The sequence below is a fragment of the Mustelus asterias genome, chromosome 19 (assembly GCF_964213995.1).
Source record: "Mustelus asterias chromosome 19, sMusAst1.hap1.1, whole genome shotgun sequence".
NCBI lineage: Eukaryota > Metazoa > Chordata > Chondrichthyes > Carcharhiniformes > Triakidae > Mustelus > Mustelus asterias.
This window is the reverse complement of record NC_135819.1, coordinates 68,378,976-68,523,154: the sequence shown is the minus strand read 5'-3', so window position 1 is coordinate 68,523,154 and position 144,179 is coordinate 68,378,976. Positions and strand designations below refer to the sequence as shown.

Here is a 144,179-nt window from a genome sequence, read left to right as displayed (position 1 = left end):
ATAGCTCCCCCTTACATTAGATCTACCGAAATGCATCATTTCGCATTTATCTGGATTAAATTCCATTTGCCATTTTTCCGCCCAATGTTCCAGCCTATCTATATCCTGCTGTATTCTCTGACAATCTTCATCACTATCCGCAACTCCAGCAATCTTTGTGTGGTCCGCAAACTTACTGATCACACCAGCTACATCTTCCTCCAAATCATTTAAATATATCACAAACAGCAGAGGTCCCAGTACAGAGCCCTGCAGAACACCACTAGTCACAGACCTCCAACCAGAAAAAGACCCCTCCACTGTTACCCTCTGTCTTCTATGGCTAAGCCAGTTCTCCACCCATCTAGCTAGCTCACCTTTTATCCCGTCAGATTTAACCTTTTGCACCAGCCTGCCATGAGGGACCTTGTCAAACGCTTTACTAAAATCCATATAGACGACATCCATGGCCCTTCCCTCATCAATCGTTTTTGTCACCTCCTCAAAAAACTCAACCAAATTTGTGAGGCATGACCTCCCTCGTACAAAACCATGCTGTCTATCGCTAATGAGATTATTCAGTTCTAAATGCACATATATCCTATCTCTAAGAATCTTCTCCAACAATTTCCCTACCACGGATGTCAAGCTCACCGGCCTATAATTACCCGGGTTATCCTTGCTACCCTTCTTAAATAACGGGACCACATTTGCTATCCTCCAATCCTCTGGGACCTCACCTGTGTCCAGTGAAGAGACAAAGATTTCTGTTAGAGGCCCAGCAATTTCATCTCTTGCCTCCCTGAGGAGTCTCGGATAGATGCCATCCGGCCCTGGGGATTTGTCTGTCTTAATGTTTCCTAAAAAACCTAACACTTCCTCCCTTGTAATTGAGATTTTTTCCAACGGGTCAACACATCTCTCTGAGACACTACCAGTCAACATGTCCCTCTCCTTTGTGAATACTGATGCAAAGTATTCGTTTAGGATCTCACCTACTTCCTTTGGTTCTAAGCATAATTCCGCTCCTTTGTCCTTGAGAGGTCCGATTCTTTCCCTAACAACCCTCTTGTTCCTAAAATGTATAAAATGCCTTAGGATTCTCCTTAATCCTGTCTGCCAAGGACATTTTGTGACCCCTTTTTGCCCTTCTAGCTCCCTGTTTGAGTTCTTTTCTACTTTCTCTGTATTCATCCAGTGCTCCATCTGTTTTTAGCTGCCTGGACCTCATGTATGCCTCTTTTTTCTTTTTGATTAGACCCACAATTTCACTGGTTATCCACGGCTCTCGAATCATATCTTTCCTATCCTTCCTCTTTACAGGCACATGCCTGTCCTGCAGTCCTATCAACTGCTCCTTAAAAGACTCCCACATGCCAGATGTGGATTTACCCTCGAACAGCCTCTCCCAATCATTCCCCTGTACAAATGGGCTGATTCCCAGTTAAAGCAATTAAGGTTGAGGCAATCAATTCTGTAAAGACATAGCTGTTTGTTATGGGGTTTATGGCTTTTGATAAGCCTGGAGAAATGCTCAGCCTGTGTCTTATACCCTGTGTGTGGGACCCACTCCAGCCACCAGATCTCCACAAAGGCAAAAGGAGCACACAAAATCAGAGCCTCAGATATGCTAATTATGTAATACAGCATTCCTGCAGCCGCTGCAAGCCAGAACTTGGAGGCAAAGTGAGCAACACTGACTGAAAACAAATAGCACGAGGCACTTGTCGGGACTTGTGTTGTTCCTGTGCCGAAAGAGCCACTGACTTTCCTTTCACTGTTGCTTTATTTTGTCGCTTTCTTGTCCGTCCAGGAACAGCATCAGACAGGCTCCTGTGAAGGGACAGGGGATCATAATTCCACTCCCGGGCCTTTTTAAGGTGTGGCTGTTCCTGCAGATAAGTTCCCAGTGCAGCTTGTCCAGCTGTGATGGGGTATGATCAACAGTAGTGCTAACCAGTCATCTCTTGTTGCGGGAGAAGGTATTAGTTTAAAATTATGTCCAGGTATTTCCTTTCATCTGCTCCCTATTTTCTCCAGGAATCTGGAGTTCATAAAACATCATCCTCTCAGGTGTTTCTGCTTCCCTCCCACATTTGGTTCCACTTTACTTATCCAAAGTGCAGACATACTTAATCAAAATCAGCTTTGGAGTCAAGCTTTCTCTGAAAGCTGCTTGGCCCATTTCCATCCCTGTCTGTTCCCTGACTTAAATGTTAATCCTTCTAGATATGGCTGCTATCTTTTAACTTATTCCCTTTATTTTTAAGATTCTTCCCACATGACGGCAGGTAATTTTTCGGGGTGAGAGGAGCAGTCCGTAGAATTTTGTTGGAGTTTCACTGCGATTCAATTGAAAACACCCTCCTCTCCCCTCCCGGACCTCCCCATCCCCCCAGATCCCACCAGTGGTAATGGCTGGAAAATCCTGCCCAAGATGTTAAACCGAGGTCCCTTCTGCCCTCATGGGTGGAGTTAAAAGATACCATGACACTAATTTTGCAGATGTGCAGGGACATTATCCCTGGTGTGCTGGTTAATACCTTATCCCTCAGTGACTACACGTCGAAAGTACTTAAAGTTTTTACTTATTAGTGTCACAACTAGGCTTACATTAACACTGCAATGAAGTTGCTGTGAAAATCCCCTAATCGCTACACTCCGGTGCCTGTTCGGGAACACTGAGGGATAATTTAGCAAGGCCAATGCATCTAATCAGCATGTCTTTTGGACTGTGGGAGGAAGCGGGAAAAGGGCATGAAAAGTGCTCTGTAAATGCGAGTCTTTGTGAAATGTTTATTGAGAGCATATAAACAGAATAGAACAGGGAAGAGTGTCAAAGTGTCCAAGACAGCTACTTGAAAACCAGAGTTTTCAAGACTCCTTGAATCTGCTATAGGATGCTAACAACTGTTTTAGAATCCTGCTCCCAAATTTCACAAGGTCAAGCTTGCACTGAAGATGTGCTGCTCTGCTTTTCCAAGTCTGCACCTTAAAGAGATTGCTGGAAATCATTAACACATATTTGGCTTTATATAATTTACTATCATATATACAGGGTGGAACTATGTGCCTGTGTTAGCCATCAGCATAAATGACAATGCGGGCTCTAAATCCTGCGAGAGCCATGAAACGAGATCTTCTAGTGATGTTTGTTGAGGGACAAATATGTACAATTTCAAAGTTTTCTAATCCTGCCTATGGTGTGTAGGATGTCTCACTTTGCCACTCAATTGATTCGACCCTTGCGTCGTGTTCAACCAGCAGCCACGTTCTATCTGCGGTCCCCAGAGATGGATGCACTCACATGGCCCACTCCTGCAGGATCTAGAATCCAGAACCTAGCTAGATTCATCAGTCTTGATGGCACAAGATCCCCAGCGACTCCTTTATCCCAACATTTTAATCCATCCCTTTGAAAGGTTTAGTTGGCTCTGGCAAAACTGAAGCAGCAGCAATAAAATTCTCCCATTCAGAATCTCTGCTTGAACACTGCCCTCAGCTTTCTATCCAGTTTAAATGTATTATTCATAGCATCTTGCAAATGTACCTTCCTCAATCTTCCCTCTGCTGCAGTCTGCCTTTTTCTGCAGCCTTCCTTTGTGTTTGCCAGCCACACGGCTTCGATATGTTAACTTTCTTCCTGTTGCTTCCAGATCAAAGATCATCAGATCACATGGATCAATATCTCATATTATTTAATAAAATTACAATTGGTCCCTTTAAAATTGATACAAACTCTTCAAAGTCCTTTTTCAAACATTCTTAAATTCCAGATTGCAAATTTCAAAACTAAGATTGATAGATGCTTGTTATGTCTGACCCAGGGCAGTACGGTGGCACAGTGGTTAGCACTGCTGCCTCACAGCTCCAGGGACCTGGGTTTGATTCCCAGCTTGCGTCACTGTTTGTGTGGAGTTTGCATGTTCTCCCTGTGTCTGTGTGGGTTTCCTCCGGGTGCTCTGGTTTCCAGCCACAGCCCAAAGATGGGCAGATTAGGTGCATCGGCCATGCTAAATTGCCCCTTAATATCCTGGGATGAGTAGGTTAGAGGGATTATGTGGGTAAATGTGTGAGGTTACGGGGATAGGGCCTGGGTGGGATTGTTGTCGGTGCAGACTCGATGGGCCAAATGGCCTCCTTCTGCACTGTAGGGTTTCTATGAAGTTATATGTTTTCCTCACAGTACTGCTTCTGGGTCAAAGGCTGTCACATATCTATATTTTAGGCCCTGGGATCTGTACTAAGTCAGTCAAGATGTCTCCCCCATGACTCCCATTCCTGCTTTAATCACACTATGGTCTCTATGTTCATTATTGTACCTAAAGTAAGGGAATATAGGAAGAGATCAATAGCATGTTACAAGATAACATGATTACCCTAGGAAGCGTTACCCTGTATCCCCAGAAACTACCATCCTGTAGCTTAGTTCTGTAGATATCAATACCATATGGCTTTCAATTGCTGTTCTCTATTAATGGTGTAAAATGAGCCAGCATTACTTTGATGTGCTTGAATCACACATCACAAAACTCCAGGCAGCCAGATGGGGAAATCCCGAATGATCCCTGCTTCATGTATTGTGTGGAGTTTTGGGTCGGACATAACAAGCATCTATCAACCTTAGTTTTGAAATTTGCAACTTACCCCAATATCAACCTCTTTGGAGAACTCCAGATTTCCACTATATTTGGGCTGGCTTTAATGCTCCCCTGCCAATGCTATTGACAACTCCCCACTCACTTGAAGAAGGAGCGACACTCTGAAAGCTTGTGGTACCAAATAAACCTGTTGGACTTTAACCTGGTGTTGTGAGACTTCTTCCTGTGCTTACCCAGGTCCAACACCGGCATCTCCACATCAATGCTATTGAAGGCAGAGGGAGGGTCTCATTAGGGGAGGTGGCCAGCCCCTGCCCTCACCACAAGTATACCAGTGACTGGGATGGCAGCCTTTAAGTGGACAATTAATTCCCAGCTTTGGGTCTCATTCCCAGCTGCTGGGATTTAACAGATGATGGGAGATGCTGAGCGCCCAACCTAGCAGGTGATGGGCAGGAGGTTCTTCTTTAATTGATCCCCAGGCCCATCAGAGGGCCCCTCCCAAGGTTTTACCCCTCCAGGTTGTCGTCTCTCCTTTGCCTCTCAAGCTCCATCCTCCCACCCCCTCTTGCCCCCTCACCATAGCCTAAGGACAGCGTTAGAGCAGAGATTGTGAATTGGACAATTTTACTGCTACTGCTTCAGTTTTGCCAGAGCCAACTAGACCTTTCAACGGGATTTATTAAAACATGGGGATAAAGGAGTCTCTGGGGATAATGTGCCACCAAGACTGTTATGAATCTGTTATGACAACTAGCGAGACTCCCAAACACCCACCCAAATCAATCTAGTGCCACACTTCTGACCCAAAGCACTGGTGAGTGGGATCAGCCCTTATTCTGAAACTGTGTCCCCTAGTTGTAGATTCCCCTATGAGGGGAAACATTCTCTGAGTACCGACCCTGTCAAGCCCCCTCAGCATCTTATATGTTTCAATAAGATCATCTCAGTTTTGAAGAAAACTCCTCATTAGACAACCCCTTTAACCCAAGAATCAACCTAATGAACCTTCTCTGAACTGCTTCCAATGCAAGTGTATCCTTCCTTAGGTGAGGAGATCAAAAATGTACACAGTACACTGGGTGTGGTCTCACCAATGCTCTGGACAGCTGTAGCAGGTCTCCCCTGTTTTTAAACTCTATCTCCTTTGCAATTGCCTCGGGGGAGGGATGTTCCCCTCAGTGGGCTCTCCCTGACCTTGTATCCGGGAAGAAGGGTATCCAGCACCCTGTGTAAATCACTCCTTTGTGTGAAGGATCACCCCTGAACAGCCAAGCTCTAATTTTAAGATTAATACCCATTTGTTGTGACCTCTCAAGGTCAAGATCCCAAGACCTGGGATCTTGATCAATTGGGCCAATGGGCTGACGAATGTCAGATGGAGTTTAATTTAGACAAATGCGAGGTGATGCATTTTGGTAGATTGAACCAGGGCAGGACTTACTCAGTTAATGGTAGGGCGTTGGGGAGAGTTACAGAACAAAGAGATCTAGGGGTACATGTTCATAGCTCCTTGAAAGTGGAGTCACAGATGGACAGAGTGGTGAAGAAGGCATTCGGCATGCTTGGTTTCATTGGTCAGAACATTGAATACAGGAGTTGGGACGTCCTGTTGAAGTTGTACAAGACATTGGTAAGGCCACACTTGGAATACTGTGTGCAGTTCTGGTCACCCTATTATAGAAAGGATATTATTAAACTAGAAAGTGTCAGAAAATGCTACTGGGACTTGATGGTTTGAGTTATAAGGAGAGGCTGGATAGCCTGGGACTTTTTTCTCTGGAGCATAGGAGGCGGAAGGGTGACCTTATAGAGGTCTATAAAATAATAAGGGGCATAGATAAGGTGGATAGTCAATATCTTTTCCCAAAGGTAGGGGAGTCTAAAACTAGAGGGCATTGGTTTAAGGTGAGGGGGGAGAGATACAAAAGTGTCCAGAGGGACAATTTTTTCACACACAGGGTGGTGAGTGTCTAGAACAAGCTGCCAGAGGTAGTAGTAGAGGCGGGTACAATTTTGTCTTTTAAAAAGCATTTAGATTGTTACATGGATAAGATGGGTATAGAGGAATATGGGCCAAATGCGGGCAATTGGGATTAGCTTAGGAGTTTAAAAAAAAGGGCGGCATGGACAAGTTGGGCCGAATGGCCTGTTTCCGTGCTGTAAACCTCTATGACTCTATGACTGTCCCACCAGAGGAAAGCACCTCTTTCCCCATGTGTCAATTGGTAGGACTTTTGCCTCTGAGTCACAAGGTTCCAGGTTCAAGTCCCACTCCAGAACTCAAGCACAAAGTCAGGTTGTCATTCCTGTCAGTGCTACATTGATAAAGGTGCGGCTTTTTTGGATGAGATGTAAACTAAGGCCCATTAGCCTGCTTGGGTGATATATTAATGATCTCACAGCACTTTTTCGTAGGAGAGTTATGCCCAGAACCCTGGTCAATAATTCTCCCTGGTTCAACACGGGCGGCACGGTAGCACAGTGGTTAGCACTGCTGCTTCACAGCTCCAGGGACCTGGTTCGATTCCCGGCTTGGGTCACTGTGTGGAGTTTGCACGTTCTCCTCGTGTCTGCGTGGGTTTCCTCCGGGTGCTCCGGTTTCCTCCCACAGTCCAAAGATGTGTGGGTTGGATTGATTGGCCATGCTAAAATTGCCCCTTAATGTCCCGAGATGCGTAGGTTAGAGGGATTAGTGGGTAAATATGTAGGGGTAGGGCCTGGGTGGGATTGTGATCGGTGCAGGCTCGATGGGCCCAATGGCCTCGTTCTGCACTGTAGGGTTTCTATGATTTCTATGAACATGACAAAAACAGATGACCTGGTTGTTACTACATTGCTGTTTGTGGGAGATTGCTGTACACAGACTGTTTGTTGCATTTCTCATGTGGTTAGGGGAGATGAGTTGGATTTGAATTGCTTTGATTTTGATTTGATTTATTATTGTCACATGTAATGGAATTCAGTAAAAAGTATTGTTTCTTGCGCACTACACAGACAAAGCATATCTATCATATATCTATTTTTTAGGCCACCGGGGTCTGTACTAAGTCAATCAAGATGTCTCCTCCATGTCTTCCCTTCCTGCTTCATAGAGTACACCGAGGAGAAGGAAACGAGAGAGTGCAGAATGTAGTGTTACAGATAAGCTATATGCAGATAAAGGTCAACTTAATGTGAGGAAGGTCCATTCAAAAATCTGATGGCAGCAGGGAAGAAGCTGTTCTTGAGTTGGTTGGTATGTGTCCTCAGGCATTTGTAACTTTTTCCCAACGGAAGAAGGTGGAAGAGAGTATGTCCGGGGTGCACGGGGTCCTTAATTATGCTGGCAGCTTTTCCGAGGCAGCAGGAAGTGTAGACAGAGTCAATAGGTGGGAAACTGTTTTAAGTAATGGACTGGGCTTCTTTCACGATCCTTTGTAGTTTCCTGCGGTCTTGGACAGAGCAGGAGCCATACCAAGCTGTGGTGACCTGACATCTGACATTGTAGTGGGGTCAGAAGCCAGGCCCAGCCCACTGTAGGGCATCTCTTGTGGATCACTTTATCACTGCCAGCAGATGTCATCAACTTGGGTGGACGCCAGGCAGCAAACTGGGTCAGCTCTCTGGGCTGCCCCTCAGGACAAGAAGGGTTGCCCTTGGCAGACAGGGGATAGAGCCTGAGCCAGAGTGCAGGTTGAAGAAGAAGGGGTGGGCAGAAGCTTGGCCCTGAACAGGTTGAAAGGGGGGAAGCTGAAGGCAATGAATGAGGTTCAGTCTCTGTCCCGGGAGGAACTGTTAACAAAGAGGAAAGCTGCAGAGGTGGCGGAGTCTAAGCTCAACTTCCTCTCGAAGGCCAAGTGGTCGGAAGAGGTCCTCCAGCAACACCAGCAGGAGGTCAACAAGTGCCGGCAGGTGCAGGAGGACAACTTTTCCAAGAGGTGCGGAGGAAAATACTGGAGAAGCCTGAGAGAGAGAGTGAGAGAGTTGGGCAGCAAGAAGGAGCAGAAGCAGAAATCATTCTGGTAAATCAGTGCTGCATCAAAACCATTGCATCCTTTCTGAGGTATGGTGCACAGAACTCAATGCAGTTCTCTTAAAAAGGCTATAGGAATGGTACTGTTGGCCTACAGTGGTTCCTGGGCTAGAGAGGCTAAAAATAAATCATCTGGATTTCCCACTACTGCCAGCTGTGCGATGACTCCCCTGCACTTATTCAAAATTGCACCACGGGATCTTTTGCACTAACCCAAGTCAGCAGGTAGGGCCTTGGTTTAGCATTTCATCCAAAAGACAGCACCTCTGACTATACAGCATTGCCTCAGTACTGCAATGGGAGTGTTAGTCTGGGAGTGGGATGTGTGCAAATGTTATTTTGGATAAGCACGGGGAGATTGGGGATTGGTTTGCTGGAATAACTTTCTGACACTCAAGGCCAGATTTTCCTTTCCCCAGATGAAACTTTTATCTGCCTCATCAACCTTACTGTCACTCTAACCCATTTCCCTGGGTCTGTTAATATGAGGGACAGATTCCTGGCTGGATAGCTACCACCGTGTGTAAGGTAGCTGCCCCTAACAAGAAGACATTCCTGGTATTGCCCCATCAAGACCAGAATAAGTGGAGAGGGCACTTCAGGGGGCAGGAGAATCCGATACAGGAGTTGGGTTGAGAGCAAAAGATCATAGAGCGGCAGGAGAAACTTCCTGACACAAGAATTCTAAGGTTATGAAATTAGCTTCTCAGGTAAGTGGCTGAAGCAGGAACAACATCAACATTCAGTATTAGATTGGATTGGCTGATGAAGGAAAAGAGATTGAAGGAATGTGAGAAGAAGGTGGATAAATGTTGTTAAAATTATTTGCTCGCATGAAGGGTAAATGGACTAATTGGGCCGAATGTCCTGTTCCTGTATTGTAACTTCTATGTATTTCTATGGATTTGGGTGAAATTCTTGTAGGCCAAAATCATAGTTACATGTGCAGATAGTGGGCAATTTCTATTAGACAACACTGCTGTAAAGATAAGAGACTGGTTCATGGTAACTCTACTTTCCAGATCTATTTCCGATTTTGATGCATTTCCTGTTCCTGATCTTGTGCTTTTTCCTAATGACATTTAGATAAGGATTCCCAACAAGGAGCCGACACTCCAAGACTGAATTGGAGCTTCAACATGAAGCAGGATGTGAGAGGAGGACTGAGTGTGGCGATCGTTACTCTATTGGTCACACTTGTACACTGCCGAGTCCAAATTCAGCCGGAAGGTAAACGTTTACTTGATGAAACTACAAGGAGACACTGTGGTGCCCTAGAGCCATCAAACAGAGAAAGAATACAAGTCCTTTTTATCGGGGTGCAACAAATAAAGAGCTAATCCATAGGACAAATAATAGTTCTAAAATTAAATAAGATATTAGGCTCCCAAAATCTGGTTGGTTTTATTCCATGGCCTGGATTTTAACCACTAATGTGTTCCTGGTGGGAAATCCAGCTGGTGAATTAAAAGTTTATTTAGCAGTGTCACAAATAGGCTTGCATTAACACTGCAATGAAGTTACTGTGAAAATCCTCTGGTCGCCACACTCTGGCACCTGTTCGGGTACACTGAGGGAGAATTTAACATGGCCAATGCACCTAATCAGCACATCTTTCGGACTGTGGGAGGAAACCGGAGCATCCGGAGGAAACCCACGCAGACACGAGGAGGACGTGCAATCTCCATACAATCACCCCAGGCCGGGATCAAACCCAGCTCCCCAATGCTGTGAGGCAGCAGTGCTGACCGCTGTGCCACCATGCCACCCATCTTTTCCTTTTAGATGGCAGACAAAGTGATGAGAGTTGAGTAATTCCACTCGAGAGAGAGCTCCTGGAAAAGAATGATCTCGATGGTAGGGAGCAGAATGAGTCCTCAATTATAGTCTATGATAGCATTTGGGAAGGAGCCATTAGGCCCATCAAGACAATGGCAATATTGTTGTCCGAGTAAGCCGCCCAGTCTAATTCCAATCTCCTGCTTGCTCCTTATTCCCATTGGGTCAATGCCCATGAGAGTGGAGAATAGGCATGAGGACTGAAAGGTATCCTAGGCATGGTATCCTACTCCATCCTGACTGATTGCATCATACCAGTAGTTGTTGAGTTGGTCAGTTCCTTTGAACAGATTAAATTAACAGCAGCAAACCCAGAGCATCTGGAAGATGATAGAGAGGCTAATGGACACATGGTAGTGATTACAAGGCAATAAGAGAATGAAAGCTGAACAGTTTATAATTGCCACTGTAAATAATTCCCAGAGCATCCATATTTTTATGGAAAGGTCATGAGGATGATTTTATTCCTTTTTCAGACAAGGTTGTCAATCCAGACATCGAATGATGGACTGATTTGTAATGAGATAGATATTGATTAAGTAGCAATTTTTCTGGCATTGCAACAACTTTACCACCAATTAACATGATAAATTCTTCTGTGCCACATGTGTTTGCTTGACTTGGTTCAGTCGGATTTTGGGGCTGCCATGGAATTTATCTACTTTCTCTACTTTGATGAATCTTTAACACCAAACAATTCCAGGATGTTCTGAGTTTGATGCAGTTACTTTGAACAGTTCACATGAATTTCCCAACTCAGAAACTATTGTTAAAGTGCAACCAGTCAGCACTGAATAGTTCAGGTTGATTAATTGATGCCCATTCCAAAGACTCTTACAGAGTAGCTGAACTATTAGTGCCGGCTTTGATCCTTAGACCGTTAGATGTGGCTTACTGACCCTCATCCATCTCTACCTGAGCTACACACCAGCTATTGGTGTGGAGAGTGCTTCCCAGTATTGTTGAATTCTTCTAATACATCTCCAAGATTGACTATTAGGAAATGGACAAAAAATGGCCCAGGAATTCCTGCCAATTCTTCCCTAGTTTCTGGTGGGGAGTGGGGAAGGAAATGCCTGCTTTCAGCCCAGCATTCTACTCAGTGACTTGTATTCACAAGTCAATATTGTATGTTTGGTTGTTGGGTGTAGGGGTGGTGGCAGTATGGTATGTGGCACTGAATGAGGCTGTGTTTGCATTCTGTGCCATTGCACAGCCTTACTGCCTTGGATAGAATAATGATCAGAGAATTGGTCCCTGCAAATGAACGTTTGTCGCATCTAGCAAGTTTAAGCAAGCCACATTATGAGCTTGCCTGATTATCTTAAATTGGTTGTTCGTGTGGCTATTATTGCACTCAGGATTGTTCAGCAAGTGCTGCCCAATTATGGAATCACATGCAATATTAATCATTTTGTTTTGGTTTTGCATGTATGGGCTGGTTGAGTACAGTCTGTACTCTGCCTATTAAAAGCAATTGGAGGACCATGTTGTTTGACTCAATCAGCTAATTGTTGGGCTGTGCAGCCTATTGCACTGATGCTGGAATTCATATACAACATTGCAACATTGTATATGTGTGGTAGGCCTTATGTCTTTTTACTGTGTGGTAGGCCTCATGTCTTTTTGGACTGACAGAGGCATTCTATTCATGGAGTATTTTCCATTGTAGCAGCATGAAATGGCTTAACCTGTCGTTCAAATTTTTGAGATATTTTGCTTTTCTGGGAAAATTTGAGATTGACCAGACACTTTTCAGGTCTGAAAGTGATGGCCTTTGGCTTGTTTGCATCTTTGCGCAGTACAGGGTGAACAATGATCTGATCAGGATACCCACGTTGAGTGTAAGACAAAAGGATTCAGCGACATGATACTCTTTTCAGCAATATTTTAACACAAATTCTTCTCTTTTCCTTTACCGCTTTCCACTGTGCTGTACCTGGGCCTTCAACTGGAGATTTGCAAATTTAAAGTACTGTAAAAATGAACTTGACAAACTTTCTGTCTGCCGCACAAGCCCAGTGATCAGTAGAGGAACATATTATGGAGGTATTAGTGTGTGTTACAGGTTATCAACTGTTTAACCACAGGAACTTTGCTAATATATGAATTTAGTGAGCTACTTTTGATTTGATTTTGATTTGATTTGATTCATTATTGTCACATGTATCTTTTTCCCAGGGTAAAAGAGTCAATTACTAGGGGGCATAGGTTTAAGGTGCGAGGGGCAAGGTTTAAAGGAGATGTACAGGGCAAGTTTTTTACACAGAGGGTGGTGGGTGCCTGGAACTCGCTGCCGTGGGAGGTAGTGGAAGCAGATACGATAGTGAGTTGTAAGGGGCGTCTTGACAAATACATGAATAGGATGGGAATAGAGGGATATGGTCCCCGGAAGGGTAGGGGGTTTTAGTTCACTCGGGCAGCATGGTCGGTGCAGGCTTGGAGGACCGAAGGGCCTGTTCCTGTGCTGTAATTTTCTTTGTTCTTTGTATTGGGATACAGTGGAAAGTATTGTTTCTTGTGCACTATACAGACAAAGCATACAGTTCATAGAGTACATAGGGGAGAAGGAAAGGAAAGGGTGCACAATATAATGTTACAGTCATTGCTAGGGTGCAGAGAAAGATCAACTTAATATATAATAGACTTTCTCAGTCTACTCATAAACCAGGTGCATCGTTGTCTAGCGACATTCAGTAAAGACCTGCTTTATTTTCACTTCATCTATCATTGATTGATTTGTTTATTCAGCTGGAGTTTTTTTTCAAATACTCAGAGTCCCGTTAAGTTCTTGGAATCAAACATCACTTTCACATCTGGCTGCATTTGTTGAGATTTACTGGTTTTATTATTTTTTTTCCTGCTTCCAAGATTTCGTGCTGTTGTCACTTTGATAGATTGCAGGGGTTTAACAACATGCCTGTAGGGAGTGGGTGATCCAGTGGGCCAGCACACTCTCCTTTCAAATCTGGGACCCAGGATGAGAAGAGGAATGCTCCTCTCTTGCTAGGTCCGAAGGGCCCGGGGTGAAATAACCTTAATCCTGACTCCAATTGCAGCTTTCATGAAGGTCCCACTCCTGACACCTGAACATGAAACTCAGGCCAATGCTCGAGTGCAGTACTGAGGGAGAGCTGCGCTATCAGAGGTGCCATCTTTCTGATAGTAATAACTCCACGGAGGCGAAAGTCCTGTCACCAAGTTACTTTATTTACACCATACATCTGTACACAGCCAGTTACTCCCTGCTGAAAGCAGGCTGGGAGTCTGACACACCTGCTTTAAATAGGGAACATGAGGTTCCCTGATTTAACCATCCATTAGGACTCATCAGGTATCTTTTTCAGGTACCAACATAATAAACAGACTCAAATTAACTGAAGGACAAATTAAAAGGGGCAGCTCCCCAAAAGGAGGGGGATCAGTCCAAACCAAAAATCAATCACAAAGGAAACTTAAAACAAACTCATCAGGTATCTCTTTCGGGTAGGACTCATCAGGTAGTTTATACTCTAGCAAGCCAACCTCATTAGCCTGGCTGAAGTCATCACTTAATGAGACATTAAAGCTCTCAGATGGATGTAAGAGATTCCATACAACTATTTTTAAGAAGTGATGGGATGTTCCTGGCCAGTATTTATCCTTCTATCAATACCACTAAAACACATCACCTTGTCATTATCTCATGGGTGTTTCTGAAATCTTTCTGTACACTTCGAAAGACTTCAACGCACTTTGCAAATGTCCTGATATTATGAAAACCACTATAGGAACTCAAGGTTTTCCTTTTTTCCCTACATTCTCAGCAGGAAACACAATTTGGTGCTGAATTCATTTGCCACACACATTGAATTTTGTTGCTATATGCATCTGATGCACGACAAGAACAAACATACTTCAGCAACTTTTCCCAATCTCGCTCTCAATTTACAATTGTCTTGATCAGTTGTAATGACTGTTGCTCTCACTGCAAAGAACTTCCCTGCTCTTCTTTAAATATCGTATGGAATCTTTAACATCTAGCTGAATGGAAAGGCAGGACCTCGTTCAATGTCTCATCCGAAAGATGACAGGCCCGATTCTCCCAAAAAAATTCTAAGCGCTGAATTTGCAGGAAAACTTGTGTAAATCACGATTGTTTTTTCAGTGGTCGTTCAGACTCGAATCTCCCACAGCCTGTGCAATGCAGAGGTCACAATCAGGAAATCATTAAAAGCTTGGGGGGCGGGTTCTATTCACGCCGGAGTCTGACAGTTCTGGGCCTCTGCCAATCTGTCAGCCTCCCGTTTGCTGGCCAGCTCAATTGCTGGCCAGCCCGGGACCCATTCAGTTCTGCCCCTCCAACCCCACCCACGGCCCAATCGCGGCCCCCATGACCATTGCCAGGCCAGCCCCGACACCCCACCGTCCCGGAGTGCCCCGATCTCCAGCAGCCACCCTCCCCGCCAAGCAGTGACAAGCTCCCCCACCCCAGCAGACCCCCCCCCCCACCTGGCAGAATCCCCCCAACGGGAGGCAGGCACCCCCAGCAGACCACCACTCCCCAGCCCACCCCGATCGCTGGCCTTCCTCCAGCCACGAACGATCCCACCCCCACCGTTTGCCCCTTAAGCCCCACCCACAATAGGCCCTGCCCCCTTGGCCCTGCCCCGTGCACGGTGGCATGGGCACTTGTCACTTGGGCAGTGCCGGGGGCACAGGCTGGAACTGCCAGGGTGCCTATGCCCACCCTCCCTGCCACCCGACCCCCGGGGGGGCCCTGAGTGCCCCCCCTTCACTCCAGCGGGGTTTCCCACTGGTTCCCCGAATGTGGGGAGCTACTCTAAACCCCGCCAGAGTGAAATATTCCTGGCGGGGTGGGAGATGCTATTGGGCCTGGAGAATTCAGTCCTGGGCCCAATAATGACATTTAAATTACATTAAAAACAGATTAAAATCACATACCTGGTCTTCCCGCCGGTTTCCAGCATGGTCTGAACCGCGCGTCGGGAACACATGCACGAATCCTGCAAAATGGCCGACAAGCGCATCTCCCAACACGACACGCCAAACAATTAGCGCGTTGCGATGGGAGAATAGGCTCCGACATCTCTGACTATACAGTACTCCCTCAAAATTGGATTACTGATTCCTCTCTATTTTCGTCCTGTTAATTCAATGTGCTAAAATAGAACATATTGTACTATCTTGATTTGATTTGGTCTGCCACCCAATTGAATTTTTTGTTGAGATCCCTCGGACCCGCCTTCTACAACTTATAGACTTAAAACGCAAATTCAGAATTACCCTACTGCATCTCTTTTAAACCCCGGTGTAGTCTTGCGTTAAATGTCCCGATCTTTGCATGGGTTACTCAGTTTTGCTTAAGAAAAGTTGAACACTCTGAGGTTGATTTGGGTAGTTTACTGTTTAATAGCTCATATTTGTTGATGTGGTTAGGATGCAGGGACACAAAAAAGTATGAGCAATGAGTATAACAGTATTGATGGAAGAAGTCATCAACAACGTTATCAAGCAGCACTTGCTCAACAATAACCTGCTCATGGACTCTCAGTTTGGGTTCCGCTAGGGTCACTCAACTCCTAATCTCATTACAGCCGTGACTGAAACAAGGACAATAGAGCTGAATGCCAGAGGTGAGGTGAAAGTGACAGTCCTTGACATCAAGGCAGCATTCGACCGAGTGTGGCATCAGGAGCTGTAGCAACAGAGGAGTCAATGAAAATCAGGGCGAATAAGGAGGTTGGAATCATATCTAACACAAAGCAAGATGGTTGTGGTGATTGGAGATCAATCATTCCAACTCCAGGACACCTCTGCAGGAGTTCATCAGGGTGGTGTCCTAGACCCAACCATCTTCAGCTGCTTCATCAACACCCTTTCTTCCATCAAAAGATCACAAATGGGAATGTTCACAGATGACTGTACACAACTCAGTATCATTCGCAACTCCTCAGATACTGAATCAGCTCCACGTCCAAATGCAGCAAGACTTGGACAATATCAATGGCTTGGGCTGACAAGTGGCAAGTAACATTCATGCCACACAAGTGCCAGGCAATAACCATCTCCAACAAGAGAGGATCTAAGCATCACCCCATGACATTCAATGGCATTGCCATTACTGAATATCCCACTGTCAACATGCTGGGGATTACTGCTGTCTCAAACTCTCAAGATGTTCAACCCACAATACAAGATGACTAGAATCAACATATACACCATTACGTTTTGGAAGAAGGACTTTGAACTTGGAAACGGTCACACGAGAAGACAGCCATGCATGCAATCTACTTTTAAATCAGCAAGAAGCTGATTGCTGAGAGAGTTCCACCAAAAGCCTTGGACTCACTGTAAATCATCTAAACAGCTAAGGCAATAAACAACAATACCTTGAATGTGGGATTGACACCCCAACCTGTTCCAGTTAGAGTTCACCTGAGTACAAACTGGCTAGAAATTCCTCTATAAGGAACCTCACAGTTTGACGGAATCCTTTGCTTTCCAAAACCCTTTCTTTAACTTCAAAGCATTGAAGCCATCTAAGAAACCAGGCCTGCTTCTGGGAGACGGAGACAAAAACCAGAGATTAGATTAACCATAACTTTTAACAGTATATTACCTTCATCTAAATCTAATCTTTATGTGTGTATGTGTGAGAGATGAGTAAATGAGACATTGCATTAAATTTGGGGTAAGTGTGTGAAAATAAATAACCATCTTTATTAATTTAAACTCACAAAAGCTTGCTACTGGAATTTTTAAATTGGGATATACACTTCGAGGGTAAGGAAATACATACAAAATATCTGCTCATAGGCAACTAGCACATAAATTATGTCCATGATACAATGCGAGCCATATCTTAACTTGCTCCAAATCTCATTCACCCACCTGCACCATGCTTGTTGACCTGTCTCGGGGGCAGGGAATTCATATGGTGTTCGTGGAAGTGGAAATGACTAGGGTTGGGAAGCATTTTCCGATCGGGGCCATTGTGATCTCCTGGACTCGTTTCGATCGCCTCAGGGGGTCGGAGAGGAATTTCCCAGATTTTTCTTTCCCCATATTGGCCCTGGGGTTTTTCACTCTGGGTTTTCGCCTCTCCCTGGAGATCACATGGTCTGGAATGGGGGGGTCGGGGTAAGTTAATAGGTTGTAATGAACAAAGCATCGTAGCTGTGAGGGACAGCTCGGTGGATAGGATATTGGTATGTAGATAGGCTGGAAAATTGGGCGGGGATCCTGGATTCAGGATTCAATCCTGGACCGGGGAGCGGCGCGGGCTTGGAGGGCCGAAGGGCCTGTTCCTGTGCTGTATTGTTCTTTGTTCTTGTTCTTTGGCTTCCTGACTGACAACACCTCAATTTTAAAATTTTATCATCCTGGTTTTCAACACCATCCATGGCCTCATCCCTTACCATCTCTGTAAACTACAACAGCCATACAAACCTTCGCGGCCTCACTGCTCTTCTAATTCTGGCCTCTTTAACCATCCCTGATTTTAATCCTTCCACCATTGGAAGTCCTGTCATGGTTCAACGCTCTGGAATTCACTCTCGAAACCTTTCTGTTTCTCTACCTCTCTCTCAATTTTAGGGATGCTTCTTAAAGCTTACCTCTTCAGTCATTGCTTTGGGTCATTTGTCCTGATTTCTCCTTCTGTGTGTTATAGTTAAAATATTTTTATTAATATGCCTCACAGCGCCATGGACCCGGGTTCGATTCCTGGCTTGGGACATTGTCTGTGCAGAGTCTGCACCTTCTCCCCATGTCTTCGTGGGTTTCCTCTGGGTGCTCCGGTTTCCTCCACACAGTCCAAAAAGACGTGCTGGTTAGGTGGATTGGCCATGCTAAATTATCCCTCAGTGTACCCGAACAGGTGTTGGAGTGTCGTGACCAAGGGATTTTCACAGTAACTTCATTGCAGTGTTAATTTAAGCCGACTTGTGACACTAATAAATTAACACCTTGGGATGTTAATCATGTCAAATGTTCTTCGTAAATGTAAGTTGCTGTTATTGATTATGTTGGTTCAGGAATAAACATTGACCAGGACTTTGGGGTAACACCCAAAGTTTTCTTTACATAGTGCCATAGGAACTCTTATTTCTTTCTGATAAGGTTAATGGAACTTTGCTTTAACTGCCCCTCCAAAAGACAGCGACTGGAATTTTACCGGCACGCCCACCCCGCATTCTCCGTTGGCCTCGGGCGGGATCGTACGAAACTGGGATGTGCCGGTAAAATTCCACCCAGCATCTCTGTCAGTATAGCCCTCCCTGTGTACTCAAGTGCCAACCTAGATACTTCACTCCATGTCTGTGGCATGAACTTGAATCCACTACCCACAGAATCAGAGCAGTTGCATGAGGCAGACCGAGAGAGAAGAGATAAGCGAGGAAGATTGAATGCGAACAAGATGAGAGAGAAAGATCCACAGGAAGATTTACAATATGGGAAAGGACGAAATGACACTTGGAGATGGAGGGAGACATTTACAACATTTTTTGAACATGCTCGTGACTTTTATGCAGCCTGGTCCTGTCGTGTTGAGTCAGCGTTAATAAAGGCAGGTGTGGAACATATGACTTGGTGGGGCCCCTGGGCATCTGGTATGGGTTTGAAATAAGTATCCAACCAGCCACCTGGAAATTATTCACAAGAAAGAAAATTTAATAAAGCAAGAAAGAGGTTAATGAAATATGTTTGGAGGATCTGCTGAAAAATGTAGGGATGGTCAGAGTTTAAAGTTGGAGCAGCTGTGGCATAGTAGTGTTATCACTGGACTAATAATCCAAAGACTAAGGGTAATACTCTGGGGACCTGGGTTTGAATCCCACCATGACGATGGTGAAATTTGAATTCAAGAAAAAACTGGAATTAAAAGTCTAATGAATGGTTTGCTAGGCCACTTCAAAGGACGTTTTAAAAGTCAACCACATTTCTGTGGATCTGGAGTCACATGTAGGCCAGATCAGGTGAGGACAGTAGATTTCCTTCCCTAAAGGACATTAGTGAACTAGATGGGTTTTTACGACAATTGTTTCGTGGGAATCATTGGGCTTTTAATTCCAGATTTTCTTTGAATTCGAATTTCACCATCAGCTGTGATGGGATTCAAACTCTGGGGTGGAGGTTTGGCTGGAGGTTTAAGAAGCTGCTAACGGGAGAAATAGGAAAGGAGTTATTCCTAACATTTCAGAATGTTGCTAAACAAGTGGCTGCTGTTGAGTTGAGGAGAACAAGGCAAGGGAGAGATTTTGCAGTACCTGCTTGTTTTACACCCAGTCCAGTTGTACATCCTGCCCAATTTTACACCTGTTACGATAGTCATGAAGGCCATGGGGGATCATCAGTAGGTCTCCCTGTGGGCTTTGTGGAGTATGAGCTGCCTTATTGGGCAAGCAGATTGTTGTAGTACGTCTGGTTTAACAATATCACTTAGGTTGCGAATGAAATATTTTTCTCCACATTCAGATGACTTGGTGGGTGGTGTGTAGAGAGAGAGAGACCAAAGAGAAGGAAAAACTAATGAACAAAAATACATGGGGAATAGCATTAACTTCACTTTTTGGATGGAAAACCCATGGAATCAGCTGGAAATCTGGTTTCACACCCCGTGTAATACTGTTCTCCCTTGACTTTAGTTTCCCAAGGGGTAGATTAGGTTAAAATTGCCACCATCATAAAGGTTTACAGCACAGAAGGAGGCCATTCAGCCCGGAGTGTCTGTCCTGGTTATTTGAAAGAACTATCCAATTATTGCCATACCCCTACTCTTTCCCTATTAACCTGCAGATGTTTCCTTTGCAGATATATATCCAATTCCCTTTTTGAAAGTTACAACTGAATCAGCTGCCACCACCCTTTCAGACAGTATGTTCCATTTCATAACCTAGGAATGTAGAAACAGGAGGAGGCCATTCAACCCATTGAGTCTGTTCAACGTTCAATCAGATCAAGCCTGATCTGTTTCTTAATTTTGTTTTCCCTGCCTTTGTAGCATATGCAGAAAAGCCCTTGCTTTGAACTTGAGAAACAGCTCACTGATGGACCAGAAGACATGGAGGCTTTGCAGAGGGCAGAGAAAAGGTTTACCAGGATGTTGTCTGGTTTGGAGCGTATTTGCCATAAGGAGAGATTGAACAAACTTGGTTTGTTTTCACTTGAACGCGGAGGCTGAGGGGTGACCTGGTAGAAATTCACAAAATTATGAGTGGCATGGATAGTGGGAGACTTTTTCCCAGAGTAGAAATGTCAACTATTCGGGAACATAGGCTTAAGGTTAAAGAAGGAAAGCTTAAAGGAAATGCGAGGGGAAAGTCTTTTACATAGAGAGTGTTAAGTGCCTGGAACACGCTGCCAGAGGAGGTGATAGAAGCAGATACAATAGCAACGTTTAAGAGGCATCTCAACAGACACATGCATTGGCAGGGTATAGAGGGATATGGACCTCTTAAAGGCAAAAGATCGTTAGTTTAGAAAGGCGTCATGTGTTGGCACAGGCTTGGTGGCCGAAGATCCTCTACTGTACTGTTCTGTGTTCTTTGTAATGATGTGAGTGCATCTGTCAGAACTGGAACTGATTCATACTGTAAGTTCAAACATTTAATCCTCACTGGGACACTAGTAAGGTGGTATTTTTTGTTGAAGCACATGGTATTTTCCTTCAGATTTTGTTCCAGGAACAATTTTGACTTTTTACTTCAGTAGGGGCTAAAAGATGTTTTTTTGCCTTCAACATCCATATATAGTTGAATGGCACAGAGTCTTTGGGTTGTGTTACTGAGATACCTCATTGCTAACTACCTGACAGATGTTGCTGAGATGAGTTTGTTGCTCCTGTCACGTAACAAACTGAGAAAGACCGGAAATGTACTGACTGAGCTTTAGAAAAGTTAGTGAGTGTGCTGTGTCAGAAGAGTTGTCAGTCTTTTGTAAGGATGAGCCAAGGGAAGTGACTTGTCAAACTGGCCTTCTTTAGCAAAGGATAGAGATGCCTCAGAGGGGACTTTATTAAGGTCTCTCTCCCTATTTAAGCCTACCTCTTTGACAAAGCTTCAGATGGCGCTGTTAAGACCTCTAAATGCACAAGACCATGCAGCAAAATAGACCAACTTTCAAAATTTCCGACCGACACAAAGTTATTTTATGTAACATTAGGTAGTGAATGAGAAAAAAATGAAAGGTTAATGCCTGAGGATTCAGCAAGAAGTGTTTTCTGTGTCACTGTTACATGTTTCTCCACTTGTAATTAAGGAGTCCCAGTCTACTGGAAGCAGATTGGTCTCAGTCCGTCAACAGCTGAAAGTTTATTTGAAAGAGTTAGCCCTCAGCACTCATAAAACTGACCAATCTCGATGGGCCGAGTGGCCTAATTCTGCTCCTATGTCTTATGGTTTTAATCTGAAAAACTGGACAATTGCCAGCAACTTGCATTTGTATGCTGCCTGTAATAATCTTGCCAAGGCCAGTCTTCCGTCATCAACACCCTTTGTTTACAGTGTGCATAAATCACTGTTTCTGCAGCTGCAGAGTACAGATCAAGCCCCTGGGTCCTTCAACTGTTGGCCTGAGTGCAGTCAGCTGGTTTTAACAACCCTGTTGCTCCTTTCCTATTGGGCAAGCCAATAGGGGAGCTTGTACTCTAAGAGGCCTCCAGAGGGACATCTGTTGACGATCCCCCATGAACATCATAAAATCCCTCCTCCCTCGAGTCCGTTTCTTCCCCAGCACCCCTGCCATGGGGGCCTTTTCCACTGCTTGGCCATTGGACTGGGGTCGATTGGAAGCCGGAGCGGGGCAGGGGGTGTGAAGCAGATTGGAGACTATTGCTTCTAAAGGGAGTGCTGTAAAGCTGCTGATGCCAGTTCTTTCTGTGGTCTTAGAACATAGAATAGTACAGCACAGGAACAGGCCCTTCAGCCCACCAAGACTGTACTGACAAAGATGTCTCTTGAATCCATTATTTTCTTGCCTCTACATGGTCCATATCCCTCTATTTCCTGCCTATTCATGTATTTATCCAGATGCCTCTTGAACGTTGTTATAGAATCTGCTTCCACCACCTCCTCCAGCAGCACATTCCAGACATTCACCGCCCTCTATGTGAAAAACTTGTCCCTTACATCTCTTTTAAAATTTCCCCCCTCACTCTCAACATATGCCCCCGAGTAATTGACCCTTTGACCCTGTGAAAAAGACTCTGATCACTCTATCCAAGCCTGTCATAATCTTGTAAACCTCTATCAGGTCTCCTCTCATCCTCCGACGCTCTAATGAAAAAAATCTAAGTTTGTTCAACCTTCCTTCATAGTCCATATCCTCCAAACCAGGCAACATCCTGGTAAATCTCTTCTGCACCCTTTCCAATGCCTCAACATCTTTCCAATAGTGTGGCAACCAGAATTGTACACAAGACTCCAAATGCGGCCTAATCAGTCTTATACAGCTGCAATTTTCCAATTCCTATACTCAACGCCCCGATCGATGAAGGCCAGCATGCCATATGCCTTCTTGACCACCTTGCCCACCTGAGTTGCCACCTACAGAGAACTGTGGATCTGCACACATAGATCCTTCTGTATGCTAATATTTTTAAGGGCTCTACCATTTACTGTATACTTTCCTTCTGCAGTTTACCTTCCATATTGCATCACCTCACATTTGTCCGAGTTAAATTCCATCTGCCATCTTTTGGCCCAGGTCTCAAGCCGATTTATATCCTGCTGTATCCTCTGACAATCCTCCTCACTATCCGTTACTCCCCCAATTTTTGTATCATCTGCAAATTTATTAATCAGACCACCTACATTTTCCTCCATATCATTTATATATATTACAAACAATAGAGGCCTCGGCATTGATCCTTGTGGAACACTTCTTGTCACTGACCTCCAGTTAGAAAATTACCCTTCCACTGCCACTGTCTGCTTTCTATGTCCAAGCCAGTTTTGTATCCATCTTACCAGCTCACCTCGGATCCCATATGACTTCACCTTTTGTATCAGCCAGCCATGAGGGACCTTATCGAAGGCTTCACTAAAGTCCATGTATACAACATCCATTGCCCTGCCCGGGTCAATTTTTCTTGTCACTTCCTCAAAGAACTCAATCAAGTTTGTGAGACATGACCTTTCCTTCAAAAAACCATGCTGCCTATCGCTAATAAGTCCATTCTCTTCCAGTCTTGCTTCAGCTGGGTCGCCGGTGTCTCCAGCTTCCATTTTGCAATCCGTGTCCTCATCACCCAGAAGGACAGATGTAGGGTTGACTTCGAGCTGTGGCTTGACACTGGTAGTAGTTGTCCCCATGGCTCAATGTGAGGTCTTCACTGGCATGGGATCCTTACTCCTGAGATGTTCCAGGTGCTTCCTCAGAACTTTGCCCTGCAATTGGACCTTTTAAAACATGGCCTTGCTTTTTCTGTTATGATCCAGTTGCAACTGTCCTTGAAGTTCCTCATGTGGACCGGATCACCAGTTTTGAATGTTCTTTCTGTCCTTGCAGAATCGTAGTTCTTCTGGTTCTCTTGTTGGGACTCCACCCTCCCCGTCAGGTTTGGGAATAGAAAGCTTAACCTTGATCAAAGCCTCCGTCCTATTAACAATTCCGCTGGGACAATTCCTGTTGTTGCGTGGGGGGGCAGTCCTGTAGTCCAATAAAAATCGCACCAGTTTGGTCTCAATGGATGCTGCGGGTTTCTTCTTCATGCTGAACCTAAAAGTCTGCACCACCTGTTCAGCCAGCCCATTTGATGATGGGTGATAGGTTGCTGTGTTTGGTTCCATTGGAACATATGAAAGTCTGAAACTCGGTGCTTGTAAAGGCAGTGCCATTGTAAGAAGCTAGGACTTCAGGTATCCCGTGTATGCAGAAACTTTGTCGTAGTTTCTCTATGGTAGCATGGGAAGTGGTGGAGCCCATGCGATGTATCTCCAACATTGGTGATGTTCTCAAGTTGAGCTCTCTTCATAGCAATCTCAATTTGAAAAAGGGCATTTTTCCTAAGTTGCTTTTGCACTCCCTCCCTGAAAATATATAATTTTTGTTTTTATTTTGCCTGTGTATATCTTCCTCAAATTGAGGGATGTTATTTCTGGGCAATGGAAGGTAAATATCTGCTTTTGTCACTCTATGTCACATTCCCAGTCATAATGTGGGCAAATACAAAACAAAAGTCAATTACTCGGGAGCATAGGTGTCAGGTGCGAGAGGCAAGGTTTAAAGGAGATGTACGAGGCAAGTTTTTTACACAGAGGGTGGTGGGTGCCTGGAACACGCTGCTGGGGTAGGTAATGGAAGCAGATATAACAGTGACTTTTAAGGGGCGTCTTGACAAATACATGAATAGGATGGGAATAGAGGGATATGGTCCCTGGAAGAGTAGAGGAGTTAGTTCAGTCAGGCAGCATAGCTGGTGCAGGCTTGGAGGGCCTGTTCCTGTGCTGTAATTTTCTTTTCCTTTTGTTCTTTGTTCTAAAACCTCCTTGTGCACAGATCCTGTCTTTGTGTGATAGAGTAAAACAGGTGATAGAAAGTCAACTGCCTGTTCAATATCTCTTCCAATGCAAGTCTCACATTTTCTTAAATATTTGACTATATTTTCAGTGTTAAACTAAATTCAATGTCATCATTTACATAAATAGAAATAGAAGTGAATGATTCATTTTCTCCTGGTGAATCTTATCATAACCAATCAAAATGACCACTCTCTTATGCTTTCTTGATTGACAAATGTCCACAGAATGACGAGTCTCACAACTCAGCATCAGTTAGTGCAAAATTGGTCATTACACTTTTTAAAAATAACTCTTTTGTGGGATGTGGGCATCACTGGCAAATCCTTAATTACCCTTGAACTAGGTGCCCTGCTCAGCTATCTTAAAGGGCATTTAAGAGTCAACCACATTGCTGATCTGAAGTCATATGTCCTTCCCTAAAGGAAATAGTGAACCAATCATTTCATTGTTAGATACTTAATTACAGATTTTTAGTGAATTCAAATTTATTTATCTGCCATGGTGGGATTTGAACCCAGGTCCCCAGAGCATTACTCTAGGTCTCTGGATTAGTCCAGTAACAAGATCATAACGCCTTCACCTGACTTCACCTTCTGTATCAGCCAGCCATGAGGGACCTTATCGAAGGCTTCACTAAAGTCCATGTATACAACATCCATTGCCCCCCCCGGTCAATCTTTCTTGTCACTTCCTCAAAGAACTCAATCAAGTTTGTGAGACACGACCTTCCCTTCAAAAAACCATGCTGTCTATCGTTATTAAGCCCATTCTCTTCCAGTCTCACTGCAGTTGGGTCTCTCCAGCTTCCATTTTGCAATCCATGTCCTCATCACCTGGAAGGACAGATTTAGGATTGACTTCGAGCTGTGGCTTGACACTGGCAGTGGTTGTCCCCATGGCTCATAGTGAGGTCTTCACTGGCATGGGATCTTTACTCCTGAGCTGTTCCAGGTGCTTCCTCAGAACTTTGCCCTGCAATTGGACCTTTTAGGACATGACCTTGCTTTTTCTGTTATGATCCAGTTGCAACTGTCCTTGAAGTTCCTCATGTGGACCGGATCACCAGTTTTGAATGTTCTTTCTGTCCTTGCAGAATCATAGTTCTTCTTCTGGTTCTCTTGTTGGGACTCCACCCTCCCCGTCAGGTTTGGGAAGATCAAAGCCTCCGTCCCAGTCACTGCCTTCCCAATCGGATGGTGCATCTGGGAGGTGAACTGCCTCACTGATGCAACACTGTGTGCATTGGCAATGAGGGTGCCAGTTGTGGCTCAGTGGGTAGCACTCATACCTGTCAGTTGGAAGGTTATGGGTTCAAGCACCAGTCCAAATAACTGTGTGCAAAACCTAGGCTGATATTCCCTGTGCAGTGCAGACAGAGTGCTGCACAGTCAGAGGTGCTGTCTGTCAATTGAGCTATCAGGTTGATCCTTTCTTCTTAAGTGCAGCTCTGGTTATACTGTTACTAACTTGGGAGTACATTATCCTAACATTGGGTGGCCAAAGAGGAAACATGTTCTGTTCCTGGAGCCAGCATCAAATATCCCAACAGGTACATCTGGATCCAACAATGAAACCTAGCCAAATCTAACATTCACCGAAACAAAGGACACGTGAAAAGAAAAATCACGTAAAACACGTTAACAAGTATGAAAGACATTTGTTGAGTGAAATTTATGGTGGTTGCATTTCATAGCTCAGTGTTGGTCACAGTCCAATTTCTCACTGAGCATCTCATGTTCATCATGTTGGAAATAAGAACCAGCATCTGCTTTAAGCGACTACAACTCACACATTCGATATATTCAGTCGCCAGGACTCTGCTGGGTATTTTGCAGCAAACACCAGAAATAAAAATCACAAGAAAGAACATATAATTATTGTAAAAATGCTCATTCACCAGATAAGGAAAACACAACTCGTTTATTTACAGGTTAAAATGACACACAGGCTTGCAACCTCGTGGCTGCAATCAGCTCCCAAGGTGGTTCTGGCACAGAAGCCTGCAATTACCAGGGTGACCCCTCACCCTAATTCTCACCCTAGTTCTCCAGTCATATGACCTTACTCTGCAGATTGATCCGAGAGGGGACAATCACCGCATCCTCTAAGTCCTTTTATACAAATGTCGATGCTCAATTTACACAGTCCAAGATAATTAAACATTTAGGACATGAATTTAGTCAACAATAAATTAAGGGGCGTTCTTACCAAAGAAATTCTAAGTGCCGAATGAGCGTAAAAATGGGAGAACTTCAGACCCGATTTTTCGGTGATTTGATTTGATTTATTATTGTTGCATGTATTAGTATGCAGTGAAATGTATTGTTTCTTGCACGCTATGCAGACAAAGCATACCGTTCATAGAGAAGGGAAGGAGAGAGTGCAGAATGTAGTGTTACAGTCATAGCTAGGGTGTAGAGAAAGACCAAATTAATGCAAGGTAGGTCCATTCAAAAATCTGATGACAGCAGGGAAGAAGCTGTGCTCGAGTTGGTTGGTACGTGACCTCAGACTTTTGCATCTTTTTCCTGATGGAACAAGGTGGAATAAAGTATGTCCGGGATGCGTAGGATCCTTGAGTATGCTGGCTGCTTTTCTGAGGCAGTGGGAAGTGTAGACAGAATCAATGAGAGAAAAATCTCATCTCATCAAAAATCTTCCCATACTTCGAGAAAGAAATGGGGCAAAGTGTGATTCTCACCAGCAAGGGAGGGTGGACGGAATCTATTCGTGCCAGGAAGCCAGCTGATGACTGCTCGGGGGCTCTATTGCAATAGTACATGGTGCACTAGGACATTGTCACTCCCCACTCCTCCAGATATCGCACCCCCACCCCCCCTGATTGCCCCTGATCACAGCACCCCACAGATTGTAGCCACCCCTCTCCGATTCCATCCACCCTGGCCAATTGCTGCCCCCAATCATTCCCCCCAGTTGATCATGTCCCGGTTCACCCCCCCAGTCAATCACTGCCTCGTTCACCATACCCTGGTTGATTGCCACCCCGGCGATCTCAAATTGCAGAGTGCGCAACTCCCCATGCACTGACTCCCATTCAGGACCTTCCCTTCCCCTTAGGCCCCACCTTATCCCTTTGCACTGCCCGGTGCCCAGTGAGCAGTGTCTTTGTGCCCAGTGGACACTGTCAGGGGGCCTGGTGGGCAGTGCCAGGATCACTGGCTGGTAGTGATAGGGTGGCACTGCCCAAGTGGCACAACAGCCCCCACCTCAGATCACCCAGGGGGGTCTCAATGGCCTCCAGTCCCACCGGCGAGGCCACTACACCTAGTCCCTGTTGCCGGGGGGATGATACATGATCCTTGCTGATGAAGACCTACACGGTCGAGGTTGTTAAGGCAAGTGAGCCGTGATGATTACATCCCGGGGCTCACTAATAATATTTAAATTAAGATTACATCGGCAATTCAGTGCTGGTATCGTCGCGAGAGGTGAGAAACCAGGCACAAACACATTTTCGCCTCTTTTGCAATCTTAACGGCTCGCCGCACCCCCTGGGTCTTTCAGGGGGCCTCTGAAACCTTGTGGAGTAGTGTAATGCCTCTGTCTGGGGTGCCTCCACAAGATTGTTGTCAGCTGAAAACACAATGACAGATTCCCCTTCAGGCACAACAGTCAAGTTCTATCTGTTTCCATGGAGATGGTTGGTTGTGCCTGTCGCAGGATGACTGGGTACTTCAGTGCCAAAACAGTTGGCAACATTTCCTGATGGCAACGCTGGCTGCTGGGACTTCTCTGTTTTTCTCAAATGGTCTGTGTGCTTTTGGACGACTCTTCCTTCTGTGTTAACTTGATAAGGCAAGGGCCCAGTTTTAGAGACATCGGGCCCTATTTTACCATTTTAGTTCTTAAGTGCTGGGGTGGACTTGAAACTGGGAGTGTTTCAGATCTGTTCTAATGTCCTTATACAATTGAGTGGGTGAAGTTTTGAAACTCAGCACTTCATGTTCCATTGTCAGACACTATGACTTGTATTCCATGGATCTAAAAACATTGGTATAATCTTTCAATGATAGCGTGTGAGGTGGGAGTCTCCACCTCAAAAGCGTCTATCCACTCTTTGTGCATCAACAATGAGCAGAAACATTGTGCCCGTGAATTGACCAACATAATCAATATGGACTCACATCCATGACCTGCCAAGCCATTCCCATGGTGCAATGGGGCTGCAGCAGGTAGCCTTTGTTGCCCATAGAGGGCGATCTTACTGGCTGTTCACCCCACACTCCCGCTGCAATGAGTTCAGAGAATTTGGCACCCATCCAAACCTCCATTCAGTGCAGCGGGATGGGAAAATCCCACCAGTGTGAACAGCCATAGCATTCCAGCAATAGACTATTGGCCTTTCAGATCAGCCATCCATCTGATGGGAGAGCCCTCCACAAACACCATATGGAGAGGCATCGCAGTTCAACACCAGCTCCTTAGGTGAGTCAAAATGTATTAATAGATTTGACTAATGTAGTAATTGTTTTACTCTGTTGAAAGCTTGTATCTGGGGAGTCCTCCAAGACCAATGCTGGTGTTTCTTTAGCAGGATATGCAAGGGGGGAAATAATGTTTGCTACAATATACCCATAGTAATTTACCATTCCCAAAAATGATTTGAGTTCAGATGTGTTTTTGTGGGCCTGTTGTCTCCTTTGTGGTCTTGTGCTTTTTTCTATGGGGTATAATCCTTGTGCATCTACACGGTACCGCAGGTAGGTTACCTCAGTGGCTTGAAACATACATTTCTCCTTCTTCAGGCGAACTCCAGCCTCTGGAAACCTCTTCAGCACCTCCTCTAAGTTTGTGAGATGCTCAGCTTCTGTCGATTCAGTTATGAGAACATCATCAGGTTATACTACACCTCATGGCAGCTCCTGCAACAGACTCTCCACTATCTTCTGGAAAGTTGTATATTCTGAAGGCATGCCAAAAGGCAGGCATCTGTATTGGAACAAGCTTTTGTGTGTGTTTATCATGACATAACCTCAGGAAGAGTCATCTAACTCAAGTTGTTGATGTGTGTAACACATATCCAGCTTTGTATAAAATTGACCTTCAGCCAGCTTTGTACACAGGTCTTCAATAATCAGGATTGGATTTATTCAACTTGGCAGCCCGATTAACTGTTAACTTGTAATCACCACAAGTGCAGATGGTCTTGTCTGGTTTCAATACGGGAACTATAGGTGGTGCCCATTCTGAATCCTGAACGGGCTGGATAATGCCCAGTTCTTCCAATTTAATTCAGCATCTACTTTCTCTCATAAAGCATATGGTACTGGTCTCACCCCAAAGAATCGAGGGGTCACCTTTGGGTCCACATGGATCTTCACTTGCAGGCTTTTTATTTTGCCTAATTTATCCCTGAAGACACATTCGCATTTCTTCATCAGATCGAGCAGTCCACCTTCCTGCACTTGGAAAATCTCAGTCCAATTTAACTTGATTTCCTTAAGCCAACTGTTGCCAAGAAAGCTTGGTCCTTACCTGTTACTAGGATCACTGAGAGCCGGGCAGACTGTTGCCCAGAGTTTACAGGTACCATTGCAGTGCCCACTATTTTTATCGCTTCTCCAGCATAAGTTGTTAACTTGACCGCCATACTCTTCAAATTCAATGGTTGAACTTTTACTCTCAAGTACCAATATGTATGCCCACCTGTCACAGTAGCTGAAGCTCCTGTATCAGCTTCCATCTTAAGAGGCTTCCCATTTACCCAGAGCATTACAGTAATAGGCGCTATTTTGCCCACTTTTATATTAAATAGTAAGTGAACATTTAAATAGTTGGTGTTAGACTTCTCCACATTGTATACTGGTGACTCATTATTTATTCGGCTACTTGGTAGACTTGACTTGGTTCTGTACCTGTGCCTTAAGTGGCCTCTCCTATGATAAAAAAACCCAGCCTCCTTATCCCTGCAGGATTCAGAGATGTGGTTACCTCCACATCGTTAACATTCTACTTCAAACCTTGCTGATTGATTGCCTCTTCTAAGTCTTCAGGCCTTATTTGTGGCTGAGCTTGTTTCCTGCCTCACAGCTACTTATTCTGTTTTGGCGCCATTACTGAATGACGCCATTTTGTACTTTCTGTTATTCTTGTGCACCTTTTTCAGCACTTTCCAGTGTCTGTTCCATCTCCATTGCTCGTTTAAAATTTATACTGATCTCTATAAGTAACCTCCATTGAATCGCCTTGTTATTCGTCCGGCAGACTAATCTGTCCTGTAACATATCATTCAAGGTGGCTCCAAAATTATAATACTCCAATATCTGTTTCAATTTATTAATATAAGTTGTGCTCTTCCCCTTTGAATTAAACTTGATCTCTGGAGTATGACTGATGGTTTAGGCTGAAAATGTGATGTCAACAATTCCACAAGCTCACTGAATGATTTGGAGTCAGTTGAGCTTGGGACTGTGAGATTGCAAATAGATTATAAATTTGGATTCCACACGCACTCAGGAAAATTGTTTTGCACTTCACCTCCTCCCCAATTTCATTCATTTGGAAGTAATAGCTAAGGCGCTCTACCCTATTGCGTCCAGTCTTCCACAGAGGTTTCAAATGAATCTATCCATCAAAGAGGGGAATATTATAAGTACTCTATTCTTTTCTCAACTTCACCCAACTTTATTGTAAACTGGATACTTACAGTCTGATCATTTCTTTTCATTTTTGTTGCCAAATGTAAAGATGCTCATTCACCACGTTAAGGAAAACACAACTCGTTTATTCACAGGTTAAAACTGTACAGAGACTTGCAGCCCCGTGGCTGCATTCAGCTCCCGAGATGACTCTGAGTATAGAAGCCCACACTTCCCCAGGGTGACACCCCCCCACCCCGCCACCCACATTCTACTGTCACTATAATGGTTCTGGACAGTGCAACGTTGGTCAATGGATATAGAAGTGCCATTGGGGGGTGCGGGTGCATGAAGACAATACAAGCTGGGTGGAAAGTCAGGACTTGGCATAGGGTGCATGAGGGGTTATAGTGGGTGGGTGGATCGGGGCAGGAGATAGCATAGATGGGGCAGGGTTAGTGTTTGAAGGGTGGGGGGAGGGAGGTGAAGGCTAGAGGACCCCTATGTTTTTATTTTATCTCTAACCAAGTGCCACGGCATCTTTTAAAGGAGCTGGCCTTTTAAACAGTCTGCCTCCTCATCAGGCACCTCCTGTGGCTGCCTCCAAACTTTTTCCTGGGATGGCTGGCCCAGTTCCAGCCTGCACCCACCCTCCCAGAAACCTTTGACGGCACCTTCTCCCGGTGCAGGCATGTCCAGTCGGGAAATTTCCCAACGCCTGCTACCTGCCTCAAGGGTGAAAATCCAAATCTTTAACTCAAGGAATTATCAGTCGTTATGCCTTGAAGAGAAACAGACTACAGTGAAAAAAGTGAAACATTGAGGCCACCACAGCCTTTGGAAGATGATAAATCTGGACAGTTAATAGACATACCTGTCGCTTGGGAGTAATTGCAATATCTGGCTCGGTATTTCTTAGACATCTGGTCAAGAGGGAGAAGAGAACTCATACTTACTTCCATTTCATCTTGGGTCCCAAGTCTATGGCAGCACTAAATAATGAAAGCAATGAGAAACTGGATCTGATAGCGGTTATTTGGGTTGGCTGTGCACTGTCACTCAACATTTTGTGAAGCTCAGGTTGATCTAGTGCTGTGCTGTCAAGCAACATTCAACCACCAGGAGTGGGGGAATGTAGTTTTGCTCCATTCCAAGTATCGCCTGTGCAGAATGTATTATTTCATCATCCCAATCTGCGCGTCAGGTACTGGGATCAGCAGAGGATCGTTGAGACATTTAAGCAAAGGGAGACTGGGAAAGAGCGGCACAATTAAAATATGATTTATTTTGCCCTGTGTGTGTTATTTTTTAGATCCTGGTGCGTTCCGAGATCAGTCAGCCCACAGGTAGACACAGGATTAACATGGCAACTGCTCTTTATTGCAGTCCAGCTAATGAGAAAACATGGATCCTGAGATCCCACAATGCACTGGCTTGCAAAGTACGGCAAGCCAGAGAAAACATACAATGCATAACATTGTGCATCTTAACCATGGAAGAGATAGTAATTGCATTTAAAATGGAGGCTGCTTCTTCCCTAAATTTAAAATGGAGGATGGAAAAAGGTCAGGCTTGAAGATTCTGTTAAAAATATAGACATCTTGAGTGTTTGGACACAGGTGGATTTTTCTCTTTCTTTTCTGGAGCGTATTGAATCATCTGAACACAGTGCAAAGGACATTGGGTGGGGAAGGTGTAATGGCCTCAGTCAATTGACCATCCAATTGGGATATCAGCAGGTTCATTTACACCCCAATTCTCCTCACTGTAGCACACCTGGCTGGCCGAATACATTCAAACCGGAAACAGGAGAATGTTCCCCACTGATTGTACTGCACTGACCGGTATCAAAAGCCTGAACAGGCTGGGACTGCTTCTCCAGAAAAGAGAATGTTGCTGGTGAGTTTAGAGGTCTTGAAAATTATAAAGGGGTTTGATAGGTTAGGTACAGAGAAGATGTTCCACCTCCAGGGCAGTCCAGAACTAACAGGTTATAAATGTAACATAGTGACTAATAAATCTCTGACAGATTTCAGGCGAAACTTCTTTAGTCAGTAAGTGGTGAGAATGGGAACTCACTACCACACAAAGCAGCTGAGACCTCCAAGATGGATACAAGGGGAAGCTAGATAAATAACCAATAATCTCTAAAGAAGATTAGCTAACTATTATTACCTTACAGTATCTTTATGAGGCCTTGCACTATTGGGCTACTTGTAGCAACTGAGTGAGCATGTCTGCCCAGGAAAGGTACGTGTCAAATCTCTCAAGTCCTTTGTAACTGACCTGTGGAGAAGCACTCGATTTACTCGGCTGTCCAGTGCCATCTAGCAACAGAGAACCAATACCGCGAGAATGCTTTAAAAATGTGTCTGTCTGATTGAAAGAGAAAACATAGAACATAGAACATTACAGCGCAGTACAGGCCCTTCGGCCCTCGATGTTGCGCCGACCAGTGGTACCAATCTAAAGCCCCTCTAATCTACACTATTCCAATATCATCCATATGTTTATCCAATAACCACTTGAACGCTCTCAACGTTGACGAGTCCACCACTGCTGCAGGCAGGGCATTCCACGCCCTTACTACTCTCTGAGTAAAGAACCTACCTCTAACATCTGTCCTTTATCTCTCACCCCTCAATTTAAAGCTATGTCCCCTTGTGCTAGCCAACACCATCCGAGGAAAAAGGCTCTCACTATCCACCCTATCTAATCCTCTGATCATCTTGTATGCCTCTATTAAGTCACCTCTTAACCTTCTTCTCTCTAACGAAAACAACCTCAAGCCCCTCAGCCTTTCCTCATACGATTTTCCCACCATACCAGGCAACATCCTGGTAAATCTCCTCTGCACCCTTTCCAACACTTCCACATCTTTCCTATAATACGGCGACCAGAACTGTACGCAATACTCCAAATGCGGCCGCACCAGAGTTTTGTACAGTTGCAGCATGACCTCCTGGCTCTGAAACTCAATCCCTCTACCAATAAAAGCTAACACACCGTACGCCTTCTTAACAACCTTATCAACCTGGGTGCCAACTTTCAGGGATCTATGCACATGGACACCCAGATCCCTCTGTTCATCCACACTACCAAGTATCTTACCATTAGCCCAGTACTCTGTATTCCTGTTACTCCTTCCAAAGTGAATCACCTCACACTTTTCCGCATTAAACTTCATTTGCCACCTCTCAGCCCAGCTCTGCAGCTTATCTATGTCCCTCTGTAACCTGCCACTTCCCTCCGCACTGTCTACAACTCCACCGACTTTGGTGTCATCCGCAAATTTACTAATCCATCCTTCCACGCCCTCATCCAAGTCATTAATAAAAATGGCAAACAGCAGTGGCCCCAAAACAGATCCTTGCGGTACACCACTAGTAACTGAACTCCAGGATGAATATTTCCCATCAACCACCACCCTTTGTTTTCTTACAGCTAGCCAATTCCTGATCCAAACCACTAAATCACCCTCAATCCCATGTGTCCGTATTTTCTGCAAAAGCTTACCATGGGGAACCTTATCAAATGCTTTGCTGAAATCCATATACACCACATCAACCGCTTTACCCTCATCCACCTCTTTGGTCACCTTCTCAAAGACTCAATAAGGTTTGTGAGGCACGACCTACCCTTCACAAAACCGTGCTGACTATCCCTAATCAAATTATTCCTTTCTAGGTGATTATAAATCCTATCTCTTATAATCCTTTCCAATACTTTGCCCACAACAGAAAATGCTGGAAAATCTCAGCAGGTCTGGCAGCATCCATAAAGAGAGAAAAGAGCTGACGTTTCGAGTCCCGATGACTCTTTGTACAAGCTAAAAGGCATAGTGTCTGTATGACCACCCCCACTCAAGTGAAGCATCGCACACATGATTATACTGAACTGCATTTCACATTTGTCTACTTTCTCGGCAGGCTTGTTCGTATCTACCTGTGATCTGGTGCAATGCTTCACATTATTAGCTTTTACACTGCCATGCCAACACCACCACCCCACCATTCCACTAAAGTTCAGAATTTTAATAATTAATGTACCTGGGGAACAGCACAGACAAATTCCTGTGGGACACCACTTGTCGGTCTTCACTCGTACCCAAAGATGTGCCGGTTAGATAGATTGGCCGTGCTAAAATTGTCCCTTAGTGTCTAGTGATGTGCAGGTTAAAGTTTAAAGTTTATTTATTTATTAGTGTCACAAGTCGGCTTACATTAACACTGTAATGAAACTACTGTGAAAATCTCCTAGTCGCCACACTCCAGCACCTGTTCGGGTACACTGAGGGAGAATCTAGCATGGCCAATGCACTTAACCAGCACGTCTTTCGGACTGTGGGAGGAAACTGGAGCACCCAGAGGAAACCCACGCAGACATGGGGAGAATGTCCAAACTCCACACAGACAGTGACCCAAGCCGGGAATCGAACCAGGGTCTCTGGTGCAGTGAGGCAGCAGTGCTAACCACTGTGTCACTGTGCTGCCCCAAAGGTGGATTAGCCATGGTAAATGTGTGGGGTTCTGGGGATAGGGAAGGGGGTGGGCATGGCTAAAGTGCTCTTTCAGAGAGTTGGTGCTGACCCGATGGGCTGAATGACCTTTTTCTGCATTGTAGGGATTCTGTGGTTCTCTGTTTTCTGTTTTGTCGTCATCTTTCCAGCCATTCTGCTTCCTGGACCCTGACTCCACGTGCCTTGATGTGAATCATACAATCAAGTCATCTAGAAGGGAGTCTGAGGGCAGGGTTTTCCAGCTGATCTCATCTCAAGACTGGAAATTCCTGTCTGAAGTCAATGGACCTTTGCATGGTCCTGTCCCACCTGCTACAATTCCTGTGGTGGGCAGGATGGGAAAATTCCACCCTAAGTCACCTCTTTGAAAGATCTTTCCAATTATTGCTATTGAATTTGCTTCTACCATCGTTCAGGCAATACATTCAGATCACAATAACTTTTTTGCACAACATACATGTAACATTTAAAAAACATATGTATCATTTTAGACATATAGCATTTCCAACTTCTTGCTTAAAAAATTGTTCTTTTTATTCTGTTTCAAAGTCCTTTGGTTGCCGCTTGATATACAGTAGAATACCCATAAAGAATTTGATTTAACATCACACTGATATTATCCATTATTTTACAGAGATGCTGGAAACATCTAGTGGCTTTTAGAGAAGGGTATTATCATATTGGAATGAAAAGAGTAGGGTTGTCATTTTGAGTTTATGAATGAACAGCATGATGAGATAAATGGTATTGAATGATAACTGCATTCCTGACGCAGGGCTGTTGTTTCTCCAAATGTTTGCCAAATGTCATCACACCAATAGTTTAATGGGGCATTAAAGTCAAGACTGTCTTATAATTTGATTCTGCATTGCAAACATGATTCAGAGAGTTTCAATTCCAATCCTCTCAGACCAGATCTGAAATTATATTGAATTCAGCTGAAATTTGATCTTCGGGAGAAGGAAAGGCTTGTATTTATTGTGTGACTCCGACAACCACAAGACTTCCAAAAGTATTTTATAGCTAATGAAGAACTTTTGAAAGTGTAATTTGTGTTTTAATGCAGAAAATATGCAATCCATTACTATGCAGCAGGGTTCCACAAAAAACAAGGTCATAATAACCAGAGACTATGGCCGGAATTTTACTGGCACGCCTGCCCCGATTCCGGGGCCGGGTGAGGCTCGGAGAACGGCATTCTCCGGTGACCTCGGGCCAGATCACACGAACCTCAGGCAGACATGCTGGTAAAATTCCGGTACATATTTTTTGTGATGTTGGTTGAAGGGTAAATATTGGGAGAACTCATCCTTGAAGCATTGCTGTGGAATATTTCATGCCAGGCTGAGAGAGAAGGCAGGACCTTGATCTAATGCCTCACTGAAATACCATACCTCTGATAATGCAGCATGCCCTCACTCAGTAGGGCACAGGAATTTTGTGCTCAAGTCTCTGGAGTGAACTCACAACCTTCTCATTCAAAGGCGGGAGTGCTGTCAACAGAACCTTAGAACATTGGTGAGGGGGTAGGTGAAGGTGGTGCAAAGTGGGGAGGTGAGAAGTAGGGTAGGGGCTGGATGATAGGGAAGGTGACGGCCATCGAAGCAAGAGGATGGTTTTACATTCAAGCCAGATGCTTTAAACTGAAACCAAATCAACCACAGTCAGAAGCAATCTTTTCCAAGATGCAGGATGCCTCGCGTACATCATGCACCATGTTCATTACAACGGCTTCTCCTAATCCAGGACCATTCTTACTCCAGGGATCAAATATGTACCCAACTCCACAATTCAATATGATGTATGGGAGGTAATCTGCAAGTATGACCCCAACCTTTACTTCACTGGCCATTTCAGCTCAGCATCTTGTTCTCATGTCCACATGTCCACCCTCAGCCTGCTGCAATGCTCCAGTGAAGCCCAACACAAACTGGACGATACTTCATTTTCTGATTAGGACGTTACAGCTTTCTGGACTCAACGTTGAGTTTGACAACTTCAGACTGTGAATTTTCCCCTGCAACTTGACGCCCCCTTTTGTCCCCTGGCTTGTCCCAACACAACCCCACCCCCCCCTCCCACTGTCCTTGTTGTTCAATTTTGCTCCCACCAACATTGTTTCCTACTAATAATTTGTTTTATCCTTCTATTGCCACTATTAACACTTCAGTCCCGAATGGCATCATTAACAGCCCCTTTGTCTCATGTTCATGATGTTTTTGTCAACCTCTCCTTAGCTCCAACCTATCACTGACTTTCCATTCTGCACCCCCCCCCCTCCCCCCAAGTATATAATTCATCAGGGCAGCACGGTGACAGAGTGGTTAGCACTGCTGCCTCACAGCGCCGGGGACCTGGGTTCAATTCCGGCCTCGGGTGACTGTCTGTGTGGAGTTTGCATGTTCTCCTTGTGTCTGCGTGGGTTTCCTCCGGGTGCTCCAGTTTTCTCCCACACTCCAAAGATGCTAAATTGCCCCTTAGTGTCAGAGGGATTAGCAGGGTATATATGTGGGGTAATAGGGTGGGATTGTTGTCAGTATAGGCTTGATGGCCTGAATGGCCTCCTTCTGCATTGTAGGGATTCTATGATCACATTTCTATCCCTTTTTCAGTTCTGTACAAGGGTCATATGGACTCAAAGTTAACCGTGTTTCTCTCTGCACAGATGCTGCCAGACCTGCTGAGCTTAATTCACATTTTCTGTTTTTATTTTAGATTTCCAGCATCCGCTTTTGCTTTTTTTAATACTAATCTGGAAGCAGTCAAAGGAACTTGCCATCAATAATTTATGGCTCTTGCTCTCCGCACTGCAAACAATTTGCCTTTACTCGATCCATCTGTGCCACTGTAAATCCAGCCACAGGCAGCAGGTGGTTGGTCGCTTGACAAATACAAACCTTTGGCAGAACAGGGAGCATGGCACAGGAAATGTGGGGGGGGGGGGGGGGGGGCAGTGGAGGGAGAGAATGGGGAGGAGAGAAAGGCAGAAAGAGATATAGACATACATACAGACAGACAAACTGAAGTGAAGGATGAGAGAGAGAGGAGGTTGAAGCAAAAGAAGAGAAGGAGAAGATGGACAGACTGAAATTAAGGAGGAGTTGGACACTTAAATATTCTCCAAACATTGTTTGGAACAACCTGCATTGAATATCCAATGGGTGGCTAACGTTACAGACTAAAAGCATCAAACAATCTGCTAACATAATAAGCAGATAATAAAATGTGATATGGAACTGCTGTTTTGCCACACAATATGACTGACATATTAAATAAATGTTACATTTTATCATAGTTATACAAATCAAAGAGAGATCATCGGGACAAGATCCTGAGGAAATTGATCTTGGAAGATGTATGGGCTAGACACATTGTGTGGAACTTGCCTGGACTTGCAAAGTCTCACTAGCTGTCCTGTCTGGAGACAATACACATCTCTTTAACCTGTGCTAATGCTCTCTCCACTCACATTGTCTGTACCTTTAAGACTTGGTTAGCTGTAAAGACTCGCATTCCAATCATTATTCATTATTCTGTCAATTGAGTTTGTGTCTTTATGTGCCCTGTTTGTGAACAGAACTCCCACTCACCTGATGAAGGGGCAGCGCTCCGAAAGCTAGTGGCGTTTGCTACCAAATAAACCTGTTGGACTTTAACCTGGTGTTGTTAGACTCCTTACTGTCTAGACACATTGGCCATGCTAAATTGCCCCTTTGTGTCCTGGGATGCACAGGTTAGAAGGATTAGTGGGGTAAATATTTGGGGTTACGGGGATAGGATCTAAGTGGGATTGTTGTCGGTGCAGACTTATGGGCTGAATGGCTTACTTCTGCACTGTAGGGATTCTATGATGCTATGAGTGAAAGGAATCACAATTTCTGAATCTGAGCTTTAACAATAAGGAGGTTTTATAGCTTCCTTGCTCTGGTCAGGTGTACAAATACCTGAAAAAAGTCTGTGACAATTCTTCATGATCCCTTACTACCAATAATGGCAAGCTTTGTGACAATAACATCGCTTACTACATTCAATATTGCAAAGGTATGTACACTCGGCTAATGCAAAGTTTGACAGCCCCGACTCTCAGTTTACAAATAATTGGGTGTACTTTGGAATGAATGTATAACTTTATCAAGGTATTAAGTGCCGGTTTGACTCAGGGTACTACTCCTGCCTCTGAGTCAGTAAGTTATGGGTTCAAGCACACTCCAGAGGTTTGAGCATGATATCTAGGGTGAGGTTTCAGTGCAGTGCTGAGGGAGTGCTGCACTGCCAAAGATGTCATCCTTTAACTAACACCATTCTCTGATGTGGATATAAAGATCTTATGATACTATTGTGAAGAAGAGCAGAAGACCTCTCCAAGCCCTGACCAATATTTATCATCAACCAATATCCCCAAAACAGATTATCTGGTCATAATCACATTGCTGCCAGTTCTTGCTGTGTGTAAAATTGACTGCCATGTTACCTACATGGGATTGTGAGTCTGTGGAATTCCGTGCCCAGTGAAGCAGTTGAGGCCTCATTGAATGTTTTTAAGGCAAGGATAGATAAATTTTTGAACAGTAAAGGAATTAAGGGCTATGGTGAGTGGGTGGGTAAGTGGAGCTGGGTCCACGTAAAGATCAGCCATGATCTTATTGAATGGTGGAGCAGGCTCGAAGACTATGTGGCCTACTCCTACTCCTAGTTCTTATGTTCTTATGTACATAACAGCAGTGACTGTACATCAAATATACTTCATTGGTTGTAAATCGGTTTGGGATATCCTGAGATTGTGATTGGTGTTATATAAATGCAAGTCTTACTTGTTCATCCTTAACGCTGCCTTGAGTCCTTCACAAAAGGCAGAGCGAGAAGACTTTCAGCTTGTTGGTCTGAACTGGATTTCGATTCCTGATTGAGGAGCAATTTGATCACCCAATGTATCATACAGCTTCCTTTGTGGATCATTGCCTTCTAACCTGGGCTTTGTACTTTGTTTCAGTGTGTCTCACAGCATTAGCAGCTGATATCATATTCACAGTGGATGAATCGTGGAGTGTGGGAGAGGCCAACTTCCAAAGTGTAAAGGAATTCCTCAGTGGCATCATAACATCATTTAAGAAGGCTCCAATAGGGAAGGATGGCATCAGGTTTGGAGTCATCCTTTATAGTGACCATCCCAGGTAAATCATAGCATTTCAATTTTCTCATGCGATTGGGTTAATTTTACCCATTATCTCAGTGCTGATAAATCTACAATGACTCCCAGTCCGGAAATGTCCCGAATTTCAAAATTCTCATCCTTAAATTCAAATCCCTCCATGGCCTTGTTGTCCCCTATTGCTTTCATGCTCTCCAGCCCTACATCCCTCCAAGATCTCCGCGATCCTCCAGTTCTGACGTCTTAGCATCCTCAATCTCCAATGCCCACATTATTGACCTCTGTGCCTTCAGTCAGAAATAGAAAGGGGAATTGGACTAATTATATAGGCCCATTAAGGAGCTGGCACAAGCAGAATGGGCTGAATGGCCTCTTTCTACATTGTAGGATTCTATAAACCTAAGCATAGTGCATATCTAGTACTATGTTTGCGAGTTAAAAATCTATAGTTTTTGAAGGGAGGAAAGACTTGATGAAGTTGATCATTATTGCCACCTAATACTTTCATTTCCCATTGCTCATAATCTCCAAGTTGTCTTTCCGCCTCCCTTCATCCTCACTGTACTGACTTTGACTTTCCTTCGCTTGTTGGTTTTGGCAAGGTCCTGCTCGGTGAACCTTACCCCTTAACCTTAAGATTTATCAATAGAAAAAAATGTTAAGCTGTATAAGGTAATGGTTTGCCTTTGACATATCAATTTCATTTGCTGAACTCTTGCTTCTAGAACAGCAATTGCACTTACTGACTATGGGACAATTGAAGAAGTGTTGGTGGCCATCAGAGACCTTCCATTTCAAGGGGGAAACACAAAAACAGGAGCTGTCCTTTCCTTTCTCGCGCAGTCTGTATTCAGCTCTGCACTGACAAGGGAGAATGCACCAAAGGTTAGTAATACTAGTAAGAGCTATCTTCTGACTTAGTAACTTGCTTATTAGTTTTTGTTCCCAATGAGATTATGAATGTTAGTGTTCAGGAATGGATTGCTTTCAATTTCTGGCACCTGGATTCAGCACCAAGTAGTTTAAAATCAGTTAGCATAATATTTCCTCTCCTCTGACCCAACTGTGCTTTGATCCATCCTCACTTGGACAGCCCCTACATTTGTGTGGCACCTGGAACACACCTCTGGAGGCAGATTCAGCAAAACATTTAGAAGGGAATTGAATAAATCTAAAAGGAAATAATTCACAGGGTTAATGGAATGAGCAGGAGGGGTGGGACTAAATGGATTACTTTTTCAAAGAGCCGGCACAGGCAGGACAGACCGAATGGCCTCCTTCTATACTGTACGCTGTTATGATTTTACATTTCCGGATATCGATCATACTTGTGGCCTCGCTAAGTGAGATGGCCAAGAATAGATTATCTGATTGGGTTCTTCCGAGTAAAGTGCTGTAAACTGAACAAGGGCGATCGGAACGTTGAGTGGAGATTTGTCATGCCAGAGCTCCAGAACCATTCAGTGCATTATGAGCATTTTGAGGGAGAGGGGAAAAGAGGGACTGGCCAGGATCCTTCATTAGAATGCTAAAATGAAGGTAGGAATATACATCCTCAGAAGGCAGCCTCGACATTTGTGGAACACTTGGAATACACCTCTTGGGAGAGGGAGGTGGAAGCAAATATTGGCTACAAATATTGTGTATGCAGGGTTGCTATGGAAACAGTGGCATGGCCGTGGGAGGGATATTCATTCAATAAACTTTTCTGTGCCATTTTAATTTGTTTTGTTTCTCTCCTGTCAGATGGATTTCAGGGAATAATTCTTCCAGTGCCTCTTTATGAACCCTCTTTGCAGCCCCAGTGCTGTGGCCAATCCCCATTGGGATTCCCACTGTCTTAAACATTTTTCAGGGAGAAGGGACAGACCATTGGAGAGGTGCCAAGGTCATCAGGCAATGCCTTGGTTTAGCAGATGGTTAGTGCCTGGGGGAGGCTATGACACCAGACTTGAGAGCACAGAAACAATATGTGAATGCCTGGTTAACCGTGATACAAGACAAAGATTGATCGATTTTTCTTGTGTAAGGAATATGGAGCAAAATTGATTAAATGGGGTTGAGGTGCAGCCCAACAATGATCTAATTAAATGGCAGAGCAGGCTTGAGTGGTTGAGTGATCAGCTCCTCCTGTTCCGATGTGCCTATCAGAGTGGACCGTTCTTTGGACCCACTCATACCATATGATGCCTTAAGTGATGAAATTGCATGAAACAAGGCGTGCCAGAATATTTAGCAACCCTTATAGCCGCATTGACCACTGATGTCAACATGTCCCAAACAATACTTGCATGGCCCAGCTCACCTACTTGGTGAAGGACTTTGGGTAACAGAATTCAGGGATGTGGTACGTGACTGGAGAAGTGAGATTGATCTTTGAGGTGAAGCATCGGACTGGATCTGACCAAGAGTCTTCATCTTGTTCCAAAAAATTGATCTTCAAAAAGTTCCAATAATTGTGTTCATGCATCTTGGTTCTTTCAGCCACTTCATATTGTTCCCTGTGCTAATCTTTTGTAGGTAATGATTTTGATCACAGATGGAAGGTCTGCAGACTCAATTGAGGAGCCAGCCACAAGATTGCAAGACAAAGGGGTGACTGTGTACACAGTGGGTAAGTATTCAGTGGCCATGTCTGCAATGTTCATTGACCCTGGTTATGGTGGGTTAGTGTTCAGGGTTCCTGGTTATAGTGGGTTCATATTCAGGACCCCTGTTATAGTGGGTTAGTGTTCAGTGCCCCCACCCATGCCATGGGTAGTTGAGTGCCAGTTCCTGTTTATCTGGGGTGCTTGTTGTTCTATTCCTCTATTGAAATACATGGGACCAATCCTCCTGTCCATAAATTCCTTTGCATGCCCAGGGAGCATCATTAAGAAGCTAATAACATGGAGGCAATGTCATGGTATGTTCCAGCCTCCCATCCATTGATTCTGTCTACACTTCCGTTGCCTCGGCAAAGCAGCCAGCATAATTAAGAATCCCATGCACCCCAGACATTCTCTCTTCCACCTTCTTCCTTCGGGAAAAAGATACAAAAGCTTGAGGTCACGTACCAACTGACTCAAGAACGGCTTCTTCCCTGCTGCCGTCAGACTTTTGAATGAACCTACCTTGCATTAAGTTGATCTTTCTTTACACCCTAGCTACGACTGTAACACTACATTCTGCACTCTCTCCTTTCCTTCTCTATGATCGGTATGTTTTGTCTGTATAGCACGCAAGAAACAATACTTTTCGCAGTATGTTAATACATGTGACAATAATAAATCAAATTAAAAAAAAATGTCTCTCTCCTGCTAATCACTGGGACTACCACATAACTGGGTATCCGTGGTGTCTGGACACTGAATCATACATGGAATGTATACAATGTCAGAGACCTACACTCCACCCATAATCTTGCACCTTCCTTGGCTTCAAATATATCTCCCCCTTGAAAGAGGCAGTATCATAGAACTCATAGAATTCCGACAGAGCCGAAAGAGGCCATTTGGCCCATTGAGTCTGCACCAACGACAATCCCACCCATGCCTAATCCCCTTAATCCCACGTATTTACCCTGCTAATTCCCCTGAAACTAAGGGTCAATTTATCTTGGCCAATCAACCTAACCCACACATCTTTGGAATGTGGGAGGAAACAGGAGCATCCGGAGGACACCCATGCAGATACGGGGAGAATGTGCAAACTCCACACAGTCACCCAAGGCCAGAATTGCACCAGGATCCCTGATGCTGTGAGACAGCAGTGCTAACCACTGTGCCACCATGCTGTCATCTACCTCAACCACTCCCTGTGGATGATGATATGCTCCAACAACTCCATGCAAATAAATTTCACTGAGCCATGTTCTCCCCACTCTCTAAGTGACAAATGTAAATTGTTGAATCCTTGTTACTGACTTCCCAACCCCAGGGAAAGCCATTCTCTATTACCCCATTGAAACATTTTGTAATTTCAAATATCCTCAATGAGACCTTCTCTTAACCTTTGATTCTCCAGTGGAATGCAGTCTATTCTTTATTAACTCAAAGACATTTCACTGAAGAGAAAATGAAATTAAGCAGTAATGTGAATCACGCAATTCAAATAAAACAGCCATTGCTTGAGAAAAAAAACCACATGAATTATAATTTGGAAAAGATTAGAGCTAGACCAGGGAGGGATGCCAGGAAACATCTCTTTGCACAAAGGGTAGTAGGAATTTGGATTCTCTCCCCAGCCAATTAACTGAATTTGAAATATTTGTGTTGGTTACAAAATCAAGGCAGGTTGATGGAAGTGAAGATACACATGATCTAACAGGCTAAAGGGGCTGGATGGCCTATTCTCACTCCTCTGAATTAAAATAAAATGAAGAATAGTCCCAGTACCTCTGCTCATAATTACAGTCCTTCATTCCGAGTGTCATTCTGGGGAATCCACGCTGTATATTCCTGCAAGTTTTATCGTGCTTTCTGTAGTCAAGTGCACTAACTGCATCCAAAACTGCAAGTGTGGGTTAAACATTGCCTCATGGAGCAAATTTATCTCGTCACTCATTATCTCCTTACTCTTGTATTCTGTATCACCATTTGTGAAACTTAAAATACGATTAGCCTGTTTTTTTTTGTAAAACATAGCTTTAACAAGCTGGTGTTCATGCTTCCAAGGAGTATTTCATGTGTTAGGACGCATTTTGCGATGATATTTTTACAGCACAGCCATATATTGTGACGTTAGTTGGTTCATTCTGATACAGATTACTGCACCAGGTCACGTGCTCTCAACCTGTGACAGAGAGAATTTGCCTACTTTTCTCAGGGGTGACACTGTGCGGAATGGATGCGGTTGTTCTGAACATATTTGTTGCTGAAAGCCAAATGCTGTGTTATTAATGGTTTGTGTTAATATCTTCATTGCAGTTTAATTGCACTCATTTTCCTGAAGCCTCCCGTGTGTTGTTTGCTGCATTTGCTTAAAAGCCTTGTCATTGCCAGCGATTTGAGTGTTGCTAGGGCTCTTGCCGCCATCTGGTGGTGACTCTAAACATGTTGTTAAACTGGTTAGGAACTTGACTTGCAAAATTAGGAGGGAAAAGAGAAAGAATCTTAGAATCTTACAAACCCTACAGCACAGAAAGAGGCCATTCGGCCCATCGAGTCTGCACCGACCACAATCCCACCCAGGCCCTACCCCAATATCCCTACATATTTTACCCACTAATCCCTCTAACCTACGCATCCCAGGACACTAAGGGGCAATTTTTAGCATGGCCAATCAACCTAACCCGCACATCTTTGGACTGAAAGAAGTTCTTTCATTTCTATTATCTTTCACAACCTCAGCACTCACCAAAGCATTTTACAGCTAATGAAGTACTATTAGTAGTGTGGTCACTGCTGTAATGCAAGGAATTTGGCAGTTAAACATGGGCACAGAAAGATCTCACAATCTGAAATGATTCGATTTTTGATTTGATTTGATTTATTATTGTCGCATGTATTAGTATGCAGTGAAAAGTATTGTTTCTTGCACGCTATACAGACAAAGCATACCTTTCATAGAGAAGGAAAGGAGAGAGTGCAGAATGTTTTGTTACAGTCATAGCTAGGGTGTAGAGAAAGACCAAATTAATGCAAGGTAGGTCCATTCAAAAGTCTGATGGCAGTAGGGAAGAAGCTGTTCTTGAGTTGGTTGGTACGTGACCTCAGACTTTTTCCTGTTGGAAGAAAGTGGGCAACCAGTTTTGGTGATGTTGGTTGAGGAATATCTATTTATCTGGGACAGTAGGGAGAACACTGGCAGCACCAAGTTGTCAGTGGAAATTGCGCGCTCAACTCTCTGGAGTGGTGTTTGAGTTTGAAAATGGGACTGATTCTGTGACCCAAAAGTGGGGGGGACTGGTGGAGGCAAAATAAAAAGGCCCGCAGCTTCTGAGAAGAGTTGTGAGTTCTCTGAGAATATTTTCCCAGTGTCTAATTTTATTGAGACAGTTGTGTTGTCTACCCCCACCTCCAATCTCACCCTATCCTGCTCCCCCCCTCCCTCCCCCCCTGCACAAGAGATTTTCTGTTCTGGCCTCTTGGCTGTAAACAGACTAAGATGAGACAATCAGATAGATTATTGTTTCAGAAACAGGTGGTGTTGCGATGTCATCATCACAAAGGGCTTTTAATCTATGATTGCTGTTAATTATCTTCTTTTCTTTATCTCCTCTTCTCGAGGAGTTTGCTTCAACTGATGTTTGATGTTTGCCACTACCTCAGCGGACCAAGAATTCAGCATCGCACGGAGGGATAGGGAGTTAACATTTCACATCGTCGACCTATTGTCAGAATTGGAAAGCTTGGAGATGAACAGCTCAGAGCCAGAGAAAAGGGGAGGGGGGAATAGGCAATGAACCAAAGGAAACTTTTGTTCAAACTTCATTATTGGGGATTATCAAGCTACTTGATTGTGGATACATCACTAATAAGCTTACAAAGTGTTACAAAACTCACAATGTCCTTACAGAAACAAGCTTTACAATTTATGGGGTGGCACGGTGGCACAGTGGTTAGCACTGCTGTCTCACAGCACCAGGGACCCGAGTTCGATTCCCGGCTTGGGTTATTGTCTGTGTGGAGTCTGCACGTTCTCCCAATGTCTGCATGGGTTTTCTCAGTTCAAAAGACGTGTTGGTTAGAAGCATTGGTACGTTGTTACATTCTCCTTCAGTATACCTGAACAGGCTCTGGAGTATGGTGACTCAGGGATTTTCACAGTAACTTCATTGCGGTGTCAATATAAGTCTACTTGTGACACTAATAAATAAACTTTAAACCCTCCTTTTTTACTTAGAGAGTAGTGGGTGCCTGGAACTCGTGGCCGGGGGAGGTAGTGGAAGCGGATACGGTAGTGACTTTTAAGGGGCGTCTTGACAAATACATGAATAGGATGGGAATAGAGGGATATGGTCCCCTAGTTCAGTCAGGCAGCATGGTCGGTGGAGGCTTGGAGGCCGAAGGGCCTGTTCCTGTGCTGTAATTTTCTTTGTTGTTTGTTCTTCGTTCCTCCAAGCTTATTTCCTTACATCCCATCAGCTTCTCCATGTTATTTTCTCCCTCGTGTGCTTATCTAGCTTTTCTTTATCTATGCTGTTTGCCTCAACTATTCTCTGTGATCGCTAGTTCCATATTTTACCTGCTCTCTGGATAAAGAATCCCAATTTAATTTCACATATTCATGTTCCCAGTTCTGGTTTTAACTGCAAGTGGCTTGATCTTACCCCGTTTCAATACTCATACACTTCCCAGCAGAATTAACTAGATGGAATGTGAGAGTCCTGGTCTTCATGGCTTAGTTAAGTCCTACATCACATCCCTTGATTATTCACTGAATTAGTTGCCTTGGCTTGGCTTGAACCGGGATGTTACAATGAAAAGGAATTGTGCAGCATTTTATTCCATCATCCAACAACACTTTGCATTCATAACCCTACCTACAAAAAGTAGTTAAGATCAAAACATTGTGTGTTTTCAAGAAGAAATTAGATTTAGCTCTTGGGATTAAAGGGATCAAGGGATATGGGGAAGGCGGGATCAGGATTTTGAATTTGATGAACAGCCAAGATCATAATGAATGGCGGAGTGGGCTCGAAGGGTCGAACGGCCTACTCCTGCTTCTATTTTCTATGTATGTTTCTACAGTAAGAATACATTATTACCCCAGTCCAACGCCGGCATCTCCACATCATGTATGTTTCTAACCATGCCTCTGCCTTCGTATAAAATAAAAATTCAGCCACTGCACTAAATCAGGGAGCTGAACTGCTCTGGAATCTTGGTTCAAGTCAAGCGCAAACAGATGGGTTGAAAGTGACTCTTGTTGGCTGTAAGGATTTGGAAAATGTGAGTCCAGGGAAATCTCTCAATCTATTTTTCAGTGGGCATGGACAGCACATAATAGCTCCTAATGTGGCACTAATTGACAATCTCACTCAGACAGGCCCAGGATGGCTGTTGTGTTTTGGAAGGGCATGTTCTTCGAAGGTTAGAGACAAGGCAGCTTCCTGGGCCAGCGTTTAGGATGCTTTGCTCTGCTCTTACCACAGTATGCCTGACCTGGAATGCTGGCACTGGGGGCTTCAAATGCAAACTGTTCCATTCCCTGGATTTAAAGCATTTTAGCTAGGCGATGCCGATAACCACAAAATAATATACAACAGGCATTAAGGCTCATGGATTCAGACTTAAATGAATGTATCTTCATAACGTATTTCTTGTCCTTACTCTTCTTTAAGGAATTAAAAGTGCAGATAAAAATGAACTGAAGAGAATTGCCTCTGATCCATTCGAAGAGTATTATTTATTCGTGGAGGAGTTTCATCTGCTCAACACCATTTTGGCCAAAATTTCAAGAAGACTTTGTTTCACAGCTTCAGAACCTCCTCGGCCAATGAGGCCTGCACCATGTAAGTAACTGTGAACGATGGGAACACTTGTCAAAGCAGAGCAGTACGGCACAGCGTATTTTCACCTCCAGGAAATGCCTGGCCCTAGACTGCAGAATTAAATCCTGGATCCCAGAGGGGAGAAGACCTGCTGGTTCCAGATGAAATGGATTCGGACAGTTTCAATCCAGTTCCAAGTGAGCGTGGATTTACGCTGCCAGATTACTCCTTTAAGGGCCAGTGTTTGCTCTCTCAGTGACTGGAGGGAGAGGAATTGGCATTTCCTGAATCGCTGGAAATTGTATTTGGCATCCTACTCAGATGTAGGACTCCAATTTGCATAATTAAACTGCTTATGGGCAGGCCTTCATTGAACTGCCTGAATGATGATTCAACATCAACTCGCAGTTATAAAGCGTCGATAAACGCAGTAAAGCTTTTTCAGAGGTGCTTCTCAGGAGTGCAACCGAACAAAATTTGACACCAAGCTATGTAAAGAGGTAACAGGACGGGCAGGTAGCTGAAAGGAACAGATTATCATAGAATCCCTGCAATACGGGAAGAGGCTATTCAGCCCATTGAGCCTGCACCGACAACAATCCCACACAGGCCCTATCCCCGTAACCCCACATACTTACCCTACTAATCCCCCTGACACTAAGGGGCAATTTAGCATGGCTAACCTGCATATCTTTGAACTGTAGGAGAAAACCCAGAGGAAATGGGGAGACATGGGGAGAACATGCAAACTCCATACAGACAGTATTTTAAAATATTTTTTGAATATTTTTTTATTCATTCATGGGACATGGGCGTCGCTGGCTGGCCAGCATTTATTGTCCATCCCTAGTTGCCTTTGGAGGGCAGTAGAGAGTCAACCACATTGCTGTGGCTCTGGAGTCACGTGTAGGCCAGACTAGGTAAGGATGGCAGATTTCCTTCCCTAAAGGACATTAGTGAACCAGATGGGTTTTTCCAGCAATTGACAATGGTTTCATGGTCATTAGTAGATTCTTAATTCCAGATATTTTTTATTGAATTCAAATTCCACCATCTGCTGTGGCGGGTCCCCGGAACATAAATTGAGTTTCTGGATTAATAGTCGAGCGATAACAGCACTATGCCATTGCCTCCTCTTGGCCGGAATCGAACCTGGGTCCCTGGTGCTGTGAGGCAGCAGTGCTAACCACTGTGCCACCGTGCCGCCCAAAGAGAGAGAGGTAAGGGAGGTGAGGGAGACTGAGGGTCTGTGCAGCTCAAGGCACACATGCCAATGAGAGAGCAGTGCAGATGTGGGATGTGCAAGAGGTTAGGATTGGAGGAATAGAGGGACCTTGGAGGATTGCAAGGCTGGAGATTTGATTTGATCTGATTTATTATCGTCTCATATATTGGGATACAGTGAATACGGGGATAAGGAGGTGCAACAGAATGGAAAGATTTGGAGACAAGGATGAGAATTTTAAAATTGAAGTGGCCCTGGATTGGGAACACACATTTATGCTCCAGAAAGCCCCTTGGTGAAGGATGTTACTGGAACCAAACATTACTTGGTTTTGCATTTATTTACAGAGTGAAAAATTACAAGCATGTACTGAATTTAACCAGCCCACAGTTTCAAAACATGTCTCTTTAAAAGTGTTTGTGTAAAACTGCATTTAATGCCAATCACCTGAATACAGTTGAGCACAATTGATACACAATTAGCAACCAGTGTCGCTGAGTGAGAACAAGGGATGGCGCGGCCTCGATGCGAGTTTGGGGGCAGGTAGTTGAGCTTTGGATGAGTTCAGGTTTATGGAGAGCCAGAAGAGAACTGGAATATTCAAGCTTGGAGCTAACACTGGAACAGCTGAGCTGAGGCAGGATGGAGCCAGGCAACGTTACGGAGGTGGAGAGATAGTCATGATGATGAAGACAAAAGGTGCACAAGGTCCCCACCGGACTTTCCATTATCGGACACCCAGGGAAGCAGGTTCGGCCGGGAATTAAAAGTCTTTCCTGAAAACTCTAGCTCACCAGCCTGTACTCTACATTCTGTAATGGGCTGCCTTCCTTGGCACAGAATCTCCCAGTTGTCAGCAGCTGAAGAACAATTATGTTTTGCAAAGTGTTGGATTGTCTCGCTAATTATCCTTATAAACTGCAATTCCCCTGCTAATCAGACATTCATCCAGACCTTCTTAAAGGTGTTACTCAGAATGCTGGGAAATGAAAGGAAATTTGAAATAAATATCACCTCTCAAGGGAACTCGTAAGTAAATAGGACAGAGGCAGAGCAGCATTATGGTAATGAATGCTCTCACTGCCTTGCGATAGATAAATCTAATCCTTTCTGTCCCTTCTTCTCACCAGTGGCAGAGAAAATCATTGGCCCCCGGGACTTGGTGATAAGTGAATTGAGTTACAGCTCAATGAGACTGTCCTGGACTCCAGCTACAGGAGACGTGATGAGCTACAGAGTTGTCATCAGCCCATATTCATTTGCCGGACGGCTGGTACCAGGGGCAGAGAGACAGGTGGGTGATATTGGTTGCACCCAGCCTCTTCATTTAACAGTAACTGACTCAGGGAGGCAGGGGCATCCGAGGGGAGCTGAAAGCAGCTGAATTATCGGAAGGAATGAAGGCAGCAAATAGCACTCAGTCAGGTGTTTTGTTTCATAACTCTAACCCATACTGTGAATGGTAATGTTATAAGTAATGATGCCCCATTTGTTTAACTTAACATCGCTGTGAAGCAGCTGGGACATTTTTCTGCATTAATAGCCTTCAATAAATGAATGTTGCTTTTGTGGGAATGCTATCACGAAGAACACATTTTAAAAACACTCTGAAACTCTCCCTGAAGCATGGCAGCATTGACATTAATGACTGGGATGAGCTTGCTACCAATCCATCAAATTGATGACAAGTTGGTGCTTGGACCCCGCTATTCACAACGTATATTAATGACTTAGATGAGGGAACTAAGTCTCCAAATTTGCAGATGACACAAAGTTGGATGGGAGGGTGAGCTGTGGAGGGGATGCAGAGATGCTTCAGTGTGATTCGGACAAGATAAGTGAGTGGGCAAATGCATGGCAGATGCAGTATAATGTGGATAAATGTGAGGTTGTCTACTTTTGTAGCAAAAACAGGAAGGCAGATTATTATCTGAATGGCTATAAATTGAGAGAGGGGAATGTGCAATGAGACCTTATACACCAGCCGCTGAAGGTAAGCATGCAGATGCAGCAGGCGGTAAAGAAGGCAAACGGCATGTTGGCTTTCATAGTAGGAGGATTTGAATGTATGAGCAGCGATGTCTTGCTGCAATTATGCAGGGCCTTGGTGAGGCCACAGCTGGAATATTGTGTACAATTTTAGTCTCCTTATCTGAGGAAAGATGTTCTTGCGATAGAGGGAGTGCAGAGAAGGTTTACCACACTGATTCCTGGATGACGGTACTGATGTATGAAGAAGATTGAGTCAGTTAGGATTATATTCACTGGAGTTGAGAAGAATGAGGGGGGGATCTCATATAAACTTATAAAATTCTAACAGGACAAGGTGCAGGAAGGATGTTCCCAATGGTGGGGGTGTCCAGAACCAGGGGTCATAGTCTAAGGATAAGGGGTGAACCTTTTAGGACTGAGATGGACATAATTTCTTCTCCCAGAAAGTGGTAAGCCTATGAATTCATTTATACAGAAAGCAGTTGAGGCCAAAACATTGTACGTTTTCAAGAAGGAGTTAAATATAGCACTTGGGGCTAAGAGGATCAAAGGATATAGGGGGGAAGGTGGGATCAGGCTTTTGAGTTTGATGATCAGCCACGATCATAATGAATGGTGGAGCAGGCTCATAGGGCCAAATGACCTGCCCCTGCACCTATTTACTATGTTCCTATGTTTACATCCTCATTGGAATCTCACGCTGTTGAAACTAAATGTCACTTCTTCATCTGCTCGTCCTTTCCTGAGATCGCTGGAGGAAGAATCTTCCTCAAGTCAGCTGAGTTTATAAATCCAAGTTCGGTGTCATCCACCCATTTCTTCCTGATGCTGTTCCCAGCTTCTGTTATGTTCCTTTTGGCGTGAGTCTTGATCCCATCATCTGAAATAGTAAACACCAAAGATTTGTGGATAACAATGTGCTGTATATGAAGTGGTGATGGAGTTTTCTCCTCTGTTTTTGATGGCAGATTGTTATAGATGGTGATGAGCATGCGATATTTGTGACAAACCTGAAACCCAGCACCGAGTATTCCTTCACTGTGGTCGCTGTGTATGCAGATGAGATTGGGGACCTCACCACTGCCAGCGGGAAAACAAGTAAGAACAGATGTCTAAAAATGATGAAAGATAGGAGGAGATAAAAGTAAACTTTTCCCTCTAGTGGGAGAATCCAGCACAACAGCATATCATCTTTTCAACCTGGGCTCAGTTGGTGGTAGTCTCACCTCTGGGTCACAAAAGAATTTTTAAAGTTTATTTATTAGAGTCACAAATAGGCTTACATTAACACTGCAATGAAGTTACTGTGAAAATCCCCTAGTCGCCCTTGGCACTGTGAGGCAGCGGTGCTAACCAAGTGCTAAATCCCCTAGTTGCCACGCTCCGGGCGCCTGTTCGGGTACACTGAGGGAGAATTTAGCATGACCAATGCACCTAACCAGCACGCCTTTCAGACTGTGGGAGGAAACCAAAGCACCCAGAGGAAACCCACGCAGACACGGGGAGAACATGCAGATTCCGCACAGACAGTGACGCAAGCCGGGAATCGAACTCTGGGAGGCAGCAGTGCTAATCACTTTACGACCGTGCTGCCCCATGGGTTCAGGTCCCACACTAGGGCTTGAGCAGTGCCATACTGCTGTCTTCCTGATGAAAAGCTAAATCAGGCTCCCGGCTGCCGGCAAGAGAGTTGTCCCTCCTTTGGCCTCAACGTCCAATTATCTGTTCATTGTAACCTCGCTGTTTGTGGGAGCTTGCTGTGTAAAAAAAAAACACTGCTGTGTTTCCTTCATTAAAACCGTGATTATACTTCAAAAAGTACATCATTGACTGTGAAGTGCTTTGAGGCATCTGGTGCTTATGAAAGGTGCTATATAAATGCAAGTCTCTTTTGTTTTCTTTTTAAAGTTAGAAGCAGGCCTTTCAGGAGTGAAATCAGGAAGCGCAATAGAGTAACAATGGACAGCAATATCAGATCATAGAATCGTAGAATCCATAAGGTGCAGAAGGAGGCCATTCGGCCCATCAAGCCTGTGTCAGAGATCCTTGGGTACCAGCAACCTTTATCACACTTAGTTGACTCTTAATACAAACAGCACTGGACACCACGCATCCAATGCAAGGTCTTTAATTACTTGCGCACAAGGAGAACTCCCCCCCCTCCATTGAAATGGCTGGAGTGGTTCTGATGTCACAGAGAAAGAACTTATCAGTTAAAGTAAATTACAGCAAATCAGGAACAAGCGTTTTGTTCACATCCTTCATTAACACACATATTCGCCAATTAAATCCAGCCTTTTCACCCTTTCTCATTCGATGAAAAATTGACTTCTGCTAATCCTTCATTTGCATAACATATTCCCATATCATAGAATCATAAAATTCCTACATTGCAAAGTAGGCCATTCGGCCCATCAAGTCTGTACTGACCACAATCCCACCCAGGCCCTATTCTTGTAATCCCTCATACACTGACACCAGGGTTAATTTAGCGAGGCCATTCAACCTAACTCGCACATCTTTGGAGTGTGGGAGGAAACTCATGCAGACATCGGGGGGAATGTGCAAACTCCACACAGACAGTAACCCGAGGCCAGAATCGAACCTGGGCCCTTGGCACTGTGAGGCAGCGGTGCTAACCAATGTTTCACCGTGCCGCCCCAAAAATACCATGAGCCTGATGTGATATCTCGCCTTTGGTATTTGTTATGGAAAAAATCTGATCTTGTTCACCCTCCGGTGAAGGTTAAAAAGCAGAATTTTATGAGGCCTATGCAAAGTAAAGTTAGTCTGAAAGCTCCCTTGAAGATCTACGACTGATAACATTCCCACAAGCTGTTACAGGGAAGGCATGATTTTTTTTAAATATGAGTATTTTAACTCCACACCTGCACCAGCAACAATCCCACCCAGGCCTTATCTCCGTGACCCCATATACTCTGCTAGTCCCCCTGAAGGGGCAATTTAGCATGGCCAATCTACCTAACCTGCACATCTTTGGAGTGTGGAAGGAAACCCGGAGCACCTGGAGAAAACCCATGCAGACATGGGGAGAATATGCAAACTTCACACGGACAGTCACCCAAGGCCGGAACTGAACCCAGGACTCTGGTGCTGTGAGGCAACAGTGCTAACCACTGTGCTACCATGCCATCCTGTCTATTGTTACTCTATATGTGTTGAGCAACTGTGGTTAATGAAGTAACATCATTGTACAGTAACCGTTGACATTGGAGCCACAGGATAGTTACACACTGATACTTTGATCTTTTCTTTCTGATATATTGCAGGTGCCCTGCCTCGTGTGACTAACTACCGCGTGATAGAACGAGGGTTGTTTAGTCTGAAGGTGGCCTGGACTCTTCCTCTGGAGCCCTTAGTGGGTTACAAGATCTACATACCGAGAAGTAAGATTTAGGAAAGATCTGTAGCTTAACCCTCAGGTTCTGTAATCGAAGAACAAGAAACGGATGATGATGGTTGGTCTTTTAGCTGCAACTTAGAAAAGAAGCACAGATGTTGACTTTCTGTTTAATAATGGAGGCACCATTAGAATTCTTTATTAAAACTCAAACTGTGGCAACAAATACTATTACCTTCCTTTCTGCCAATCTAATTTACTGATGTGCGAGGAGTAATACCAACCAATGTCATCACTGTCCATTGTTTAAATAAGAATTTCGAAGGAAGGAGAATTAAAAGAAAGGTTACCGCAGCCGACTGATTATTTGTCACTGTTTTATTAAAAATGGTCTGGCTGACAACTCTATGGTCTTTCAGTGGCATTGTGGCTGGAGGGAGGTTTTGGACTGGATCAGTCCAGCAATTTGCCAGAATAGACAGCTTTGCAAATGTCACTGCGGTGCTGCTCCATTGGTTGCCCAGCAAAGCTCTGCTTCAGCTGGTGTGTTAACGGTGCCCCGTCCAATTGGGAAATCATGATGTGTCAGCTTAAATAATGAGTATCAGGGGCAATTCGATGGTGCACACCATCATAGCTGAATGCCATCCCTGTGCTGGGATCTATAAACATACACACAAATACATGCATGCATGCACAAACACACACATATGCACACATACACACCATGTGCACACACTCATATACACAAACAAACATGCACTTGCACACATGCATACACACAAACACACAAACACACAAACACATACACGCACATGTGCACGCACATGCACACACACATGCATGCGCACACACACTCAGATACAAACACACACACTGAAACATGCACATGCACACTCACACGCACACGGAAACACACACTCATGCACACACAAACACGCACATAATTGAAGGCAGCACAGATAGAGATGAAGCTCAGGGTCTGCCTTATATGGATGTGTGAGGACGATGTTAACATTTACCATCTATGTGTTTAGAGACCCGGGTGATCTACATTTTCACAATATTTTCAATAAAGTGTCAAACTTTTCAGTGGAAAAGTAATGAGGTCACAGTGTCAATGAGTATCTGTTAACAACACGGAGTTTAGTCCCTTCACCAGAATGATAGCGATCCTTGAAGATGTGAAGTATAAATGAGGCTCTCAGCAGCTTTCCCGCACTAAAACCACTTTGCCCTTCAGTCAACAGACCTGGACTGGCCTATGAGCAGAATATCAAAGGAGATGTCTCGTCTCACCTGATAGACAATCTGCAGGAGGACAAGGATTACACCATCAGCATCTACGCTGTGTATCCCGAGGGCCCCAGTGACCCCGTGTCGACCACCGGCAGAACATGTAAAGCGAATCGTTAATATTTACTGTGTAGAGGAGCACTGAAATGTAAATGACTTGCCTCCTGTGTTGAGTGCAGCACCATCGTAATTAAACTTAAGCAGTCCAAAATTAGTCAGATTAGACGCACAGTTTGGTAAATAATATAAACTTAGCTCTGAAATGCCACAGCTGAATGTCATGACTTGCATAACATTTGGTATTTCCTTTAGGGAGATATAAATGGTAATTATTTAATCAAATTAAATGGAATTGGTTTCCCACCGATTAATACACCACCAGCCTAAAGTTTGAAGAACTTCCAATCAGATAGGATAAAGGATCAGAGGTGATATTGAATCCTTCTACCATTTTTAGGATATTTGCACTTGGATTATCTTCCCTTCATATCACACTTCAAATTTCGTTCTTCAAGCATTCTAGCAAAAGCATGTTATTCAACATCTTGTAGCGCCACAGATTCCTGAAAAATTGTCCTTCAGTTTCTCCGCTGTATCTATTGACACCACCACATCCATTAACCCGAGCTGGCAAGCTCCAGCATCACAATATCTGCTGCGTTCCATTCAATGATGGATCATTTCTGTCCCCATAAAATCCAATCTACTCCCCAGTCCAATATTTATCCAGATATCTTTCCTGAAGGGATTACTCAGCACAGGGTAAATTCTGGGGCCGGCACTCATTTTGCAGAGCTTTGTGTAAGAAAATAAATCATTTTCAGAGATAAATACAGATGAGGGGCTAATAGTTGTAAAGTAAAGTTTATTTATTAGTCACAAGTAGGCTTACATTAACACTGTAATGGAGTTACTGTGAAAATCCTCTAGTCTCCACACTCCGGTGCCTGTTCGGGTACACTGAGGGAGAATTTAGCACGGCCAAGCACCTAACCAGCACGTCTTTCGGACTGTGGGAGGAAACTGGAGCACCTGGAGGAAACCCACGCAGACACAGGGAGAACGTGCAAACTCCACACCGACAGTGACCCAAGCCTGGAATCGAACCCGGGTCCCCTATCACTGTGAGGCAGCAGTGCTAACCACTGTGCCACCGTGCCACCCCTAGTTTGTCCAACAAGCCCAGCCTCTTGCAGAATGGTGTTCGTCGCAGCATCTAACTGCTTTTAGATTGGATCCAGAGTCTGGCCTTTCACCCCACTCGACCTGGAATACTCAAGATTATAACATGGAATGTAAGTTGATACAAACACTTTGGTTCATCCGTTACTCGTGTCACAAGGCACAGTGTCAATCCCAATTCTCTACGTCTAGTGCTGCTGCTTTTAATCAGCTCAAGGTTCCAGCGTTTACAAAACCAGTTATTTAAACCTGGACATAAAGAAAGAAGCTTGCATTGATATATCACCTTTCACGTTGTCCCAAAGCCCTTCATCACCAATTAAGCACTATTAAAATTGCAGTTGTCATGTAGGAAAAATGGCAACCAATTTACACATTGCAAACTCCCATGCACAGCAATGTGTTAATGACCAGATAGTGATGTTGCCTGAGGGATGTGTGACTGTGACATAAAGGAAAACTACAAAGAACAAAGAACAAAGAACAGTACAGCACAGGAAACAGGCCCTTCGGCCCTCCAAGCCTGTGCCGCTCCTTGGTCCAACTAGACCAATCGTTTGTATCCCTCCATTCCCAGGCTGCTCATGTGACTATCCAGGTAAGTCTTAAACGATGTCAGCGTGCCTGCCTCCACCACCCTACTTGGCAGCGCATTCCAGGCCCCCACCACCCTCTGTGTAAAAAACGTCCCTCTGATGTCTGAGTTATACTTCGCCCCTCTCAGCTTGAGCCCGTGACCCCTCGTGATCGTCACCTCCAACCTGGGAAAAAGCTTCCCACTCTTCACCCTATCTATACCCTTCATAATCTTGTATACCTCTATTAGATCTCCCCTCATTCTCCGTCTTTCCAAGGAGAACAACCCCAGTCTACCCAATCTCTCCTCATAGCTAAGACCCTCCATACCAGGCAACATCCTGGTAAACCTTCTCTGCACTCTCTCCAATGCCTCCACGTCCTTCTGGTAGTGCGGCGACCAGAACTGGACGCAGTACTCCAAATGTGGCCTAACCAGCGTTCTATACAGCTGCATCATCAGACTCCAGCTTTTATACTCTATACCCCGTCCTATGAAGGCAAGCATACCATATGCCTTCTTCACCACCTTCTCCACCTGTGTTGCCATCTTCAAGGATTTGTGGACTTGCACACCTAGGTCCCTCTGTGTTTCTATACTCCTGATGACTCTGCCATTTATTGTATAACTCCTCCCTACATTATTTCTTCCAAAATGCATCACTTCGCATTTATCCGGATTAAACTCCATCTGCCACCTCTCCGCCCAATTTTCCAGCCTATCTATATCCTGCTGTATTGCCCGACAATGCTCTTCGCTATCCGCAATTCCAGCCATCTTCATGTCATCCGCAAACTTGCTGATTACACCAGTTACACCTTCTTCCAAATCATTTATATATATCACAAATAGCAGAGGCCCCAGTACAGAGCCCTGCGGAACACCACTGGCCACAGACCTCCAGCCGGAAAAAGACCCTTCGACCACTACCCTCTGTCTCCTATGGCCAAGCCAGTTCTCCACCCATCTAGCCACTTCTCCTTGTATCCCATGAGCCTTAACCTTCTTAACCAACCTGCCATGTGGGACTTTGTCAAATGCCTTACTGAAATCCATATAGACGACATCCATGGCCCTTCCTTCATCAACCGTTTTTGTCACTTCCTCAAAAAACTCCACCAAATTTGTAAGGCACGACCTCCCTCTTACAAAACCATGCTGTCTGTCACTAATGAGATTGTTCCGCTCTAAATGCACATACATCCTGTCTCTAAGAATCCTCTCCAACAACTTCCCTACCACGGACGTCAAGCTCACCGGCCTATAATTTCCTGGGTTATCCCTGCTACCCTTCTTAAACAACGGGACCACATTCGCTATCCTCCAATCCTCAGGGACCTCACCCGTGTCCAAAGAAGCGACAAAGATTTCCGTCAGAGGCCCAGCAATTTCATCTCTCGTCTCCCTGAGCAGTCGAGGATAGATGCCATCAGGCCCTGGGGCTTTGTCAGTTTTAATGTTCCCTAAAAAACCTAACACTTCCTCTCTTGTAATGGAGATTTTCTCTAACGGGTCAACACCTCCCTCCGAGACACTCCCGGTTAACACGCCCCTCTCCTTCGATGCAAAGTATTCATTTAGGATCTCCCCTATTCCCTTGGGTTCTAAGCATAATTCCCCTCCTTTGTCCCTGAGAGGTCCGATTTTCTCCCTGACAACTCTTTTGTTCCTAATGTATGAATAGAATGCCTTAGGATTCTCCTTAATCCTGCCTGCCAAGAACATCTCGTGACCTCTTTTTGCCCTTCTAACTCCCCGTTTGAGTTCTTTCCTACTCTCTCTGTATTCCTCCAGAGCTCCATCTGTTTTCAGTTGCCTGGACTTAACGTACGCCTCCCTTTTCATTTTAATCAGATCCTCAATTTCCCTGGTTATCCACGGCTCTCGAATCCTACCTTTCCTATCTTTCCTTTTTACAGGCACATGCCTATCCTGCAGCCTTATCAATAGTTCCTTAAAAGACTCCCACATGCCAGACGCGGACTTACCCTCGAACATCCTCTCCCAATCAACATCCACCAATCCTGCCTAATCCGGCTATAGTCAGCCTTCCCCCAATTTAGCACCCTGCCCGTAGGACAGCACTCATCCTTGTCCATCCTTGTCCATTACTATCCTTGCTTTTTGAATGATACTATGGGATCTTTTATGCCCACTTGAAAGGGTAATGTTTCATCTGAAAAGCAGCACCTCTGACAGTCCCGTACTCCCTCAGTACTGGACTGAGGTGTTAACATAGATTACGTGCTCAAGTATCTGGGGTGGGACTTGAACCCACAGCCTTTTGACTCAGAAGTAAGAGTAATTGCTGACATTATCTAAATGCTAAAGTGCACAATAATCACTCTTTAATAATGGATAAGTTCTCTATAATTCAGTGTCTGCAATGGGTGTAAATGGAACACAGCCACCATGCTGCCACATGCTTGCGTGTTTATATTAGGGTAGGAGTTTGGGTTTAAGAAAATCTTTTTCTTTTATGCAGTGAAACTCATGGCAGTAGAGGAACTAATCTTGGAGAATGCCATGACAGATACCGTGCAGGCAAAGTGGCTTCCAGTGAAAGGCGCAACTGGCTACAGACTTACCTGGGGATCTTCAGGTACTATTCCTTTAAATGTGTATGCTCGGTCATAATAATTATTGTATTATATCAGTGGTTGGTGAGTGTAAATCCAGTGTGGGCATCCCAATAGTCCCAAGTTTAGTCATTGGTGAACAGCTATCAGTTAACTGATGTAAGCTGGGATAACAATTTTTGTGTTAAAGTGCCTCACAGTACTATTACAGCTTTTAAAGTTTTTTTATTAGTGTCACAAGTAGACTTACATTAACATTGCAATGAAGTTACTGTGAAAATCCTCTAGTTGCCACACTGCGGTGCCTGTTCGGGTACACTGAGGGAGAATTTAGCATGGCCAATTCACCTAACCAGCACGTCTTTCGGACTGTGGGAGGAAACCAGAGCACCCGGAGGAAACCCACACAGACACGGGGAGAACGTGCAGACTCCGCACAGACAATGACCCAAGGCTGGAATTGAACCCGGGTCCCTCGTGCTGTGAGGCAGCAGCGCTAACCACTGTGTCACCGTGCCACCCCAGGGCAACCCTCCTGTTCTGAAAAGATATTCTTTGTATAAATATTGTTTGACATTTCATTTACAAGTTTCATCCTTGCCGTGTGGGATCTCCTTTTCTCCATCCAATTCAGGATGAAAATCATAAAATCTCAGCAGGTCTGGCAGCATCTGTGGAGAGAGAAACAGAGTTAGTGTTTCAAGTCCAATATGACTCTTTGTCAGTACCTGGGAGGAACTCTGTGTTTCCCAGGATGATTTGATTTGTTGCAATTAAGGCAGCAACTTGAGAGAGGCCAGGGAGCTGTAATCACTCCGTCAATGGACAGAACACTTGCCTTCTGTTCAATGAGCATTCTTGAGCATTTCTTAGAACCGTGGCCACTGATCTATCCGGGGCATTTCATTCAATGTTTTCTTGGCTGGAACGGGTTGTCCATTTAAGACTGAAGGTGAAGAGGAATTTCTTCTCTGAGGGTAGTGAATCTGTGGAATGTTTTAACCACAGAGAGCTATGGAGGCGGGATCGTTAAGTATGTTCAAGGCTGAGATGGACAAATTTTTAATCAGTAAGGAGATCAAGAATTATGGGTATAAGTCAGGAAAGTGGAGTTGTGGATCATCATATCAGATCAGCCATGTTCTCATTGAATGGCAGAGCAGACTCGATAGGCCGAATGGCCTACTTCTGCTACTATGTCTTATTATGGTCTTAAATAGCACCTCATACATAACAAATCTTGGGGGAAATTTTGATTTTTTTTGTGCAGTAGTGTAAAACATGCAATAGCGAATTGCTAGTCCATTTTTATTTCCATTGAAGCCACCCCATTCCTAAATTATCATAGAATAGAATCACAGAATCCCTACAGTGAAGAAGGAGGCCATTTGGCCATTGAACTTGCACTGACAACAGTTCCACCCAGGCCCTATCCCTGTAACCCCATGTATTTACCTTGCTAGTCTCCCTGACACTAAGGGTCAATTTAACATGGCCAATCAACCTAACCCACATATCCTTGGACTATGGGAGGAAACTGGAGCACCTGGAGGAAACCCACGCAGACACAGGGAGAATGTGCTAAGTCCACCCAGACAGTGACCCAAGGCTGGAATAGAATCCGGGTCCCTGGCACTGTGAGGCATTATTTTTGGGTTACGTGCCATTACCAAAGTTAACTCCGTAACCCTGGGGACCCAGGTTTGAATCCTGCCACAGCAGATGGGGGAATTTGAATTCAGTACAAATATTGAGAATCTATTGCTGACCATGAAACCATTGTCGATTGTCGGAAAAGCCCATCTGGTTCACTAATGTCCTTTCGGGAAGGAAATCTGCCTAGTCTGACTAATCTGCCTAGTCTGACCTACATGTGACTCCAGAGACACAGCAATGTGGTTGACTCTGAATTTCCCTCTGAAGTGACTTAGCAAGCCATACAATTTCAAGGGCAACTTGGGAGAGGCAATAAATGCTGGCCAGCCAGCGATGCCCATGTCCCACAAATGAATTTTAAAAATTGCTTACAATTTTTTATGTAATTCTGTCGAACATGAAAACAAATACTCGTCAATATAAAACCAATAGGGCCCAAAACATGGAAATTATTTTTGAAAGACTAACAATCCTGTATTGCAACAGCAATTGCAGTAAGAAATCTACTGTCGTTGTACTTCTAATTAATTTGGTCCTTAGACAAGTTCTACAATGACTTTAGACAGTGCGGTCACTCAAACGTTTCTCCTTGGCTGTGAAAAATTCAAAGTTTAGGGGTAAAGGAAAGGACAAAATAATAAAGTTGCTTTTGTTAACAATGTCGATAGATTGTTCCGTAGACACGTTTTGTGCAGACAATAATGTTTACTGACACGGTGAAAGGAAACAAATTCTGTACAAAGTCTTTAAAGCTATAGAACGTTGAGCTTTAGTCTGATCATCACTGCTGCTGTATTTTCTTATCGACAGAGGGAGACTTGCAGAATGTCAATCTGGGTGATTCTTACCAGTTCTATATGATCCAGGGTCTACAGGCTGGGTCTGAATACACTGTAACTGTCAACCCAATCTTTGGTGATATCGAAGGCCCAGTAGTCTCTGGGAAGACGAAGACTTGTAAGTATTTTTTGTACTATGTCTTCTGTCAGCACACAATGAAATCGTAGTTTTGTGCGTTATGCTTACCCCTGTGCTTGTTGGCCGACAGTTGGCTCCCTATTCAAATGGTTATTGGATAAACATATGGATGATATTGGAATAGTGTAGATTAGAGGGGCTTTAGATTGGTTCCACTGGTCGGCGCAACATCGAGGGCCGAAGGGCTTGTACTGCGCTGTAATGTTCTATGTTCTATGTTCTATTCCAGCAATGCCACAGTTTAAAGATTTGCATCTTTGCTTTCAAATCCCTTCATGGCTTCACCTCGGCCTTCTTTGCCTCTGTCATCTCCCTCTGAGGTCCCTGCGCACGTCCAGTTCAAGCCTCGTACACAGTCCCAGTTTTAATTGACTCCGCCATTCAGCTGCCTCGGCCCTAATCTCTGGAATTCTCTCCCGAAAATTCTCTATCTCTCTCCTTTCAGACTCTCCTTAAAATCAGTCTTTCACCGAATAGCCCTGTGACCAGTTGTCAGGGTTGGTTGATATTCACTCTTGTGGAGTATGTTGGTACATTTTGCTATGTTAAAGCTGCTATATCAGTGCTATATAACAGCAAAGAATCCACAGCAGAATGTGTCCAAAGTGCATGTGGCAGTCTTGTGTGGGCATGTTTGCAAGCTTTCATTGGAAACTGTTCTTAGATTGAGGACCAGGTTTTTCAGTGGTCAAATGTGGTCTAGTTGACAAGTGATGCACTGAACTGGCCTTTTGAACTGGTCATTAGGAACAGCAACAGCTTTCTCACAGTTTTTCCAAGATCAGGAACTCTGTAATATGAAGAATCCCAGCCACAATGCCAGTATCCATATCTCTTGGGCGATGGAGATATATTTTCTAGGAAGAATTCAGAACAGATCCTGTTCTTGGAGTCTGTGTAAATGAAAATTAAAAGATACACAGACCAGAAAAATCACCTCCCCGCCCCCCCACCTGCCATGGACCAAGCCCACCACCAGGTAAAGGTGGAGAAAAGTGTTGGAATTTTGTTGTGTGCCAGGCTGTAGAATTAAACAAGGAAAACGCACTGATCTTACATACAACTGTACAATGTTGACAGCTACACGCCACTTCTAAATGATCATCATAGAAAAGAAGAAATCATAGAAACCCTACAGTGCAGAAAGAGGCCATTTGGCCCATCGAGTCTGCGCCGACCACAATCCCACCCAAGCCCTACCCCCATTTCCCTACATATTTTACCCACTAATCCCTTTAACCTACGCATCTCAGGACACTAAGGGAAATTTTAGCATGGCCAATCAACCTAACCCGCACATCTTTGAACTGTGGGAGGAAACCGGAGCACCTGGAGGAAACCCACGCAGACACGAGGAGAATGTGCAAACTCCACACAGACAGTGACCCAAGCCAGGAATCAAACCCAGGTCCCTGGAGCTGTGAAGCAGCAGTGCTAACCACTGTGCTACCGTGCTGCCCGGATCATGAACCAGATGTTAGGAGATTCTCGTGTGACTTTTTTATCTTGGAGGCTGGATTTTATTGAAAAATGTTTCATATTCTGGAGCATTCAGGGCATGCAAATGTATTGAAGTATGATCCCGCCACATGGTGGTGTAATTTTTTACATGTCGCTGACTTTATCACAGCATCTCAACCCGCTGCCATTGGGAAATAGAAATTTTGCATCCTGCCTAATTAAAGTCATCCCATACATGACATTTCCTGCACTTGTGGAATCCATAAAATCCCTCCTGCCTCCCCCACAAGGTATTAACTGATGAATAAGTAAGGACTACGTCTTTTACTTTTTTGTCTTATTGGCTTCTGTATTTTTTCAGTGGCAACAAGTTCTGTCCACACTCTGCGAGCATCATCCATTACTACAAACAGTGCTGTCATCACCTGGAATGCTGTCCCCGGTGCTACTGGATATAGATTGGCATGGGGCCCTACACCAGGTACTGGATACATTGCTGTGAATTGAGCCATGGAAAGCATTGATATTAATAGTGTTATTGGCTTGATTTGAGAACAGCAAGTTTGTTCGCTTTGTTTTAATTGTAGAAATGCACCACTCTTTCCTCACTTGTGTCCTCTCAGTAGTTCCCCATGTCATCCATAGGATTGGACAGATGCCTATTCCTAGGTACTGGACTCAGCCAGGTGAGCTCTTGACTTGGTTGAGGCTCTTAAAATTATGAATGGATTGGACAATTGGGTAAATGTTGAGGGAATGTTTTCACTTGTTGGAGAATCCTAAACTAAGGATTGTAAATGCAAGATAGTGTCTAATAAATCATACGGGGAAATACAGAGAAATTCCTTTCCTCAGAAAGTGTTTAGAAAATGGGAAATTTCTACCATAAGAAGAGGTTTAGGCAAATAGCGTAGATACCGTCGAAAAGAAACAAGATGAGCATTGGTGAGAAAGGGAATAGAAATGTGCGCTGAATGGTTGAGATGAGATAAGTGAAGAGGAGACATGCAGAGAATTAACACCAGCACAGACTAGTTGGGTCGAATGGCCTGTCTCCATGCTCTGTATTCCATGCAATTCTATATGCCAGTGTTTCCCAGACTGGGTTCTGCAGGATTCCTCCAGGGATTCTGTAGTAGGCCCGGCCATTTCAATATTTTTGAAAAGCTGCCCTTCCAGCTTGACCAATTGAAGACGGTTGTTTCAGTTGGTTTATTGATAGGCTGACTAGTGGGCCTATCAGTAGCCAATAAAGTGAAACAATTGCCTTCACGGCATGAGTCAACCTGTCAACAACCAATGAACTGAGAAGCTAGCCTTAGATTGGACAAGCTGGCAATACTTATTTAAACTCTCAGGCAAGTGAGCCGGGGTTGCGGGGCTTGAGTGAGGGAGTGGGGGCTGAGTAAAAGAAAGGGGCTGAGTAAAGGAGCGGGGACCTGAAGGGAGTGGGGGCCTGAGAGAAGCCAGAGCCACGGAGCCCAGGAGAGTCTAAGTGGGGCTGGTGCATGTGATAACCCCCATGAGGAATCACTGATTGACTTCCTTGTAGGACTCGTTGAATACGAGCAGCCTGATGATTAGCAATTAACTAACCCGGTGGAGCTCGTACACTGAGCCCTGTATAAAGCAGGCCCCTGAGTGGGTCCATTATTGTATTGTCCCAGTTAGGACCTGTTGTGTTCACCACAGGCTTGTGGTTTTTGCTTTACTTTATTTTGTGCAATAAAGCACTGTTCAGCTACAGCTGACTCCTGGAGTTATTATAGCACAAGAACTACAGACGTTCAAGGAGAAGGTCAGCACCTTGAGAGTGACATGATGGCACAGTGGTTAGCACTCACAGCGCCAGGGACCTGGGTTCGATTCCCAGCTTGGGTCACTGTCTGTGTGGAGTTTGCACGTTCTCCCTGTACCTGTGTGGGTTTCCTCCAGGTGCTCTGGTTTCCCCCCCACAGTCTGAAAGATGTGCTGGTTAGGTGCATTGGCTGTGCTAAATTCTCCCTCAGTGTACCCAAACAAGCGCCGGAGAGTGGCGACTAGGGGATTTTCACAGTAACTTCATTGCAGTGTTAATGTAAGCTTATTTGTGACACTAATAAATAAACTTCTCAGGGCAATTAGGGATGGGCAATAAATGAAACTTTTCCAAGATGTTCTGAGAACAGGTGAAATTAAAATTCAATTGAGCCCCAAGGTCTCATTTTGTTAACAGCAATGTTCAATAGGGGGTGTTTGCCTTAATGCTTTGTTTCTTTGTTACCAGAGTTCACTGGGAGAGACCGACCCCGTCAAGTAGCTGTGAACAGCAGCACAACATCACATCAACTCAAACATCTGGCTTCCAATACAGAATACGTCTTATCACTTTATGTTGTCTTCAATTCTGTTGTTGGCCCTGGGATAACAACAACTGTGAGGACAAGTGAGTGACACAGATGACACTTTCTAACTGCTTTACAGGTTAACACGGAACGGGGAGATCCTTCCAGGTGCCATGAAGATAATACCCTTCTGAGAAAGACTATAGATGTTATTGGGAACACTTTCCCATGAAAGTCTTGGATGACTTCCAGGTCAGACGTAATGTAAGGTAGTTCCATTCAAAAGTCTGATGGCAGCAGGGAAGAAGCTGTTCTTAAGTCGGTTGGTACATGATCTCAGATTTTTGTGTATTTTTCCTGATGGAAGAAAGTGGAAGAGAGAGTGTCCGGGGTGCGTGGGGTCCTTGATTATACTGGCTGCTTTTCCGAGGCAGCGGGAAGTGTAAATGGAGTCAATTGATGGGAGGCTGGTTTACGTGATGGATTGGGCTACGTTCACAACCCTTTGTAGTTCCTTGCGATCTTGGTTAGAGCAGGAACTCTACCAAGCTGTGATACAACCAGAAAGAATGCTTTCTATGCTGCATCTGTAAAAATTGGTGATAGTCGTAGCTGACATGCTTAATTACCTTAGCCTTCTGAGAAAGTAGAGGCGTTGGTGGGCTTTCTTAACTATAGCATCGGCATGGATGGGCCAGGACAGATTGTTAGTGATCTGGACACCTAGAAACTTGAAGCTCTTGACGGGTTTCCACTTCATCCCCATTGATGAAGACAGGGGCATGTTCTCCATGTTTCCATGGAAAAGACTTTCCATTCCTGATCACTTCTCATGATAGTGCTGTAAAGGAGTATGTGGGGACATTAGATGAGTACAGGCTGTAGCTGGTCTTTTATACCTAACCCTCAGGAGTGCAATATTCTTGCTTTTTACATTCACAATGACCACTTACACAAATAGACAAGATCGGTGCAACTATACCCCAGAAACAGGCGGTGCCTTTTGGGCCAAGGAAGGAAATAGAACATTTGGGGAATTGAATTAACTGATGGCTTATTCTGTATTGCAGCTCCACTTGGCTATGTATCAAACTTCAGAGTAACCACATATACCACTTCCTCAGTGTCTGTGGTGTGGGGTACTACTATTGGAGCAACCGAGTATCAGATAACATGGAGGCCAACATCAGGTAAATAAAGAGAAACTGTCTCTCTAAATTGTGTAGCTAAGGGACATCTTTTGTTGGTGTTTCTCTGATTTTTATTTGTGGTTGTACGCAATGATTACTGTTGCTGAATCATTTTGTGCACATTATCCAACCTGTTTGCTTAAATTCTTATTAACTGCTTCCACTGTATTTCTTTCATCTGTCCTCTCCGCTGCTTCTTTAAGGGATTCTGTAAGATTTGCAGTCCGTTGATTGTGGAAGATTAAAGGGAAATCTAATTCAGGTGTTTAAGACGGTTAAAGGGGCTGATGGGTAAAAGAGAGAGAAACTATTTCCTCTGGTTGGGAGTTCCAGAACAAGTTTCCCAGCTTGGTGCCAAGGTGCCAACAAAGACGGGATTTTCATTTTGGGGGAGTGTGCTAACAGCAGTTGGGCCTGAAAAAGAGTTTGAAGACACCAACAGGGGCTTTTGAATGCCAAGGCAGGCTGTTTAAAAGGCTATGGGACTTTGTCCCAGTTAAAATAAATACAAACAGAAAATAGTTCTCTAGCCATTATCCCTCACATCCCACCATGACCCCTCATACCTTTGCAAGTTATGCCCCACACCCTCCACCCCCTTGGCCTCTCATACCCTCAATGCTAAGCTATGGTACTGCTATGCTCATTATCCACTATACACTTTGTATAGAACCAATAAACCCCACAGTAATAATAGGATGTGTCTAAAAGAAAAGCTTTAGCCAACAGCCACTCATTCAAAGATTTCTACTTTCTTACAACAAAACTTTTACTGCAACCCAATAAAAGTGTCAATCATCCAGACCCTTTAAAGTATCAAAAGTGGAAACTGCAAATACTTGAAACTTTATTATTGTGTATAAATAAACATTGTGTAGTTGACATTGTCTAGATCAGAGACCCAGAGCTGTCAATCAATGTTTTCCTTGTGGTGCCCTTGTTTCATCGTTCTAATGGATGTCTGGGCTCTCATTAGTTGGCCCAAATCCATGAAAATTGCCTATCTCCTCTATGGAGCAGGCTGGGTTGGGAGAGCAGGGTCCTGACCCTTCGCTGCCTGCACCATCTGAAAATCGGAAACCCAGGAATAGAATTTGGAATCCCGGTATCGACTCCCGATTGTCATTTTCACGCCTCCATGGAGTCTTCCATGAAAATTCAGCCCATCATGTCTTCTATGCTAAGGATATATCACGTAGACACCACTTATTAATTTTTAATTGCTGCAGAAACTATCTTCTGACACTGGATGTTGCCAGGCTACTTTGTAAATGCGGAAAGGTGGCCGGGTGGGAGAGTGAACTGTCCTGGGTTTAAATCCAGCCCAGACTGCCTGGATTAACATCTCTTTCTCTCCAAGCCCCTTCAAACCTGACTGTGGGAAGGCCGTAACTGCGTTCCTGATGGGTACAAGGCTGGTGCAAAACTAAGATGTTGCTGAATTTCTAACCACAGTTAAACAGAATGAGATAATTTACAGGACGGAAACAGTCCAGTTGGTCCATGCCATTGTCCATGCTCCATCTGACCCTCCTCTCACCCTCTTTACCTAACCCATCAACGTATCCTTCTATCCCTTTTCTCTCCTCATGCACTAATCTAGTTTTCCTTAAAGTTACTCTTTTGCCAGTTCCACATTCTCACCACTCTCTGGGTACAGGAAGTATCTCCTGAGTTTCCTATTGGATTCATTAGTGCATCTCATGGGAGCACAGTTTCAGATTAAGTTGGTCTGCTATTTAAGACAGAGATGAGAAGGAATTTTATTTCTCGCAGAGGGTTGTTAGTGTTTGGAATTCTACCCCCACCCCACCCCCTCAGCGAGCAGTGGAGGCTGGGTCATTGAATATATCCCAGACCGAGTTTGACAGATTTTTGATTGTCGGGGGAATCAAGGGCTGTTGGGGGTGGGGATGGGGTGCAGGCAGGAGAGTGGCGTTCAAGCCACATCACATCAGCCATGATCTTATTGAATGATGGAGGGGCTGAATGGCCTACTCCTGCTCCTATTTCTTATGTTCTTATAGAGAAACTTGAGTGTTGTATCTGAGTGTTCTGTCCCATTCATCAACCAATTTATTTTGTTACTGACAGTGATCAACAAAATAGAATATTGAGGCACTGGAGAAGCCACAGTTTTATCTTACTGAAATAATAGAACTGAGAGGTTGAACTTGCTGGAGCTCTTTAAAATTGTAGAATCATAGGATCCCTACAGTGCAGAAGGAGGTCATTTGGCCCAGTGAGTCTGTGCCGATTCTTCAGTAGAGCATCTTACCCAGGCCCTATCCCGTAATCCCACATATTTACCCCACTAATTCCCCTAACCTATCAGACCATAAGATATAGGAGCAGAATTAGGCCACTCAGCCCATCGAGTCTGCTCCGCCATTCAATCATGGCTGATACTTTTCTCATCCCCATTCTCCTGTCTTTTTCCCATAACCACTGATCCCCTTATTAATCAAGAACCTATCTATCTCTGTCTTAAGGACACTCAATGACCTGGCTCCACAGCCTTCTGCGGCAAAGAGTTCCACACCCATGCATCAAAGGGACAATTTAGCATGGCCAATCAACCTGAACTGTGGATCTTTGCTCTAAAAAAGGGAAGATTGTGACTGACTTGATAGAGGTCTTTAAGATCATGAAAGGCTTTGGTAGCGTAGTCAGAGAGAAAATGTTTTCATCACTTGATGGGGAGACCAGAACTAGAAACCATAAACATGAGATGGTCATTAATAAATCCAATAGGAAATTCAGGAGAAATAAATTGAAGGATATGTTACTGGGATTGGATGAAGGAGGATGGGAGGTTGCCTCTGTGGAATGTAAATACTGACCTGAACGTGAAGAGCTGAGTAGTCTGTTTCTGTGATGTAAATGCTGTTGAGTTCTATGTAATCAAAGCATTGACCTGACTGCAGTAATAGTGAGCCTGTATGCCTTTTGGCTAAGATCAAGTGTAGTATGGAGAGGATGTTGCACTTGGTTGAGGTCATCAGGTTACATTGAAGCTTCATATGTTTCATATGAAGCAATTTTTTTAAGCGGCATCTCGGTTTTTTGGCTAAGATGCAAATGAGCTCAAGCCTTGGAGGAGGAACCTCCCCCTTCTCCAATCAGCTTGGCTCATGTAGATCGGGCCCAGGACAAGGTGATTTGGTCGATCGCCCAGTCTTGTCAGCCTGGATCGGAAATGTCTCAACTTGTTGAGACTTTGAATTGGATTTGATTTGATTTGATTGAATTGGAAAAGTATAAAAAAAAATAGTGAGCCTGTATGAATCTGTTCCAAAGTCCTCATGTTTCAATGTGTTTTTTCCGTTGCTAGGGAGAGGTGTTACGCAGACTGAATATGTGGATCGCAACACACTGTCTTACCACATTGGAAACCTGAACCCTGAGACTCACTATAAAATTAGCATCAATGCTGTGTATGGGAACTCCGAGGGACCTGCTGTGTCCCTATCTCAGATGACAGGTAATGTGTGAAAGGGTTAATAATCACACAAGTTTAAAAAGCTGCAAGCTGCTAAACTCAGTCACACAGAGAAAATATGTGAAAACCACAGGTCTTGATTAAAGCAGACCCAGATAAGGGTTAAGGACCATTCAATTGAACAATGTGCAGCTGCATCTCATGTTTGCCCATTCGGACAAGGGACAATGGGAAGGGAGGTTGATAACACCATTGGACAGAGATATAGCAATCATTGCTTGGTGATATAATTAGGAAGACATACACAAAATTTGACATGTCAGCTACGACTCTCTCCAACCTTTACAAATGCACAATAGAAAGCATTCTTTCTGGTTGTATCACAGCTTGGTATGGCTCCTGCTCTGCCCAAAACCGCAAGGAACTACAAATGTAGTGAATGTAGCCCAATCCATCACGCGAACCAGCCTCCCATCCATTGACTCTGTCTACACTTGCCGCTGCCTTGGCAAAGCAGCCAGCATAATTAAGCACCCCACGCACCCCGGACATTCTCTCTTCCACCTCACTCCTTCGGGAAAAAGATACAAAAATCTGAGGTCACGTGCCATCCGACTCGAGAACATCTTCTTCCTTGCTGCTGTCAGACTTTTGAATGGACTTACCTTGCATTAAGTTGATCTTTCTCTACACTCTAGCTATGATTGTAACACTACATTCTGCACTCTCTCGTTTCCTTCTCTATGAACGGTATGTTTTGTCTGTATAGCGCACAAGAAACAATACTTTCCACTGTATGATAATACATGTGACAATAATAAATCAAATCAAATCAAAATTGAGGTTTAGAGGGTTAAATTACAAGGACAGAAAACAAACTTTGGTTTGCATTCCCTTGACAATAACAGACTGAGGAGCAGTCTGAATTGAGTGGTTAAAACGTTAAATAGATTTCAACAGCGTAGATATGGAGAAACAATTTCTTCTGATGAGGGAATCAGAATGAAGGGAAATAATTAAAAAATAGGGTTAGGCCTCATAAAGGAGTGAAATCAAGGAACAAATTTCTCTCAAAGACTCATGGATATCTGGAACATTTTCCTCAAATAGGCCGTGGTTGTTGAGGGAAAATCAGAGTTTTCAGGACTAATATTGATATCCTTCTGTTAGTTGGTAAAAGGGATATTGAACAAAGGCTCCATATGTGTTTGAGGTACAGGTAGGCCATAATCTAATTGAGGGGCTGAATGGCCTCCACCCATTCTCTTTTATTTTTGAGCATCTGGTTGAAAGGTCACAAACCTTTTATGCAAGACACCACGAAAGCTGAACATAACACGAGAGAAGACTTGATAATTCAAATAGCAATGGGTGGTTGGTGCCACTTGAGTTTTAAAAGTCTATTGCCCTGTAGATGAAAAGAAAGACAGAGAGAGTGATTATGTTCTATGGTTGTGACTCTTGAGAAGTGCTGAATTTGAGTTGGGGATTGTGTGAAGGGTCGAATTCAACACATTGTCAGCGAGGATATGAACCAGAGTCCCTGTGATCAATCTTACAGCAGTGAGGACTTAAGGAGCAGGAAGCACATTTGAGACAAGGTATTTGGAATTTGGAAGGAATCGAGAGGAAGATTCTTCTACAATAGTGACTACACTTCTGACTGACGTGTTCCATTGCAGGTCACATGGAGGAAGCGTACGCGATTCATTCACTATTTGTAAACACAGTCTGTCCTTTCATCACTTACAGCTTCTCTGGATTCTGGACAGGTCCAATCAGTGAAGGAACTGAAAGTTATAGAAACTGGATCCAACAGCTTAAAACTCTCCTGGAAGAAGATGCCTGGCTTCTCGGGATATAGAATATCTTGGGCTCTACTGCGAGGTAGGGGTTTTGACTTGATCACTTGCACCCTTGTAAGATGGGATTTAACTTCTACCTGCATTTGCCTACTTCATACTTCATAAACTTGTTTAGGAGACAACCAAACATATTCACAGTCGAAGTTAAGGTGAACTCCTCTAATTCCCAGTCGATAAGAATGATGTTGGGTAACATGGAGTGAGAGACAGAGAACGGAGTTTCAGTACTGAACTTGTCAATTGCATTTGTGACTCTGCAGTCCATTGCCCATTTTATACCCAGACAATTGATCTTCTGTTTTAATCTATAAAGCAGAGAATAATGTAGCACATTATTCAGCCCATCATGCTTGTGCAAGCTCCCTGAAAGAGCTCTACTCTTTCCCTATAGTCCTGGAAATGGTCCACATCAAGAAGATGCAGCCGCTTTGCTGCTTACACTCATTAATGTTCCTTTGATGTGTCATGGTGTAGGATGGGCAGGCACAGTGTGTTGGTGCAGTGGTGAATTGCAGAACTTCCCTATGCTGATTTCCCAATCTCAGCCTGAGGTGGGAAAATGGGAGTCTGAGTTCATCTGTGTTATTCCCTCAGGTGATCCCTATAAGAGTAGCAGAGAAATCCAGGCTATGAGCTGTATCCCATCTTTATTGGATGGAGAATGCGTGAAGGATCTCAGGGTTAAAATGGCCAAAGCTTCCCCCAAAGGCAGAGCAGCCATGGTGTGGTGCCACTCCACATCACCAGGAAGATCTGACACTTAGCCCAGGATCAAAGACCATACTGGATACACTAGTGGCCGATAGCATCAATCAAACTGTTCCTCCTGGGAACCTGATCAGAAGTAATGTACTTCTGATATTCAGGACAGCCATTTGAAAATGAGGCTGATGGGAGCTGTCACATCCAAATCAGTCATCCATCTGGCCATAAAAAGATCAAAAGGTTTCTAATTTATATATCTTTATCTATTTATAAGGTGAGTGACTGACTGACTGAGTGAGCATGCATGCTCCAGTATTATGATGAGAGTTGGCATTGTTGGGGAGAATGTTTTGTGTGTGTTTCTCTATTCAATAATGTCAAGGAATCCTGACCTGTAGCACAAAGATTGCTTCCTGCATCCTGCATGACAGTGCACTCTGCAGTACCCCTGTGAAACATGGCCCTTTGTTTCCTCTGGTCAGTTCTTCCTCTATTGAAGATGTTCACTCTTGGTTGAATAGAGGCCCACTGTTACAATGCCCAAGTGGCTGCTATTCATATTTAAGCCTAATTAATGAATGTCGACATGCTATTTGCTCCTGGGGACATCATACATCCCTGAGTCTAATTCCGTCTTCCCTGAATAAGCACATGCATTTCCAGCATGGGACACTACACAGCGGTTTGGAACTGGAATCTCAGTCAGTTCTCCAAACCCAGAGGCACTACAATCTCCTTCTGTTAACTTAGAAAAAGACTTGGGAATGAATGCTGAGCTTTGCCAATTGTGTAGTTTTATCCCTGGATAAAGTTGCTGAATCATTGGTGGAAGGGCAGAGAGTTAAGAGAAATTTTTGCCAGCTTGGGTCACATCTCATCCCAAGTCCTGGGAGTGAATGGACATCATGCTGGCTGAGCGCCCTGGAATTTTGCTATTAGTCAGGAGCCCCCTGGAGCTGTGGGATTGGATTTTATGATCCCCTGCCGAGGGGTTAGAAGACGGAGGGGCTTGCAAAATCCAATGGTTGGCATGCTCACTGCCTAACCCCACCTCTTCCACCACTGCAATCACACCAGCAGTGGGGCTGGGCATTGGGTGGCCTGTCAGACCAGTTGAGGCTCTTAAGGAGGTGATTGATTTCCACCGGCAGTTAACCAGTGGTGGAAGAGCTCCGCGCTGTAGCCAAGCTGGCAGGTTTCTCTGCACGAGCTGGTGATGGCTGGTGAGATCCCTCCTTAAATGGCTTCCCTGAGCCCATCAAAAGGGCCTCTGCCCTCCCCCCAAGGCGTATCTCCCCCAGGTTTCCTTCCCCACATTGGCCTCTCAAACCCCTATCCTCAGCCCCCTTGCTGAGTCCCCCCAAGCACTTGCAAAGTTCCACTACACCGCAGCTCACCTCCCCACCGCCTGAGTGCAATACCGCAGCACCCCATAGAATTCAGCCCGTAACTCTGAAATTCACTGTCTGGCTGATGGAAACTCCGCTGATGTTTGTAACCAGAGGTTCTGCTTCAGGCTGTCAACCCTTCAAAATCGTCCTATAGTCTCCAACAATTAAAGATTAATCTCCAGGAGGCCGCTGTGAGAAAATGCAGCAGCAAAATCGAAGACGTTTTAGAAGTAAAAATGTTTTTTTTAATTTTTCTGGAACACTTTAGCAATTAATTAGAAGAATATTGAAGATTGGAACAGAGGCTGAGATGAAACCTTCAACAATGCATCCAGCAAAGTTGGCAACCCAATTTCCAGCACACTTAGGGCAGAGTTGCCGGAATGGAGATTGAAGAGCTCCGATTCCTGTCTACTGTTCTGTGCTTGAACCCAAAATAGTAAAGAATGTTACACTACCACTATTTAATTCTCTCTTCAGGAGGTCCTGAGAGGACAAGAGTTGTCCCAGCTGACACAACGCTTTATGTGATAAGTGGATTGGAAGCGAGTTCCACATACACCATCCGAGTCTCGGCTATGGTTGGAAGCAGGCAAGGAACACCCATAGTTGTTTCGGCCCAGACACGTGAGTGCAATCATCATTGTAGCTTAAGAAGCGAGGCAGATTCCGAGCTATGTCGAGGGATAGGCCTCAAACGCTGTGGTTGGGTTATGTATTGGATTTTTTCCCCCACCTACACCATCTCACACTTCTACTTCAGAGGACGTCATCTTTACGGATTGGTTTGATAACATGAGTGGAACTCTCCTGATGTTGCCCACAAGGTTGAAGATTAGGTTAATTTAGTGCATTATAGTCTGACATTGATATAAAAGGAGAGATTAAATGGTTTGGGCTTATACTTGCTGGAGTTCAGAAGGATGAGAGGGGATCTGATCGAGGTATATAAAATTTTAAAAGTGATTGATAAATGTCGACCAAATATTTCCTCTTATGGGGCAATCTAGAACAAGATATCACCGGTCTAGGTTGAGAGGTGGTAGATTTAAAATTGAGATGAGGAGGAACTACTTTTCGCAAAAAGTGGTGAATTTGTGGAATTCGCCGCCCCATAGCGCGGTGGAGTCTGAATTGTTGAATGGTTTCAACAGGGAGATAGACACCTTTCTAATTTTTTAAAAAAGGGAAAGACGGATATGGGGGACAGGAGGGGAGGTGGATTTGAGACAAAGGAGAGATCAGCCATGATCTGATTGAATGGTGGAGTAGGCTCGAAGGGCTGAATTTGCCCACTCCTGCTCCTAACTGCTATGTTCCTGTGTTCCTACATCCGCTTGTCAATGCAAGCTCAGGAACCTCATTTCGATAACGGTCATTACTGTATGATTCTCCCCTCAATCTTCCCCCTGACTGGTCTGCTCTTACCCACATTTGTCCGAAGCTATGAAATCTATCAAACACAGGCTAATCAGGCAGCTGGGAAACATCCACCCTGGATTGTAGGCATCAGGAAGGACATCACTGGAATAAATAAGCAAAATAAGCAACATTCTGAATGTGACAAGTTCAGAAAGCAACCTGCAGTCCTCCAGAATACCCACCGGGGGGCACTGAGGAGAATAGATGACTGTACAAGCTCAGCAGCGCCATGCTCAGGAAGCGCAGTAATGCTCGGTTTAATACCATTTAAACTCGTCATTTACAGATCTGTAGCTGCGATTGATTTCTTGAAATTTTATAGATGAGTTCCAATGCTTTTAATTTCAAGGTGTTCTCAGTGCAATGCTTCCCAGCAGTTCACCCCAGCCTTGGCTGAGAGTGTTACATGGAAACATAGAAACTAAAAGCAGGAGGAGGCCATTCAGCCTTTCCAGCTGCTCCACCATTCATTTTGATCATGGCTGATCATCAAATTCAATATCCTGATCCCCCCTTCCCCCCATATCCCTGGATTCCTTCAGCCCCAAGAGCTATATCTAATTTCTTCTTGAAATCAGACAACGTTTTGGCCTCAACTACATTCTGTGGTAGTGAATTCCACACATTCGCCACCCTCTGGGTGAAGAAATTTTTCCACACCTCAGTCCTAAAAGGTTTACCCATTTTACTTAAACTATGATCCCCCCTAGTTCTGGACTCCCTCACCATTGAGAACATTCTTTCTGAATATACTCTGTCTAATCCTGTTAGAATTTTATAAGTTCCTTTGAGATCCACAGCTTCGTCCTAGGTTTTGACCAATTCCTTGCTGGAACCAGAGCTGGAAAAAAGAGAACACATCCCGCAGTCATTTTAACTTGCCAAAATGACAGAAAGTGAGGAATTGTATTCAACTGCTCCTCCAGCATTGGAGACCGGGAACTCATGGAGTGAGGAATTATATCCCAATTCTCCCGAACATTCCGGAGACTGGGTGCTCAGGCAATGATGTGACTCTGAATTTGACTCCATTCAGAAGGCAGTACCAGATCCCTGGACTAAATTTGGGAACTGACTCAGAAATATATGGACAGAAAATCAGACTGTAAAGAAATGGTTTAATCACAGATTAAAGGTCAGAGGTCAAAACTCTATTGGCTGTAGTCTTTTCTTAATTGAAATGCAGGAATAATTACCAACTCGAAATTGTTTATAGGGTAAAGGCAGATCTTTAAAAAAAATCCTGTCTGAAAAAGGCAATTCCTAGGCTTTAACATCATTGCCTGAAAGAACCTGTCTCCGTTTTGATCTTTCCTCAGGCTCCAAAAGGAAATCTTCAGTCACGGCAAAGCCAGTGGTCATTTTGCCAGTCGCTCTGGCAACCAAACCTGCCCTTGCTTCAGCATTCTGGCCCGAGGCCAGGCATCTAAACAGCAGCCGAGGCAAGTCGGCCTCAGTGCCTACAACCACACCCACCAGAAGAATCACTGCCACAGCCTCTGCCACGGCCAGGAGAGTATTGGCACCTCAGGCCTCGCAGGATAGAGCTGGTAAGTAAGTGACCTGCACATGGATCAACCGGACAAGGAAGGCAGCCGGGAGTTTGCGCCCCCCCACCCCCCCATTTACTGAGGACGTAAATGACGATGGGGGCACTAACTCTTGTGAGAGGCCGAAAATTAGATTTGCGCTGGCGAGATCTCACAGTGCGATCGCCCCCACCCCCACCAGTGATACAATACATTGAATTATCATCAGTGGGCACCCCCACTGCATTGCCCCTCACATTCGGAACTCCTCGGCAAGGTTTACAACAGGCCTGGAGCAATGAGAACCTGGTGAAGTGAACCCACCGGGGGTGCTCAGGTAAGTACCGCCCTCAGGGGGGAGGGGAGCAACATGCCCAGGCAGTACCCTGGCATTAGGGGGTGGGGGGAGTCAGAGGGCAGTGCCAGGGTATACCAGGAGCAGTGCCAGAGTGGGGGGGAGGTCTTCCTCTGGGGAGGTCCATGGGGGCAGTTTCCCTGAATCTGTGGGCCGAGTGGTGGGGGTGGGGGGGTTGGTTCCCCATGCTATGGACTGCCGGGGGGGAGGGAGGGGGATGGGTGGGGGGAGGGGGGGTAGGTGGGGGGGAGGGGGGGTTCCCCATGTCTGAGAGGGGTTTCTGTATCTGTGGGGCAGGGGAGGGGGGATCTTTGGTTGTACTTTTTGTTCTGATAAATCGGTGCATCCTAAAGATGGCTCCCCGATCTCTGGAAGGTCAATGTTGCTGACTGGGTGGGCTCCTTCAAAGGACCCAGTTCCAGCATTTTCTTTCTCTAAGTGTTGGAAAATATGGCAGGAAAAGCCGGCAGTGCAGCCGAAGAGTTGCACAATGTTTTTCTCACCTGAGCCAACACCTTGAAAAAAACACTGGAAGATTCTGCTCCATGTATCACTCCTTGAGAGTTCCCATTGATGTCAGTCTTCCTGGGCCAGCCACTTCCATTAAGTTTATTGACTCATAATATAGAAACAAAGGACAAAGTGGCAGCTGACATCACAAAATGTTTCAAAGCTCACCCCGACAGGGCAGGAGGGACCCAAGAACAGTCCAAATTAGGGTTGGATTCCCTTGGATTTAGGAAGTGAATTGATCAAAGTCTTCAGGATCTTAAAGGGACCTGATAGAGAGAAACAATTTCTATTGGGAGAGTTGGATTCTCATTAGGAGATTCTCATTAACCCATTAGGAGAGTTGGACCAAGAACGAATGATGTTCCTTCTATTTCACTTTCATACAAAGATAGTTGGAGGAACTGAATATTTCTGTGTGTTTCTGATCATAATATATTAAATTGTGCCCCTGCCTCACAGCCCATGATATCGAAGTGATATTAACATAAGATTCCCCCCTCAGTCTATTCTTGTTTTCCTCAATATTTTTTCATGGCATGCTCATCTTGCTCTGCTCCCGCTTCCCTGTTGCTGCCTGACATTGTTCCTCCTCTCCCCTCATCTTCCTCTTCGTCTCTGTTGTGGCAATATGGCTTCTTGCTGGCGTACGGTTCCACCAGCTTCAGGTTGCTTATCCAGTCCTTTGTATGTGAACCTTTACATCAAGCATTGGGTTGGGGAGTGGGGAGGTGGGGGACTGAGCTGCAGAACACGGCTACTAGAGAACAATCCTGGACTAGAGAAAGAGTCCTGGGCCAAGAACGCGAAGGCTAAATGTAGATCCTTAACTGCTGATCTAACTGAGATCAGCTAACTCAGAACAGCATCCCTTATCTCTGAGATTCAGTCCTTGGGCTGTCTGTTTAACTTCTGAGTCATCATTAGACCTGCCAGCTTATGTATTATCCATCTGACACCACCTTAAAGGGAAACTGCCTTCACGGGAATATGCTACAAGACAAGATCTTAAGATATATGAGAAGAATTAGGCCATTCAGCCCATTGGGTCGAATGGTTGTATACGGTTCAGTCATTCAATCATGGCTGATAAGTTTCTCAACCCCATTCCCCCACCTTTTCCCCGTAACCCTTGGTCCCCTTTGCAATCAGGAACCTATCTATCTCTGTCTTAAATACACTCAATGACCTGGCCTCCACAGCCTTCTGTTGCAATTAATTCCACAGATTCGCCACTCTCTGGCTGAAGAAATTCCTCCTCATTTTGTTTCGAAAGGGATGTCCCTTTACTCTGAGGCTGTGTCCTTGGATCCTAGTCTTAAATGGTCAATAAACCTTTCACCCTGTGATTATAATCAAATGATACAAAAACATAAACATGCTAAAATGTATCAACAAGTGGCTTTTCATGATTTTTGTCCAGGTGAAGATGACACAGGACCTTCCTTCCTCTTTCCAAGCTTCCCTAAGCTTTACATGAAGACAAATTGGGACAAGTTCTGCTGCTGCTGTTCTCCCACATGGGATTTTTGATGGTGTAGATGCTGAGGAATTGTTTCCTCTTGTGGCTCAGTTGGGAACTGAAGCACACAGATTTAACATAATTGGCCAAAGAATCAAAGAGCAATGAAAAGTACAGCACAGGAACAGGTCCTCTGGATCCAAGTCTGTGCCAATCATGATGCCCTAACTAAACGAAAGAAAAAATCCTTCTGCCCTTGATCCGTATATCTCTATTCCCTCCCTATTCATTACCCATCCAGATGCCTCTTAAATGTTGCCAGGTAGCTTCCACGTCCTTCTGGGGAGTGTGGTGACCAGAACTGCTTCTACCACCTCCAGTGGCAGCGCGTACCAGGCACCCACCACTCTCTGCATGAAAAACTTCCCCAACTCATCTCCCTTAAACTTTCCCCCTCTTGCCTTGAACCTGTGCCCCCTTGTAATTGACACTTCCACCCTTGAAAAAGCTTCTGACTATCCACCCTGTCTATGCCTCTCATAATTTTGTAGCTCTCTATCTGGTCTCCCCTCAGTGAAAACAACCCGAGTTTATTCAACCTCTCCTCATAGCCAACACCCTTGAGACCAGGCAACATCCTGGTGAACCTTCTTTGCATTCTCTCCAAAGCTTCCACGTCCTTCTGGGGAGTGTGGTGACCAGAACTGCACGCAATACTCCAAATGCGGCCGAACCAAGGTTTTATATAGCTGCAACATGAATTTCCAACTCTTATACTCAGTGCCCTAGCTGATGAAGGCAAGCATGCCATATGCCTTCTTAATCACCTTGGCCACCTGTGTTGCCACTTTTAGGGAACTATGGACCTGCACACCCAGATCCCTCTGTATGTTAATGTTCCTAAGGGTTCTGCCATTTACAGTATAATTCACACCTAAATTTGATCCTCCAAAATGTATCAACTCGCATTTTTATGGATTAAACTTCATCAGCTATTTCTGTGCACAAGTCTCCAATCTATCCATATCCTGTTGCATTGTCTGACAATTCCTGGCACTATCAGCAACTCCACCAATCTTCGTCTCATCTGCAAACTTACTAACCACATTTTCCTCCAGATCATTTATACAGACTACAAATAGCAGAGGTCCCAGCACTGATTCCTGCGGAACACCATTGGCTACAAATCTCCACTCTGAAAAACACCCTTCCACAACTACTCTCCGTCTTCTATAACCAAGCCAGTTCTGTATCCATCTAGCCAGCCCACACTGAATCCCATGTGATTTTAGTTTTTGTATCAGTCTGCCATGTGGGACCTTGTCAAATGCCTTACTAAAGTCCATATAAACTACATCCACAGCCCTTCCCTCATCAATTATCTTTGTCACCTCTTCAAAAAACTCAATCAAGTTGGTGAGACCTGACCGTCCCTGTACAAAACCATACTGCCTGTCACTAACTACTCCATTTTCTTCCAAATGTGCATATATCCAGTCCCTCAGTATCTTCTCCAAAAGCTTCCCCACCACCTACGTCAGGTTCACCGGCCTACAATTTGCTGGATTATCCCTGCTTCCTTTCTTAAACAAGGGAACAACATTGGCTATTCTCCAGTCCTCTGGAACCTCACCTGTGGTCAAGGAGGATGTAAAGATACCTGTTAAGGCCCCACTTATTTCTTCCCTTGCCTCCCGCAGTAACCTGGGATAGATCCCATCCAGCCCTGGGGAGGAAATGAGGGAAAAAAAAGAATTACTCAGGTTAATGAAAGCAGACTCAATGGTAACTTTCAAAAGAAAATTATGTGTAAAGCTTTCAAGGAAAAATGTGCAGGGATGTAAGGAAAGAGCAGGAGAGTTGGACTACTGTCTTTCTAAGAGCTGGCACAGGGATGGTGGGCTGAATGGCCTGCATTGCCTGATTCTGTGACATCTGGAATATGATACCACGAGAGGCTATAAAAGCTGTGTCAAATGAAATTTTCTTCTGTTACCCTGGCAACTAACTGCTTTAATTTGGAGAGCAGGATATATGCAAGGAGGTTTGGAGAATACCAGGAATTTATAATTCCTGCCCTGGGATTGACTGACTACTCTTTGTTTTTTCCTGTCAGTTTGTGGCAGAGCCAAGGCTGACATCGTGTTTCTGGTGGACGAATCATGGAGCATTGGCCAGGATAACTTTAAGAAGATCCGGGATTTTCTCTTCAGGATTGTCTCATACATCCCAAAGATTGGACCTGCAGGAAGCCAGGTAATGAAAGAATTCTAGACTGCTGAATCTGCGGGAGCGGGAAGACATTCTGAGACATTTTGTATGTTTTCTTATGCTTTGTCGTGCAATTTAAGAGGCAGAAGGCTGTTTGGCCCATGTGTGCTCATGCTGGTATCTTGTTGGACTTGTCCCCCTGCTTTCTCATCCCCTCCCTAGGAATGGCAAAGAACAGAGGTGCATTGATAATTCAGGAAAGCTCTTTTAAAATTTCTCTCCAACCCTGGAAAGGCTGTCATGTGAATCGCACAGAACCAAACCGGTTAATTATTCCCCAAAATCTACATCCTTTCTTCACAATCACATGGTTTTACAAAGATGTGCCTAACCCCTAGTTGAGAGTTGCAAAAATTCTTTTTTCACTGTCTCCTCTGGAATGCCGTATCGATCGCCAAATAAGGAAAAAACTGCTAACATCTAGCTTCCCCCCCTGTTACCTAAGTTTAAATCGGTGGCTTCTCATTTTGCCTTGTCCCAATACCTTCAACAATCTACTCACATGTATGTTATTGATAGAATGCATTGAACCCACAGTGCAGAAGGAGATCATCTGGTTCATCAGGTCTGCACCCACTCTCTGACAAAGTATCTTACCCAAGGCCTTCCCTCTGCCCTATCCCCAGGGGCAATTTAGCATGGCCAATCCACCTGCACATCTTTGGACTGCGGGAGGAAACTGGAGCACCTGGAGGAAACCCACGCAGACATGGGGAGAACATGCAAACTCCACACCCAAGTCACCCAAGGCTGTGAGGCAGCAGTGCTAACGACTGTGTCACCGTGTCACCCCAAATAATGCTTTTAATAATATCAAAGAACTGAATCAGATTCGTTCTAAGTCCATCTCTCTCTCTAGCAAATAAAATCACGGGACATCATCTATCTTCACAGTGCCTAAGCATCTTTGTCCTTCTCTGAACTGCCTCCAATACTAAAATATTCCTTTTGAGTTGGGGAGATCTCGAAATGAGGTTTTCACAAAGCCCTATCCCCATAGCCCACGCATTTACCATGGTTAATCCACTTAACCTATACATCTTTGGACATTAAGGGGCAATTTAGCATGGCCAATCCACCTGCACATCTTTGGACTGCGGGAGGAAACTGGAGCACCTGGAGGAAACCCACGCAGACTTCAGTGAACTTTTAACCAAGGAGTAGGTTACCAGTTCAGACCTCCTTTAGGCTGGTCGATACTTGTTAGCGAAGCTGTCATTGGAACAGAAAAATGTTAGAAAAGTTTGTTGTACAAAAAGGCAATTTGACCAAACAAGGCTATTGCCTCCCCACACTCACATAGTCTTTGATTTGAGGGAATTGCAGTCGACATTTCCACTTCTAGCCCTGAGACACAGAGGCCTGTTGTGACAGCTTTATATGTCATCCCAGCTGAGATCAATTGACTGGACGTAGGCCTGTGATCTTCTTGGTTGAACAGCTAAATTCCACATCTTTCCCTGGTGCTACCCAAAATATAAATGTTCTTTCTGGGATATTAAGAACATGGCGCGTTACTCCTGTTTGTTGAATTTCTCGTTATTGGGTTATAATCTTACTGATAATTGGATAATCCCCTTCTTGGTTGATGCCCCTTTCAGTGAGAATTGGTTGTGGTTTTCATCTTGAAGTTGCTAGTTGGTCTCTAGCTGTTATTAACCATTCCTGTGGTTCCTTTATCTCATGTAACAGGTTGCTGTGGCTCATTACAGTGACAATCCCAGGACAGAGTTCCGGCTTAACCAATACCAGGACAGGAATTCAGTTTTAAGAGCCATCAGGGGAATTCAATATGGAGGAGGCAACACCAGAACAGGTGAAACATTTGAAATATTTATCGGTATGAAATTGGCAGTGGGAGAGGACAGTGCTTATCTCCCCTAAAAAAAGGATTGCATACTTACACTGCTTGCTTGTGTTTGGGTGTAATTGGGATGTAATAATCTAGTTTCTCAACATGATGGTCTCGGTACTGGAGGAATCAGAATGTTCTGTTGGTGCTGCTTTTTCTTGAGGTACTGACATTTACAATCTATGCACCATACCCATCGAATCTCCTTTAGCTATTCACCATCCACCTCTATTATCCTCTCGCTAATCATCCCTCGTATCTTTTTACCAACCATCTCCATTATCTACCCACACCCATTATTTACCTCCATTATCTATCCTTAGATAACATATGGCTGTATTGTTCTGCTTTGCCTTGAATTAATAATGTTACATTGCACAGAAAGGCGTGATCTTACCATCCATTCACGCCATGCTCCCGCTGCAGCCAAGTTGGAAAACTTGTCGACAAGCCAAATCTCCGTTCACTGCGGCGGGATGGGTAAATCCCGCTGGCGTGAACAGTGGTAAAATTCCAGCCCAAATCTCTGATACTAAGAAGCTCCATTTGCAAATTTACTTGGGGCCCTTGTGCTTATCTTCTCACCCTAACTTCAACCTATTGATAGCATTATTATCTTCTCTCATCTACGCATTTGTTTTGTCCTTCCTTGCATTATTAACCAGGCTCAGTTTCCCACTGGTCTAGTCAATGTTGTATATTTCACATCACATTTCTCTAGATCTGGAAGTCCAAGAGGTTTTAATATAAATTCCACTTCCAAAACTGTCTGGGATGTACTTTATCCACAGCTGTTGCCTGAGTCCACACAGTGTGTTACCCATTTGTCCCCAGAGTTCAGAGTTTAATTTTTTTTCTCTGTTTCCCAGCCAGAGGCATTGGTTATGTATTGAAGGAGTTATTCCAGATCACTGCTGGGATGCGACAGAATGTCCCACACATTCTGGTATTGCTAACTGATGGACGGTCACAGGATGAGGTGGAACTGCCAGCAAGAGTGGCGTTTGGTTTAGGTATGTCTCTGTTTGAACACAGTCCATCAACTGTTAATAGTTCACATCTTCTGATAGACCCTGAGAATGAACCTTAATAGTACTCCTAGCCAATGGGAACTCCTGGATGACTCTCTCACTCAATGCGGTGGGAAAGTTGAAACCAGTGATAAGGTCTTGGCAGCAGTTTGGTGAACTCAGTACAGAACAGGGATCTAGACTGGAACCTGGTAGTGGACCACCTTCCTGAACCGTTGCAGATGCTGCAGCGAGGTACTCCCACAATGCTGTTAAATAGTCCCAGGATTTTGATCCAGCTAGAATAAATGAATGGTGGTATAAGTCCCAATCAGCATGATGTGTGGCCTAGAGTGGGGTTTGAAGCTAATGGTGTTCCTATCTTTCGACTGTCTTTGCCGTCGTGGGTATTTGAGGTGCTCTTCAAGAAACCTTGGCAAGATGATAAATAATTGTAAAAGATTTGTTGTATTACTAGAATCGTGGAACCATAGAATCGCATCAGTGCAGGAGGAGGAGGCCATTCAATTCATCGAGTTTGCACCAAATCTCCGAAGAAGCATCTTACCGCCACCCTGTTCCCATAACCCTGCACATTTATCAAGGCTAATCCACTTAACCTACACATCCTTTTGGAAGCAAGGGGCAAGTTAGCATGGCCAATCCACCTAACCCGCACATCTGTGGACTGTAGGAGGAAAATGGAGCACCCAGAGGAAACCCACGCTGACTTCTGGCAGCATATAGAGTGGGGGTGATTGGTTCCTTCCTCGACAGCAACAATCTCACCTTTTGACCTCTTCTTGATCTAATATCACGGGGACAGGGATTTGGACAGATCCCTGTTATTCCCTAAACAGTGGCTTCCACATCCAAATCATCAGTCAAGGGGAAATCGGGAATTGTCAGGATAAAGATGCTAAACCACAGAAAGGATGGAATTCGTTACTCTTTGGAATTCTCTTCCACAGAGAGCACTGAAGGCCTGTCTTTGGAGACATTCGAGGCTAAGTTAGACAGAATTTGATTCACCAGGAAGTGAAGGGTGATGGGGAACAGGGAGGAAAGGCAAAATCAGATCAGCCATGATCTTATTGAATGGTGCAGCAGGCTCGAAGGGCTGAATGGCCTGCTCCCGCTCCTACTTCTTATGATCTTATACTTTGTTGGTTGCTTGTTGCCAATCATAAGGATGTATTAACAAGAGCCTGGATAGAACTCAACCATCCCCTCAGCTACCAACGCAGAGAGAGATAATGATGCAAGAAGCTGTAAAGAGGAAGAGGAAAGGTTAACTGCTAACATAAAATAAAATAGAAATTTCTGCTTATCTGAAATAGCTAAGACTTTTTCAAAGTTCCATGAAGGCTTTAGATAGACTAATTAAAGAGAAACTGTTTCCTTTGGTGGAGGGACCATTAAGCTAAGGACATGGATTTAAGGTAATTAGCAAAAGAGGTGACATGAGGAAAATAAAATAGACAGTATTTTTTTTATGGTCAGGAATACACTGCCTGAAACACTGGTGGAAGCAGGTTCAGAAATAGTTTTCAAGAAGGTAAATACTTCAAGTGGAAGAATTTGCAGGCCAATGGGGAAAGAGCAGGATTAGTGAGGATTAATTGGAAAACACAGGGACGATGGGCCAAATGGCCTCCTCGTGTGCTGTGATTTACAATCTAAATTCTACATTGTGTAATATTGCACAATTATTGGGGTGATGTTTTAATGGGCGGCACGGTGGCTCAGTGGTTAGCACTGCTGCCTCACAGCACCAGGAACCCGAGTTCGATTCCTGACTTGGGTCACTGACTTTGCAGAGTCTGCCCGTTCTTCTTGTGTCTGCGTGGGTTTCCTCCAGTGCTCTAGTTCCCTCCCACAATCTGAAATGCGTGCTGGTTAGGTGTATTGGCCACGCTAAATTCTCCCTCAGTGTACCCGAACAGGCGCTGGAGTGTGGCGACTAGGGGATTTTCACAGTAACTTCACTGTAGTGTTAATGTAAGCCTACTAGTGACACTAATAAGTAAGCTTTAAACAGATGGAAGAGTGTAGGGTTGAGACTGATAATGAGGAAATAATTTTACCAAGCAATCCATGTGACTTCACAAACCATGAGATGGAATCTCAAGCATGAAACAACCTTTATCTTTCAGGAATTAAGGTCATCTCTGTGGGGATTGCAAGTGCAGACATAGAGGAACTCAAAAAAATCGTTTACCGTGGCCCACGCAGTAATGTATTTTTCGTGAATACGTTTGATGATTTGCCTTTGATCGAAAGAGAATTGGTGGAAAGAATCTGTGCCGAAGCCACCAAGATTGAGGTAGGAGCTGTTCACACTTGCAGTCTTCCAACATTTATTCATTCAGTTTGTCCCATCCAGACTGGATTACATTGATCTCTGACAGTCAAGGGTTAAGGAATAGATTAGAGAGGATGCAGAGGAGATTTACTGGAGTGATACTGGGGAAAGGGACTTCAGTTATGCAGAGATACTGGAGAAACTGGGGTTGTTTTCCTTGGAGTAATTAAAGGGAGATTTGATTGAGGTGTTCAAAATCTTGAAGGGATTTGATAGAGGAAACAAAAACAAACAGCTTTCAGTGAGAGAAGGGTCAGTAACCAAAGGAAGACAGATTTAAGGCCATTGGCCAAAGAACCGGACATGATATGAAGAAACATTTTTTTGACACAAGTTGTTTTGATTCAGCTTGTGCTGCCTGGTGGAAGCAGATTCAATAATAATTTTCAGAATGGAATTGGATAAATACTTGATGGAGGAAAATTTGCAGGGCTAATGGGAAAGAACAGGGAAGCAGAACTAATCATTCAAAGTGCTGGCACAAGAATGATAGGCTGAATGGTCTCTTTCTGTGCTGTGTCATTCCATGAATCCTCAGGATGGCATCAAAGGAACTGAGACTGTAGGGCCAAAGCAAATTACTATGGGGGTTGGAATCAAAACAGAAAATGCTGGAAAATCTCAGCAGGTCTGACAGCATCTGTGGAGAAAGAATAGAGCCAACATTTTGAGTCTGGATGACAAACCAGTATAATTACTTACAAAGGTCATGTTGAGCTGAAATGATCTGATGTAGTTATCAATACAACTCTGACCTGCCTATGGGATTTTCACAGTAACTTCATTGCAGTGTTAATGTAAGCCTACTTGTGACGCTAATAAATAGAAACATAGAAACATAGAAAAACTACAGCACAAAGCAGGCCCTTCGGCCACACAAGTTGTGCCAAACATATCCCTACCTTTTAGACCTACCTATAACCCTCCATCCTATTAAGTCCCATGTACTCGTCCAGGAGTCTCTTAAAAGACCCTATTGAGTTTGCCTCCACCACCACTGACGGCAGCCGATTCCACTCGCCCACCACCCTCTGTGTGAAAAACTTCCCCCTAACATTTCCCCTGTACCTATCCCCCAGCACCTTAAACCCGTGTCCTCTCGTAGCAGCCATTTCCACCCTGGGAAAAAGCCTCCGAGAGTCCACCCGATCTATGCCTCTCAACATCTTATATACCTCTATTAGGTCTCCTCTCATCCTACGTCTCTCCAAGGAGAAAAGACCGAGCTCCCTCAGCCTATCCTCATTAGGCATGCCACTCAATCCAGGCAACATCCTTGTAAATCTCCTCTGCACCCTTTCAATCTTTTCCACATCCTTCCTGTAATGAGGCGACCAGAACTGAGCACAGTACTCCAAGTGGGATCTGACGAGGGTCTTGTGAATGAATAAACTTCTTGAAAGTGTAAAAGCTGAACAATAAACTTGTTTTTTTTTCATCTTGACCATGGTTTCATCTTTGCTCATGAGTCCTCACCCTTATCCAACGATGGTTAGTCACTGGGGCAACTAATGATATCGCTTCTCAGTGCTTTGCTTTCCCCCTCTATCAGTTTTTTGTTTGGGTCACAGTACCTGGTTTCTGATCATTTGTGTGTCTTTTAGTTCCCTAATCAAGCTGCATCTGAAACCAAAACCTACATAAACAACCAACAAACGGAGTCTGTAATATCAGAAACCTCCAAGCATAAACCTGCAGATGTCAGAAAACCCGAAGGTCCCTGTGCATCCCAGTGCTCGAAGGTGAGTCTCAAAATGACATTTATCAGTTCTCTGTTATAGAGATAGAATTCATCATCAGCTGGAGGGCAACATGGGTGCTGGTGGGTCAATGTTCCATACCACACTCTCAGTTTCCTTTCCAATACTTCAGTGAGATGGGGTGTATAATGGGTGTCTGCACTGCTACCAACAGAGCTAGCCATATAGAAGTGAAGTCAGACTAAACTATTCCATCTTCAAGGTTGATGTAGCCATGAATCTAGCCGTGGGATATAGCTTAAGGGATTGTTAATAGATTAATATCATTATTTTACAAGGAATGAGAAATAGAAAAGCAGAATTTACATATTGACACTCCTAATGAGGAGTTCCTGACGTTGGGAATTTGGGAATGGAGGCCATTGGGTCCCACAGGATTTTCCATTCATTAATTTTAATGGAGCCTCCTGAACTCTGCACTGAATTTCTGATCTGCAGATCCAGACAGCAAGCTCTGTGCAGAAATTGAGAATATTCCACTGACGCAGCATTCCCAGTTTCAGAATAAAGGCGCTGTACTGAGATAGTGCAAGGGGAGGCGTATCCTGCTCTGACTTTGCAGTCGATTCAGATACTGGGAGGCAAAGGTTTCACTTTCACCAGCATACAAACACTGTTAAAGACAAATGGCAAAACAAATTATAGAAGAGAAATAGGTAAATCTTTTCTATTAGGGAGTTTGTTTTAAGATGTAAAAACAACTAATTGTTTCTTATATTTTATTTTTGCAGGGTCAGAAGGGAGAACGGGTAAGAATGTTTACATATTTGTCTTGTGTTTTGTATATTTTCTCATTTAAATATATTATTTCCTTAACATTGTACCCGACTAGTATCCAAACTGGTGACTGAGTTACAATAGGTTATTTCTCTGTCCTGTGTTTTTATGTCATTGTAACAGAATTGGTCCCCATATTTCAAATATTCTAATTTTCCCTGTTGTAGAGTCATAGGGCCTGATTTTACCATTGCATTGCACCCGTCTTCAGGGGTGAAAAATTTGCATGCATTTAATTGATTTAATGAGTTGAACGCCCAACTTTACCAGCACTTCCCCCTTTACTACCGCATTCGCCAGTCCGGAATCGGCGCAAAACAGACATGTTGCCTAGAAGACCAATTCGGGCACTCCAGTTAGTGAGGAGGTAAGTGCCGAGCATGCGACGGCTCTCTGCTTCAGATCGGTGGGGGAGGAGGAAGGGGAGGTCCGCTGCCACTCTGCCTGAGATCAGTGGGGGGGAGGAGGGGGGAGGAGCCTGCGATTGGTCTGGATGGTGGGAGTGTGGGGGGATAAGGAGGTCAGCAATGTTGTGGGGGTGGGGCAATGTCTATGGGGGCCAGGGGGAGGCATTATCTGGCCCGGGAGCGATATGGCAGGGAGCAACATTCTATCATTTTTTTTTCTGCGCATGTGCAGTTGGAGGCGCCAATCGGAACTGCAAGATTTCGGGCATGTTAAGCCCCGCCCACAGGCTTGTGCAGCGCGATTCGGAATCGCTGATATTTTTTCAGGCAGAGTGCATATGGGGGCGCCTCAGAACGAGTCTAAAAGTCGGATCTGAAACACTCCCAGTTTCAAGTCCGCCCAGCACTTAGAATCAAAATGGTAAAATAGGGCCCATAGAGTCATAGAGGTTAACAGCATGGAAACAGGCGCTTCAGCCCAACCTGTCCATGCCACCCAGATTTTACCACTAAGCTCGTCCCAATTGCCCACATTTGGCCCATATGCCTCTATACCCATCTTATCCGTGTAACTGTCTAAATGCTTTTTAAAAGACAAAATTATACCCGTTTCTACTACTGCCTCTGGCAGCTCGTTCCAGACACTCAACACCCTCTGAGTGAAAGAATTGCCCCTCTGGACCCTTTTGTATCTATCCCCTCTCATTTTAAACCTATGCCCTCTAGTTATAGATTCTCCTACCTTTGGGAAAAACATTGACTATCTACCTCATGTATGCTCCTCATTATTTAATAGGCCTCTGAGATAACCCCTAAGCCTCCTACGCTCCAGAGAAAAAAGTCCCAGTCTATCCAGCCTCCCCTTACAACTCAAACCATCAAGTCCCAGTAGCATCATAGTAAATCTTTTCTGCATTCTTTCTAGTTTAATAATATCCTTTCTGTAATAGGATGGCCAGAACTGTACACAGTATTCCAAATGTGGCCTTACCAATGTCTTTTGCAACTTCAACAAGACGTCCCAACTCCTGCATTCAATGTTCTGACCAATGAAACCAAGCATGCCGAATGCCTTCTTCACCACCCTGTCCACCTGTGACTCCACTTTCACAAGCTTTGAACCCGTACTCCTAGATCTCTTTGTTCTCTACTCTCCCCAATGTCCTATCATTAACTGAGTAGGTCCTGCCCTGATTCGATCTACCAAAATGCATCACCTCACATTTATTTAAATTAAACTCCATCTGCCATTCATCAGCCCACTGGCCCAATTGATCAAGATCCCGTTGCAATACTAGATAACCTTCTTCACTGTCCACTATGCCACCAATCTTGGTGTCATCTGCAACCTTACTAACCATGCCTCCTAAATTCTCATCCAAATCACTAATATAAATGACAAATAACAGTGGACCCAGCACCGATCCCTGAGGCACACCGCTGGTCACGGGCCTCCAGTTTGAAAAACAATCCTCTACAACCACTCTTTGGCTTCTGTCAAGAAGCCAATTTTGTATCCAATTGGCTACCTCACCCTGGATCCCGTGAGATTTAACCTTATGCAATTAACTACCATGTGGTACCTTGTCAAAGGCCTTGCTAAAGTCCATGTAGACAATGTCGACTGCAGTGCCCTCATCTTCCTTTTTGGTTACCACTTTTAAAAAACTGTTGCTTGCTTTTCCTGCATTGTTCGCAGCTGGACCCCTTTCTTTTTCTGTCTCTCTTTCAGTCTTGAACTTGTCCAAAACTCCAGCGATAACCCCCTCCCCCCACCATTGCCACAGCTGGTACAAGCAGTTCAGGTGCCTGGTGTGTAACAAGTCCTGATCACAGAATTTGTACAGTGCAGAAGGAGGTTGTTTGGCTCTTTGAGTCTGCACCGACTGATCAGGCCCACCCCCTGTCCCATAACCCCACATATTCATCCCGCTAATTCCCCTAACCTCCATCTTTGGACTGTGGGAGGAAACCAGAGCACCCGGAGGAAACCCATGCAGACACAGGGAGAATATGCGAACTCCACACAGACAGTCACCCAAGGCTGGAATTGAACCCAGGTCCCTGGAGCTGTGAGGCTGCAGTGTGCCACTGTGCTGCCCACTGCATTTTCTTTTGAAGTGCCTAAGGAGCTTTTACCACATCAAAGGTGCCATATAAATGCCACTTGTTATATTTGATAGACATTGTGAACAAGATAATGGAAATGATAAGGCAGCTGTCTTATATCATTAATTATGGATCTATTTAATTACCAATTGAGCCATTTATATGCCTTAATACTTTTAAAGATTTGTACCTGTGTATTTGTGTATCTGGATTTCCAGAAAGCATTCGACTAGGTGCATAAGATAAAGGTGCATGGTGTTACGGGTAATGTATTAGCATAGCTAGAGAATTGGTTAACTAACAGAAAGCAAAGAGTGGGGGTAAATGGGTGTTTTTCTGGTTCGTGATCAGTGACTAGTGGTGTGCCTCAGGGATCAGTTTTGGGACTGCGATTGTTTACAATTTACATGGATGATTTGGAGTTAGGGACCCAAGTGTAGTGTGTCAAAGTTCACAGATCCTTCCATGCCCGCTGGGCACCGCAGGTGTATTATTGACCCCTTTAATCACATTTTAATTTGATGTTTTCCACTTTGTTTTTTGTTTCGGGTGGTTCCCCTCCTTTTAGGGAGCTGCCCTTTTTGATTTGTCCCTGAGTTAATTTGATTTTGTTTATTTGGTTGGCACACTAAAAGGTGTCAAAGTTCACAGATGTCACTAAGGTGAGTGGTAGAGCAAAGTGTGCAGAGGACACTGAAAGTCTGCAAAGGGATATAGATAGTTTAAGTGAGTGGGCAAGTTCTGGCAAATGCGGTACAATGTTGGTAAATGTGAAGTCATCCATTTTGGCAGGAATAACAGCAAAATGAACTATTATTTAAATGGCAAAAAATTGCAGCATGCTGCTATGCAGAGCAACCTGGGTATCCTTGTGCATGAATCACAGAGAGTTGGTTTGCAGGTGCAGCAGATAATTAAGAAGGCAAATGAAATTTTGTTCTTCATTGCTAGAGGGATGGAGTTTAAAAACAGCGAGGTTATGTTGCAGCTGTATAAGGTGCTGGTGAGGCCACACCTGGAGTACTGTGTACAGTTTTGGTCTCCTTACTTGAGAAAGGATATACTGGCACTGGAGGGTGTGCAGAGGAGATTCACTAGGTTGATTCCGGAGTTGAGAGGATTGGCTTATGAGGAGAGACTGAGTAAACTGGGACTAAACTCATTGGAATTTAGAAGAATGAGGGGGGATCTTATAGAAACATATGAAATTATGAAGGGACTCGGTAAGATAGAAGCAGGAAGGTTGTTTCTACTGGCAGGTCAAACTAGAACTAGGGGTCATAGCCTCAAAATAAGGGGGAGCAGATTTAGGACTGAGTTGAGGAGGAACTTCTTCACCCAAAGGGTTGTGAATCTGTGGAATTCCCTGCCCAGTGAGACAGTTGAGGCTATCATGTTGAATGTTTTTAAGGCAATGATGGATAAATTTTTGAACAGTAAAGGAATTAAGGGTTATGGTGAGCGGGCGGGTAAGTGGAGCTGAGTCCACCAAAAGATCAGCCATGATCTTATTGAATGGCGGAGCAGGCTTGAGGGGCCAGATGGCCTACTCCTGCTCCTAGTTCTTATGTTCAGTTCAAGGGCAATTAGGGATGGGTGATAAATGCTGGCCCAGCCACCAATGGCCACATCCCAAAAACATATTCAATGAAAGGGAAATATGACCAGAGAAGGCCACTGTTGCTAAATTATAAAATCCTATACTGTACTCTCTCTTTTATACCCCACAGGATCATCTTCCCAGAAAACCACCTCGCACCCTTTTGAGTTTCCCCATGTACTGTCCAGTTTCACCGACAAGTCTGTTCCACAGTCATCATCCTTTATAAATTCACCTACCTGCTTCTGAACCCAGTCCATTCCACACACAATAAATTGTGCTTTAAAATGTAAATAAAATCCCTAGATAGCACTGTAACCAAAGAATATCAGAGGTGCAGCACTAAGAGAGACTTCAAGGTTGGGACACTTTCACCGCTGAGATTTTCCATCATATAGTGGACATTTTTCTCTATTTTTAATTCATTCATGGGACATGGGCGTCGCTGGCTGGTCAGCATTTATTGCCCATCCGTTGTTGCCCTTGAGAAGGTGGTGGTGAGCTGCCATCTTCTTGAAACGTTGCAGTCCATGTGCTGTGGGTTGACCCACAATGCCATTAGGGAGGGAATTCCAAGATTTTGACACAGCGACTGCGAAGGAACGGCGATATATTTCCAACTCAATTAATCTGCTGAGGTAAATGAGTTTTGATCCAGTTCCTTCTGGCGATGGATTCATGACACAAAACTGGGCAATACTTTGGGAACTTTATCAGGATAGTGGGAAACAGGAACATGGTTGAGAATGAGGGTGCTCTGAACTTGGGGTTAAGTGCTTTGTGCTGCACCTGGTTTGTACAGCAGCTGAACCAGAGCTTTATGGATTCATCAGCATGGACCATCTCCAACAAAGTCGGACAACTAACAAAGGACAGTCTCTCTAAAGTCTTTGATTCTTAATTCCAGGGTGAAGTGGGACCGCCAGGAAATCCGGTGAGTGTCACTGAAATCTGTGGGTAAGAAGCATTGTTTTTAGCAAATGGACAAAAGTCAACGAAAGTAGAGGGAATGATCAATCAGTTTGTCATCTTGGAAGGCGCTCATCTCATTGAGAAGATCAGACACTGTTCTCTGTAACTGCCATTGAACTCTGAGGAATTAAAATGTCTTCAAATCACACCTGAGTTTTGGGTTTTTAAGAAAAATTATTTGTGGTTGTCCATTGCAACTGTTTTATTTATTTTGCTATTTCTATTTTCATGTTAGAATATAGTTCTGGGTCCACTAACTGCCCTTTGGTACCTGCATGAGTGATCTGCCTTGGAAGGCAATTTGGCTGGAGAGGCATCACAACCAAGCCCAGTCATGCTCCCTCCCGCCATCTCTACACATTCCAGTAGGCTGCATTGGGTAATGAACTGAAACAGGAGGCCTGCTGATATTCCCACTCCCTCAAGAGCTATATTGCCACTGAGGCCAATTATAGTCCCAGGGTTTCCTTGACGGAATCAGCACCAAACAGGGATCCTGTCTGTACAGCTCAGTTCCAGAGCATCGATACATTTAGCCAATGGAGCTAAAGTGATAACTGAGTCCACAATGATATAGCAATCTGATCTACTGTTGGGTGAATGGTATCGTCCGATGTCCTCTGTTGGTAGAGTTGTAACCAGTGGTAACAGTGGGTGGACAGATCACTATTATTAATAAGCTGCACTGTTGTTTTTCAGGCCCAGCAAGGCTTCACGGGTTTACACACAAGTGGAGGATACGATTCGTTTGCATTCGCTGAGAAGGGAGAGAAAGGAGAAAGGGTAATGATTACCATTTGTTCACTTTTCATTTTGCTACTGAACGCATTTGAAAAGCAAGGCTGCATTCCCAAATCTGGGCAGACGGAAGTAACCCAGATACAAGGAATGAAAGACTTCAGTCCAGTGGAGACACTGGAGAAATCAGCCTAGTTCTCCTTAGACAGGGTTAAGGACAGATTTAATAGAAGTGTTGGGTTGGGTTGCAATGGAACAAGTAAGAAACTGGTTTCTGCTGGCAGGAGGGTCAGTAGTGGAGAACACAGATTGAAGGTACTTAACAAATCTGTGGGGAGATGATTTTTTTTTTACAATGCGAGTTGGTCTGGAATGCACTGCCTGAAAAAGTGGTGGAAGCAGATTCAATGGCAACTTTCAAAAAGGAATTGGATAAACACTTGAACAGGGTTACAAGGTTAAGGGGCAGGGTTACAGTGGTTAGCGCTGCTGCCTCACAGTGCCAGGGACCCGGGTTCGATTCCGGCCTCGGATCACTGTCTGTGTGGAGTTTGAACATTCTCCCCGTGTCTGCGTGGGTTTCCTGCGGGTGCTCGGATTTCCTCCCACACTCCAAAGATGTTAGGTTAGGTTGATTGGCCATGTTGAATTGCCCTTAGTGTCAGGGGGACGAACTGGGTAAATATGTGGGATTGCGGGGATGGGGCCTGTGTGGGACTGTTGTTGGTTCAGGCTCGATGGGCCGAATGGCCTCCTTCTGCACTGTAGGGATTCTACGGTTTCTATGAAACAGCAGGGGAGTAAGACTAATCAGATAGTTCTACTAAAGATGGGCCAAATGGCCTCCTTCTGTGGTGTATGATTTAATTGACATATCCAGTCAGTATTGCAAAACTATGGGTCATCAGTTCCCAGACAGATCCTGATTCTATATCATCCTTTTTGCGAGTGTGGCACCATGAAATGGTGGTCCCTTAGCATGAAGTATTTATTTCAATGGAGAAACAGAATGAACATGAGTTATCTCATGGTGATATCCCAGCGACATCACTGAGCAGTGAGCTTGGGTGCAACCTAACTCTCCGGTGTGTTTGCAAGCAAGCAGCGGATGTGGTTTTCTTCATGAATTAAATAAAAGACACAAAGGATGTTCTTTATCTGAACCGGTACCTTTACGTACACTGAGCTGATTAAAAACCAGAAACGCCAACTCCTGGTGCATGCTGGGAACACAAACTGTGAAATGCTTCCTAATGCCAAATTCCTGCCCATTATCAAATAGACAGGAATTCAGGGGTGCAAATGCTTTTGGGTGTCCTGTGGTTATGAACGGTGCTATTTAAATGCAATTTCTTTCTTCCTGATGGATGAGAGCAAATAAGCTCTTACCTTCCATAAATCATTCTGCTTGTTCTGTTTACATAAGCTGGAGCTGTCACAGAGTTCGTCAGAATTCAATGACTTGATGACAGCAAGGCATTAGATTGTAATCTTCAACTGTCAGGGTGCAGAGTGCGTGGTATTACATTGTCCATGTCTGCTGTGGCTGTTCCATCCTTTTTACACATCGAAGTCAGATTGTCTTCAGCTGCCACCACTCCCAACTTGTCTCTCTATCCCAAATATCAACCTGGATTTTTCTCCTCGAGGTGGGCAGGAGAATTCTGGAAAATTGCCATTTTTGGACTGCCCAACCTAGGAAAAAGTGCATGCCAAGGTGGGATCTTCATTGCTGGGGGCTGAGTACAAGCTGGAATCAGACTAACCAACCAAGGGAAAACTATGGAGTGAGCCACAAGGGTTGCTGGATGCAGAGGTGGGCTGTTTAAAAGTGCCATGGGATTTTGTCTCCATTCACAAAAAACAAAAGTCCTCCAGCTCTCACAACCTCTTCATCTTCCAAACACTCCCCATGCCCCATTCATGACACTTCATGCCTCACCTACCCGCTATGTCCCCTCATGTCCCCTACACCAAGCTCTGACCTTCAAATAACCCCCTATGTCACTTCCTTCTATTGTTCAAATAGATATCTGGGGTCTCAGGCAAGCCCAGACATCTATTAAAATAACAGGACACCTGCTCCCCAGAGGAAACACTGTTTCATTGACAGCCCAGGTTCTGTGATCTCTGCAATCAATTTCATAATGTTTGTTAATGTATGTCAAGTGGTTTCAAGTGTTTGTGGTTTTTGAAACTTCAAAAGGCCTCAATAATTAACACTTTTATTAGCTTGCTGTCCAGAATTTTTTTTCCATTGGAGAAAGCCATCAATTGATTAGGTTATTAAAAGCTTTTTTTTTTACAAATACAACTTTACACCGTAGTGTTCATTGGTTCTAGAAAAGTATACTGTGGGTCAATGGACATGGAAGTGCCAAGCTTGGCATGGGGGTCATGAAGTGCCTGAGGATGTGGGTGGAAGGGTAGAACTTGGCATTGGGGGCATGAGCGTGAGCCATTTGAACTTGCCTATTAAAAGGTTCCCTCATGCAATTACTCCCAAGGATTGTGAATCATGACTCTTTTTAAAAAAAAATAACTGGCCAGTGCCATGAAAATGTGTGAATAGGTGGTACTTATTTCTGTATTGGAGCCAGACAGGTTGGGAGTGATGGGTGCAGGCTTCTGACAGGGAGCAGCCCATACCCTTTAAAGGTACTTTGGAAAATTAGATAGCCTGGGAATGGGGTTGGGAATCCTGGAATTGCTTGCCACTTTTATAGGACTCTAATTCAACGTGACTCAGTGAAAATCTAGACCCATTTCCACCAATACTGTGGCCAGTGCCTCCAATCTCCAATGATGCAGCCTAATCGATTCATCCTCCACACACTAGAATTTAGGGGGATGGTTTCCTTTGTGATTTTTATTTAAATTCTTTCATGGGATGTGGGCGTCTCTGGGAGGGCAAGAACTTATTGCCGATCCCTAATTGCCCTTGAACTGAATAGCTGGCTAGGCCTTTTTCAGAGGGCATCTAAGAGTCAACCACATTGCGGTGAAGAAAATGAAGAACATGGGTGAGATTCTCCGGCCCCCCGGCCGTGTGTTTCCTGACGGTGGAAGGTTGTTGTTCCTTAGTGGTGGGATTCTCTGGTCCCCCCGCTGTCAATGGGATTTCCTGTTGATGTCACCCCACATCACCGTGAAACCCGCAGGCAGGGGGTGTGCTGCTGGCAGGACTGGAGAATCCCGCTGGCGTGAACGGCCGGAGAATTCCGGCCCTTGTTTCTGATTTGTCTACGTCAAATGTTCAGAGCAAGTGTTCTCCACTCTGCTGAAATTGAAATTTGTTGTATGATTTCTAACTCATTCAATTCCAGAATGTGAAGATTTAGAAATGTCTCACATTGTTCCCTTAATACTCAAGGTTCGTACAAGCTGTTCACTAAATCTGGGACTTTCATTCCTCAAAACGTTACTCAGGCTGGCTGGTTAATTAGAAATTTCAAACGGAGATTGATAAATTTTTGTTAGGCAAAGGGACATAAAGAGTTAAACAACCACAGAGAGTCAGATATAGATCAACCATGACCTCATTAATTGAGCGTACAACATTGATGGGCTGAACAGCCTCTTACTCTCCCCGTCCTTTCCTCGTTTCAGACTTAGTTGCTTCCTGGACTGTGGGTTTTGAATCGTCTCTCAAGGTTTCTCTTTTTAAAATAAAATCCCTAATATCTACCTCAGATTATTTTTAAAAACAGGGGCACTGTGGTTAGCACTGCTGCCTCACAGCGCCAAGGACCCGGGTTCGATTCCCGGCTTGGGTCACTGCCTGTGCAGAGTTTGCACATTCTCCCCTGTGTCTGTGTGGGTTTCCTGTGGGTGTTCCGGTTTCCTCCCACAGTCCGAAAGATGTGCTGGTTAGGTGCTAAATTCTCACTCAGTGTACCCAAAGAGGCGCCGGAGTGTGGCGACTAGGGGATTTTCACAGTAACTTCATTGCAGTGTTAACGTAAGCCTACTCATGACTAATAAATAAACTTTTAACAAGAAGTTGTGGTGAAATAACGAGGCAGGCAGCTCATTAACTGTATTTTCGAGAAATCGAGATTCCATATACAGTCTTGTGTATTAGGAAATTTCATTTTGGATGGTTGGAAATTATTTGTGAAGATTGAGCTGTTTTGTAACCATGCAGGGCCTACCGGGAAAAGATGGAATCCCAGGCCTCCCGGGCCGGCCAGGACGCACAGGCACACCTGGTTCACCTGGACCAAGGGTAAGGAATTCAAGTCAATCACAAACCATTTTTCCTTCTTTCCCATTCTTTCCGGTGAGGCTGGCCTTTCAAGGATTGAATCCAAGTATTGGGAAATGAGACGGAAAATAAACACTGTTGCATTGATAAACACCATTTAAAAATGGAGCTGGATGGAAATTTGGTTAAACACAGGATTGAGGACGGTGAGGATAAGTAGAGAAAAGGAAGATTCTGTGTGTGGAGAATAGGATAATTCCCGAGTAGCTAGTTTCAAGGTAGAGATAATGGGCGGGGTTTTCCAGCCACGCTCATCCAAAAACTGGAAAATCTCACCCGAGTTCAACGGACCTTTGTAAGGTCCGCCCCACACCCGCCATGTTTCCCGTGATGGGAAAATTACCCCCAATGGATCAATGATAGTGCAGAGGGTGGTGAGCGGGTAATAAATTGAACATGAGTGAATCTATTTTCAAGCATCCAAACAGGTTCCAAAATGGTGTGGTGATCTCCTGTAATCAATTAGCCCCAGAAGTGCCCTCGACACAAAATTATATTAGTGACCAGGGCCTCCAGCCCAAAACAGGCTGATTTGATGATGCAAATCAGGCTGCTAAACTCTCCCGAGAATCAAGGCAGAGTTGGATAGTAACTGGACGCAACATGCACTCAGCATTCGCCTACTGGTAATTGCAGTCAAGAGTGAATTAGCCTCCTGTCCTTGAAGGAATCATAAAGGTGAAAACCACCGGAAAAATAGCCCAAAAACTTGGGAAAATGTTGTATTTTGTGGGTTGCTAAGGAGGAGAGCACCCCCTGGCTCCATGAGACATCTGAGAGCTGCTGTCGGCCTATGTTCACCCCCTTAGCATCAGCTACTCTCATCACTCCCAACCCCACACAGCCTTCACAGGATCTACCTGAGGGCTACTGTCAGTCTGGGCTTGCCTTTCATACGCTCACGCTCACCACGGCAATGCATTCCCTCCCCAACCCCCCCTCCTCCTACATCACCAACAGGATCTCCCTGCGTGTGACTAATGGCTTCCTGGCCCCTCTCTGCTTTGCCCCCTTTCCTCACAAGACCTTGTGGAGAACCACTACTGGCCCAAATTGCTGCAATTGGTTACGGACAATCAGCAACTTGTCAGTTAAATGAAGCTGAGGCTCTAGTTCCATATTTGGAATTGATGGGCACACGAAGTGCCCACTCCCCTGACTTATACCCCGATGTTTGCCACAAGTGGGATGTGGATAGGGATTCCAGAGTCTGGGAAAAATTAGGCAGAACCCTTTGTTCAGGATATTAAACTGGCTGCCTGACTCATAACAGAGCAGATTATATAATGATTATGACATTAGGTCTTCTTGATGTTTTTGTGCTCATATATTATTCATTTTTCTAGCTCCCCCCACAGGAGCTTCTGTTTGTATTTTTAAAGTAACTTTCCATTTAGAATAGGAAGTTTTAACCAAAGATAAATCTTTCACCCTATAGTCGAATTAATAAAACACTGAGCTATTTGCCAGAGAGCCATTTTGTGGAGAAGTAGTTACATGTGTCTGAGTCCACCTATTTACCCCTTTCCAAGCAAAGGAACACCTCATTTTTGTTCCTGTTGTTGAATGAAGAGCATTGAAGGTCTTGAAAGGGAACATCAAATTCATTCACTGATAATAGAATTGTTTAGAACTGAGCAGAATCTGTTTAAAACTGGACTGAATTCAACTGTAAGAGTCCAGTTATTGAAGTAGAACTCCATGGTGTGGACACCTCCTTGTTCGTCAGAGTCTATTGACGTGAAATCAAGCCATACAGTTTTGATACGGTGATGTTAACCGTTTAAAATAAATGAGTTAATGTAATCAACAGAAGAGCAGGTTAGCAAATTAATCTGGAATGACCGCATGATTGTTTGATAATGATCGGAACTCTCCGACCTCGCCCGCAGCTGGGGTTATCCAGTCCCACTGCTGTGAACGGGGATTTGGCTGAGTGTCCAATTCTCTGTTCTCACTGGCAGCGGTAGTGGGGTGTGCAGGACCAGAGAATTCCACACAATATCTCACAGCTCAGTTTAAACATGTGCTTGATTGAATCATCAACTTGAAGCTTTGTCAACGATCAATTATTATCCCTCCTAAAGATGGTTACAAATACAGATCCAGAGAAGCCATCTTGGAATGAGCTAACAAGATGTTGCGTTATTTTTCTTGTGTTGTAGGGTCCCCAAGGAATACAAGGGGATAGAGTAAGTAACCGAACAAAATCTAATTTCATCTGCTAAAATATATGTGTGATATTTGCTGTCACTGAATTCTGGAATAGAATTCAGATTTCCGCTTACTAAACCACCTGTGCTGATATGTATAATCATTAGTCCTTCATAGAAGATACCATTTAGCCAACGTGTGGACTGACCTGAACATTTCAGGGGGGAGACCTCTTGCTGCAACCTGCATGTGCCCAGACCCTGGTTTTCCTCCTTATCTTCATTATGTATGCCAGGGAGAGATGGGGAGTGAGCTCCTGGTGGGATTTCTGACACCGAGAGAAGCTGTTGCCGCTGAAGATGTGGGACATCTGGTGGTGGGGGCCAGAAGTGTTGCTGAAGAGGTCTGAACAATGCTTCAAATTTTCACTGAAAGAAATGAGGCCTTTAATAGAGGAGGAAAGAGGGGCCCAGTATTTGGCCCATTCCCATCATCCATGAATTGGGGGCTTGTCATGCTACCCTCCTGGTGCCAACCACCATCCATCTCTTGCCTGTCCCTTGAAAGCTGCTGATATCAGCATTTGGTCACTGGGAAATTTGGTTGGGTTTGTGGGGCCTGCTTCATGTTTACATGTGGTCGAATGATTAAGGTGTCACCAATGCCCTTACTGCGAACGTCTCCTTCTGGACTTCCTGAAATTTCCAATTTTGGCCACAATGGCATCGTTTTCCAGCCGTACACTCCCAGCAGGGAGCCTTGCCCATTCAGAGCAAAATCAGAAAATTTGCGATTAAAGTTCTCCAGACACTAATTCAAATTCAATAGTAACTTTCAAAAAGACAATTAGATAAATAACTTGATGGAGAAAAATTGTAGTGGAAAGAATAAGTCTGAGAAAATTGACAATTCTTTGTGGAGAGAAGGAGTTTGGGACGAAATAGGTTGCTCTTTGAAAGAGCCAATCCAGAGTTGATGGGCTGAACGGCCACCTTCTATGCTCTACTACTCCATGATTGTAAATGGTCAGAAATTGATACGAGGCAAGTGCACAGCGGTTGACACATGTTGACAAGGTGCAAGGTCAGAACAATTGCCCCTTCGAAGTCACTGACGTATTTAAATTAGTAAATACCACAGCTCATTACAGACTGACAAAGCATAGCAATGATGTGTAGACACATATATCATTACCAAACATCTTCTTGGCTCTCGTACCAAATTCTTGATATCAAATCTAATGGAACTGTTGGTTTTAGCATCTGCTGTAAACAAGGATTTCCCCATGGAAATTAAATTCCTTTAATGTTTAGAAACTGAATGATTGAAGAACATTGATGAATACTTAACCACAATGCACCAGAGAATGACCGAAAGACTTGAGATATTTTTCTTTAAATTGTCAATTTTCTTATGATCTTCCACTGCAAATCTGAAATGGAAACAGGAAGTCCTGGAATTGTGCTCCAGGTCATTCAGAGTGTGAGGCGGAAACACAGATCAAGGTTTCGGTGGGGGCCCCCTATCAGAACCCGGTACCTTTCACAAGATCTGTCTGAGAAACCCACCCGAACAGCCAAGCAGACTTTTCTCACTCGGATGTTGACAGAATCTGCTTCGCATTGCTATCAACTTCAGTTTTTGTGATAGAAGAGATGAGAAGAATTTCTTCACACTTCAGAGTCCCTGCCTACCCTCAGCTTCCCACAGAATCTCATTACTGGCACTCGTTACTGCTTCCATGTTTTTCTCCTGCATTTTCTGTAACCTGTGGGCATTCTTCCCTTAGGGGCTCCAAGGATTTAAAGGACCTCCAGGTCCTAAAGGTGACAGGGTGAGTACGATCTTTCACAGATTATTACACCTGGTGGGCTGGTGGGAAAAAGACAACAATTTACAGAAACTATAATGAGAAGTCAGTCCCTCTGAGGATGACAATATTAGAAACTGTCTCCACTGCAGGAGGGTGGGTAATCAGGGGGCACAAATGTAAGACAGTTGGCAGTAAGAAGAGGCAATATGAGGATTTTTAAAAATGCAGTGAGTTGCTATGATATGGAATGCACCACCTGAAAGGCAGGTGAAAGCAGATTCAATGGTAAAAGAGAATTGGATATATAAGTGATAAGAAGAACATTAGCTGGGCAATGGGTGATGAGAGAGAGCATTGATATTTGGATAGCTCGATCAAAGAGTCAGTGCAGACATCTTGAGCCCAAAGCCTTCCTTCTGTGCTGTATAAAGCTATGATTAACTCTCCTATGGCGATTGTCCCTTTTAGGGCAACACAGCATAGTAGGGATCACATGGCCAATTGGAACTCAGAGTGTGGAATCCCACCCTATGTTGGGAAAGGCTCCTAGGCAGAGACATTTTGGGAGCTAGCTACAGCCATGAGGCTGCTGCACAATTCTTATGAATAAATACCTTTTGTGTTCACTAATGAAGTCTGTGAAAGTGTATCTTTATTTCGCCACTGCTGTTAGTGATTATTTGACACGTTCTAATATTGGTTCTAGTCATGCAACACAAAGCAACATGACATCCAGTAGGACAGACCATTCCAATCAGTAGAAAACTGGAATTCTCAACTCATAAAGGCTGTGGATGCTGTGAGACATGGAACGCGAGCGTTGCTGACAAAGCCACCATTTGTTGCCCTTCCCTAATTGCCCTTGGAAAGGTGGTGGTGAGCTACCTTGTTGAACTGCTGTAGTCCATGTGATGTATGGTACACGCACACTGCTATTACAGAGCAAGTTCCAGGCTTTTGATCCAGCAACATTGACAAAGGTTTGACAAGTTGTCAAAGTGCATCTTCTAGATGGTGCACACAGTTCAGCTTCAAGACTGAGATCAGTAGATTATTGTTGGGTTAGTGGATCAAGAGATTTGGAGCTAAGGGAGTGAAATAAAGTTGAGGCACAGACCAGTCATGATCTAACTGAGTGGTGGAATAGGACTGAAGGGCTGAATGGCCTCCCCCTTTCCTATATTTTCTGCTGCTTGTAGGGGGTGAGGTACAGCAACAAGATCAGGAGGGCATGAGAGTTATTCACCTTGAAATGAGGGGGGGGGAACCCATTCCAGAACTGAACTCAGTCACACTCAAGTGGGCGTCCAAAACTACTTTCAGATTTGTTTTTATTTTGTACAGGCCAACTGAGCATCTTGTCCGTTATCCCGGTCATCTGATTCCATTGTCTTTTTAAAGGGAGAACCTGGATATGTTCTGGGAGGAACCGACATTATTCCTGGACGGAGAGGGGAACCGGGATCTCCAGTAAGTTTTGGTTAACAAGCACAAAAGTGAAGACAAATCTCTGCTTGATGAGGATTTTTCAGTTGATTACTTTGGTGATTATTAAATATGGTAATGATTTTCTCTGCCTGCCACTGGTGAGAAAAAAATTACCGAAGGGAGAAATACATTTGGTGGGTTGTTCTAAACAGAGCAGTGATTACTGTTGCTTCAAAATTGGAACAGTTCCAAAGAAGAGTCATATTGGACTCGAAACGTTAATTCTGTTTCCATCTTCACAGCTGCTGCCAGACTTGCAGGACTTTTCCAGCATTTTCTGTTTTTATTTCAGAGTTCTGGCATCTGCGGTATTTTGCTTTCATTTCAGAGAAGCTGCAGACACTGATTTGTGCACTGCTAACTTTCTTAACCTCATCTAACGTCTGCAGCATATCAGCTGGTGACTCTTCCACTTTCATGAGAATTTTCCTTCACTGCTAAAGCAACTTTTATGTTTAGGGTCCGAGTGGTGAGCCAGGATTTCCAGGGGTGGCAGGTCCACCGGGGCTTCCAGGGCAGCCAGGACCTCAGGGACAACCAGGCCTCTCTATCAAGGTCAGTAACTGTGCAAAGTAATATCGTTCTGAATGTTTATGTACCGTACGTTTGGTGTTGCCAACTCTAGTTGGCAATATTCCTGGAGGTTTTGTTGCTTGAATTTTCGGCCTAGCCCCTTGTTCCCACGTTAAGTTTTACAACACCTCTAACCTCACACTGCACTGCTTTCCAATGGTAATTGGAAAGTAAAGACTCTCTTATTTATCCATTCACAGGATGGAGGTGTTGCATTTATTGCACAATCCTAATTGCCCTGGAGAAGGTGGCTGGTGCACGACCTTTTTGAACTGCTACAGCCTGTGGGGTGTCAGTACCCCCACAGTGCTGATTGGGAGGGAGTTCAAGGATTTTGACCCTGTGACAATGAAGGAAACTGCCCCGTCATTCATTTTGATCATGGCTGATCATCAAAATCAATATCCTGATCTTCTTGGATGATTGTTCACCATCAGGCAAACAAACTTTTACCTCATATCCAAAAGATATAGAAACATAGAACATAAGAGCAGCAGTAGGCCATTCAGCCCTTTGAGCCTGCTCTGCCATTTGACAAGATCATGGCTGATCCTCTATCTCAACACCACATTGCTGTGCTTTCCCCATACCCCTTGATACCTTTAAAGTCTGCAAATCTATCTATTTCTTTAAGTATATTCAGTGACATGGCCTCCACAGTTTCTGTGGCAGGGAGTTCCACAGATTCACTACCCTCTGAGTGAAGATGTTTCTCCTCATTTCAGTCCTAAATGGCTTATCCCTTATTCTGAGACTGTGACCCATTTTTCTAGACCCTCCCCCTCCACTCACCAACAGTCAGAGAAAGCAAAATCCCTGCATCCAGTCTGTCCAACGCGGTCAGAATTTCAATGATCGTGTAAATTCGAGTGAAAACAAGCCCAGTCAACCCAATCTCTCCTCATACAACAATCCTGCCATATTTTGTATTCTGTAAGTAATAATTGAAAGTGTTGAAATAAAAGAAATAAAAAACACATTTCTTTTTAAGCCCTTTTAGGAGTTTTCTCCGGAATGTTATTTATAGCAGGGTCTGGGAGATAGATTTTTAAGTTCTGGAAACTCCAGGACAATTCTGGAGGGTCGGCAACCCTTGTGTACACAGTGCTATATTAGAGTGGGCTGTGCCACTCGATCGATGGGTCAAGGCAAGCAATCTCTTTAAACTGGTGTCATTGAATAGTCAGTGCAAAGACAATTTTACTTCCATTAACGGTTTGAATTTTGCTAAAGGGTTCATCGATCAGAGCTACGGTAGAGTTCTCACTCTGCAGCTGACAGTCTCTCGATAAAGACTGTGATTGACTCCGACCAGTACTGAACACAGCCAGCCAGCTGTCACTTCATTGGGCTGGATTTTGACTTTGTGCGATAGCGTACAGTGGGTGGCAGCGCATTGTCTGCCTGTTTCCCATCTGCCTGCACTTTTATTTTTATTGAATCCATTGAGGAGAGATGTAAAGTGGGCAGCAGATACGCTATTACCTGTTTTACAGTGAGCACAAGGTCAAGAAGCTTTATCAGTAGCTGCCTTCTGAAAAAATGTGAGCAATGGTTATAATCTGAAATTGTTGAATCTGGAAGGCTGTGATGTACTAAATCAAAAGATGAGGTGCTGTGTCTCGAGCTTCCAGTCAGGACAGAATCCGAGAGGTTAATCACCAACAACACATGAGAAGTGACCAGCCCATTACAATAATAAAAGGTTTGTCCTTTCAAAAATATTGTTTTCAAGATTTCTCTGAATTAATGCAAGTGGATTTGTTTTGTTTTAATTCATTTATATGGTGTGGGCATTGTTGGCTAGGCCAACATTCATTGCCCATCCTAATTGCCCCTTGAGAAGGTGGTGGTGAGCCATCTTGTTGAACCGCTGCAGTCTATGTTGTGTAGGTACACCCACACTGCTGTTAGGGAGGGAGTTCCAGGATTTGGACCCAGCGACACTGAAGAAACGATGATATATTTCCAAGTCAGGATGGTGTGTGGCTTAGAGGGGAATCTCCAGGTGATGGTGTTCCCATGCATCTTCTGCCCTTGTCCTTCTAGATGGTAGCGGTCACGGCTTTGGAAGGTGTTGTCTCAGGAGCCTTGATATTAAAATAAAATTCCTAAAATCTCGAATTTGCTGCAAAAATAATTTACGACTGCTTTCTCTTCCCAAACTTTTCTCAGCAATCAGCATGAATACTCACCTCAGGAGTGAGATATTCGTGGGCTATGGTAATTGCCAAATGAACTGGGGGAGGAGAATTTATTTAATGATGTGAGTTGTTATGATCGGGTATGCACTGCCTGAAGCAGATTCAACGGTAATTTTCAAAAGAAAATTGTGGGGCAACTTTCTGCCCCCATTTTTGGTGGGTGGGAATGGTGGCAGGGGTGGAGAATTGAGCAGGAAACCCAAAATGGCTCTCATGCCCATGGGATTTCCCTACTTGATTGTCCCCACTCCCCACCAATGACATAATGGGGTTCCCACATGAAAGTTTGGGAATCCCACTACCATACGTTTAAATATCATTAGCAGGCTTCCTGCTGTTATACCCCCCCACGTACGGATCCCGCGCACCCCCCCCCCACAACGGTGTGGAGTTTTGGGGCGAGGGGTCCCGGGAGGGGAGGGTGGGGGGAATCCTGAGGCAGGGGTGGGGATTCCAAGGGGTATTTGTCTTTCGATTTTTATTTCTATTGATTTCAGATGGGGGCACCCTTACCTGTCAGGCTTGTCCCTGTCAGTGTGACGTCATGGGAACTGGCTCCAGGATTATTTTCAACAATGTGTCAATGTATGGCGGGAAAAACCTTCAGTGCGGCCGGCAGCCTGCACCCTGCTTTTCCCGCCTGATTTGACGCAGTGTCAAAAAGAGAGATAATTCCACACTGTATTAATACCTGATGGGGGAAATTTGCAGCGATAATACCTTCACCAAAGGCACAATTTTACGGACCCCTGCCAGTGGATTTGCAGGTGAGAGCCCCAACAATTTCTCCAAGTAGTCTTTCCGCCACTTACCTGCTCACTCCAGCCTCTCTGCAATTTTATGGGACAAGGGGTGGGTAACACCCAGGGTTGTCACCTACGCTCACCCCAATTGAGGCCCTTAAATGGTCAGTTATTGGCCACTTTAGGGCCACTACTTGCCTGGCCTCACGTTTGAGGAAAGTGGGAGGAGATCAGGGGAAGCAGTCACCCTGCTTGGGCCTTGAGTGAGAGAGGTGTGGGTGGCACATCCATCACTGGCCCCGTTTCTATATCAGGTGCCCTCCTTAAGGCCTTCCCGTCCTCCACCATCCCACCCCACTCCCGGCTGCTCCCCTCCCACCTGGCCTTGACATCAGGACCCATCTCCTTCCCCCCAGCCTGGAGGCACTCCTCCCATCCCTTTGTGAAACCTGCCTGATGCTGTGGGCTCTGGAACTCAGACTGGTTGTTCTGCTTGTAGTTCTGTTAGTGGCAACTGCACCTGCTGGCTCTACAGAACTGCCAGAAAATCAGATTGGCCACCAGCTCCCTGAGGTGGGACCTCCTCCGAGAGAGGGGTGGAATTCCCGCCTCCAGCCACATAATGTTCCATGGCGAGTTAAATGGCAACCATGATCGGGCAGAAAACTTCCCCATCTGAAAAATTCTGCTCCGAAAGCCAGCATAGCTACAATGGGCCAAATGGCCTCCTTCTGCTGTATGACCCTACTTCCCCGCCAGCTATAATATGATCTCAATGACTGAACTTTCCGACTTAATGTTATTAAATAGCAGCTTCATGAGGTGGACCCCACAACTATAGGTTAAAGTAGCAGTAGTCTCATTATGCAGAGGGCCCTGTACCTGAGGAGAGGGATCTTTTATCTCATCAATGTGGGCTGCACTTTGACTTGGGTCTGGAGGTGTACTGACCATTTAGGGTATCAGGGGATGTCCCAAGTTCCTCCTTGAAGGTTTCCATAGCGCAGTGTTATCAACATCGAGAAGGGAAAAACAGTTCAGACAAGTATTCTTATTTCACAGTTTTACTGGTATTCCATTTAAGGTATACAAGCCCAGTTTTGACCAGTGTTCTTATTTCCCCATTGTTACTGCTTTTTCCTTCTGGGCACTCTCCACTGTCCTCTCCCTACCATCCCTATTCCGCCTCCTTCCCATGAAAATCACAAAGAATTCTATGCCTTTTCAGGGGTGCCAATCTACTCCTGATCAGACCCCAGAAGATGGAACCACTTTGCTCATCCACTGCACCATTCAATATCCATCATCCTTCAACATGTATCCCCTAAACTGTCAATTGTATTTTACAGGGTGAGCAAGGAGCTTCAGGTGCTCGGGTAAGTGATTACTGATTTTATCTTTGCCGTTTAATTTCATTAAAAACATTGCTGTGACTTCCTTATGGTGATGAAACCTGCTGTTAATGTTCATAAAACAGTCATCTGAAATACAAAGGAGAAATCTTCGAGTTATTTATTGGTCATGAAAATCAGCACTGAGAGGATTGTCTTTCCTGAGTAACTAAAAACTTTACACTTCATCAGCTTTATTTTAAGTTTAATTTTGTAAGTCATTTATTTTCCCTTCCAGTTCTGATCACTGTGCCTAGTGATTAGCACTGCTGCCTCACAGTGCCAAGGAACTGGGTTCAAGTCCAGCCTTGGGTCACTGTCTGTGTGGAGTTTGCACTTTCTCCCTGTGTCAGTGTGGGTTTTCTCCAGGTTTTCTCCCACAGTCCAAAAATGTGCGGGTTAGGTGGATTGGCCATACCAAATTGTCCCTTAGGTTAGGGGGGTTAGCAGGGCAAATACATGGAACTACAGGGTTAAGGCCTGGGCGGGATGCTCTATCAGAGAGTCAGTTCAGACTCAATGGGCCGAATGGCCTCTTTCTGCACTATAGGGATTCAATGATTCTATGATTTTTCATACTATTGACTGAGTCAGTCTTCCCTTGGGAAGAAATGGTTGTTCGGGAATGCCAGAGAAGGCTTGGTCTCTCGCAGAGTAATTTTAGTCTCAGCTGGCTGGTGAAAATAGGATCAGAATAGCCACTCGTTTTACCCCCTGCCCAACCTTACTTTCCAATGAAGTCGATAAGTCCAGTTTAAAATGGGTGGACAATCCAAAGCTTAACTTGTTTCCCGCTGGGCAGGTTAAGTTAAAATTGCCCACTCGATAATATCTCATCCACGATGATGGAGCGAACAAAACTTCCCGAGGTCTTTTTTGAACTTTTCTATCTCTGGAAATAAATAGTAACGAGCCTTACTTTGAGGGATTCTCAAGTCAATGTGCTCAAGTCCATGAATTAATATCTGATCTTTATCAAACTGAGCCAAGATAATGTTGATTTTATTTTGTACTTAAAATATTTGCCAAACATGGGCAACATGGGCTTTCAAGGATGCAAAGTGTGTGGTCAGAAGATAAAAGCTGAATTTACTAATAAATAATTTATTTACTCAACTTATTTACTCAAAGTGTACTCGCTGAATTGGAATAATCGACCAAATAACATAAAACAGAGACAGATTATTGAGGTTATTTTTTTGCAGGAAAATTCTTAAAACAATTTATTAACATGCAGTACGATGATATGTGGGAGAGTTAATGCACTCAACCGATGGGTATTGATGCACTGATAGACTTTTCCCATCCTGGACATTCCTTAAGTTCCTTAAGTAATTTTCAGTCCTCGTGTTACAAGTCTTCTGTTTTCAGATTCTGCACAACATGTGAATATTTTAAATGGCAATATTGAATGTATTGTGATCATTGAGCCCAAGCCAGTTTCAAGAAGGATGAAACACTAAGGGCAGGATTTTCCAGCCGTGCTCGCCCCAGGACTGGAAAATCCGGCCCAAGGATAGCAGACCTTTGCATGGTCCACGTCCCGCCCGCTACGATTCCCTTGGAAGGGGGAACGGGAAAGTCCCGCCCTCATACCTTGTTTGATATTAGGGTTAATTTGCAGTTTTCCCAGCTCAACACAACAATGTGTATCAACTCTGGTCCCCTCCAATCAACTCGACTTCCCTGGCTCCCAGTCCCGAGCAACATCCCTCCCCTCACGTAAGGTGAGAGATTGCAGCAAGAAAGATCCTGGAGAAGTTTACATCTACCCAAGCCTGCCCCTACACAAGGATCTTACCAATCCACCAGCTGCTCACCACCCAACACGCCAGCCCGTATGGGTAAGACCCCTGTGCCAAGGGATAACAGTGGAGGCTCAATGGAACCAACACGCCACCATTAAAAATCACTTCCTCATTACAGATCCCAAAGCCCACTGACCTGGCTTCTAACTTCCTCTCCTTAATCATTTCCGCACTGGCCGAGGCCTTTATGCAGTAAGTTGACACAAGGGGGGCCTTGCAGGAACCCAGACTGCCGCTGTGGTACACCGCAATCAATTACACACATCATTGAAGACTGCCTGCTAACAAAATTGAGTGCTGGGCTCAGAGCTCCATTTATCTACTGCAGAATATGTTGCCTGGCTTAGTGATTACAGCAAATGCTAAAATAAAATTGAAACTTACAGAATGCGGCATTACGTATGCCTGCTGCATGCCTAATATCCACAACCCCGCCCCCCACCAATTTCCAGTCATCTCTCTCTGTCTTCTTTTGAGTACAATAATGAAATAAATAGGGCAAATTAACAAAAGTGACAGCCCTTAAAGGGGAACTGTAAAGACAAGACTTTAAAGAAAACTAATTTAACTAAATCAAAGTGTGATTTTGGGGGCTGATGATTCACTCCAGCCTCTGTGCTGCCCATTGGTCACGGAAGGCCTCAAGTGCATTGGTGGCACCTCATGCTCCCTCCTCCAGGGAAGTCCGGGCATATAGAAGAAAGACAGACAATCAGACGAGATGACCGCCTCAGCCGCCCACTGCTTCGACCTGTTAATGACCATCTTGGCCAGGCCCTGGAGCAGGCTAACAAGGAGGTCACACTCCCCTCCACACTGGGTGGACAAAGATCAGGAGCATGGGGCTGGAAGTGAGGCAAAAACTTCAAAAACAACCCTTTCAGGAAACCAAAAGGGGGCTGCAACCTCTTACAATTTATGGACACATGGAACATGGATTCCTCAAGGCCTCAGAGAATGCAGGTAGCCTGGGAGTACGTGAATCGCCTTCATCTACAGTTGTACGAGACTGCTGCATGAAGCACCTTTATATTCCAGATCTCTAAACAAATAGACATATTAACAAATTCAGTTGAAGTGATAGCCACTTTAAGGCGCACTGTAACATAAAACAAAACTCCAAAGAAAATTTAGCTAATTCAATCGAAATGTGGTTTTGGGGCCAATGATGCACTCCAGCAGTGCCCAGCAGTCATGGAACGGTCGCGCATTATAAGTGCTCTAAGTACTTAATTAAACAACATCCTTCACATGTGTACCTTAAACAGTATAATTAACAGACCATTAACATGATATTTCTACAGGGTCAACGTGGGAAACCTGGTCCTAAAGGTGACAAGGGAGATACCGGCATTCCTGTAAGTATTGCACTTTATAGAACCTTCTCAATGGTGAATGGAGAAAGGCAGTGTTCTGACATTGTTATAAGAAGAGTCAGTGTTTGACCACAGGGTGATCTGGGATAAGACTTGCCATCAGAGATACAGCTTGTAAATACAGACATCTTGGAAGGGAGCAACGCACTGAGAGAGTAAATGTTTGTTTGTTGCTCGTTTTCCTGTTCAGGGAATTGCAGGATTGCCTGGACCAATTGGACTTGATGGAGTTACTGGGGACCCAGGATCGAAAGGCGAACAGGTACCAGACTCTGCTGCGGTTCCAGTGTTTCAATACATTTGAATGTTCTTAACTAGGGCTGGTGTTCATGGAGCACACCTCACTATTCTTTCAGAGACTGCAACCATTCCTTCCCATAGCTCAGATAGGAATGGAAGCATGAGGAGGCCATTCAGCCCTTCAGGCTTGTTCCAATATGCAGTTGAATCATTGCTGATCTGTATCTCAACTCCATCTACCGGCCTTGATTCAGTAACCCTCGCATAATTAATTGATCCATTTCCTTCCTACTGAGGAATTGAGATCAGAAGGAATCCTCGGGCGGGATTTTCCAGCTGTGCTCCCCCCAAGACTGGAAAATCCCGCCCAAGGTCAACGGACCTTTGCATAGTCCTGTCCTGCCCGCCTCAATTCCCATGGCGGGCAGAACAGGAAAATTCTGCCCCTGATCCCTGCTGAACCAACTGACCTCAGCTGTCGTGTTAGTGAGGACATTATACTGATGATTCAGGGCTGGGACGATGGAAAGCCTCACTGACTGGTCCCCAGGTACCCTGCTGAGTTGGGATGTGTGTCGGCATATCAAGGAGGTGGAGGTCAGACGTATTTGTGATACCCTCCTCAGATTCTCCCTAGTTGAGGGTCAATACTCATGGTCCAGGTGCACAGGTGAGAATTGACCACTTGGGCAAGAGGGTGCCTGGTTCATGGAATTTACCCTCCTGTCCAGCAGAAATCAACACCTTCAGAATGTCAGCATTGTCTCAGTGGATGTCTCTGAGAAAGAAGGATGTAGGTTCAACTTTCACTTTAGATGCTTGAGCACGCAATCTAGGCTAACACTCCAGTGCAGTACTGAGAGAGCACTGTACTGTCTTTGGAAGAAGAATTAAACCAAGGTTGTGTCTGCCCTCCCAAATCGATGTAAAATATTCCATGGCACTATTCGAAGATGAGCAGGGGAGTTTCCCTGGAGTCCTGGCTAGTATTTATCCCTCAGCCACTATCACTAAAACCTTGCCATACACAAAATAAGCTGCTACATTTCCTACATAACAATAATAGCCACTGCACTTCATAAATACTTCATTCACTGCAGAACACTTTAGTTTGTCCTCAGCCAATGGTGCTGCATATAGGGAAGCCTGTTTCTCAAAAGGAGAAGAACACTAACTGATATAAACAGACATATGCTGCTTGAATTTTATCAATCCACTGGCAATGGGCTGGGGGGCAAGGAGACTGACAAAATGGTACAGAATGGCATGAGGTAGAGGGTGGGTTAATGCTGCCTTATGTCTTCCAGCTGCTGCGGCATTTTGCTGCTGGCGGGGTAACTGGCGGATCAACCAACTGCTGGGAGCTCAACTGAACCACAGAAGTGGTCAATTAATTCCTCTTCCTTCCTTCGGAGGCATTCTGACCATGAGAAGGAACTGGCGCTATGTGGGGAGATCATCCAATGAGACCTTACAGTCCTTTATCTGGCTCTGAGGAGGTGAGGAGGACAGCCCTTTTTTTGGGCACTCCTTGACCCATGAAAGAGCCCCTGGATGGCAAAGTCCATCCCCATCAAAAGACACTGCCTGCACACTGCAACCACCCCTTCTGCTGAGCTCCACTCACCTGACCCCAGCACCTCCCCCCCCCCCCCCCCCCATCCCGCAGCTGCAGTTTACCCTTTCGCTGCCTTTGAGGCATCCTTTCCTCACAGGTACAGCCTCCGCACTGGCCATTGCTGCTGGCTCTGTGATTAGACTGGCCTTTTGCGATGGGGGATTGTATGAGGGCTATGTGAGCTGCTATCCTTAATAGGAATGGCCAACAGCGGATGCATGCCTCCCCAGGTCGGCCATTGTTGTAAAATTCAACCCTAGTCGTTATCTACTTGTGACTACCTTTTCCTTCATCCAGAGGGGCAGAACCATTTAAAACTGGCAGTGCAATGTCCATCTCCTTCAAAGCACAACAATGTCTGGCCAGGTCAAAGGCCAATCTGCCATTTAAATTTCAGGTGGGATAGTCAATGTCTACCTCGATTGTTCTGGTTTAATTTTTGAAGTAATGGTGATAATTTTACAGGAAGAAGCTATGTTAAACAGCGCTGTGTGTTGCAATCTGACTGGGTGAATTCTCTTTTGAAAGCAGATATGGGCCAACGCATGAGCTCTTGAGTTGACAGGTGAAAGGTTGTGTCTCAATTGGTGAATGCCCTCAGCATGGCGACATTGCACGATCGACAATTTGTCTATGGCGACAGATGTTCTGGTTTAAGAAGATTAATTTTGATGATGAATTTTTTTAAGGGAGTCAATGGGATTGGCATCCCAGGAATACCAGGACAGAACGGATTACAGGGAGAGAAGGTAAAACAACTGATTCCACGGCTCAAACCTTAACCACCATCATCAGATATCAGCAAATCATAGGATCATAAGACCATAAGAAATAGGAGCAGAATTAGGCCATTCAGCCCATCGAGTCTGCTCAGCCACTCAATCATGACTGATATGTTTCTCAACCCCATTCTCCCACTTTTTCCCGTAACCTTTGATCCCTTTACCAATCAAGAACCTATCTATCTCGGTCTTAAATACACTCAATGACCTGGCCACCACAGCCTTCTGTGGCAATGACTTCCACAGATTCACCACCCTTTGAAGAAATTCCTCCTCATCTCGGTTCTAAAGGGTGTCCCTTTACTCTGAGGCTGTGCCCTCAGATCCTAGACTCTCCGACTAATGGAAGCATCTTCCCCACGTTCACTTTATCCAGGCCTTTTGTTATTCTGTAAATTTCAATGAGATCCCCCCTCATCCTTCTAAACTCCATCGAGTACAGACCCAGACCCCTCAGACACGCCTCATATATCAAGCTTTTCATTCCCAGGATTATTCTCATGGGCACATTGCTGCGATTTAGTGTGCCTCGACACTCATCTGGAAAAAGCCATCATTAATTCAAAGACAGAAAATAAATCTCTTGAAATGTAGACATCGAAAAGAAGAGCAGGAGTAGGCCATTCAGCCTTTCCAGCATGCTCCACCATTCAAGTTATGATGGCTGATCCTCTATCTCACTCCATATTCTAGTGCTCTCCTCATACCCCTTGATAGCTTTAGAGTCTAAAAATCTATTTCCTTCTTAAATATATTCAGTGACCTGGCCTCACAACCTTCTGTGGTAGAGAATTCCACAGGTTCACCACCCTCTGAGTGAAGAAGTTTCTCCTCACCTCAGTCTTCAATGGCCTATCCCATGTGCTGAGACTGTGACCCTTTATCCTACACCCTCCAGCCAGAGGAAACAACATCCCTGCATCCAGTCTGAACAGTTCTGTCCGAATTTTTATAGTTTCAATGAGATTCCCTGAATTCCAGTGAATTCAGGCCCAGGTGACCCAATCACTCCTCATACGACAATTCTGCCATCCAAGGAATCAGCCTGGTGATTTCAAATGTTTCAGTTCATGGGATAGAGATGATGCTTTTCTTATATTTTCATCCTGACCCTTTTTTTCGAATATTCTCCTGTACATACATGTCCAAATAGAGTCATAGAGGTTTACAGCATGGAAACAGGCCCTTCAGCCCAACTTGTCCATGCCGCCCAGTTTTTACCATTAAGCTACTCCCAATTGCCCATGTTTGGCCTATATCCCTCTATACCAATCTTACCCATGTAACTATCTAAATGCTCTAAGTTCTTGTGCAGCCAAAAAATGAGGAGTCATTAATATAGGCTTAAATATCAATTTTGCTGGATAATGCTCCTGTGCAGCAGCATCTGGGGATGTTTTTTACTATGATAAACATACTATATAAATGCAGGCTGTAGTGCAGTAGTCAGAGATTAAAGTGGAAGAGAAATGCCTTTACTGAGAGGATTCTGAGACTGGGGAATGTACTCCTGGGGACAGATTTGCATTGCTGGGACTGGGTCAGAATGGAGGGAGTGTGATTGAAAGAAAGTGGGGTCAATGTCGTGTGTGCCAATGTCCTGCCTACACTCCTGACCCTGACGATTTTCGTGAGGGCAAGGGGAGAGGGCATGGTTTGTGGGAAAGTGAAATCACCCTTATCGTTAATTGGGCACATTTAGGTAATGAAGCAGCACCATAAGATGTCGCCTTCTAAGGTCTCAAAAATGTCACTGGATTGGGCTGCAAAGCTCCAATTTGTTGGGAACAGGGTCATCAGTGTGGGAGAAAACAATTGACTGCGGCAAGTGGAAGCTTTGAAGAATCTGTATTCGGCAGCAATTAAATTGTAATAACATGAACATTTTCTTTCCCTGCCCTGGGTCCACCTGGCCTGACCAATTTGAAGATTCAGAACATGGCCCACCACCCAGGTGTCCCAAGTCCATTCCCACTCCCATTCCCGGGCCACTAGTTGGCCACCACTGCAATTAACCCCTTGCCTCCATCAAAATGAGAAGCTTTATCTGCTTTCTCTAAGAGGCAAATAAGCGACCCAGAAATGATCCCCACCTCTTCAATCTGGCCCCAGGAGTTAGTTAGTAAGGGAAGTGGACTCTCTGGGCTGAATTTTGTGAACCCTCTGTGGGTGGTCAGGGAGTAAAAAGTCTCACAACACCAGGTTAAAGTCCAACAGGTTTATTTGGTAGCACAAGCCACAAGCTTTCAGAGCGCTGCTCCTTCATCAGCTGAGTGGGAGTCATGTTCACAAACAGGGCATATAAAGACACAAACTCAATTTACAAGATAATGGTTGGAATGCGAGCCTTTACAGGTAATCAAGTCTTAAAGGTACAGACAGTGTGAGTGGAGAGAGGGTTAAGCACAGGTTAAAGAGATGTGTATTGTCTCCAGCCAGGACAGTTAGTGAGATTTTGCAAGCCCAGGCAAATCATGGAGGTTATAGATAGTGTGACATGAACCCAAGATCCCGGTTGAGGCCGTCCTCATGTGTGCGGAACTTGGCTATCAGTTTCTGCTCAGCGATTCTGCGTTGTCGTGTGTCGTGAAGGCCGCCTTGGAGAACACTTACCCGAAGATCAGAGGCTGAATGCCCGTGACTGCTGCAGTGTTCCCCAACACTCCTGCCTGGTGATTGTCGAGCGGTGTTCATTCATCCGTTGTCGTAGTGTTTGCATGGTCTCCCCAATGTACCATGCCTCGGGACATCCTTTCCTGCAGCGTATCAGATAGTCAATGTTGGCCGAGTTGCAAGAGTATGTACTGTGTACCTGGTGGATGGTGTTCTCACGTGAGATGATGGCATCCGTGTCGATGATCCAGCACGTCATGCAGAGGTTGCTGTGGCAGGGTTGTGTGGTGTCATAGTCACTGTCCTCCTGAAGGCTGGGTAGTTTGCTGCGGACAATGGTCTGTTTGAGGTTGTGTGGTTGTTTGAAGGCAAGAAGTGGGGGCGTGGGGATGGCCTTGGTGAGATGTTCATCTTCATTAATGACATGTTGAAGGCTCTGGAGAAGATGTCGTAGCTTCTCTGCCCCGGGGAAGTACTGGACGACAAAGGATACTCTGTCTGCCATGTCCCGTGTTTGTCTTCTGAGGAGGTCGGTGCGGTTTTTCGCTGTGGCATGTCAGAACTGTCGATCGATGAGTCAAGCGCCATATCCTGCTCTTATGAGGGCATCTTTCAGCGTCTGGAGGTGTCTGTTGCGATTCTCCCCATCTGAGCAGATCCTGTGTACATGGAGGGCTTGTCCATTAGGGCTTGTCCCTAACGTGTTTAGGGTGGAAGCTGGAGAAGTGGAGCATTGTGAGGTTATCTGTGGCCTTGTGGTACAGTGAAGTGCTGAGGTGACTGTCCTTGATGGAGATGCGTGTGTCCATGAATGCAACCGATTCCGGAGAGTAGTCCATGGTGAGTCTGATGGTGGGATGGAACTTGTTGATGTCACCATATAGTTGTTTCAGTGAATGTTCATCATGAGTCCAAAGGAAGAAAATGTCATCGATGTATCTAGTGTATAGCATTGGTTGAAGGTCCTGTGCGGTAAAGAAGTCTTGTTTGAACCTATGCATGAAAAACAATCTTCTCCGGAGCCTTCAACATGTCATTGATGGAGATGAACATCTCGCCAAGACCATCCCCACGCCCCCACTTCTTGCCTTCAAACAAACGCACAACCTCAAACAGACCATTGTCCGCAGCAAACTACCCAGCCTTCAGGAGAACAGTGACCACGACACCACACAACCCTGCCACAGCAACCTCTGCAAGACGTGCCAGATCATTGACACGGATGCCATCATCTCACGTGAGAACACCATCCACCAGGTACACAGTACATACTCTTGCAACTCGGCCAACGTTGTCTATCTGATACGCTGCAGGAAAGGATGTCGCGAGGCATGGTACATTGGGGAGACCATGCAGACACTATGACAACGGATGAATGAACACCACTCGACAATCACCAGGCAGGAGTGTTCTTTTCCTGTTGGGGAGCACTTCAGCAGTCACAAGCATTCAGCCTTTGATCTTTGGATAAGCATTCTCCAAGGCGGCCTTCGTGACACACGACAACGCAGAATCGCTGAGCAGAAACTGATAGCCAAGTTCCGCACACATGAGGACGGCCTCAACCGGAGTCTTGGGTTCATGTCACACTATCTGTAACCCCCACGACTTGCCTGGACTTGCAGAATCTCACTAGCTGTCCTGGCTGGAGACAATACACATCTCTTTAATCTGTGCTTAACCCTCTCTCCACTCACATTGTCTGTACCTTTAAGACTTGATTACCTGTAAAGACTCGCATTCCAACCATTATCTTGTAAATTGAGTTTGTGACTTCATATGCCCTGTTTGTGAACACGACTCCCACTCAGCTAATGAAGGAGCAGCGCTCTGAAAGCTTGTGGCTTGTGCTACCAAATAAACCTGTTGGACTTTAACCTGGTGTTGTGAGACCTCTTACTGCACTTATCCCAGTCCAACGCTGGCATCTCCACATGATGGTCAGGGAGCCAGAGGGTGACCCATAACATGGTGCGATACCTTAATTGCCTCTTAGCTCCCTGCTGAAAATGTATATTAACATTTAGGTTCGAGTCACTTTGGGTCAATATTGCTCACAGTGGCCACTATATCCCGTGGGTGGCACAGTGGTTAGCACTGCTGCCCCACAGCGTCAGGGACCCGGGTTCAATTCCAGCCTCAGATGTCTGTGCGGAGTTTGCACGTTTTCCCCGTGTCTGCATGGGTTTCCTCTGGGTGCTTTGGTTTTCTCCCACAGCCCAAAGATGTGCGGGTTAGGTTGATTGGCCATGCTAAGTTTCCCCCGAGCGTCAGGGAGATTAGGAGGATAAATACATGGGGTTATGGGGATAGGGCCTCAGTGGGATTGTAGTTGGTGCAGGCTCAGTGGGCCGAATGGGATCTTTCTGCACTGTAGGGATTCCAAAATAAAGCCAGGCTTTGATTGTCTTTCAAGGTTGGTATTTCAACTAATGAAAAGGCCTGAATCAGACTGTTCCATTATATTTTAACCAGATGAATATTCTGCATGTTGAACAGGAAGAAGCGGTGCTGCTGATAGTTGGTTGTGGTCTTTGGAATTTGATAACCCAAGGATTAATCTGCCCTAGGTTCAAGAGCTGCCTTCACTTACTGTACATAAAGAATAAGTATTTGGTTATTGTGGTTTTTCTTTGATAAGGAGCTAATGATCATTTTGTCATTTGTAGGGGATGATTGGATCCCCAGGAATCCCAGGCTACAAGGCAAGTTTTTAGTAGTTATTCATAAATATTTTCAAAGAAGAACTCTCTCTCTCTCTCTCTGGTGCCTAAACCAATGTTCATCCCTTGGTCAACATCACAGTTTCTGTCCCATTACTTTCCAATCTGGGTCCTTCAAAGAAGTATTTTTTTTAAATGTTTTGTTCAATCTACTTCTGTGTTCCACCAGGGTACCTCAAAGATACCATCTTCATGTGACCAGCCGCACAGGAACGCGGGAGCTCCAGCATTCCCTGTTTTTACTTCAGATTTCCAACATCCACAGTATTTTACTTTTGTAGTTGTGGCTCAGTTGGGTGGCACAATTGCCGCTGCATTATAAAGTTCCGGGTTCTCCAGGACTTGAGTACAAAAATCAAGGCTGGTCTTTCAGTGCAGTATGGAGGGAGCCATTGCAATGTTGGAGGCGCCATCTTTCAGATGAGATATTAAACCAAGGTCCTATCAGCCTGTTTGGGTGGCAAAAGATCCCATGGTGTTATTTCGAAGAAGAGTAGGGGAGTTATATTCCCAGTATCCTGGACAATGATTGTCCCTCAATCATCATCACAGAAACAGATTCTTATCACATTTTGTTTTGTTCATAAATGTTGACACAACTGGATGTTAGTCTGTGATACCGACACAACAGAAACACAGTCCAAAGATGTGCGGGTTAGGTGGATTGACCATGATAAGTTGCCTCTTAGTGTCAGGGGGACTAGCTGGGGTAAATGCATGGGGTTATGGGGATAGGATCTGGATGGGATTGTGGTTGGTGCAGACTCGATGGGCCAAATGGCTTCCTTCTGCACTGTAGGATTCAACAATGGAGTACCACAGAATGTTGGATTGTCTATCCCAAGTGCTGAAGTTTTCCATTTCCCAGATTTCCACCCATCTCCTGCCAGAGTTAGATCCTTCCTCGAGGAATGTCAGACCCCCTGTATTTATTAACTCAAGGCTGAGAAACTTATTGATCCAGCATTTTATTGTCTCATGCTCTTTTCTTTAGGGAAGTCAAGGTGACAAAGGGAAAAATGGAGAAGTTGGCCAAAAGGTAAGAGCCGTACAGACAACATGTAAATCACAGCGTTGGTTAAGCTGATAGCTTTGGAGACTTGTACATTTGCTGAGGCTCTCCACATAGGCTATTGGGATAATGTCAGTGTAACATCCAGCTTCTGCATTGAGCTACTGACTAGCACCTCACTTCACAATGTAAGGAGCTAAGAACCTTTCAGAAAATGCCACTCAGCTCAGCAATATATTCCTTTTTTGATTGACCTTGACTCCATTACCATATCCTTCCATCTATTTACGCTTCAGACTTCCATCAAGTTGTTGTTTGAAGCCAATTCTATTGTATTCCTTCCAGCTTCTGGTATAACTCCATTACCTTTTGCTTAGAAGTATCATTATCCTTCATTCCCAACCATTTACTTTTTAACTCTTATTGGACACAATGGTTAGCACTACTGCCTCCCAGCACCAGGGTCCCGGGTTCGATTCCCAGCTTGGGTCACTGTCTGTGTGGAGTTTGCACGTTCTCCCCGTGTCTGCGTGGGTTTCCTCCGGGTGCTCCGGTTTCCTCCCACAGTCCGAAAGACATGCTGGTTAGGTGCATTGGCCGTGCTAAATTCTCCCTCCGTGTGCCCGAACAGGCGTCAGAGTGTTGCAACTCGGGGATTTTCACAGTAACTTCATTGCAGTGTTAATGTAAGGCTACTTGTGACATGAATAACTAAACTTTTAAAAAACTGTAAACCATTATCCATGCCCTTTTCCCTCGGTCTTGATTTCCAAACTCTCCTGGTTGACCTGCCATCTCCCCCAACCTTCTGAGAACTTCAGCTTTTCCAAAGCTCCGGTGCCTGTATTGTATCCTGACCAAGGATAATCTGGTATCCTGATCAGCAATGATCTTATCGAATGGCAGAGCAGGCTCAAGGGGCCAAATGGCCTACTCCTGCTGCTAATTCGTATGTATGTTCATATGTATGTATTTATGACCTTACTTTCCACATTGGCTCTCAATTCACCAATGGTGGAGAAGGTGGTGAAGAAGGCATATGGTATGCTTGCCTTTATAGGACGGGGTATAGAGTATAAAAGCTGGAGTCTGATGATGCAGCTGTATAGAACGCTGGTTAGGCCACATTTGGAGTACTGCGTCCAGTTCTGGTCGCCGCACTACCAGAAGGACGTGGAGGCGTTAGAGAGAGTGCAGAGAAGGTTTACCAGGATGTTGCCTGGTATGGAGGGTCTTAGCTATGAGGAGAGATTGGGTAAACTGGGGTTGTTCTCCTTGGAAAGACGGAGAATGAGGGGAGATCTAATAGAGGTGTACAAGATTATGAAGGGTATAGATAGGGTGAACAGTGGGAAGCTTTTTCCCAGGTCGGAGGTGACGATCACGAGGGGTCACGGGCTCAAGGTGAGAGGGGCGAAGTATAACTCAGATATCAGAGGGACGTTTTTTACACAGAGGGTGGTGGGGGCCTGGAATGCGCTGCCAAGTAGGGTGGTGGAGGCAGGCACGCTGACATTGTTTAAGACTTAGCTGGATAGTCACATGAGCAGCCTGGGAATGGAGGGATAGAAACGATTGGTCTAGTTGGACCAAGGAGCGGCACAGGCTTGGAGGGCCGAAGGGCCTGTTTCCTGTGCTGTACTGTTCTTTGTTCTTTATGCCTCAAATTTGAGCATATCGACCTTGTGTGTAAATCTCTTCATAACCTCATCCTTCCTTATCTCTGGAATTTCCTCCAGCTGTACAGTTCCAACCGTCTGTCCCAAACTCTCCATTCCTCAGACTCTGGTCTCCTCTGCATCCACTTACACTTCATCTCACAATCACAGCAGTGCCATTAGCTGCCTGTAGGCCCTACACTCTTGAGCTTCCTCTCTAAGCACCTCTACCTCCTCCTTTAAAAGCACAATGAAAATTGAAGACAGTTAAGTCCTCAGTTATAATAAGGGTTGCATACCTTCACAACTTTAAGTGAAATAACTTTAAGTGAATCATGGATTCTCATAGGAATCAATGTTAAAGCTGGAGTTAGGTTCTTTTACACGTTTCTTGCATGGAAAAACAGTGTTCAAGCTGAAATACTGCTCGAGACACATGCAGAACTGGGGGTGGGGGCGGCAGGTTGCAGCACCAAGGGTGGGGGTGGGGACCAGAGTGCAACACTGGAGGTGGGGGGCGGTGCAGAGTGCAGCACTGGGGGTGGGGGGGCAGAGTGCAGCACTGGGGGGGAGGGGGGGGGGGGGAGAGGCAGAGTGCAGAAGTCAAATTTTAAAAACTGGCCATAAAGAGTATACAACGTTAAAGTGAAATGAAGTGGGCATCTTCAAGCAAGGACTCGGTGTGTATAAATATAGGCTGCTGTTGAACAAGCACATCTGACTTAGCACCCATTTGTTTTGATGACACCTCGGTGAAGCCAGTTGAGATGTATTTCTGCATTAAATGTGCTATATTAATGCAAGTTGTTGTTATTTAGCATCATTAGTGTGGTCATGTCACCCATTGGCATTTGAATGTTTGCCTTAATGAATAATTTTCCTGAATAAACTTGGCCCAGCACCTTTATAAAATCTTCAACTTTCTTTTACGTCTCTGGCAAAGAAACCTGTCTTCTCTTAACTTTCCTCATTACTTAAAATTCCCGGCATCTGGATTGTTCAGTCAATGGCACAATGGATAATGCGTCTGACTATGGATCTGAAGTTTCCAGATTCAAATCCTGGCTAACTCGAGTAGGGTTTTAGGTGCTCCACGGTGGCACAGTGGTTAACACTGCTGCCTCACAGCTCCCGGGACCCGGGTTCAATTCCCGGTTAAGGTCACTGTCTGTGTGGAGTCTCCACGTTCTGCCCGTGTCTGCGTGAGTTTCCTCCGGGTGCTCCGGTTTCCTCCCACAGTCCGAAAGACGTGCTGGTTAGGTATATTGGCCATGTTAAGTTCTCCCTCAGTGTACCTGAACAGGCGCTGGAGTGTGGCGACTAGGGGATTTTCACAGCAACTTCATTGCGGTGTTAATGTAAGCCTACTTGTGACTAATAAATAAACTTTAACTTCATTCTAGGGTAATCACTTATATGAAGTTAATGTCTTGTCAAAGCTTGGTGGAAAGTGTAAGTTCTTGACATGGGAAGTCAGATCTTAAAATAAGAAAATTCCAAAATAAATACAGAGCCATTATTTTTCATCCCCTTCGAAAGAAAACCTCTTGCCCTCTCATCACACCAGGCAACTGGCTCAGAGTACTTGACCCAGAAACATTGAAATAATTACTGCACTAAAGAAGGCTGAACCTTCTCCGAGTGGGAAGATATTTTTCCCCCCCAAGTTTCACAACTGTGGAAATTCCAAGAGACATTCAGCACCCAAATAATTAATCAGTGCTGCTGCACTTGTGTAATGTGTGTCAGTGGCAAAACACTCCTTTCGGTCTTTTGTTTTTATTGCAGTTGACTGCTGTTGTGACTAGTTTACTTTGAACAATCTCCCTTTTGGTGAAGGTGCTATCATATGAACCCACACTTCCACTTTATTTTAAACTGGTTAGTGTCTGTTTTCAAGAATTAGTTAGACATAGCACTTGAGGTGAAGGGAATCAAAGGTTATGGGGGGGAGGCGGGATCAGGCTATTGAGTTGCATGATCAACCATGATCGTAATGAATGGCAGAGCAGGCTCCAAGGGCCAAATGGCCTCATCCTGCTCCTATTTTCTATGTTTCTCTGTAAGCAGATGAGGGAGGAATTTGGTGCAAACAGGCTTAATGTTTAGATGTTAACATTCTGACAAAATATCCCCCCCTTCCCCCATCCCCCCACATGTATAATTATTCAGCTTCAGTAAACAATCAGCTGATCAAAGACAAGAAGTATTTTATTGTCTCTTTGCAAATCTAATGACTTTTTTTTGAATCGTGTAGGGGAAAAGAGGAATCAAAGGAGATAGAGGGGAAAAGGTAAGGTGGTGGATAATTTGTAATTTTATCTAATTTTATCTGTTCACTTAATGTGCAATGTTAACACAAGGTTAAGCAACACTGACTGATGCTGTAGACATGATGTGGAGATGCTGGTGTTGGACTGGGGTGGGCACAGTAAGATGTCTCACAACACCAGGTTTATTTGAAATCAACAGCTTTCGGAATGCTGCTTCTTCATGATGAAGGAACGGTGCTCTGAAAGTTCCTGATTCCAAATAAACTTGTTGGACTTTAACCTGGTGTTGTGAGAATTCTTACTGATACTGTAGAGAAGTTTATGAGTTACCTTGTTGGCCTGTAATGGAAAACTTTGCACCAATTCTCAGCACTTTTTAATGTTATCTACAGGGAGACCATGGAGAAACTGGTGAACTGGGACCCCAAGGCATTGCTGTAAGAAAATGTTATCCATTTTGATTTCAATTGTTTGTAACATTATAGACTACATTGCTTATTACTTGCAGGAATATAATTTGAGGATCCTTTAGTTTATTTGCTCATGGGATGTTAACATTGTTGACGTGACCAGCACTTGTTGCCCATCCCTAATTGCCCTTGAAGAGGTGGTAATGAGCCAATTTCCTGAACCGCTGCTATCCATCTGCTGAAAGCATACCCAGTGCTGTTAAGGAGGGAGCTCCAGGTTTTTGACCCAGCAACAGTGAAGAAACAGTAATGTCGTTCCAAGTCAGGATGGCGTGTGACTTGGAGGGGAACTTGCAGGTGGTGGTGTTCCCATGCATTGGCTGCTCTTGTCCTTCTAGGTGGTAGAGGCTGCAGGTTTGGAAAGTGTTGTTGATGGAGTCTTGGTTAAAGAACATCTTTTCGATGGTACACTTTGCTGCCACTGTGTGACTGTGATGGAAGGAACAAATGTTAAAAATAATAGATGGGGTGTCAGTCAAGCAGTTTTCTTTGAACTGGATGTTGTCGACCTGAGTGTTGAACTGCGCTCATTCGGGAAAGTAGAGGGTATACCATCACATTCCTGATTTGTGCCTTATAGATGGAGGGGTAGCCTTTTGTGCCTGGGGGATGGGGGCTCAGGAGGTGAGTTACTTGTATATCTTGGTATTGAGGTTGATTCCAGGAAGAGTGCGTGGTGTTTAGATTGGGCAGTTCGTGTGAGTTAGATGACTGGCTGGGCTTGAACAGTGTGCGGTATTTGTGATCATGGAAGCTGAGGTCCTTCCATTGGTTGATGATCCTGGGGTACCTCAGTTTTCAGGATGGGTGGGGGAAGTGGTGTGAAATACAATGGGAAAGGCAAGGATGCAATGGACGTTCTCATGATGTATCTTCACTGAGAGAAGTGGATGTTGAGTCAGTCTGCAGGCTGTCAGGGGTCAAAGTCCCTTATTGGAAGTAGGTAAAGTAAGACAAAAGCACTGCTGTTATTTATTGCATCTGAATATTTTACAGTTCAGACAGTTGCTGGTCTGAGCTATTGGACATTTCATTCAGAAAAATCCTTAAAGTTTTCTGGTTCTTCCTGACTCATTTCCCTCATCCAATTTTTCTTAATTCTCCTCTTTGACAGGGACTCCCAGGCCCTATAGGTTTGAAAGGAAATACAGTAAGTGAATTGTTCAATGTTACTCTTTGATCGAACTGAGTTAATCAGAACATTGAGCTGGACTCTCATTTCTGTTCTGTTTGTTTTTCTGACAGGGAGATAGAGGCTTTCCAGGTGATCCGGCAAAAGGGGTAACTTCTGTGTTTCATAACACACCTAATGAATTGATGTTCCTCTGTCTGTCCTTTCTTCAGACAATCCTTAAAACTTACTTTTTAGACCAATCTTTTGGTGTCCTGACTTAATGGGCCCTATTTTACCATCTTGATCCTGGGCAGACTTGAATCTGGGAGTGTTTCAGATCTGACTTTTAAATTCGTTCTCAGGCGCCCCCAAACGCACTCTGCCTGAAAAAAAATCAGTGACTCCGAATCGCGCTGCAGAAACCTGGGTGTGGGGCTTAACACGCCCGAAAAACTGCAGCTCCGATCGGAGCCTTCAACTGTGCATACACTGTTAAAAAAATTGAAAAACGCTACATTGCTCCCAGGCCAGATAATGCCTCCCCCCTGACCCCCACAGACATTGCCCCACCCCCACAACATTACTGTCCTACTTATCCCCCCACCCCCCCGCTACCCAGACCGATCGTGGCCCGCTGCCCCCTTTCCCGCCCCACTGATCGCATGCAGAGTGGCAGTGGACCCCCCTGCACCCCCGCCCCACCTGCCCGCCCACCATCAGAGAGCCATCTGACCCACTTCCCCGCCCCCCCCCCACACCCTCAACTACCAATCTGAGTCAGAGAGCTGCCGGAAACTCGGACCTTACCTCCTCAGAATCGGGCCTTTGTGGACTACGTCTGTTTCGTGCCGAATCTGGACGGGCGAATGCAGTGGTAAAGGGGGAAGTGCCGAAAAAGCTTGGGCATCCAGCCCATTAATTCAATTTAAATACATTCAAATGCATTTAAATTGACATCACGCCCATTTCAGGCGTGGTCCCGATTGCCGCCATTTTCAGCCATTGGTAAAGGGGGAACGGCTGCGGAGGTGGTCGCGGATCACACTACATGCCTGACTTTACCAAGTTTTCGCACCCGAAAACAGGCGCAACTTGATCGTAAAATTGGGCCCAATATATCCTTGTATAAAAACAGAAACTACTGGAAAAACTCAGCATCTATGGAGAGAGAAACACAATTATCATTTTGGGCAGAATTTTTCAGCCGCATTCGCCCCAAGACTGGAAAATCCTGCCTGAGGTTAACGGAACTTTGCATGGCCCGTGTCCCGACGCTACGATTCCAATGGCATGCGGGACGGGAAAATTCTGCCCTTTGAGTCCATAGGACTCTTGTTAACTGTTTCTCTCTCCATAGATGCAGTCAGACCTGCTAAGTTTTTCCCAACATTTGTTTTGTTTTTATTTCAGATTTCCAGTATCCAGAGTATTTTACTTTTATATTCATGCTTCCTTATATGGCTCGGTGTTAAATTTTATACAAAATGTTTTTATAAAGCGCCTTGGAGCAAGATCTCAACCCAGCAAAGAAGTCAATTGTCCCTTCATTCCTTCCTCTGGGAATCTGCTTCATGTGTCCACTTTCCTGAAGAGAAATTAAACTTTTAAAAAGTTATTTGAAGCTTCTTAACTTAAAACCCTTGTCCTCTAGTTCTGTGTGTGCAATTTGTGTTAAATTTCTCAACATTTCACAGGGTTCTTCTGAAAACCTTATCTCAGTCCTTGTGTATTATCGAGTATAAATCTATTTAATCAGTAATAAGAAATAAATATATTAATATAAACATTTTAATTACATGTTTTATTCAACTTAGATAGTAGGACCTACCGGGAATAAAGGTGCCCGGGTAAGTATAGTTCAATTCTTTGTACCAAATATTGAAATTGGCCATTTGGTCTACTGATATAACCTACCACAATGGGGTCAGCATTATTCTTTATTAGATTACTAAGATTCGTTGAAGGGAATTCTGATTAGTTGGTGCATGTTAAATAGAGTACCAACTCTGGTTAGATGTATTCTTGGAAGTTTAACCTCATGTTCTCCTTCCCAGTCTCTCCACCATCTCCAGTAATACCATAATTAACCAGTTAAAGTGGTCAAAGGAAATAATTTTTAAAAATTCATTTGTGGGACATGGGTGTCACTGGGTGGCCAGCCTCTGAACTGAGTGGCTAGCTGGGCCATTTCCGAGGGCAGTTGAGAGTCAACCACATTGCTGTGGCTCTGGAGTCACATGTAGGCCAGACCAGGTAAGGATGACAGATTTCCTTCCCTAAAGGACGTTAGTGAACCAGATGGGTTTTTCCGATAATCGACAATTGTTTCATGGTCATCAGTAGATTCTTAATTCCAGATATTTTTTATTGAATTCAAATTCCACCACCTGCCATGGCGGGATTCAAACCTGGGTCCCCAGAACACTAGCTCAGTTTCTGGATTAATAGTCCAATGACAATACCACTAGGCCATTGCCTCCCCTTTAATCCCCAAATGATGTTCCTTCTGGGTTTGATCTCAGCAGTGTCCAGAAGATCAATCTTTAATTTCTGGAGATGTCATGATCCTAATGACAAAGTTTGTTTAAGTGACCGTTTGAAATATCCTCTCCTTCCAACTTCTCTGACTGGTATTATGGAGAGGTGAAGGAGATATACTGAACTCCTTTACCCTCTTACTGTGTGTGTAAGCAGAGGTATTTTAATTGTTTTAGAAATAGGCTATCCAATTTTTAAAGTAACCTACAGTAAATTCTCATTATGATTAAATCAGAACGTTAATTTATTCACACATTCAAACCCGGGAGATGATTGCAAGTTCACACACTAACTCACATATGCACACACACATGGGCATGTGTACACATGTGTAGATACACACACACCAATATAGAAGTGTTTCACAACTATGAATAATTTAACAGTAGCAGAAGCACAGAAATGGATATCAGTTCATGTGATTTTCAGAGTCTAGAGAGTTGAAGTTCAGAGGTGGGGATTGGGGGGAGGGGGGTTTCCTTCACAGGGAAGTTCTAGTTCCTGAGTTCCTAGCAAAGAACAGCAGCATAGGATCCCTACAAAATGGGTGGTGATGCAGCAAGGTGAGATTGTACATAGACTTGGGCTTCATGGCAGATGATGATCAGAAGCTTCCAGATAAACAGGCTTTGAGGGGCTAAGACTTGTCACAGGTTTCTTCGTAAACCTAGACTGCTGTTATTGGTCTTGCAGGTTGGAGGTAAATTAACAGACTGTTTTTTCTGAGTTCTCAACTGAGTAAAGAGATTTCAAAATGGTCACTCAAGCCATGTGACCTTCGTCCTCCACAATGATTCCATGAAGGAATGTATATCTGGTATCTGGACCTGGCTTTTGTCCCATGGCTTAATATGCCATAGTCTTTAGCCTTTGGAAGATTCAACGTTCTTTTTAATAACCATTGTCTTGTTAGATCCCCAGACTCTGCTAGAGGGGTAAGCTTATTAAGATGCAAATAATGTCCATTTCCCTTCTGTAGCTCCTTTTTTAAATTAACCTTGACAGTCCCAGATGTGAGATGGTGCGTATAACAGGTTTCAATGTCTCTCCCTATTTTAGTCCTCTGGTTTTGTGGATTATGATGTGGAGATGCCGGCGTTGGACTGGGGTAAACACAGTAAGAAGTTTAACAACACCAGGTTAAAGTCCAACAGGCTTTTGCTACCAAATAAACCTGTTGGACTTTAACCTGGTGTTGTTAAACTTCTTACTTTGTGGATTATAACAGGTTCTTACAATGAGGTGTGAGATTCCACAAGGATGAGAGTGGAACACTTTTGTTCTTGCAAGTGCTGTGGCAATTTCCAGAAACTGTGACCAATATTGAGAGTCATGTGACCTGTATCTGCCATCTTTTTGAGTCAGTCCATTCTTAAATGAGCAAAAAGAATAAAGTTGCTTTACACAATTTCTGATTTTTTTTCATGTCTTATTGACATGTCACTGGTCAAAAACAGTCCAAGAGGATAGTAACTGTGTGGGGATAGTATTGGCATGCACTATTCTCCTCACCTATGCAATATGAAGTCACTATATAGAGAAAGATATTTCTAAAATCCTAATCTTGTGGAAGTTGGTTTTCATTTTGGTAATATTCAGTGGGAGCTGAACTTTGAGCCTTTTTGCTGGTTATTAATATTTCCTCTGGATGTTGACAGCTTGGACAAAAGTGGTGTGTGGTCATCCAGCCCAACCATCTACCCCTCTACTGCGGCTACATTTGCGGCCAGATGTCCCTGGAGAGGGCAATGGGGAGTCTACCAGCACCATCGAGGCCTTCCAAGCCTGCTGGGCACTGCGGGCAATGGGATGTTTTATCAATCCCTTTAATATAATTAGTAGTCCAGCAGCTGGTGATCATAGCATAGTACAACACACAAAGAGGTGATTTGGTCCATTAAATGTATCACAGCTCTTCTGAAGAGACTTCCCAGATCTTTCCCCATATCTCTATGATTATTTTACTCCTTAAGTATTTATCCAATTCCATTTTGAAAGCTAATCTGTTCAATCTGTTCCCACCCCCTCCTATCAACTGATGATGAAGATTTGTTTCTGGTCTCTGGTTAGGGGGATACTGGACCACATGGACCCATTGGACCCAAAGGTGACCAAGGGATTCAAGGAATTGAAGGTGAAAAGGTATATTGACATAATTTATCCAATTACTGAATGGGCATTATACGTGATGGCTAAACATAAATGTAAGTAAAATCCAAGCAGCTCACTACAAAGTGTGGTAACACAAGTTCACTAGGCCAGCAAGTGATCAACTAAAGATTTTTTTTTCATTCCATTCTTAAAGTTACAAATGCAATGCTCAGAATGGACCGAGCAAACCCAAATCCATTCCTTGCTTGCTCCAAAAATAAATTCAATTTCAAATTGAATCCAATTCATGGTCCCCACAAGAGAGACAAACACAATCGAAGCTGACAAGATAAGGCATTGCACCCCACCATGGGCTGGATCTGATGCTCGATCTTAGCCAAAAAGATCAATTAAAGATGTTATAACAGTTCTGTGCCAAGTTGTGGGTGATATGTAGGTTCTATTTACAGGGAGTTGCAAGGAAATCAGAGGGGCACTTTTGCCCTGATTTTAGTCTGGGAGAACAAAACTGTAGCAACTCTTTAATCAGAGCTCTGCTCTTACTGCCCCTCCTTTATGTTCTAATCCTGCCTGCCACAGGAATAAAGTGGGTGCCTCATTGACTTATTCAGAGATGCAGATGGGACTTTGATTGCATCATTAATTAACAAAGGCGGCACGGTGGCACAGTGATTAGCACTGCTGCCACAGCTCCAGGGACCTGGGTTTGATTCCCAGCTTGGGTCATTGTTTGTGTGGCAGTTACATATTCTCTCTGTGTCTATGTGGGTTTCCTCCAGGTGCTCTGATTTCCTCCCACAGTCTAAAGATTTGCAGGTTAGGTTGATTGGCCATGCTAAATTGCCACTTAGTGTCCCAGGATGTCTATGTTAGAGGGATTAGCAGTATAAATATGTGGGGTTTTGGGGATAGGGCCTGGGTGGGATTGTTGTTGGTGCAGACTCGCTGGGCTGAATGGCCGCCTCCTGCACTGTAGGGATTCTAAATAGGGATTCTAACTGCTAGGTAGGCCTCTCACTGCCTTGTACAGAAGGGCAGAATGTGTGCCATTCTGTACAAGGCAGTGAGTGGCCTACCCAGCAGTCTTTGGACCTCCGGAGGCTACTCATGGAATAGTGCAACCTGGGCCCAGTACAAACACATCTGGGCTGCTTCTGTCCTGTTTTTGGAACAGAATCAGGTACTCAGCCCAACTAGTACATGCCATGTTCAGGCTGCTCTCTTCTCTTCTACCATTGTAATCATCCATTCCCTTCTGTCTCAAATACTTATGTATCTTCCCCTTAAATTCATCCATATTATTCACTTCAACATACCTGCGAGTTCCACATTACCACGCTTTGAGTAAAGACATTTGTCCTGTTTTCCCGATTCAATTTCTTGATGTCCATCTTGCATTGATGGCCCCTAGTTACGCTTTTCCTCACAAGAGGAAACATTCTCTGTACGCACTCTGTCAAAACAGATGGGGGTAAGGCAGCAGTACTCTAAATGGCACTTTGACCATCAATACATCTAAAGCCTTACATTCCTTCCAACCAGCAGAGAACAAGTTGCTTGAATCAGTTGATCATCAACCCTCGCAGCAGTGTCCAGTCAGGGGATAACAACGTTACCAACTGATAGTCATCGCGAGAGTAAGGGGGTGATTTTCAAGTGCGCACATTGCTGGTGGGAAGCTCAATCTCCGGGCACACATTTGATGAAATCATGGTGAGGTTGCCAGTGAATCCCTGAGTTGCACAACCAGTGTGTAAAGTTCCCATCTGGCAGTGAGAATCAAACCCTCTCAAGTGCCTCCCACGCTTTTTATTTGGAATATTGCTCTTCTCAACACTTTCCAAAATCCTTTTATTCTCACACATCTGTAAAAGATACATTTTTTAAAAAACTTTCCTTGATTTACATTCCAAAGGGAAGTCCAGGATTTGGAATTCCAGGCCAGCCCGGCCTCAAAGGAGAACCAGGCGAAAGGGTGAGTAATAGAAAAGTCTTGACAGGGAGACAGCTTTGTTCCAACAGTAATGGTGTGTACATTGTTGATTAACCTTTCGAACCTATCAGTTGATAATGAGCTTCACATACTTTGCATTTAGCCCATAACATTCAATGATCTGCAAAATGTATATATCCTTGTTATATCTCTGCATGATGTATCTGTTCAAAAAGTGTAGGTTGTGGTCTATGTGCTATCTGCTGTCTGGTATAATTTCTGAATTTGGATACAGTTCAGGCGAATAAAGATAAGTCTCCTCTTTTCTCACTTTAAAGACTAATGGGAAACAACGCTGAACAGTCAAAACCTTGATTCCAATCAATGTGGGCTCATCAAACAAAATGGCTCCTCTTTACTCCTTGAGCAGGCACCATGCCCTAGGGCATGGCGACCATGGACTTCCATTGGATTGGTCCATGACTATGCTTGACAGAGTATTGCAATGGCTTCTTCAGTATGGCTGACCAGGAAACTCTCCCACTCTTGCTGCCTACCATTGGGCCTATTGGAAGGATATACAGGCTGATAATCAACCTGTTTGGCCACGTTAAGAACATATCTTCCATGGCTGTCAAATCCTGGAGTGCAACTTGAATCCAGAGCTTCTGGCTCAGAGTTAGGGATGCTACCCACTGCACCGCAAGACCTCCATCCCTGCTTACAACTGAAGCCTAATTGATACTAACATTCTAAATTAATATTAAATCCCATTTAGTGCTAACCCATATTAATTTAGTACTGACTGGCAGCCATAGGAGGGTTGGTGAGGAAAATGGGACTGTCACATGCTGAGGTAAAAGGTATTTTTCTGAGTTTGGGAGTTTTCCTCTATGCTGTATCTGACCTGGGAGTGTTTGATACTGGCAGAGACACAGGAGAAATAGTTTGTTCTCATTGATCATCTGTTGCTTGATCTTTCAGTGGGTAAATGGTATTTCTTGTTTGTTGCTAAGCATTTTAAACAGGACGATTCCAGGTTGATCACTGGGTTATGCCAAGATAAAAGATCACAAATGAAGTTGAAATGGGAATGGAGGAATGGTGGAAATGACCTGGATGTTCCCATAAGAATTTCCAAGAAGTGGCAACATACACTTTCATGCATGTTGTGGCCGACAGCTATGAATAATGATGGTGGAGCCTCCAATTTTCTTTCCATCACATGGCTGACCAGGAATCTCTCCTGCTCATATTACCTGTGTGTATTGGAAGGATCTACATGTTGATACTTAACTTTTTGATTGCGTTGTCAATGCACCTTCCTTAGCTGTCTAGTCCTGGAGTAGATCTTAAACCTGAAGAGTTTGAGGTAGAGAGAGGGACTCTACCCACTCATCACAAGACCTCCTTTTGGTTATCATTATTGATGCCTATTTCTACTCCGTAACATTGCTTAACTTCACCCCTGTCTCAACTCATCTGCTGCTGAAACCCTACCCATGCCTTCGTTACCTCAAGTCCCGGCGATTTCAGTGCATTCCTGGCTTGTCTCCCACATTCTACCTCCATAAACATGACATCATCCAAAACTTTGCTCTTTGTGTCAAGTCCTGTTCATCTATCACCCCACTGCTCACTGACCTACACTGGCTTCTAGAAAGTCTTGATACTAAAATTCTCATCCTTGTTTTCAAATCTCTCCTTGGTCTCACCCCTCTGTCTCTCTGTAACCTCCTCAACGCTCTGAGATATCTGTGCTCCTCCAATTCTGGCCTGTCACACATTCTCAGTCATAAGTCTCCAGCTTTGGTGGCCGTGCCTTCAGTTGCCTACGCCCCAAGCTCTGGAATTCCCTCCATCTCTCTACCTCACTTTCCTCCTTGAAGACATTTCTTAAGATCTCCCTTTTTGACCAACAACAATAACTTTTATTGATATAGTGCTTTTAATGTAATGAAATGCTCCAAGGTGCTTCACAGGAGCATTATAAAACCAAGTATGACACTTAGCCACATATGGAGACATTAGGTCAGATGATGAAAAGCTTAGTCAAAGAGAGAGTTGTTGGTGAATTGGAGTTGGGACATGTGAAAATTAGTGCCATGTCTTTGGATAATGTTACTGAGTAGCAACATGTAGATGAGAAATAGGAGGGGCCAAGGGGGACACCAGAGGTAACGGTGTGGGAAGAGAAGCCATTGCATGTGATTCACTGGCTACAGTTAGATATAAGAACAGAGCCAGGTGAGAGCAGTCTCACCCAACTGGAGGGGCGTTGGAGGAGGATGGAGTGATCAACTGTGTCAAAGACTGCAAACAGGTCAAGAAGGACAAGCAGGAAGTGTTTACCTTTGTCACAGTCACATAGGATGTGATTTGTGATTTTGATAAGAACTGTTTCAGTACGGTATCCAGGGCAGTACCTCACTGGAGGGATCAAGCTTTTGTTCATCTGACCTAATATCTCCTAATGTGACTTAGTATTATACTTTGTGTTATAATGTCCCTGTGAGGCACTTTGGGAAATGTTATTATGTTAAAATCACTATATGAATATTTGTTTCTTAAAATTATTTTTTCATGGGATGTGGATGTCACTGTCAAGGCAGCACTTGTTGCTCATCCCTAATTACCCTTGAGGAGGGGGTGGTAAGCCACCTTCTTGAACCCTCTTGGTGTAGGTCCTCCTCCACTCCATCATGACCAACATTGGCTCCCCAGAACTTGATTTTAAAATTCTTATTTTTGTTTTCAAAACCCTTCATGGCCTCAAGCCTTCCCTATCTCTGTAATTAGCTCTAGCCCTTAACCCTCCAAGATCCATTCAATCCTCCATTTTTGGCCCCTTGCAGATCCCCTATTTTAATTAGTCCACCACTAGCGGCTGTGTCTTCAGCAGCTAAGACCCTAATCTCTGGGATTCCCTCCCTAGACCACCTCTCTACCTCTCCCTCCTCCTTGAAGGCAGCCCTTAAAACCTGGCTCTTTGACCGAGGTTCTGGTCACCTCCTCTTTTAACTTAGTATCAGTTGTTTTTGGTAATGCTATTGTGAAACATCTTAGGATGTTCTACTGTGTTAAAAGTGTTATGTGAATACAAGTTCACATTGTTCTACAGTGAAAGAGATGGATATAGGCTGAAATTTCAGCCACGGGAATTGGAGCAGGCAAGGGATAGACAATGGGAAGGTCTGTTGACCTCAGACGGGATTTTACAGTTTTGCGACGAGCAAGGCCGTAAAATCCCACCCATTGTATTTTACATTTTACAATGGAAAAATAACATGGAAATGACAATATAGTACTTTAATTATCTCTGTTATAATTTTATCATATGCAAAAAATTGGCAAAGCTTTGCTTTGCTAGACTTTATGGGCATTGAGGACATTTCAGTTTATTAGAAAGTTTGTCTCTTTTCTCTCAATGACATTGTAAGTTTATGTTATTTCAACAGGGCAATGTTGGTTTATCGGGCCGACCGGGAGAGAAGGTAAGTTCAAATTGTTCCTTTCCTACTCGATGAAACTCTGTTTTCTATTCTGCTGACAACAATTGCTTTGCAGTGGCCAACCAATAACAGAGCTAAAGTCTTCTTGTTTAAATAGGGTGAAATTGGCAAGGATGGAGAGCAAGGGAGACCTGGAGCTCCAGGAAGCCCAGGGCCATTAGGACTAAGAGGTAAAGATGTAAGTAAAAGTTCAAGGCCATGTCTGATTTTTAAACAGGAAATCTCACCAACACAGCCCTTCCAAAAAAATCATTGGCAAGGAACTGCAGTTACTTTGGGCATCCTTTATGTTTATCGCTCTATCCACCATCATTGATTGCTCTTTTGGCCACAAGGCCTCCTCCACCTGCACCTCCCTCTTTAAACCCTCGACCTTACCTCCTCACTGCCTGTGGTTTGTAAGCTACTGAGAGATGGTTCTGTCCAGATCCAATTTGTCAACATCACTCACTTGGAATTTCCACAAGCATTCTTCTAATCTCCCTCTCTAACTCCAGAGGAAGATTGACAGAAACCTGGAATGGACAATGTAAATGCTGGAAATAGGCTAGGGGATCAGGAAAGCCCAGAAATGTTATCCCTTTGAACCCACGATTCAACCTACTCATTACCCTTTTGCTCATCAATTTTATTATTTGATTTTTAAAGCACTGGGAACTCTAGCTAACATGTGCAGCATGGTGCAAATACATTCTGCTTTCTATTCCTGTTTGAAGGGCTGGTTGATTGATTTGATTTATTATTGTCACATGTATTTGTATACAGTGAAAGGTATTGTTTCTTGTATGCTACGCAGACAAAGCATACCGTACATAGAGATGAAAGAAGAGGGTACAGAATGTAGCGTTACAATCATAGCTAGGGTGTAGAAAAAGATCAACTTAATGCGAGGTAGGCCCATTCAAAAGTCTGGTGGCAGTAGGGAAGAAGCTGCTCTTGAGTCGATTGATACGTGACCTCAGACTTTTGTATCTTTTTCCCGATGGAAGAAGGTGGAAGAGAGTATGTCTGGGGTGCGTGGGGTCCTTAATTATCCTGGCTGCTTTATTGAGGCAGCAGGAAGTGTAGACAGAGTCAATGGGTGGGAGGCTGGTTTGAGTGATGGACTAAGCTTTGCTTACGACCCTTTGTAGTTTCTTGTGGTCTTGGACAGAGCAGGAGCCGTACCAAGCTGTGATACAACCAGAAAGAATGCTTTCTATGGTGTATTTGTAGAAGCTTGTGAGCATTGTCGCGGACATGACATATTTCCTTAGTCTTCTGAGAGAGTAGAGTCATTGGTCGGTTTTCTTAACTATAGTGTCGGCATGGAGGGACCAGGACAGGTTGTTGGTGATCTGGACACCTAAAAACTTGAAGCTCAATGTTATTTGAAACATTTTTCAGCACACTTTCAACTAGTGTTTTCAAGATGATAATGATTCCCTGCTATTAGCTAGCCCACTGTTTTAAACAAATTAGCAATTGGCACCACAATGCCTCGCCATTGTGGCCATGTTCAGTAGCTCTTTAACTGTCTTTACTACTGTTCAGATCTTCCCACCAGCCACTCGTTCTTTCTTTTCTTGTTGACACTTTTTCCATTACTTGCTTAAGATGGTGATCTTCATCTCTGAGGCACAGATGCTCTTCCCACCACAACCTTCTCACCATGATACACTCCCCTTACTGCATGAGGACTAGTTTCCAATAGTTCTCTGTATATAATTTAATCTTTTCCAAAAATGCCGTCAAGCTCTTTCCTGAAAGGACAACCTGAAAGCTTTTGTGCCTTCAGGTACTGAGCAATATATCGAGGTGTTGACTTCCAGCCAGAGTAAAAGCAGGGAGTTGATTAGAGGCAGACAGCTGGAGAAAGGGTGAGATGCGAATTAACCTATCAGTGGAAAACGTGTGTCGTGAGAAAACAATGGGGCTATAGAAGTAGTAACTGCAAGGTGGAGAGATAAAGAAATTGACACGTACCTACCAAAAGCCAACTCTACAGGGAACAAAGTAGTATAACTGTAGAACCCTAACTAAGGGGAATAAGAAGAAAAGGGAGAGAGACAACTAACATCAGAGCTGTAGCAAGTTGCAGCTATAGTCTCCCAAGAGAAGCCGGCACCTTCCACCTTCGCTGAACTGGAGGACTTTTTCCCAGACATGAGACCTGATTGTGGTAATTATTTGCTGGATTTAGCTCAGAGGGTCACTTTGTATGGAATATTGTTTTGGAAAAGGAGTGTCCCAGAGTTCAGGTAAAACATAGGTAGTTTGGGAGCCAAGGGATAGTTTCATGTAAAATTATGCAACTATAGCTATCAGTATCCTTAAGTGTTGTAGACTGTTATAGTCCTTCTTGTCGTCTGTGTTTGTTTTGTTTTAAATTAATAAATATTCTTTATTGAGTGTTCACACACTGATTGGATTGTTTCTCACATACAAAAAAAACCTCTCTACAAACTGGTGTTCCAAGTTACCCTTCTGGGTCTTGGGATACGCTTGCATTTAGCATCAGCATGGGTCATAACAATAAGGCACAGTTCTCCAAATGTATAAATCATCTTTCAGATGAGATATTCAACCAAGGCCCTGTCTCTCCTCTCAAGTGGATGTAAAAGATCCCACGGCACTGCTCCAAAGAAGAACAGGGTTGTTCACCCCAGTGTCCTGGTGAATATTTATTCCCCAACTGATATCATCAAAACAGATTATCTGGTCACTATGGCACTGCTGTTTGTGGGAGCTTGCTGTTTGCAAATTAGCTGTCACTACAACAGTAACTACACTGGATAAAGTACTTCATTGGCTGTAAAATGCATGGGGATATGTTCTGAAGTTCTGAAATACATGCAAGTTCTTTTTGTTGGCTTTCATCTTTTGTTAGTCACCTCATACAACAAATGTTTTCATAGTTCTTGTGAATTGCACACTTCCTTTAACATAATCCATCAAATCATCAGAACAACAGCTTCAATTGAAAGGAAAAACATTCTCACGTTAGCTTCTGAGTTATGGCAGATGATGGGACGGATTCTCTGACCTCATCTGTGGCTGGGATTCTCCAGTCCCGCTGCTGTGAATAGGGATTTAGCTGGGTGCCAAGTTCTCTGTCCTCGCTGGCAGTGGTAGCGGGGCCATGCGAGACCAGAGAATTCCAGCCGATATCTCTCTGTTCATTGCTCTCCAGATCTCACTATTTTTGTGTTTGATGCTTTAAAACTGCGGTTAGAAACATCCTGAGAGCAAATACGTTCTGTAAATCTCCAACTTGTGTAACATTTTGTGATGATGTGAATGGGGATCCATTCTGATCTCACGCACACCTTCAGCATGGAGGGGTAGGCGAGGAAAGAGGAGTGGAAAGAGAGTGATAGGGAACAGGACGAGGGTGAAGAGGCAGAGGGTGGGGGTGGAAGGAGGTGATGAGAGGGGGTGATGGCAGAGGGAGAATGGGGAGGGTGAAGGAGAGGGGAGGATGAGGAAAAGCGAGGGGAGGGAAGGAGGAGGAAGATGCACAAATGCCCAGACTGGGAAAGTGCAGGGGAAAATCTTCCAGTGCTGCTCGGCATACCACCTGGTGGTTGGTTCATATGATGGAACAGCAGCAAAGGCTGAACATGAATCACCCTTTCAGCCTGTTGAAACCAGGGCAGGAATTTACATTTTGGGTTGGGACCCAACACTGGGCAGCTTGTCGAGAGCAGTCATCCAAAATGGATTTTGTTTGATTGACCAAATATGGCCAGAGGGTGGACTTGGCTCTTGAAGCTTGGG

General features: G+C 44.4%; 1 protein-coding gene and 1 long non-coding RNA gene across 2 annotated transcripts; both read left to right on the top strand.

Annotated features, from left to right (window-relative positions):
• Positions 1 to 43,749: 43,749 nt before the first annotated feature.
• On the top strand, positions 43,750 to 98,200 carry col7a1l (collagen type VII alpha 1-like). Its single transcript, XM_078234636.1, has 22 exons — positions 43,750 to 43,840; positions 49,493 to 49,663; positions 51,998 to 52,140; positions 53,828 to 53,957; positions 56,150 to 56,266; positions 57,464 to 57,619; positions 61,761 to 61,877; positions 64,321 to 64,467; positions 66,311 to 66,430; positions 68,216 to 68,374; positions 69,344 to 69,463; positions 72,804 to 72,947; positions 74,658 to 74,792; positions 77,347 to 77,493; positions 79,608 to 79,838; positions 84,261 to 84,400; positions 86,108 to 86,255; positions 87,137 to 87,280; positions 89,434 to 89,603; positions 91,247 to 91,384; positions 92,134 to 92,151; positions 97,967 to 98,200. The coding sequence occupies exons 1-22, from the start codon at positions 43,750 to 43,752 to the stop codon at positions 98,198 to 98,200; spliced, it is 3,120 nt and encodes a 1,039-aa protein (XP_078090762.1).
• Positions 98,201 to 134,952: 36,752 nt separating this feature from the next.
• LOC144507588 (uncharacterized) lies at positions 134,953 to 140,403 on the top strand. Its single transcript, XR_013500119.1, has 3 exons — positions 134,953 to 135,005; positions 136,891 to 136,950; positions 140,367 to 140,403. It is a non-coding gene; the product is annotated as an uncharacterized LOC144507588 (long non-coding RNA).
• Positions 140,404 to 144,179: the final 3,776 nt, after the last annotated feature.

What these genes read in the sequence shown, in the direction of transcription:
- col7a1l (XM_078234636.1), top strand. Translation starts at nt 43,750, where the DNA reads ATGATTTTGATCACAGATGGAAGGTCTGCAGACTCAATTGAGGAGCCA. An exon ending in AACATGGAGGCCAACATCAG is followed by an intron (nt 69,464 to 72,803) that starts GTAAATAAAGAG and finishes TGCTAGGGAGAG; the next exon opens with GTGTTACGCAGACTGAATAT. An exon ending in TTGGACCTGCAGGAAGCCAG is followed by an intron (nt 84,401 to 86,107) that starts GTAATGAAAGAA and finishes CTCATGTAACAG; the next exon opens with GTTGCTGTGGCTCATTACAG.